Raw genomic sequence first — 140,947 nt, 5'->3', positions numbered from 1 at the left:
TCCTCCTCCAAGCTCCCAGTCTCCAGTACTCCCCAGCTCTTCCCCTCCTCTGAGGTGTGTCTATTTGTTCACCACCAGGATCCCAGATCTAAATCCTCTTCCTCTGCATTTTCCCTGGGGGGCTCTTGGTCAGGTGGTTTCCACCACTCCTCCTCATCCAGTCAGTCCCTGACATCCACTAGGGTGAAGATGGAAACCTTGAGGCACCCTGGGTGTTGTCAGGATATATATCACTGGCCATGCTGTCTAGAGTTGATTGAAACTGGGATTCACCAACCCAAGGTGTGCCACAGGCCTCCCCTTAAGGGTGGTTAGATAGTCTTGATCCCTGGAATAGAATCTAGAAAACAGAGCAGCCCCTGAGTGCATCAACATGGACCATTCCCAGAGACAAGCAGTGACAATTGGTGTTTCTGAACCTTTTTGTGAAATACATTCTCATTTTACATGGTTGAACCTCCTAACAACTTGGGATATTGCTTTCCTTACTGCATTGAGGCCATCAAGCTGCTCTCCACCCATCAAGACGAAGATGCGGATGACATGCCATTTTAGGCTTGGGGTCATCATTAGCTTAAGTGAATCCATGTTCTTTTCGTCTTTCTCAATTATGTCCTCCAGCTGGAGCTCTTCTATCTCATCTTCCACGTCGCTAGTGTCTCGCAGCTTCTTCAGTACTGGGTGTGAACAGAGGCAAAGAGGATTAGACTTTGAAAGGGGTGACTTCTAAAATAAATAAATAAGCAGATTGATTGAAAGGAAGTTGGAAAGGGGAAGTCTGGAGGGTTTAATCTCTCTAGAACGCTTGGGAGTAATTCAGAACCATAAAGAAGCAATCTTGGGAATCTCTTAATAAAAATTTGTGGTATTTGAGGAAATTGTATTGGGATACTTTCTGTATTTGTAATTGTTGCAACTATTACACAACATCATGTGTGTAGTATTTTTTGTTAATTTCATTGTTCCTAGAATTCCTCTTGTTTTTCATACTTCCATACATGCCACAAAGGATATTAGCTGCTTCCTTTTTACATTACTGGAGACAATCAACACGATGACGATGCCCCCACTCCCCCACCCCAGAACACATCCCCATGCAATTTTGAAAACTTGATTTAAAAAACAAGCAGACTATTTTTCTATTTCAGAGCCTAAACATAATGCACTGAATCACTCCAGCTGGATCATCATGTTTATAGCATCCATGACCGATGGCCATCCAGCCTCTCCTTAAAAACCTCCAAGGCAGGAGAGCCCACAACCTCTTGTGGGAGTCTGTTCCACTGCCGAACAGCTCTTGCTGTCAGAAAGTTTTTTTCAAACGTTTAATTCGGAAATTCATTTCTTGTAGCTTGAAGCTACATTCTTCCACTCATGATACCCAGCAACTTTAATTCAGAGGTATACTGACTCTGACACTACTGCCATCACTGCAAGTAGCCATTGAATGACCATTGACTCAGTCCAGTATACCTGAAGAAGTATCTCCACCCCTATCGTTCTGCCTGGACACTGAGGTCCAGCTCTGAGGGCCTTCTGGCGGTTCCCTCACTGCGAGAAGCCAAGTTACAGGGAACCCGGCAGAGGGCCTTCTCGGTAGTGGCACCTGCCCTGTGGAACGCCCTCCCGTCAGATGTCAAGGCAATAAACAACTAGTTTACTTTTAAAAGGCAACTGAAGGCGGCCCTGTTTAGGGAAGCTTTTAATGTTTGACAGACAGATGGTTGGGGTATACATAATAAATTATTATTATTATTATTATTATTATTCCCTAAATAGTTGTGTGAAAGGAAAGTGCATTTATATATCAGTTGTATGTGCATTGTTATGAAAGGCTGTTGATGACCCTCTATTAATGAGAGGATTATCAACATAAATGATCTGATAATCCTAGATTGAATTATGCAACAGGCCAAAGGTGCCTGAGGTCTCTTCAGCCTGAAGGGATATCACAGCTCTTTATGGTGCCCATACCTAGAGGTCCCAGTACCTTTTATTGCATTGTTTTCATCCTCCTTCTGAATGAAGAGATACCTAGGACTTTCAGGAAGTAAGGGCAGTAGAAAGACCTGAAGCAATGGCATGACCACAGAAATGCTTGTCAGAATTGGTAAACCTGTGAAAGAAAATAAGAGTGACTGATAACGTGAAAACACTGAGGTGGAACTTCTGAAAAGCTGTAAGTCAAAGGATGAATTTCTCTGAATTACCTTTTCGGGTCCCAATAATTTCTGGGAGAGAAAGTATCTGAGCCAACAGAACACCAAAAGAAGAAAACAGACTGTGCATCATCATTATGCGTCCCCTCAGGTGTATAGGGGAGATTTCCCCAAGATATATGGAGACAACACAGAAGGTTATTCCTGGTTAGGTGATAAATCAAAATATAATTTACAATGAGCTTGTGACATGGTGTACAGAAACATATATAGAGAACTCTGCGTGGTACAGAAGGCCACATTGAGTCATGCAGTTAACTCCCTATGAATTTAAGAGGTCCCCCACAGACTTCTGCAAAATGTCATGCTGTCCTTGACAATTTGCATGAGAGGTTACTGGATCAAGTTACATGGAGAGATGATATTTGACATCATAGTTACAGAGCTGTTGCCCAGTTGTAGCTCCCCACCATTTCAGGCCCCACAAAGTTACAGAAAGAGGTGTTCTCAGTGACTACTTCTTAACTTTGGAGATTTCTCCCCCTGGCTGGTTGCCAAAAGCCAGAGCGCTTGATGCCATAGACACCAAGATGTTGCCCAGTTGTAACTTAAACCAAACTGAGCCCCACAAAGGCTTGCAGAGAGGTCTTCTCAGCCGCTGCCTCTTAACTTAATAGATTTCTTCCCTAGCTGCTTGCCAAAGCCAGAGATTGTTCATCTTCCAGAACTGGAATTAAATATGTTCATTTAAACTAATTGCGATGGCTAGAGAAAAGTTAGAAGAAAAGTAGCCAACCTGACACTCCACAAATGATATTTTGACTGCCATTCTCAACATCGTTTACTATTGAATATGTTGGCATGGGCGGGTGGAAAATATAAATCAACAATATTTGCCTCCCACTGGAGTAGATTAGTATAATTACCACATCCCAGATCTTTGGGATCTAATCTCTAATCTAATCCACCCCACACATCGTTCTTCATGTCCTTGGAGACTAAGGGAGAGGGGAGTTTGTCACAGTAGGACAGGAAGACTCCCAGGATTCTTCTGCAGCCTCTTGCCCGCTCTCTGCTTCAGCATCTGAGTCTGAATTGCTCCTTGTCACAGGCTCTCCCTGCTCACTAAATCCTGTTGCCCCTACAGCATCCAACAACTCCTCCCACTCTTCTCCCTCTGACCTCTCCTCGGTGTCCCACCACCAATCCCCAGGTTCTGAGACTTCTTCCTCTGAGGTTTCCCTTGGGGGTTCCCTGGCTGGTGCCCCCCCCCCCCATCATGCAGTCGGTCCCTGAAATCAGCTCAGATGAATCTTGTGCATTTCAGGATGATTTCTTTTTGCAAAAAGGCAAGCCAATAAATTCAGGACTCCAACTTACCTGAACATAATCCAAAGCAGAAATTGATAAAGAGGCTGTATCCATAGGTTCTTATCAAGTGTGAGAGACCCAATAGTACAGAACAAATAATGTACAAAATGTCAGCTATCATCAAAGCACCTTTCCTGAAAAAAACAGGCGGGGTTGAGGAAGGAGATGCCAATGACTTCAACTGTTTGGACTGAAATTGGGATGTCACATCACTCATTCCATTTCTCAAATCGGGAGAACTCTACTGATATTTTGAGAGTAAATGACTGGGACGCACGAAACATCTCAAGCATGGCTAAACAGGGTTTTCCTTATTTTTGTATTGGACCTGGAACCATTAGAGGAGGTTCTTAGAAACTACCCAAATATTAAAAGCATCATAATAAAAAGTAAGGAACATCTGGCTAACTTAAATGCTGATTACAACATGGTCCTGATGCTAGCAGATACTTTAGATACACCACCTTATTTACACCAGGAACTGAATGGACATAGCAGGGCTAAAATAAATTAATCAAAATCAACTTTAAGGGTTTTCAACATCCCACCCAAGATTCAGACTCTAATTCCAATGAAGAGTCCCACATAGATATAAAAGCTTCCTATATTTGGAAGTTTGGGGAACCATGAGCCTGAAGAAACTATTTCTAGCAGGGCTCCTATAATCTCTGGACAGCTTTGTCCCACTGGTTAAAAATAATAATAATGAAAAGTGATTTTGAAAGGTTGACTTCCTTTGATCTTGCCATACTGAGAAAAACGTTTCTGTAAAAAAAACTTGTCTGCCTAAGTTGTTACATTGCCTAAGTTGTAGCTTTTCCAAGTTCTTCCCGTGGCTATATCACCCTAAATTTTGGCTGCTTGGCAAAAACTTTCTGAAACATTTATATTTGAATCTAAAGAGGCTTGGGTGAAGAAAATTTACCTATACAGAACAGTTTTAAAAGTGCTTGGATAAATTAAACTATATTGTGAAGCTAACCAGTCAAAAGCAGGCTATACCCCTAATATCGAGTAACACAGCAAAAGCCTAGAAACAAACTGAACAAATGCACAATACGGGAAATTCAATGGATGTTGTTCTTTTAGTGGGGATCTGGTTAAAGAATTTAGATTGGGTAACTACCCTAAAGGTGACTCTTAAGATATGCAAATCCAGGATGAAATGTTTACCCCTTCCGAAATCTCAGTTATCCAAATTGTGTGCAATCTACTTCCTTTTAATAATAAGAATACTTAAATATTGTTCTGTCTGTAGTGTTAGTGTAGTGAAAGATAAACCTACCAATGTGGTTTCAACTAATTTTGTGTCTATAGGATTATAATGCGTTTGGAGAGCATGTTCCCACCACCCTAAAACGAAGTTCAATTAGCTAGCTAAAAGTGATCGGATAAGATTCCAGGACTCTGTTCCTCCCTGCTATACAACACTCCCTGAAACGTTTAGTGAAATATGAAAATTATCTGACATCATCCCCTTTGCCTTTCTTTGAAATCCCATTCCATTTGGTTGAATGCCTTGGGCAGGTGGAATGAAACTAACAAAGTTGATGGCATTTTATCTTTTATTAGATGCTACTGGGGAATGTAGGTCAGCAGCAACCACCCATTCCCACATCCCCTCAGCATGCTAGGAAATGCAGTTCACCACTTAAAGGGTTATATCTATACCTGCCAAATCTATCCATCAGCCAAGCAACAGGAAAGGACCCACAGATAGCTCCAAATGGAAATAAAGCCACAGGGATAGTGGCCAGGACCAGCTTAGAATCTACTCTATTTCCAAGCTCTTCCAACATAGTTGTGTTATACAAGTCATGCAGGAACTAGGAGAGAAGCACATAACATTCAACATTAGGACCTTTTTGCAGAGTGTATGGCAGCAAAAGCTGAGAGGCTGAGACCTGGCTGAAACCCTGGAGAGTCATGACTAGCTAGTGTGAACACTGTTGAGCTAGATGTACCAATGGCCTGACTCACTATGAGGAAGCTTCCATCATCATTACCATCATCATTAATATGCTGCCCATCTGACTGGGTTACCCCAGCCACTCTGGGCAGCATCCAACAAACTAAAGTACAGTAAGACATCAAACACTAAAAACTTCCTGATACAGGGCTGCCTTCAGATGTCTTCTAAAAGTTGTATAGTCCTTTATCTCCTTGTCATCTGATGGGAGGGCATTCCACAGGGCATTTTATCTTTTATTAGATGCTACTGGGGAATGTAGGGGAATGCTACTGGTTCCCTGTAGCTTCACTTCTTGCAGTGAGGGAACTGCCAGAAGGCCCTCAAAGCTGAGTGATGGGGGTGGAGACGCTCCTTCAGGTATACACAGCCAAGGCCCCTGAAGGCTTTAAAGGTCAGCACCAACACTTTGAATTGTGCTCGGAAACGTACTGGGAGCCAGTGTAGATCCTTTAAGACTTTTGTCCTATGTTTAAAAAACAAACAAAACAGCAAATTTTTGGCAGGGAGCTGCAGCCAATGCTGGATGGACAGTGGGAGTGTCGGGATGAGGAATGACTCTGCCTCATTCCCAGTGAAAAAGTTAGTTTCTTGCACAAGGTGAGCATATGCGATGTCCCAGAAATCACAAAAGGTGTCCTCACCTTTATGTCATTCTGTCATTTATCAAACTTCTCAATAATTCAGGCATGTTTGGGGTACCTGCTTGTGAAGCAGCTTGAATTAATAACATAACAACCCCCTTTTGCAAAACTTAAGAATTTTTTTAAAAAATGCTAAGACTCAAAATGGGTGTAGTTTATGAATTATGGATCAGCTGCAACAGAAACAAATTCAGTGGTGTTTACAACCCAGCAAGATGGGTGGGGTATAAATGATAAAGTTGTTGTTGTTGTTGTTGTTGTTGTTGTTACATTATGGTGGAGGAGTTAGAAAGGAAATGGGGTGAAGTGGAAGAGATGCTGTGCGTTCTCACTGTGCATCCATGTGTGTGCATATTCACATGCCACATGCGTGCCCAGGAAGGTCACGACTGATATGGAAATTTTGACATTAGATTCTTGCCTTAGATGTTCCATGTATTTTTCCAATACTAATTGCAGAAGTCTATATAGGATTATATATCAATGTGCCAATGAATAATTTGATTCTTGTGTTTCTGCATTTTGCAACTCTTATGCTACACTGTGTAAACACCGAATCATTGTATTCCATGCTAATCTGACCCTAAAAAGGCACAGATGCCCAGCCTGGAAATTCATGAAGATTTTTAAACAGAAAATAAGCATCTTGCTACAGAAATGTGGGGGACCAAATTTAAGACTGGGGTGTGTGAGAAACCGAGAGAACCAAAACAGGCAGATCCTTCCATCCCTATTTCCAGTATGTGCCCCCCCCTCAAATTACCCTAGGTAGAATGTGGGCCTCAACAGTACAAAAGCCCTATAATAACTGCTGCTTTAATAACCCAGCTACACTGCAGCACCATCTTACCACAGTTGGAGAGTAGAGTAGCCACATGTTGTAACCATCACACTGTGATAGGAGGCAGGAAGCAACTGAGACCCAAATAAGCAACTTTGACGACTCCTGCAGGAAGGATAAGCAGGTACTGTGATGAAACTGCACAAGGTCAGATACATGAGAACAGCTGCTCATATGTAGATGTTCCACGAGATCATGAGTGAACTATCTGTGCAGTTCAGTTTCCTGACAGTGTATGTGCTTCTTTTCTGATGTCCACGCTCAGTGCATGGAAAGCAGGGTGACAGGGTGTCAAGGAGCTGTCAGGGAGCCAGGTCAATCACAAGGCAGGCACACACACAGAAGGCACACAGCAGAGTCCTCTGGTTTGCCTTAATCCAGCAAAGACATAGCTGAAACTGACCACTAGCTCTGCCCATCCCCCTCTAGCCTATCAGTCTGGATCCCTTCCAAGCAGACAGAGGCTATGTAGAGAGGCTGAGCTCCTCCTCTGGGCCTGTCTGGCCTGCTGCTCAGCAATGTGCAGGACTTTCCTTGAGAGGGGTGTCAGAGTGGGAGGAGAGCCAGCAGGATTGGGACTGTCCTGCTGCTGTGTAGCAGGGTCAACCTCTGACTCCTCTCTGTCCGAGTCTGCTCACACACTGTGACTCTCAGCCTCTCCCCCTGTCCTGGAAGGGCCTCCTTCTCCTGTCCTGACCCCCCTTTGATCACTCAAACCTCCTGCTTCTAGCACCTCCTAGCTCATCCCTTCTGCAGACTGCTCTTCAGTGTCACACCACCAGGATCCGGGATCTAAGTTGTCTTCTTCTGTGCCCTCCCTGGAGGGTATCTTGGGTGGTTGGCTCCCACCACTTCCTCATCCAGCTAGTGGGCAGAGCACACTAGCACTCCCTGCTGCAGCTGTGATGGATGTACTTCTAACTACTCCTGCCACATATTCCTTCTCCATCTTAATACAGAGCACATTGTTTCTGGTGCCTTGTTGGAAGTAAACCAAGTCATGATCAGCATATTAACAATTAATTTCTAGTACCCATTTCATTCCACAACCAATCCAAGAGTCGGGAAACTGGAATCTTATAGTCCAGTCAGGAGATGAAGACCCGTCACAGGCCCCAGCTGCAAGATATCACTGATTAGAAATGGATGGGTGTCATTAATAACTTCAGTATCAGCATTGAAATGAGGGTTGTAAATTCCCAGGGGCCCTGGAACTTCCCCCCAAACCCAGCTGCCATCTTACCAGTTTTGGCCCATCACACTGAAACTACTCAAGGGGTGGGGGGAGGTTCAGTTTTGAACTTAATCCTCCCAAGAAATAAATTTATCCATCACAGGATTTTACTAAATCTGGACAACCACATTCCTGGAAATATTCATAAATACAATGCGAATAAGGACAAGATTCAGATCTAAACTGGGCAACATTTAGGGAATAATCTTATGAAGCATGCAGCTGCCTAAATCTGGCAGACGGAGAATGTGCCTTTAAAACAGTATTTTGTGCTAGGGAACCAGGTCATGTAACTAAGTTTAACGGGCTTCAAACCCAGCTGGTATGCTAAATTATTTTATCAATTGTTTTTATTATACCAAACTAACATATTAATCACATAGATTTAGAACAACCCATAATATCTTTCCTTTCTACATTGGGACTACCCTAAGAATGCCTAATTCAAACCAAATGTATTATGAGTTGTTCTACCTATAAGAATCTGGAAAACATTTACACATCAGTTTGGATTGATAGGACTCACCTGTGTCTTGGGTGTTTCCTCCGAACTCACCCAGGTGTTGGTTGTTCCCTCTGAACTCCCCCGAGTATTGGTTGTTCCCTCCAAACTCATCCAGGTGTTGGTTGTTCCCTCCGATCTCACCCGGGTGTTGGTTGTTTCCTCTGAACACACCCGGATGTTGGTTGTTTCCTCTGAACTCACTCGGGTGTTGGTTGTTTCCTCTGAACTCACCCGGGTGTTGGTTGTTCCCTCCGATCTCACCCGGGTGTTGGTTGTTTCCTCTGAACTCACCCGGGTGTTGGTTGTTTCCTCTGAACTCACCCGGGTGTTGGTTGTTTCCTCTGAACTCACCCGGGTGTTGGTTGTTTCCTCTGAACTCACCCGGATGTTGGTTGTTTTCTCCGAACTCATCTGGGTGTTGATTGTTTCATTGTCTACCTCCTCTATTTCATCCATGGTTTCTTGTGTAGGAGCCCAGAAAGAAGGCTCACCTGTCAAGAAGTAAGAGAGTTCTTTTCATTTGGACCTACCATCTGTTTCACAGATACAGATCCATAAGTTTTGAGGCTCTTCCATTTAGTTAGTATGTCTAACAGTCATGCCTGGGATTTTATCCTACAGAGATCACCTGGATTGTAGGGGGGGGGCAGAGGCACAGGGCATTGGAATTCAAGGATTTGTTTTCAGAGCAGGAGTGATTATGTCATCTGTTGGCGTGAGGCGGTAGCTAATTTTTGTGCTAGATTAGGTTAGCTAAAGTCCAAATATGGAAAATGATCAAGCAGAAACTGGATACTTCCTTCCTTTTCTTTGATGGCATTCCATCTTCACCTTGGACTCCTATATTGTGACACCATTTAAATAACCACTGAACTGGATAGATATGGAATCTAACTGTAGGCAGCCTCCTCATCTTATGCAGGACATGAATGGAGAGGATGAACAGGCAAAGAACACATGGACTTACTGTAGCTTTCTCTTACTGGCGAGGAGTGGAGTATTGAGTCAAGCCTTCTTTTATTCTGAAGTAAAGCTCTCAGAACTCTGTGTTGTGAGAGCCAATCAGAGGAAGGAGACCAGAAGGTTCCAGGAAGCTGTTGACAATTGGGTTCTGAGATCATCCCTGCTTACAAGTCTGGTTTAGAATCACATTGTCACAGCAATTTAATATGGGTTGGTTGCTGGCATGATGGAACTAGAATAACATTGTGGCGAGCTGACTGAATAGAGAAGTCCCCTGCACAGAATATCCATAGTGTGACCACATTCTTTCACAGCCTTACTTCTTCCTTCTGCAACGCGAGGATAACAACATTGACCTTTCTTGCAGGGTCGTCATTTGGACTCCAATATAATTCCCAGGAAACATTTGAAAATGTTTTAGGCAAATGCTGTGTTTCATTTAGCTTCCAGCATTTCACATTTCAAAATAGCTGTTTTTAGAATGCTTCAGTTGTTATGCCAGACAATGTTCCATATTCCATGCTCCATGTTCCACATTCCAGCCCCCAATTGTTGAAGGCTCTTTGAACCACTCGCATATATTACAATGGTTTACTCTACAATAGTTTCTCCTTCACTGATTTAAAAGCCAATATGGTTTGTGTGTTTGTGTGCATTTAAAAAGAATAATTAATATTTCAAATTTTGAATACATGAATATATCCTTAAAAACAAAACAATATCAAGAGTTTCCGGCCAGATTTTTAAAAAAAGTTATGTGCTTTAAATGTCCTGTAATTAGTAAAAGGCACTCCTGGCTACTGAGGGCATCTTCACCTCCAGTGACAGAGCTGGACCCAAGAACACCCAAAAGTTAAGTATCTGCTCCTCTAGGAAAACCTCAACCCCATGCAGGGCAGGCAACTTACTGTCTTTCTAGATCCTGGAACAACTCACCCACACAGCTTCTGTCTTGCCAGACCCTATTTATCCGTTCATCCAGACCACCACTGCACCCAGAATACAGACGGGGGTCTTCCCGGTTATTCCCAATTCAGATGTTACTGAGAAACTTGGGTATCATCAGTATGCTGAAGACACCTTACTCCAAAACTCACAATGGCTTCATACAGATATTTGATAGCATCTGAGACAAAATAGTTCCCCATAGCACCCCATAGTTCAAGACCCAGCAAGCCAAGAAGTCATGCAACACTACCTTCTAGAATCACTGCAGAACATTGCTCCCTGATACCCACCCACCCCCTACATAGTCCAGGAATATATAATGGTCAATGGTGTAAACAACTGGTGAGAGATCAAGAAATAGAACAAGGGACACGCTCCCCTTGTCCCACTCTCTGCAAAGGTCATTCACCAGGGCAAACAAGACAGACTTAATCCCATTCCCAGCTCTGAGCCCAGATCGCAATCGGTTTAAATAATATTATGTAGGCCCATTTCCATTTAGGTTCAGACATGGGTTCAGGACTGAATAGTCCTTGGTTGCCCTGATAAATGGCCTCTATCAGGAGATAGATGGGTGAGTGAAACATGTTGCTCTTTCTAGATCTTTCGTTGGCTTTGGATACCATTCACCTCAGGTGAATGAGAATTGGAGACACTGTTCCAATCCTACATTTGGGACCAAGTCCAGACAGTAGGATTGAGAAGTTGCCTTTCAGTCCTTTGGTGGCAAGGTTATTACCAATGCTATTTAATTTATATATGAAGCCGCTGGGAGCAGTCATTAGGAGTTTGCAGGCAAGGTGCTGTCTGCATGCAAATGACACACAGCTCTGTTTCTCCATGACGGAATGAGGAGAGGCCATGCAATACTTCAGGCAGTGCCTGGGTGCAGCAATGGGATGGATGAAGAAAAACAAACTGAACTGGAATCCTGGCAAGGCAGAGGCATTGTGGGTGAGTAGGTCTCAGGTCTGAGAAACTGATCAGTTGCTTACCCTGGATGAGGTTGGACTCCCCCTGAAGGAGCAGTTTGACAGTCTGGGTGTGCTTCTGGATCCAGCTGTGTCCCTGGAAGCTCAGGTAGCATTTGAGGCGAGAAGGGCCTTTTATCAAGTGCAGTTGGTAGGCCAGCTGCAGGGGTTCCAACTTGAATAAAATATTGGGGAAACCCAGGTAAGCCCCACCCCACATAATCAATCACAAGATGTGGTGTGCACACATCATTTGAATGCCCATAAAAAAAAAAAAATGGGGGGGGGCTGGCCTCCTCAAGTATTTTATTGGGGGAGCCAAAGGGACCTCAGCCACTAGGAGTTGGCACCTATGGCCAGCTATGACCATTCCTGAAGCAGGGAAGGTAGGCCACAGTAGTTCATATGATGGTTACTTCCAGACTGGATTACTGCAATGTGGATTTATTTGGAACTTTGTAGCTTCCACATCAAACATTTGCTGATGGGAGTTAGACCTAGTGTGCCGTGCTCTTCCTTGTGCTCAGAGATCTGCATTGGTTGCTGATTTGCTACTGGGTGCTACTATTAGCATATAAAGCCCGTAACAACTTGGGACCTGTTTATTTGTGAGACCACCTTACCCCTTATATGCCCACTCAATCTGTGAACAAATATAAAATGTGAAATGCCAATGGGTGTTTTAATCTCTTCTTAGTTTATTGCTGATTTTTTTTAAAAAAACCAAATTTATAGTTTAACTCTTTTTACTGATGCCATTTTGCTTTATTCTATTTGTAAACTGATTTGAGGCTTTATTTACAGTCAAGCAGTATATAAATGTCATGAAATAAATATGAAATAAATGTATGAAAATATCAACCAGTTTTCTCCAGGAGTATCTGCAGCTATGTCACCATGACCTCATAAGTTTCATTGACATCCATCTGTCTCACGAGACAATGGAAGAGTGCGCCTTTTGGAGTGAAATCCAACCATTGGAGAGTTACAGCGTCTGCTGTGGATGTACAGACTGCTACAGGAGAGACACGTTTTATTGCACCTGGGGCAGATGAAGGTGTACGGTTGTGCTGATGCGGGCGTACTATGGTGTTTTTTCTTTCTGCACTCCTCCCAGTGGTCACTTCTCCTCTGGTACTCTCACAAGTACTTGCCCATAAAATGGGATGCTTGAGACAGGGCTGTAGTCATTAAGTGCCATCAGGTACAAGGTGGGCTTTTGGAGGAGTGGCTGCGTTATCTCCTTTTTCAAGGTGTCTGGTGCCATCCCGTATGCAGAGACCTGTTCACCACACCATGAACCCACCCATTTTATGCCCCTCCTCCTGCTAGCATTACTCAGCAATGATGGACAAGGATCCCAAAAGCACATTAGTAAAGGTAAAGGGACCCCTGACCATTAGGTCCAGTCATGGCCGACTCTGGGGTTGCGGCGCTCATCTCGCTTTATTGGCCGAGGGAGCTGGCGTACAGCTTCCGGGTCATGTCGCCAGCATGACTAAGCCACTTCTGGTGAACCAGAGTAGCGCACGGAAACGCCGTTTACCTTCCTGCCAGAGCGGTACCTATTTATCAACTTGCACTTTGATGTGCTTTCGAACTGCTAGGTTGGCAGGAGCAGGGACCGAGCAAAGGGAGCTCACCCCGTCATGGGGATTCGAACCGCCAACCTTCTGATCAGCAAATCCTAGGCTCTGTGGTTTAACCCACAGCGCCACCCGCATCCCTAGTAAAAGCCCATGTCATTACCGAGGAGGCAGGTTTAGTCGTTATTTGAGGACTATCCCTGCCTCCAGGTCTGGTCCTGATCGGAAGGATACTGGAATCAGCAAGGGAAACCCACATGACCTGAAAGTGTTGCTGTGCAATGCCAGGTCAATTATGAATAAAACCACTGCCATCCACGACCTGATTGTGGATGGAGGATTTGACCTGGCATGTGTGACAGAGACCTGGTTGGATGAAGCAGATGGGCCTGTCCTTGCCGCTGCTTGCCCACTGGGTTTCTCTTACACACAGCAACCCAGGTCATGTGGGCGGGGAGGGGGGGTTGCAGTGATTTTTAGGAATTCATTAGTCTGGACCAGACATCCTATTGGGAAGACCCAGTTCTCTGAGTGCATGTTCTGGAAGTTAGGCAATAGGGGCAGTACAGGATTCCTATTGGTGTACCGACCTCCCCGCTGCACCAAGGATTCCCTCCCCGAGCTGCTTCAGGTCATGGCGGATATGCTCCTGGAGACACCTAGCTTGGTTGTCCTGGGGGATTTTAACATCCATGCCAACACGACCTTACAAGGGGCCGCTTGGGACTTCGTGGAAAGCATGGCCTCCATGGGGTTTCCCTGAATAAGTTTGGCCCAACTCATAGCCGTGGACATGCCTTAGACTTGGTGTTTACCTCTATGGATGTTGGTGATCTGACATTAACTAAAAGCGAAACAAAAGAAGTGCCATGGTCAGATCACTTCCTGGTGCAACTGAACTTCTCCGCAACCCTTCCCCTCTGCAGGGAGGTGGGACCAATTCAGATGATCCGCCGCCGCCACTTAATGGATCCAATTGGCTTCCAGAGAGTGGTAGGGGATGTTTTATCCCAAGTTGATGGCCTTTCAGCTGATTCTCTGGTGACCCACTGGAATGTGGAGTTAACCAGGGCTATTGACTGTCTGGCTCCGAAGTGCCCTCTCCGATTGCATGGAGCCCGGACAGCCCCGTGGTTTTCCCCGGAGCTGAGGGCGATGAAACAATCGTTGAGATGGCTAGAGCACCGGTGGCGGAAAACTCATTCTGAATCAGACCGGACACGGGCTAGAGCTCAACGTCGAGCCTACCAAGTGGCAATGGCGATGGCAAAGAGGGCCTTCTTCGCCGCCTCCATTGCATCTGCAGAAAACAGCAGCAGGAGACTTTTTCAGGTGGTTCGCAATCTATCGGAACCACCTGCACCACCAGGGCCTGGTAGGGACCCCAAGATCTCTTGCAATGCTTTTGCAAAGTTTTTTTGCAGATAAAGTCGCTCAGATTCAGAAGGAGGTAGACTCTACCATGGGAGCAGGGCCAGGGCGGGAGAGTGCTAGAGTTCTGTCTAGTCCTGTTACATGGGATCAGTTCCAATCTGTTACCTCCGAGGATGTGGACAGGCTGCTTGGACAAGTGAAACCGACCACCTGTCTCCTTGATCCTTGCCCATCCTGGCTGATAAAAGCGAGCCGGGAAGGGCTGGGTGATGGGCTCTGCGGGGTGGTGAATGCTTCCCTCTGTGAGGGAGCCTTCCCAGACCCGCTGAAAGAGGCGGTCATTAAACCGCTTCTTAAAAAAACATCTTTAGACCCAGCCAATTTGGCCAACTATCGCCCAGTCTCAAATTTACCATTCTTGGGCAAGGTGATTGAGCGGGTGGTTGCCAAACAACTCCAAGCACGCCTGGAGGATGCAGACCATTTGGATCCCTTCCAATCGGGATTCAGGCCTCACCATGGGACTGAAACTGCCTTGGTCGCGCTGGTTGATGATCTCCGGTGGGCTAGGGACAAAGGTGAGAGCTGTTTCCTAGTTCTGCTGGATCTCTCAGCGGCCTTTGACACCATCACTATAACATCCTTCTGGACCGTCTTGAGGGGCTGGGAGCTGGGGGCACTGTTATACGGTGGTTCCGCTCCTTTCTCCTGGGCCATGTCCAGAAAGTGGTGGTGGGGGATGAGTGTTCAGACCCCTGGGCTCTCACTTGTGGGGTGCCTCGGGGTTCCGTCCTCTCCCCCATGCTTTTTAATATCTATATGAAGCCGCTGGGAGAGATCATCAGGAGGTTAGGGCTGGGTGTTCATCAGTATGCCTGGAGGCGGTTGGAGGATGGATGGCGGCTAACAGATTGAGGTTGAATCCTGACAAGACAGAAGTACTGTTTTGGGGGGACAGGGGGCAGGTGGGTGGGTGGGACTCCCTGGTCCTGAATGAGGTAACTGTGCCCCTGAAGGACCAGGTGTGCAGCCTGGGAGTCATTTTGGACTCACAGCTGTCCATGGAGGCACAGGTTAATTCTGTTTCCAGGGCAGCTGTCTACCAGCTCCACCTGGTATGCAGGCTAAGACCCTACCTGCCCGCAGACTGTCTTGCCAGAGTGGTGCATGCTCTAGTTATCTCCCGCTTGGACTACTGCAACGCACCCTATGTGGGGCTACCTTTGAAGGTGACCCGGAAACTGCAATTAATCCAGAATGCGGCAGCTAGACTGGTGACTGGGGGTGGCTGCCGGGACCACATAACACCGGTTCTGAGAGATCTGCATTGGCTCCCAGTATGTTTCCGAGCACAATTCAAAGTGTTGGTGCTGACCTTTAAAGCCCTAAACGGCCTCGGTCCTGTATACCTGAAGGAGCGTCCCCACCCCCATCGTTCAGCCCGGACACTGAGATCCAGCGCCGAGGGCCTTCTGGCGGTAAGAAGAAAGGTTACAGGGAACCAGACAGAGAGCCTTCTCGGTAGTGGCGCCTGCCCTGTGGAACGCCCTCCCAGCAGATGTCAAGGCAATGAACAACTATTTTACTTTTAAAAGACAACTGAAGGCAGCCCTCTTTAGGGAAGTTTTTAATGTCTGATGGTGTACTGTTTTTAATATTCAGTTGGAAGCCGCCCAGAGTGGCTGGGGAAGCCCAGCCAGATGGGCGGGGTATAAATAAATTATTATTATTATTATTATTATTATTATTATTATTAGCACATTATTGAGCACTTATTCACAAGCGCCTTCTCAAAGTTTGAAGGGCTTTCACTCAGAAGATGGATTAAGCTTGTTTTCAGCTGTTTCAGACGGTAGAACCTTATCCAACGGATTCAAGTAACAAGAAAGAAGATTCCAACTAAACATTTAGGAAGAACTTTCTGACAGTAAGAAATATTTGACAGTGGAATGGACTAATTTGGAAGGTGGTGGGTTCTCCTTCATTGGAGGTTTTCAAGTAGATTTCAGATGCCCATCTGTCAGATAACTGTGATTCCTGCATTGCAGGGGACTAAGGCATGATGACCCTTCGGGTTGCTTCCAGTTCTAGGATCCCATGAAAGCCATAAGACTGCAAAACCTTAAACTGATCCCACAAAGCATGGCTTGATGGAGCATTGGAAGTCTCACTCTTGATGCATCTATTGTGACATCTCTGTCATTACAGAAACAAATGGATTTGTCCTTAAGGTACCTAGGAGGTCTCTAAGGTATCCCAGGTTCCATCTGTCAAGATAGATGTTAACAGCCAATGGACTGCCTTCACGAGCTGATTTCATGGAGACATGATAGAAGTAGCAATGTAGGCCCCCTCTTCACTGCTTTCACCGCCATGCAATGGGCACCATTATGGGCTCTAAACTTGTGTTGTTTCATCTTTGCAGCAATTGTTATGCCTCCTGCACCCCAGCTGTTGTCTGGACTATTCCATGTAGGGTATACCAGTATACCAGGGACTCAAATGTGCTCCATCATCCTTAAGGATTACACTCAGAAGCTATCATATCTATGGCCTTATGGTCACCATCCTATAGTGAGATGAGGGGCTAAGTTCTACCCACTGGAAAGATCAACCAGAGCATTAGATCTTCAGGGGTAGACTATCCTTATGGATATGGGAAGGTCTGAGGGCTCCTTAACTGTTGCTGTTTCTCCTCCTCCTCCTCCTCCTCCTCCTCCTCCTCCTCCTCCAAACTTTGTCCACTGCCATAATACCACAGAACCAACCCTCAATCCCTGATCACTGTCATGTAGGCTTGCCAAATACCCTCAGTAGGAATCCAAGTACTGATCCGGTTTACTAGACATTTTCAATCAATATGTCCCTTTCATAGACACCTCTGCGATGATGATGGCATTCATTTTTTTTTTTTTTTTGCAGGTAAATTTTTATTCAGAATTTGTACAAGAAAAAAGAAAAAAGAACTAACAAATACAAAAATAAACATTTTAACATAAATTATTCATCCTATTTTCATACTATACAAAAAGAAAGCATACAATCATACAAAAAATAATAATATAACCATTAGGCTCTCCTTAGCCTTTGACTTCCCTTCACCCTTTTGGTAAGTATCAAATAAATCCCGGGTTGCGTAATTAGTTTATTAAAGTTTATAATTATTAGCTGATAAAGTTTTTCTAATACCGCCAGTTCCTCCTATATATCCGTTCCAATATATTTCCAAAATATACTCCAATTTTTTTGAAATTTCTGGTCGTCTTGGTCTCGTATTCTGCCTGTTAATCTATCTAGCTCGGCATAGTTGATCATTTTGACCTGCCAGTCACTTATGTTAGGTATAGTTTCTGTTTTCCAGTTTTGTGCCAGCATAATTCTTGCGGCTGTGGTGGCATAGAGAAATATTTTTTTATCTTCATTTTTTATTTCCTTACCCATAATTCCCAGCAAAAAGGCCTCAGATCTTTTGGGGAAAGTATATTTGAAGACTTTTTTAAGTTCATTATAAATTGCTTCCCAAAAAACCTTCACCTTGTTGCATTGCCACCACATATGGTAGAGGTCTCCCTCCACTTCACCACATTTCCAGCATGTCTTATTTTCTGATCTATAGATTTTAGCCAATTTTGCCGGCGTAAGATACCATCTATAGAGCATTTTCCAAACATTTTCTCTCAAACTCGTACAGGCCGTAAATTTAATGTCTCTATTCCACAATTTCAACCACTTTTCAAACTCGATGTTATAGCCGAAGTCAGTTGCCCATTTAATCATTGCCTCTTTGACTTCCTCGTCTTTTGTATGCCATTCCAGTAATATGTCATATAATTTAGACAATGTTTTGTTTTTGCCTTCTATTATTTCTATATTGAATTTTGATTTCTTGTCCTCAAAGCCCATTTTTCTTTTATCTTGCTTTAACATATCATTCACCTGATGATATTGTAGCCAACCGGTGAATTGATCCTTTATTTCCTCATACGGTTTAAGTTTAAGCCCTTGTTCTGATTTTCTTACCAAATCTTCGTAAGTGGCTGTCTTCCCTTCCATGTTGGTTTTTTTTTATTGTTAAGACCTCTACTGGTGAAATCCACCATGGTGTTTTTCTTTCGAGAAGGTTCTTATTTCTTTCCCAGACCTGATATATTGGTCCCGCGATGATGATGGCATTCAAATTAAATTGAAAAGGAGGAAAAAGGAGTTGTCCCTTACTGGTTTTCAAATGTAATTGAAGGTTCCTATCAGCAACTAGCTAGAAGTGGGTCTCCCTGCCACAGCATGCGTGGAAATCAATGAAATAAATCCCTCTGGGAATGACAGGTCTTAAAGACAGCATTAGCTTTCCAAGGGAATAATATGGGCATCGGGTCGTTTATGTACCGCTTCTGGAACTGGAGCTATTTCATTTGGCATACTGTGGGTGATCACCCCTTGGAGAAATCTGGGAATGGGGGCATCCTACCCTAGAGGAGACTTCAGTGCTGTTAAAAGTAGCAGCTAGGTGCTGGGATGATAAACAGGCAATTTTTCACCCCAAGGTGGTGCTGTGGTGATGAACGAAGTGGTGATCATAGCCTATGTGATGGGCTGTCATTCAGGATGAATTACGGGCCTCTACAGTAAATTCAGGGTGGCGCTGTGGGTTAAACCACAGAGCCTAGGACTTGCCAATCAGAAGGTAGGCGGTTCGAATCCCCACGACGTGGTGAGCTCCCATTGCTCGGTCCCTGCTCCTGCCAACCTAGCAGTTCGAAAGCACATCAAAGTGCAAGTAGATAAATAGGTACCGCTCCGGCGGGAAGGTAAACGGCGTTTTCATGCGCTGCTCTGGTTCGCCAGAAGTGGCTTAGTCATGCTGGCCACATGACCTGGAAGCTGTACGCCAGCTCCCTCGGCCAATAAAGCGAGAGCGCAGCAACCCCAGAGTCAGCCACGACTGGACCTAATGGTCAGGGGTCCCTTTACCTTTACCTTTACCTTACAGTAACTACATGTCTGTAGTAAATAAGTAAAGGCAACAAAGATGTAGCCTGTTCTGGAGTGGAATCTAATTTGGCCCAGCCAAAATACTGTTCACAAGACATTCACAAAATAATAATAATAATACTAAGACCTGGAAGGGGGGCAGCTGTTGAGGTATTTGTCTGTTGCCTTCCTGAAATTTGGACACTTTCATGGCATGGAAAAGCCTGACAATGGTGTGGAGTGTTCAGACAAAAAGGAAAACTGCAACATAATCATTGTCATTATTCAGTTTAAGAGTAACCACAAGAAATCTCTTGGAATATGTTTTTTTTATTTCTTTTTAAAAAAACCCTATTTAATAAATGAACAAACTGCATATGCTGCTTAACAAGTTTCTACTTGGGCGATGGCATCTTGAAATGTACCCTCCTGGGATTCCGCGTGTTCACTTTCCCCCTGATTTCCACAAAGGTTCTGTTTCTGGTTTCTGGCATGAACTTGAATATATAAACAAAGATGGCGAAACCAAATGGACAGAAAAAGATTAAGCTATAGGGCCCAATATGTATCTAGAGATGGGGAAAATGGGGGCAGGGAAGGAGAGAAAGAGGCAGACATGAGTATAATGTAGAGTTCTATCTATCATCTATCTATCCATCCATCCATCCATCCATAACACCCATATATCCTTCTTGGCTCCACCCAGCTCCCCTCATTTTTGGGGGGAATAATGCTCCTTTGTAAGGAGCAAAGTCTGCACTCCTCATCAAAATTACCTTCAAAATCACTCACCTCTATGTAAAGGAAAATCAGTCCTACGACAAAGCTTAGGAGCCAATGCAAAAACTGTGCAATCACAATGGCTGAAGATCGTGATGACTGAAGGAAGAGCTCCACCACTAGCACAGATGGAAGTGGACCTTTGGTGGATAGAAAGGATTCCAGGAATTTAATACTCCCCCACCCTTGAAAATTGATCTTTCCTAGTTATTGTTTTACTTGATTCAGTTTATTACTGCTTCCAGTGAGACATCTCAGATCAATTTCACAGTAAAAACAGCCACAATAAAAACAACTAAAGACAATCCCGTAATTTCAAAACTAATACAGGTGCAGATTAGGATGAAGATCTCCACTTAAAAGGCTTGGTGAAAAAGGAAGGTCTTCAAAAGGTGCCAAAAACACAACCAAGATATGGTGCCTTGCTGATGAGTGATGGGAGAGGATGCCAAAGGCAAGGTGGCACCACACTCAAGGTCAGATTAGGACATCATATGGAACAGACCTCCTGATGAGATGGTATTTGCAATAGGTCCCTGTGGCGTTTGCCCTCCTATGTGTGTGACAACATACTGGGTTCATAGGGAAAGAGTTAACTAATTGTAAAATGACTAACCGATGGGAACCCAGGGGGCAGAGTTAGCTGTGTATAAGGTTTAAGCACAGAGGGTTTTTTTAGAGAGTGAGTTAGAATTAGAGTTGTTGAAAAGACAGTCTGGAGTTAGGAGAAACAGAGAAGATAAGTCTGTGGGTTGGGTTGGGCTAGTCTGGTGTGAGAGAGGGAGAGAATTTGTTAAGAGGAGTCAGTCAAACAGTTGAGATAATCAGTCAGAAGGTATTAGGAAGGTATAGGCCAGTGAAGAAACTAAAGTTAAGGTACTGACAGGTATATTATCTGAGAAACCATAAACTTGTTAATGTTTGTAAAATAAACTTGGGGTTTTTTTGTTCACTTTTAACAACTGACTGGACTCAGTGTTTTACCAGAGAGTAACTGGTTGGTGGCAGCAGTAAAGAGAGCACAGTGGTGGCACAGGAATCAATAGACCATTAAACGTCCGGCGACCCTGTGTGATCGCCATAGTCCCTACCTTCAGAGCACAGTCGTTAATGGGTATATAAGGAGTGAGATGACCAGTTGGGGCATTACTTATTGTGCTAGTTGTAGGTTCCAGCCCAACCTCATCGGTACGCTGGGAAAGAAGGCATTGCAGTAATCCATCCTAGAGGTTTTTAGAAAATGGATGGCATGGCCCACAATATTTGGAGGGTTCAAACTCAGTTTGTTGATCCTTATCCAGACCTCTACTAAGTCAAGGTGCCAGTGCAGGGTTTTGCAGACTTCTCCTGATACAGATGTTACAGAGAAATGGAAATTGGGTATCATTACTGCACTGATGACAGCTCTTCCCAAGTCTGCTAATGACTATTCCCACAATGGCTTCATAGGGAAACAGCATGGAGGAAAATATGGTACCCTGCAGGATGTCAGAGCACAATTGGCAGGGGACCAAGAGATAATCACCCAGGGCTCTGAAATAGGAGGAGTAGAACCACTGTAAAAGAATGTCTCCAATGCCCATCTCACCAAGTCACACCACCGTCAATGGTATCAAATGCTACCAAAATATCAAGTGAAAATAACCACATGCTCTTACTTTCCTCTGTGTCACTGCCTTGTCTTTACTTCTCTGGTATACCAAAGTATAGAATGGCATCTTCTGCACTGGAGAGGGCAGGGTGGAGGGTACTTTCTCCTCGGCCTGATGCCAGGTGCTGGCTCTCATGGCTAGCTCCAAGATGGATGGGTGTCCTATGAATCACAGCAACTCCTCCCTCTCCATCACCCCCCAACACCTGCAGCCTGTGCTCATGCTACATCGTGTATGTTGACAGGCACATCTGGATGTGATCAGGTTCTCCTAGCTCACCCACCCAGGTCTCAGCAGCACATCTCACATGAACAACCTTCTCCACGTTCAAGTTAGATCTAACTCAGGTTGGCACATCACACACAGCAGACAGGCAGCCATGAATCTCTCTATGTGAGGAGTGCAACATTAATAGTAACTCCCTAGCCTTCTATGGTGAATTACCAACTCCCCATAGCTGTGTGTCTTTCTACTATGATCACTTACATTGATCACTTATTCATCTCTCTCCCATCATCTAAAGAGCTCAACGCATCATCTAAGCACTTACCTGGCCCAATGCCATGTGCAAAAAGGAATATGATGATTAAGATTACGCTGAAATACCCCATATCTGAGATGACACTCTGTTGGAGAAAGTAGACTGTATTTCAGTTATGTACTTGTGATCTTGTCAGGTGCCCTTTATTTCATAAAAGTTATATACTGCTTGATTGTTTTTTGATATACCTCAAAGTGCATAAAAAGGTAAAGGACCCCTGGACAGTTAAGTCCAGTCAAAGGCGACTATGGGGTGCAGTGCTCACCTCGCTTCAGGCCGAGGGAGCTGGTATTTATCCAGACAGCTTTCCAGGTCATGTGGCTAGCATGACATAGAATTATGCTGCGAGACTATAATTCACATAATCCCTAACCATTGATCATATTGGTTGGAGCTGCCGGGAGTTGGGCCCAAGAGCAAAACTCATCTTTCCATTTGCTATCCCTTATTCCTTAAAATTCTGGCCCACAGAATGCAGTAGGAGTGCAATACAGCAAGAACCAAGCCCCTGTGAAATCTGTCATCTTGGAATGCAACGTCCATGTACAGCGGTACCTCTGGTTACTAACAGAATCCATTCCGGAGTTCCGTTCGTAATCGGAAACCACCCGTAACATGAGGCGCACTTTCACTAATGGCGCCTCCCGCCACATGTGTCCCTCCGGCGCGCAATTTCCGCTTGCATCCTGGGGCAAAGTTTGCAACCTGGAGCGGCTACTTCTGGGTTAGTGGAGCTCATAACCCGGAGTGTGCGCAACCAGAGGTACCACTGTGATGTTCACAGGGTGGAGACTATACTCATTCTTATCCATTCATATAAACATACGAGGCTGACTTATACCGGCCAACATTTGAACTTGAGCCCGCAAGACTGGAAGTTGTTAAGCAGAGTTGAGATGGCTATTTGTCATGGATGCTTTAGATCAGATTCGTGCATTGCAGAGAGTTGGGCTAGCTGGCCCTTGGGGTCCCTTCCAACTCTATAGTTCTATGATTCCATGATTTTACCTCCTTACTCACTGCTAAACAACAGAGGTGTTGGAAGCACCAACTAACAGTACAGCCATTTCAAATCACCTCAGCTTGTATACATAATTTTGGGGAAAGGAAATGTTCTGATGCGTCTACTGCCAGCTTCCCCACTAGCTTTGGAGCTGTTACATAGTGCGTGTTATAGGGGAAGTGGGCTAGAGGACAGCCCATTTAGCGATTCTCAGCTCTAAATGCCACCAGTTACAAACCTGCAGTTCCATGGCCACGGTTAACAGGACACAGATGAAACCACTCACCGCAAAGCCAATGAGAAGTGAAAACCTGCGCCCCTTATAATCAGTAATAAAAATCTAAAGAATATAACGACAAAGATAAAATTACTAAGCATAAAGAGGAATAAGACATGCTGAAGAGGCATCATTTTGGCTTCTCCAAAGGTAGGTTCTACTATACTAGCATTTTAGAGTTTCTTCTTATTTTTTTAGTGAATGTCTTCCAGTAGCACCTTAGAGACCAACTAAGTTTGTTATTGGTATGAGCTTTCGTGTGCATGCACACTTCTTCAGATACACTGAAACAGAAGTCACCAGACCCTTATATATAGTGAGAGGGTGGGGAAGGGTATTACTTAGAAGGGTGGTGGGAATGGGTGATTGGCTGATAGGTGTGGTAAACCTGTTGACGACTGCAATTGGTCTTACAGGAAAAAGCAAGGGGTGAGATGGCTAATAATAATAATAATAATAATAATAATAATAATAATAATATAAGAATCCAATGTCTCTATTCAGACCAGGTCTCTCCATGGTTTGAAGTTTGGTAATAAGTTACAATTCAGCAACTTCCCTTTCCAGTCTATTTCTGAAATTCTTTTGTAATACGACAGCTACTTTGAGATCTTGTATAGAATCTCCTGGGAGACTGAAATGTTCTCCTACTGGTTTCTCTGTCTTGTGATTCCTGATTCAACTACAGCAGACCAACAGGGCTACCTACCTGTGATTAGTGAATGTTTGTGCAAGAAAGTTATGAATTGCAAGGGCCAGTCTGGATGATACCTTGTGCTCATTCCAAACCCATGATTCTATGATGGGGGAAGGGGAGCGGAATCAGAATTACAGATCAAAGTGTAGAGAGCGTGTGGCAACACAGAAACATATTGGGATTAAAAAATAAATAAATCAGGGCAACTCTTTAGGTTCACATACAAGCTTACATTAAGCAAGAATCCATGTAAAAACAACAGCGCAGTGAGTGTTTGCCACAACTGTGTGTGTATATGAGTGTCAAGGATCTTAAATAAGAAGGAGTTGAATGAAAGCCTGCAAATACCTACTCAAAGAAATCAGGACTTAACAGTAAAGTAAGTGTGCAGAGATGGTTTAGCTTCCAGATGTTGTTGGACTACAACTCTTATCAGCCTTAGTCAGAATGTTCAGTTATTGGGAATGATGGGAGTTATAATCTAACAAATTCAGGAGAGCACCATGTTAACTATCCTGGGTGTATAGATTGCAGTCTTTTGGACATAGCTATACAACAGTCCTAAACTGGTGTAGCACTAATTTCCTTTTTCATACTTGGAAAGTATAAATTCTGTGGTAGTAGGACAGAGATAAGGCACATTCTCCTTAGAAAACAAAAGGCACAAAGGTAAGAGTCCTTGCTCTCACCAACTCAAATTTTATTTAAACAAAAAAATCAAATTCTAAACTAATTTGCAAATTGATTTTTTAAATACCCCTTCGGACAGCTTCCAAGAAGCCAGGTAGTATATGCTAACATGTAGGACTGCTCTTCAAAATAATACTCAGACAACTCATGTAAAACTATAATTCTTGTGGTTTTTATGAAGGGGGGGCACCTAAATTGGCACAAAATAGTTATAAAATGTTGCATGCATTTCCAAGATCTAGAAGGTTAGTGAGAAAGAGGTAGAAGATGCTTACCCCAAATACCATTGAGATACATAAAAAAGTGGTGGCTGCTATTGTCGCAAATCGGGATGAATATATCCCCATATTTATATTTCTGAAGTTTCTCTCTGCATAAGAGTATGCCTGAAAAGAAGATGCATACCATTACAAGTCTTATCTGAATGGAAGAAAAAGAATGTTGACAAAGATACATAACCGACCCGATTCTGCAGGACTTGGATATCAGCTACCCCTAATCTAGCATGATCTCTATAATTGTCTCAACTCTTTAAGTAACATATCCTATGCTTCAGAGCTGCAATTTTCTTGGCATCCTCCTCCATTTCCAAATTTTCCTCAGTCTGCTGGACATGTAATCTTGGCATAGAAATTCACATCTCCCTACAGCTTTTCTACACATTAGAGCAGAGCTTTCCAAACTTTCCATGTTGGTGGCACACTTTTTAGCCATGCGCCTTTTTGTGACACACCAATTTCAGTTTCACTAGCAAACTGGTGGGTTGCCGGTTCCCTTTCCAGCCCCAGGAGGAGTGTGGGGCACATTGGCGCAACGCACCTACACACTGCAGCCGACACACTAATGCGTCGTGACACACAGTTTGGAAAGCTCTGCATTAGAGGATCCAAGTTGGAAATGAAGAGAGCTATTCCCTAGAAAAAGGCCCTTCTAAGATAAGGGAGAGTTGACTTGGATCTCTTCCTTGCAAAATCAGGTCCTACTGAGATTTGCCACCAGGTATACGTCTGATCAAAATTGCTGCAGAAGTTCTAATGTATGTACTTTTTTTTTTTTAATAATATTTATTAAAGTTTCAAAAGCAGAAAAATCACATTAATAAAAAGATTAACAATAAAAAGAAAAAATACAAAGTAGAAAAAAGAAAAAACAGTTAAAAACAATTCCATCTTTTCATCACTTCTTTTACATTTACTTGTTTCCCGGACCTCCTCTTACTTCCCTCTTTTGTATTCCAATTCAATTTGTTAATCCAACAATTCCTTTCCCTCCTTTTTAATCCTAATCCTTAATCTTGATATATTATAACATTAAATTTTTACATATTAGAAACCAATTTTTCCATATTCTTTTGTACCTGTACAGCTAGAAACCACTTAACTTCAATCCAACATCATTCTAACATTCATTAATTTTGCAATATTTCTGTAAATAGTCTTTAAATTTCTTCCAATCTTCTTCCACCGACTCTTCTCCCTGGTCACGGATTCTGCCAGTCATTTCCGCCAATTCCATATAGTCCATCAATTTCATCTGCCATTCCTCCAGTGTGGGTAAGTCTTGTGTCTTCCAATGCTTTGCAATAAGTATTCTTGCTGCTGTTGTAGCATACATAAAGAAAGTTCTATCCTTTTTTAACACCGATTGGCCGACTATGCCCAGGAGAAAGGCCTCTGGTTTCTTCAAGAAGGTATATTTAAATACCTTTTTTAGTTCATTATAAATCATCTCCCAGAAAGCCTTAATCCTTGGGCACGTCCACCAAAGGTGAATGTATTACTTTGGCATGTGATTGATCAAACAATTTCATGTAGCTGGATTATTTTGTGGAATGCAGTCTAGCTTTTCTCTGATAATTGAGAAAGTTTTTTGGGGGGGAATCATCTCCTTCAATGGAATAGCATAAATATCCCTTTCTTAGAACATCTGCCCCAATTCCATTTGAGAGCATGCATGCAACCTTTTGCATGTGTCCAAGGCTTGCTGATTCAGGTAATTATTATTTAATAAGGGTATTTCAGCTCTGCATCAGTATTATAGGTTGGTAACGTTAGCTTGTAGTATGTAATGTTCTTATGCTATATATAACATTTTTAACCTTCTCTTATTTGTATCTGCAAGCTGCCTTGAGTTTCATAAGGGAAAAAGGCAGGGTATAAATGGACACCCCCACCAAAAATTTGTTGCACCATGCAACAGATTAGCTCCACCACTTGGCTTGGATTTTTGAATTATTGAAAAGTTAACGAGAATACAATTCACATTTAAGAAACAATGTCAGTCAATAACCCTGCATGACTCGCCATTCAGGATTACCCCAATGACTTCAGCGCTCTGTACTTCTGGAACCTTTAAAGGTAAAGGTAAAGGGACCCCTGACCATTAGGTCCAGTCGTGGCTGACTCTGGGGTTGCGGCACTCATCTTGCTATATTGGCCGAGGGAGCCAGTGTACGGTGTGGCCAGCATGACTAAGCCACTTCTGGCGAACCAGAGCAGTGCACAGAAATGCCATTTACCTTCCTGCCAGAGTGGTACCTATTTATCTACTTGCACTTTGATGTGCTTTTGAACTGCTAGGTTGGCAGGAGCAGGGACCGAGCAACAGGAGCTCACCCCATCGTGGGGATTCGAACCGCCGACCTTCTGATCGGCAAGTCCTAGGCTCTGTGGTTTAACCCACAGCACCACCCACATCCCTCTGGGACCTTTACCCCTCAGCAATGCCATCTTTCCTGTAGAGCAAGACCATTTACTTGGGCAGCAGTGGGAAATCTGCAACCCACCATGTGTTTTTGGACAAGAACTTCGCCAGTGAGAGCTGGAGTCCCAACAATACCCACAAGCCTACAGTTTCCCTCTCCTTGTGTTATAGAGTTTGATATTTCTAACACTTGGAGAAGCATCTGAAAAACAGAACAGGGGCAAAGAATGCAGCCATCCATAGAGACAAAGAGTGGTAGCTCGTATGACAGCCTCTAAATTGTATGTACAACAGGGGCCTTCATTTTGCCTAGCTCAACCTTCCTTACCACACTGACGCCATCGAACTGTTGTCCAACCATCAAGACAATTATGGCAATGACTTGCCTTCGCAGTTTTTTGGCATATAGCAGTTTAAGAGGTTTCATGTTCTTTTCTGACTTTTCAACAACGTCCTCCTGATGGAGCTCTTCAATCTCATCCTCCACATCATTTCTGTTCCTTAGTTTCTTCAGTGCTATGTTAAGAATAGAGGCAGAGAGGATCAGACTTCAATAGAGGTACTTTCTAGAAGAAGAAGAAAAAAGGAAGAGGCTGGTAACAAAGGAAAAGTTGGATGAAGGAAGTCAAGAGGGTGAAATCTTTCCAGAATGCTTGGGAGCCATTGAATGCCATAAATACAGAAGTCAGAATGCTCACTGCAGAGCAGTAAATATACCACCAAGGTCAAGTGGATGCCTCTGTCGTGAATGAATACAATAAAGGAAGCATTTCAAGGTAAAAGAAAAAGAAAAAAAAGTTTGTTTTGGAAAATAGAAGTCATGTCCAAATAAGAAAAACAAAAGCAGAGCAGAAGCTTTAGCAAAAGAAAGGCAGGGAGGCATAAACAGAATATGAGGAGCATATTACTAAAAAAAAGTAAGAATGATAGAAAATTATGGGGGAAAGAGGTCATCACTCCAAGGGACAGGAAATATATCCCTTAGAAGTGGTCCATTCCTTCATGAACTGATATGTTTTTTGCTGAATAAACACATTCATAATCCAAATACAATTAAATTGTTAGGCTACAAAGATAGCTAATGATTTGCCCACCCAGTGCAAAGGCTGCAGAAGACAGCATCTGGAATGCCTGGTAGACAGTGCTGAGGAGGGGCATTGGTCATAGTGCAGGTTATCATCAAATATATTATTTCCTTTACTTGGAAACATGGGATTTGTGGATCAACATGAGGGAGGCTTGACTGCTCTGGAGTCCTTGCCCTCTTGCTAGGTCAACAAAAATGATGAAATCTCTAGTTACCTTGAGGATTTGTCATTGTGGCCAAAAAGTTTTGTCAGCTGAGGATTCCTTCATGTCTGAGTAGTGGAAATCCTCATACAAAACTTAAAACCCAGGCTAATACTGCCTTGATGACTATGTGGGTATAAAGTGCCTTTATAAAGTCCTACAAATTCCAAAGCATTCGGGCCATCACTCTAATGGCCCCATTTCTTGCAGAAATTTTATCTTGCTCTCCATGTTGTTGGAATGTGAAAAGGAGCCAGATTTGAAAAGTGTTACATTCATTTATATTAACATAACAACATAAGTAGATCCATGATTGATCAGTCCAAATGCTTATCATTATGGTTATCTTAACACCTGTTCATAGAAGACTGGAAAGAAACATTAAATATAAAATTATCAAGCACGTAGAAGAACAAGTTTTGCTGAAGCAGAAGCAACACGGTTTCTGCAAGGGGTAAGTCCTGTCTCACCTTTTAGAGTTGTTTTACAATGTCAGCAAACTTACAGAGGTGATCAGTTGGCACTGTGAACTTTTGAAAAGCTTTTGGCAAAGCACTGCACCTAAGAATCCTGAATAAGCATCACAGCTGTGAGATAAAGAGAATAGGTCCTCTTCTGGACCAGAAACTGGTTAAGAAACAGTAGCAGAAAGTAGGGATCAATGGACTCCCAATGGAGAGATGTAGAAAGTGAAGTTCCCCCACTGGCTTGGCACCCAGTGCAGCAGAACCCGTTGTACTGCCCTAAATATATGATGGCCACACATATCACTGTGAGAAGGAAGAAAAGTGCAACGATTTATTGATTGATAATTCTTCATTGTGGTCTAAACGGTTTAATTATTATTTGTTGATGTTTAATTTTACTGATTACTATTAGATTCTGATGGATTGTTGAACGCTGCTTTGTTTGATATAAGTTGTTTATTTTAAAGTTATTATGACTTTTAATATTGGATCAGATTGTTACTATTAATGTTTGATGTTTTATTGTGTTTTTATTTGTGATGGAAGTTGCCCAGAGTAGCTTGGGCAACCCAGCCAAATGGGTGGGGTATAAATACTACTACTACTACTACTACTACTACTACTACTACTAAAACAACAACAACAACAACAACAACAACAACAACAACAACAACAACAACATGGCTGGCTCCAGAGAGACTGTCTTTTTTTCCACCACCCTGGCCCAATTCTACATTTTATACCATTTATTTGCTTCGGTGTTTAAACACTGGAAACTGCCTTGGGTGCCCTGACAGAAAGGTACTAAGTATATAAATGCAATAAATAAATTTATGTATACAACAAATGAACATTTACATAACATGTTTTTCATACTTCTCATATGTAGTTCTTCTGAAATGGATGTTAGTGGGCTCTTATGACTGACCGTGTAGGAATAACAAGGATGCTAGAATGGCGAGACCTTATGTGACAAGCCAATAGTGGGTGACATTGCACAGCTATGTAGGGTGCTCACACTTAGAGGTCCCAGTGCAATTCAACATATCGTACCTTTCCTTGAGCTCTCTTCATCCCTCTTCTGAATGAGTAGGTACCGAGGGCTTTCAGGTAAGAAGGGCAATAGAGGCAACTGAAGAAATGGCATAACACCAAAAAGTTTTATCAAAGTTGGGAAGCCTGTGGAAGAAGATAGTACGAAGATAAGGTGAAGAAACAGCAGTGCTCCATCTGATGCTATCTACCATATGTTTGAGAAAGGGTCTTGTTGGTTGGTTGGTCATTCTGTTCTCTCTGGGTTTGGACGCCTTTTAAGACATAATCAGCAAACTCAGCATGAGGGTTTCAACGTTGGGGAACCTTAGTCAACATGTGGATGCCAGATGTCATTTTGAACTAAGATGGCAGGCCAAAAAGTCTTTACTAATTTTGGGGAAATTAATGTTGCAGTACCGGCAGCTTTTCCTACCACATGTTAAAAGCGTGGCACTTATTCTAACAACATCCTGGAGCTTGAAGAGAGCAGTAATGATTTTTGTAACGCTGCAAAGACAGAAATAAAGGAATGTAAATACGTTTCTGTCTATCTCTTTCCCCTGCCTGGGGGGGCAGGAAAGAGGGGGTGTGTTCTTCTCACTCTGAGAAGGATCGCCTATCGCAACCTCTGCCTGGATCCTGCTGGGGAATGCAGACAGGGAGGTCAACAGGAGATCAAGCTGGGTGCCTGGAGAGTGGCCAGTTTCTCCTGATAAAGGCTTGATTCCCGACACTTACTTACTCACTTACTTATTTTAAAAGCAAGCACATCCAAAAACCATTGTGGTTTTTAAATGGATAGTGTTATCTACAAAACTGGTTTCCACAAAATCCTGGGCAGCACTCCCCTCCGCTATACTATAAGGCAAAGAATTAATATCACTGAATTACCTTTTCCCGTCCCCAAGACTTCTTGAAGACAAAGTATCTGAGCCACGAGGAAACCAAACAAATAAAACAGTTGGTACATCATGATAATGCCTCCCCTCAGGCTTCTAGGGGAGATCTCGCCAAGATAGACAGGGCCAACACAGAAGCATATTCCTGGTAAGATAGAAATTCAAATGGTAATACACAACATGCATGTGACATGATTTATTTATTAAGGCTTGTATTCAAGGAATGGGAGGCCAGCTGGCAAGCCGCAGCTCGGATGTCTCCTTCCATCGGCCCATGCTCCGACGTAAATCAGCAACTCGGGCTTCAAAGCCAGGGCATGCTATCAGCAGAGAGAACTGTGCAAACAGAACAGGCGTGAGGCTTGTGGAAGCATACTACAACTACAGATTTATTAATCATAAATCAGGACAAAGAAACATGTCATCTCTCTCTCTCATGTCATCTCAGAGAGAACGGGAAAAGCAAAAGCTATACACAACGGAAGTTCCCAGCATACTGTGCTGGAATGTAAACAGACATGTGGCACGCAACAGTTCCACATGTCTGCTCCTTCAGGTGGAATAGAAATGTCAACAGATGCCCCGGCAAATATTTTCCTATAGTTTTTTTCAATCCTCCAGAATAGATTTGGGAATGCTGTGTGTTGCACATAGTGGGAGGAAATTGGGGAAGATCCCTTTGCACCCATGGGAGTGACTCTTGGAAGGAATTAAAGGGCAAAAAGGGATACTTGGAATAATGGTAATCATCTCTTCATTGAGAAGGCATCAACTTCTTATCTTTGGTTTCAGCTAGGATTTGCTGCAGGGCAACATCTCCGAAAGGTTTAGTGCCTACAAAGGTCGTAGAGGTTAAACCTGTACACAAGGAAGCATTCACCTCCCTGTCAGTTAGCCAGAGGTGTCTCCTTGTGACCATTCCAGCAGCCATTGCATGAGAGGAGGACTGGGCAAAGTCCACAGGTGAGTCAGAGATTAATGCAAGGACATGGGAAGGTTTTAGAAGTGGTTTCTGGATTCTGTCAGGGTCCTGAGTTGGATAGCCTAGAACATCTTCAATTGAAAATAGTATTGCCTTGGAAAAAACAGAGGTGGAGACTGAGGCTCTAATAGCTAATGTAGAAGCTTCATGTAGACGGGACGCGGGTGGCGCTGTGGGTAAAACCTCAGCGCCTAGGAGTTGCCGATCACACGGTTGGCGGTTCGAATCCCTGCGGCGGGGTGCGCTCCCGCCATTCGGTCCCAGTGCCTGCCAACCTAGCAGTTCGAAAGCACCTCCGGGTGCAAGTAGATAAATAGGGACCGCTTACCAGCGGGAAGGTAAACGGCGTTCTGTGCGCTGCGCTGGCTCGCCAGATGCAGCTTGTCACGCTGGCCACGTGACCCGGAAGTGTCTGCGGACAGCGCTGGCTCCCGGCCTATAGAGTGAGATGAGCGCACAACCCTAGAGTCTGGCAAGACTGGCCCGAACTGGCAGGGGTACCTTTACCTTTACTTTTAGAAGCTTCATGTACACATTTGAGAGCAGAGTCAGACTGACACTGATTGGCATCTTTCATTGTATATTCCCATATCTGGAAAGTGGGGCAATCAATCGAAGAGGGCAGATACGGGTTGCTCAGTGATTGAAGGCATAGGCACCTGAGTACCCTTGTCAAACTCTGTGGCAAAATCTGGTGAAGTTGCCTCCTTAACCTGCTGTAGCCAAGTTGAGAGCATATTGCTGTAAAAGGACTTGTTGAGAAAGAGAAAAATTATCATAGTGGGCTAAATGAATGGGATGTAAAAGGAATTGTTGCTGAGGAGAAACCAACTGGGGCACTGAAGCAGCAAACCAGGAGGGGGGCACAATGGCCAGAAATAAACTGTGCATGTGAAAGTAGGGGGCTGTCTAATGGATCCTGCAGCAGTGATGCAGGCAGTCATAGATCCCGGGAAAACTGCTTCATGAAAAGATCTTTCTCACCCAAAACAGCACAGAGGGTGCAAGGACCTATTCTCCTGCTCTTTTCCAGGTGCCAAATTTCAGTGTTCCTGATCTAATCAGCTTAATGGCACAAATTGCAAGCTGACTTCTGACCAGGTGTCCTTAACTTTTTTAAAATATAAGGCACTAAATCCAGGACCCTGACTCACCTGTGCTTATTCCAGAGCAGAGACGTGAAAAGATGATGTATCCGTGATTATGTATTGAAAGTGAGAATGTCATCACAACAGCAAATATAATTGCTGAAAGGTTAGTTATGATCAGTGCAACTTTCCTGAAAAGATAGTGAAATGGAGCAGTGAGGTAGGGAATATATTGTACCATCTAAAGAGCAAAGGAGGGGAGGTACTATGGAACTGCAAGGGAGTCCTCAGGGTTGTTGTTGTTGTTTTGGTTTTGGGGTTTTTTGGGACAATTGCTTTTGATTGTCATAGTTTGCAGAAGGGAGAAAGAACTACACGAGGCACCAAAACTCCTACTACCAAATCAGATATCTCAAAGATTGCAGGACACACTGAATTTCCACAAGGGCTAGAAAACTAATATTTGTCACTATGCTAGGCAAGTTTTGTTAGTTGGGGAAACTGGAGAGAGAGTCTGGGATCTTTTTAATGGAGGCATGTGCTCTACTACTGACCTGGAAAAATCTTTAGGTGCCTGCCCTAGGTACATAATTGAACGAAACCACATTGAAAGGATGATCTTGAATTCAGAAGGCATGTACCCACCTCCTAAAAACAAAGCTTCATTAGCTACCATTAGGTCTCCAGGGCCCTAACTAGATCCTATTGTGTTTCTGACTGCTACATATCCCTCCATGAAATGTCTAACAATTGTTAAATGTCATCTGACAAATACGTGTGCATTTTTCTATCTCTGAAACCCCACCCTATTGCTTGAATGAACAAGAGGAATGATAATGTTATTGTAGCTTTATAAGATGTTAACCGGGGTTAGAGGGGCTGTAGTCAGCAACATTCTCCCATCACCACACCCTGCCATACTAGGACATGTAGATCACAAGTCTCAAGTTTATCTCTATACCTGCCAAATCTATCTAACAACCAACCAGCAGGAATGGTTGCAAAGGAGGCTCCGAGTGGAAACATAGTCACGGTGATAGACAGAAGGGTAATCTGAAAATCTGCTTCTTCAGGTCTTGTTATGTTATAGAAGCGAGGCAGGAGCTAGGACATAAGCACATAATGATTAGAACCTCACCACAGATCACATGGCAAAAAACCTGGAGAGCTTGGGACTTAGCTAAAATCCAGGAGGGCCATGGCCAGTCAGTGCATACAATGAGTTACATGGCCTATCTCCAACAATAATAACAATAATGGTTTTATTATTTATACCCTGCCTATCTGGTTTCCCCAGCAACTCTGAGCAGCATCCAGCACATATAAAAACATAATAAAAGTTAAACATTAAAAACTTCCTGATACAGGGTGCCTTTAGATGTATTCTAAAAGTTGTGTAGTTCTTTATTTCCTTGACATCTGACTGGAGGGTATTCCACAGGGAAGGTGCCACTGCCAAGAAGGCCCTTTGCCTGGTTCCCTGCAGCTTCACTTCTTGCAATGAGGGAACCACCAGAAGGACCTTGGAACTGGACCTCAGTGTCTGGGCTGAACAATGGGGATGGAGATGCTCCTTCTAGTATATTGGACTGAGACCCTTGCTTTTTGAAGGGCCAAAAGCCTTTGCTTTTTGAAGCCATCTTTGCTGTTGCGCCATCTTACCCCAACAGTGTTGTAGAGTACCCACAGATTGTAGCCATGCTGCACAGGTATGAGACAGGAAGCAACCGTTACCAGAATCAGCACCATGGACAGCTCCTACAGGAAGGAGCAGCAAATACTGGGATGAGACTGCACATTAATTAAGTACACTTACCACTAATAAGATCCTAAATGGAAAGACAGAAAAAATATATAGGTCTGACACCTGGACATTGCTTCATAAATGCATTTTTTTTGTACCAAGTGTTAGCTGAGTTCTCTGGGTGGTTTCCAACCTCATTAAAATTCAAACTGCTACAAAATTAGAAACAAAGAAAAATATTAAATCTAAACAACAGAAACAGCCATAATGTAGACACTGCCTGGAGACTTTCTCTAGGGAGAACATTTCATGAAGGGGGCTCCACCTTTTAAAAAGCCCTTTCTCTCATCACTTGCCTCTAAAGGGCCAGTTAGCATAGCAAGGAGCAGGTGGGTACCTATGGGAGTGGGAGAAGGCAATATTATATACCAAACCTTTTCCTTTCCTTTCCTTTTAATGGACTAGTTCTATTTCACCACAATGCTAAACTGAGTCCTGCTTATTTTCAATTATCAGTAGTCCTTTATTGCTAAGCACCACACCCTTAATAGATATGTTATCTATGCAATACAGATATCAGATGGTATCTTTTATTGTGATTAATTCAAGCTACACCCCTATCTTGAAGATCTATGACTTTCTATGACAGAGGAGTCGACCTAATGCCCAGAGGTGCCTACTCTTTGGAATAGATATATGGAGTCCATGTGGCTGAAGCTACCATTCTACATTAAAAATGCTCAACTGGTAATCAAAGCCACCTACATAGAAGGATAGAATTGGAAGGGATCTTGAAGATAATCTTGTCCAACCCCCTGTCAGTGTTCAACTGTCATAGGCATATGACTGTGTGTTGAACTGTAGCTGGCTGAACTGATGCTGGAGTAAGTCCTCAAAAATGGTATTCTGGGAGTGTGGGGGAGGTGGAATCAGAATGGATTTCAGTTTGATCTTAAGCATGTTAAGCTTGGTCATGTGACCTGGGAACACAGCATAGAACACTATTTTAAAGTTTTTTTTTACCTCTGCCAGGCTTAAGCAGAGCAGCACTAGCCCCACTGATTAATGGAGTTTGGTTCTGGTGTAAATTTATGCTGGCTTAACTTAAATCAACTTGCTCGTTGTGCATAGGATTGCTCCTTTAGTGACTGATGGATCAGTTGTATCCTCCTTTTTATTCATGGTTTTTTAATAATAATAATAATAATAATAATAATAATAATAATAATAATAATTTTTATTTATACCCCGCCCTCCCAAGCAAAGGCTGGGCTCAGGGCAGCTAACAAGCAATAATAAAAATAAGTTGAATGAATACAACATAAAAACAAAATTAAAATACAACATTAAAATATTGAAACATTAAAATATTAAAATGTAGCCTCATCGCAGGAGGAGAAAGGAAAAGAAAAAAGAAAGAGGGGGAGGGAAACAAATTGGCTCCAAGCCAAAGGCCAGGCGGAACAACTCTGTCTTATAGACCCTGCAGAAAGAAATCAGATCCTGCAGGGCCCTGGTCTCATGAGGCAGAGCGTTCCACCAGGCTGGAGCCAGTGTTGAAAAGGCCCTCACTCTGGTTGAAGCTAATCTAACTTCCTTAGGGTCTGGGACCACTAGGGTGTTGCTATTTATGGACCTTGAGGCTCTCCGTGGGGCATACCGGGAGAGGCGGTCCCATAGGTACGAGGGTCCTAGGCCATGAAGGGATATTATATACCTATTTTAGGGAGTGGATTGGATGAAGCACTCCACTCTCACTCACCCGTTTCTTGGTTGCTGTGTTGCCTACATTCTTCTTGCTATTCCTGGCTTCTTCAAAAGTGGATTGGACAAAACCCTCTGAGTTCACCTCTCTCTCCATTTCTGCACCGTCTTTCTCATCTTCTTGGTTCATGCTTTCTTATGTAAGAGTCAGAAAACACACTCACCTGTTGGGGAATAAGAAAGTTACCCTATTGGACTTGCTCTATTTCCCAGCACCTAGCTCCAGATTGATAACTTGAAGTTCTTCCTTTGAGCCCAAATCATTAAAAGCAACAAAACAACAACAACCTAACCTAAGGGTCATCACCTGCGGTGTAATGGAGGAGGAGGACAGGGGATTGCAGCTCTGGGACTTCTTCAGAGCATATGTGTTTGTGTCATCTGACAAATGAACCAGGATAACTGATGAAACCTTCTTGCTTTGTCAAGTGAATGAGGTGAAGTTTGTGATGGATATCTTAGAGAAAATTGGTATATAGGAAATAATCAAGTGGATGCAGAGTACTTTGATAAGGTTTCGTCTTCAGGTAGCACTCTACATTTTAACACTTCTTTGCAAGCTTGTTTGCATTTATAATGAAAAGCTAAAATTTGCACTTTTTTGTGGTCGAATGTATTTTGAATGAGCTCAGTGAGTTGTAGAAGCTGAATATCCATCGGAGTGCTATCACACAGCTCTTAATAAATGGAGTACCGCTACCTACATTTTTGGAGTCTCCTTGGGGACATGAGTATGGATCTGCCATGATGAGCATCTGCGCTTCAAAATTTACCACTATACTGGTCATCACCAAATCACTAGTATTGACCATGGGAGAGAACTTCTTTAGTCCTTAAACATTTGGCTCCTTCAACATATACAGTTGTACCTTGGAAGTTGAACAGAAGTCCGTTCAACTTCCAAAACATTCCTTTGAAAACCAAGGTACGACTGTATTGACATGATCTCAGACAGAAGCTGGAGAAAGTACAAGAGCTGCCCATGTCATTGATTGTATAAACAACAAGGTACAGATGGAATCTCTCTATGGGCAGTCTCCCCACCCAATGCAGAGTATTCACCATGGAAGGATTCAAGGACAAACAAGCAAGAATCCACAAATGTGTATGCACAAGCATCACCAACCCACACTGCCTGCTATGTGCAGAAGGCAAGACAACTACTTCCTTGGGTCAAATAAGGCCAAAGCTTTATTGATTATTGACGTAAGAGGTTTGGCATGGGAATTGGATATAACCATTTTCATCCAGCCTACCTGCTGGATGTGTTGATTATTGGAGTCAACCCTAAAGTGGTGATGTCCTATGACTTATATCAAGTAGGAACATCCCCGTTGGATCACCATGTTGAGGATTGCCTTGCCTGGGTGTCTGTATAGAAGCAGTTCTTCCTGGTTCCATTTATCAGGATACCCCTTACCCTTTGCAGGGACAGGCAGAAGATACAGCCTCCCATCAACCATGACTAAGGCTTACCCAATGCTTAAACCATGTTGAGGATTGCCTTGCCTGGGTGTCTGTATAGAAGCAGTTCTTCCTGGTTCCATTTATCAGGATACAACTTACCCTTTGCAGGGACAGGCAGAAGATACAGCCTCCCATCAACCATGACTAAGGCTTACCCAATGCTTAAACCACTAAAGTTTTGATGATTGCTATGAGGTAGGTAAAACCCACTAGGCAAGGCTAATTGGTCCAAGGGGAGATTCCTGCCCAGCCCTAAATATGGCAGTCAACAATGTCCACAACAAGGTCAAATGCACCACAATAACGACAACAACATAAAGTGTGTGTGAGAGTGAGTGAGAGATCCGACAAGGAAACTGTGTGCAGGAGCAAGGGTAGGCCATTTTAAATACTGGACAAGAGAACCCAAGTGAAACCTGCTGGCCTCAGTTGGTCCCAGGAAGAGTCCACCCCCCAGGCCTGCCTGCAATAGGCCAATTCAGCAGGCACACCTAGAATCTGACCTCCTAGCTAGCATGGAGGACCAGCTCCTCAATGGCCATGAGATGCCCGCATGTAACACTTCATGCTGGATCACACCAGGCAGGGTTCTGCAGGCCCGCAAGGCCACCATACCAATGGTTGGGTAAGTAGAATTAGGTGCACAAATGGTTGCCACCCCCTGCTGCCCAATATGTAGAGAAGAAACAGACAAAACAAATACTTCTTACCACAGTGGTCCCAGACTGGTGAGGAGGGAGGAACAGAGTCAATTCCTATTTTAATTTTTTTTTTTTAAGCACTCAGAACTCTATTGGTGTTGCGAGAGCCAGTCAGGGGGATGGATGTCAGAAGGTTCCAATAAGCTGTTGACAGTTGGGAGCTGAGATGACCCAAGCTTTCTCCTGACAAAGGAGACTGCTCTATGGTTGTATTCTAACAATAATTTAACTTGGAACAGTTGCTGGGGCGATAGAACTAGAATTCTGTTTCCTGCTGAATCAGAAAAAAAGTCAATTGTTGTTTTGTTGGCACTAGTAGGATGGCTCTATTCAGATCTTCTGGCTTCCAATGTTATGATTCCAAGGGTTGTAGATAAAATGAAGGGGGGGGGGAGATGAGTTTCCCAGCTCTTTCCTCTCCTCCTTTGGTATTACTGGTTTATTTTGGGCTGTTCTGTATTAACGTAGCTCTTCCCCAGGCCTATAGGACCTCCCCATTGCTGTTGTGATTCAAATTACATGTCCCTGCCTTCTCTAAATGGTAGGCTGTGTGAGTCCATCATTATCTGGACTGGGGGGAAGAACATTCATAGTCAGGCACACCCCCCCAAAAAAAGCATCATGGGAGCTGTAGTTTACCCCACAGGTCTAATTTCCAGCACCCTTAAGAAACCACAGTTCCCCAGATTCTTTGGGCTTTTTTGGGGGGTGTCTTTAAAGTGATGGATCATTTTCTCTCCTCACACTAAGAAGAAGAAGAGTTTGGATTTGATATCCCGCTTTATCACTACCCGAAGGAGTCTCAAAGCGGCTAACATTCTCCTTTCCCTTCCTCCCCCACAACAAACACTCTGTGAGGTGAGTGGGGCTGAGAAACTTCAGAGAAGTGTGACTAGCCCAAGGTCACCCAGCAGCTGCATGTGGAGGAGTGGAGACGCGAACCCGGTTCCCCAGATTACGAGTCTATCACACTACACCACACTGGCTCTCACTAGGGATTTATGCATATGCTTCAGTCCGAACCACTATTCTTTCACACTTTCACCTGACATTTCCTGTTATTCTGCTACTGGTTTACTTTACACAATTCTGTGTTCTGCTTTATCATCTACTGATGCAGAAACATTCATTTATCTTTCACGTAGCACAAAATAGGCACACGTATCCACCATCAGATAGTGTCAACAGGAAGAGAACACTTGGGTGAAATTCTCGTAGAGATGTTCCTACAGTTTCCTTACCTTTGAAATGGCTAAATACATTTGCAAGTGCTCTTTCATTCTACAAAATATCTCACCAGTGGTTTGCACCATGTAGCCTTCCCAGTTCACCCATGCTTGAATTAACTCCCAGGGGAAGACATCATGAGGTAACTGCCACGTTGTCTTCTCACATCAGAAAGCTTGGGTTGAACAGCAACAATAAAGTATGCTAAAAAAGAAAGAAAAGAAAACCAAACACCCACAGAAATTCTGGATAAATGCTTAAGTGCCATGAGAATGGAAGAAAAAATAATACTTTGGAGAAATTGGAGGACATCTTTCAAAACCTCATCAGGAGGGCTTTAAACTGACTAATGTGGGTGAGGGAGACAGTGCTCCTGAAGGTAGGAGTCTATCAATTGATGAAGGTGATCATCCAAATGTCATAGACCAAATGGAGCAAACAGCACGCAGACCTAGTGGTGGGAGGAAAAAATCCTTAAATAAGAGTCACGGGGGAATGATTAATGGACTTCAATGTGTCTACACTAATGCGCAAAGCATGGGAAATAAACAAGATGAGCTTGAGCTCTTGGTACAGCAAACTAAATATGACATAATAGGCATCACTGAAACCTGGTGGGATAAGTCCCACGATTGGAATGTAATAATGGAGGGATACAATCTATTTCAGAGAAACAGACCAGACAAGAAAGGAGGAGGAGTGGCGTTATATGTCAGGGATGTGTATACCTGTGAAGAGATCCAAGATTTAGAACCTCAAAGCCAAAGTGAGAGCATTTGGGTCAAAATTAAGGGAGAGAAGAATAACAGTGACCTCATTGTGGGAGTTTACTATAGATCCCCAAGCCAAATGGAGATGATGCCTTCCTGGAACAGATGGCCAAGCATGCAAAAGGAAGGGAGATAGTAGTAATGGGGGACTTCAATTACCCGGATATTTGTTGGATGTCAAACTCAGCCAAGAGCATAAGGTCAAACAGATCCCTCACTAGCCTTGCAGACAACTTCATTGTCCAGAAGGTGGAAGAAGCAACAAGAGGAACAGCCATTTTAGATCTGGTCCTAACCAATGTTGATGACCTGGTTAGTGGGGTAGAAGTGGAAGGATCATTAGGCGTGAGTGATCATGCTCTTCTGAAGTTTACTATACAGCGGAAAGGAGCAGCCAAGCATACTAGGACTCAATTTCTTGACTTTAAGAAAGCCGACTTCATAAAACACAGGGAAGTGCTGGGTGAGATCCCATGGACAGTAATACGAAAAGGAAAGGGAGTTCATGATGGCTGGGAGTTTGTTAAGAGGGAGATAGTAAAAGCACAACTTCAGGCAATACCAATGAGACGGAAACATGGAAGGTGCCTAAAGAAGCCAAGGTGGCTATCTAAAGAACTTTTAACTGAGTTAAGATTAAAAAAGGATGTGTACAAAAAAATGGAAAAGGGGGGAAACCACTAAAGAGGAATTCAAACAAATAGCCAGCACGTGTAGACACAAAGTCAGAAAAGCTAAAGCACAGAATGAACTCAGGCTTGCTAGAGAGGTTAAAAGCAACAAAAAAGGCTTTTATGGGTATGTTCGTAGCAAAAGGAAGAACAGTGGGGTCACTCAGAGGAGAAGATGGTGAAATGCAAACAGGGGACACAGAAAGGGCTGAACTCCTCAATGCCTTCTTTGCCTCGGTCTTCTCCGATAAAGAAAACAATGCCCGACCTGAAGAATTTGGAGCAAATGATTCAGCAGAGGAAACACAGCCCAGAATAATTAAGGAGATAGTACAAGAATACTTGGCTAGTCTAGATGTATTCAAGTCTCCAGGGCCAGATGAACTGTATCCAAGAGTATTAAAAGAACTGGCAGATGTGATCTCAGAACCACTGGCAGTCATCTTTGAGAATTCCTGGAGAACAGGCGAAGTCCCGGCAGACTGGAGGAGGGCAAATGTTGTCCCTATTTTCAAAAAGGGGAAAAGAGAGGACCCAAATAATTACCGCCCAGTCAGTCTGACATCAATAACAGGGAAGATTCTGGAGCAGATCTTCTGGGAGATGATCTATAACGAAATGAAAAAGGTTTTTAAATATACCTTTCTGAAGAAACCAGAGGCCTTTCTCCTGGGCATAGTCGGCCAATTGGTGTTAAAGAAGGATAGAACTTTCTTTATGTATGCCACAACAGCAGCAAGAATACTTATTGCAAAGTATTAGAAGACACAAGACCTACCCACTCTGGAAGAATGGCAGATGAAGGTGATGGACTATATGGAATTGGCGGAAATGACTGGCAAAATCCAGTTTTTGTTTTATTGGGTTTTTTTTCTCCTTTTCTTTATTTATGTAATTCCTCTTTTTGAAATTTTAATAAATATCATTTTAAAAAAAAAAAGATTCTGGAGCAGATCATTAAGCAAACAGTCTGTGAGCACCTAGAAAGGAATGCTGTGATCACCAATAGTCAGCATGAATTTCTGAAAAATAAGTCATGTCAGACTAACCTGATCTCGTTTTTTTACAGAATTACAGGCCTGGTAGATGAAGGGAATGCAGTGGGTGTAGCCTACCTTGATTTCAGCAAGGCATTTGACAAGGTGCCCCATGATATTCTTGTAAAGAAGCTGGTAAAATGTGGTCTTGACTATGCTACCACTCAGTGGATTTGTCACTGGCTGACTGACCGAACCCAAAGGGTGCTCATCAATGGTTCCTCTTCATCCTGGAGAAGAGTGACTAGTGGGGTGCCACAGGGTTCTGTCTTGGGCCCAGTCTTATTCAACATCTTTATCAACGACTTGGATGATGGACTCAAGGGCATCCTGATCAAATTTGCAGATGACACCAAACTGGGAGGGGTGGCTAACACCCCAGAGGACAGGATCACACTTCAAAACGACCTTGACAGATTAGAGAACTGGGCCAAAACAAACAAGATGAATTTTAACAGGGAGAAATGTAAAGTATTGCACTTGGGCAAAAAAAATGAGAGGCACAAATACAAGATGGGTGACACCTGGCTTGAGAGCAGTACATGTGAAAAGGATCTAGGAGTCTTGGTTGACCACAAACTTGACATGAGCCAACAGTGTGACGCGGCAGCTAAAAAAGCCAATGCAATTCTGGGCTGCATCAATAGGAGTATAGCATCTAGATCAAGGGAAGTAATAGTGCCACTGTATTGTGCTCTGGTCAGACCTCACCTGGAGTACTGTGTCCAGTTCTGGGCACCACAGTTCAAGAAGGACACTGACAAACTGGAACGTGTCCAGAGGAGGGCAACCAAAATGGTCAAAGGCCTGGAAACGATGCCTTATGAGGAACGGCTAAGGGAGCTGGGCATGTTTAGCCTGGAGAAGAGGAGGTTAAGGGGTGATATGATAGCCATGTTCAAATATATAAAAGGATGTCACATAGAGGAGGGAGAAAGGTTGTTTTCTGCTGCTCCAGAGAAGCGGACACGGAGCAATGGATCCAAACTACAAGAAAGAAGATTCCACCTAAACATTAGGAAGAACTTCCTGACAGTAAGAGCTGTTTGACAGTGGAATTTGCTGCCAAGGAGTGTGGTGGAGTCTCCTTCTTTGGAGGTCTTTAAGCAGAGGCTTGACAACCATATGTCAGGAGTGCTCTGATGGTGTTTCCTGCTTGGCAGGGGGTTGGACTCGATGGCCCTTGTGGTCTCTTCCAACTCTATGATTCTATGACTTAGAAAAGTCAGGTGTATTTGTGCCAATATGGCTTCCATTTATTGAATAAGCAAATACTGATACTTCTCTGCCCAGATCCCCTTCTTCTCAATCAAAATGCAGGAATAATGCCTTGGAAGAGGCAATCCTATCAATACAGATTTTCAATTAGTATTTCAAAGAATTCCATCCTAGCATAAGAACTGAAGTATTCTCAAAGGAGCTCCATAGTTTTAAATGTGAAATGTTCAATGGTCCATAAGATATAGTATTTGAATACAGCACTTTCAGGCGTGTTCCTGAGATTATACTGCAATTCTAATGACGACACTGGAAGATCAGTCATTATTATCCCCATGAAGGTGTTAAGGCAGGGGTCAGGGTGGGGAGGCTGAGTGAACCACCTAGTGTTATTCAGGTATAGCTCGATGAGATCTGAATGGGTGCCTTCATTATCCATCACTCAGTCTTTTTGCTACTATGCTATTCTAGCCTTCTCACACCAGTAATTAATCCACATTAAATGATTGTGAGAGTACGATTCTAAACCAGTCTCCTTTGTACACAATGATTATACATCATCTTGGTTCTCAACTGTCAACAGTTTCTTCTAGAATCTTCCAACATCTTCCCCCAATTGGCTCCCGCAGCACTGCTAAGAGTTCTATTTGCCTTATTTCAAAAGAATTTAGGGTGTGGCTCAATTATTCTTCAACTCGCTGGTAATAGAAAACGACAGTAAGTTTGAGTGTTTTTTGCCTGCTCACTCTCAAATATTTCTATCAAAACTCCCCTGCAGAGGTTGTTGTGACTACCACCAGACAGATTTCAACTCTACCCATTTCTGTGGGTCTTTATATTTTGAAGCCTGTCCCAAGAGGTCTGGATGTAGGATATGACCAGACTGTGGTATGTCAGGGACTGGGCAGAGGAGGAATGGTGGAGACTGCCTCCTCGTCCTGACCCTTTCAGGGAGGAGGAACAGGAAGACAGTATAGATTTACAACAGGGGTTTGAGGGAGGTCGCAGCTCAGAGGCAGATGAGGGAGAAAGCTGTGAAATCATAGGAGAGCTGGAACAACACCCAACTGGCATGTTGTCATTAGAAGCATTCCATACCCTCCATCTCCCAGAACCTGGCGAGCCTTAAAAGTAGGAGAGCAAAGAGCTCAAAGACAGAGATCATGTAGCAGCACCTGTAGAAGTGACGAATGAGGAAGTGGGAGAGATGGGGTCAATGCCATTATCCAAGATGCTGGGTTTTACAGCTTTTCTCTGTAAAGATTGAAATAAAAAAGGATGGTAAGAAACTTTTCCTTGTCTTTATGCTTTCCTGGGCCACCAGGACAGTATAGCTTCATTATACATGGGGGAGAGGCTTTGGGTGGAATCTATTTAAACCTACCCTGCCCACTTTCTGAACACTTTGCATTCTGGAGCATTTATTGGTGTTTCCTGTTTTTGTCCCCCCCCCCCCCCAGAAGACAGAGGAGTGTGTCTGCCATGGATTGGGCATGGTTTCTATGTCCCCCCATTTTCATTTCTGCTTGGTATTTTGGACTTGCCATTTGTTAATTTGGGATTTTCTACGATATTTAAGGTTTCTAGGATGGCATACCCTCCAACTTCTTGGGTCCCAAAATAGATTCCAGCTGTTAAGGAGGGTGCCATCCCATTTGGTGAGATGTTCAACTCTTTGAGAATGCATATCCAAGATAAGAAGAAAATGATGTAGAGGGGAGAATGCATAAAGGCCTTTCTTCACCCAGGCCTTTGGCTAATTAAACAATCTACGGACGTAATCAAGAACACCGCCAATAGCAGAACATGAACTCTCTACAGCTTCGGGCTTTGTTGAAATGTTCAAATAATCAGTGTTCAAGGACCAAAGCAATTTCTTCCCACGATATTTAAACTAACAAAAGATGTGGTGATAGCCACTGGGGTAGTGGCAAATTAGTGTGGGAGACCCCCATAACCACCCTCCTAGGCATGTCCAAAAATGTAGGCTTCTCCACTTCCCTTCCACTATACCATTGAGAGAGGGGGGTCTGGGGATTAGGAAGCTCATGGAGGAGACCAGGTCTATCAGTGACTGCTAGCCTTAATGCATAAATGGAAAAAACTTTTGCAAGACACAAACAAAAACAGAGCCGGTCTTACACTTCCATGCCTTGATTGTAACCTTTGTGCAGATATCTCGCAGGCTGCTGCTGGAATTGCAATGCTGCACTTCTTAAGTAAGTTGAAATAGTTACTTATGTTCTGTCAACAGCACTCTCTTATTCTCTGACAGGTCAGCCATTTCCCCCGACTCTAAAAAAGAAACCATGAAGAAAAAGCAGGAGGCATCCAAAGCGTCAAGAAAGCCCAAAACACCCAGAGCACACAAAGCACACAAAACACCCAAAGCACCCAATGAACCCAGTGAACCCAATGAATCCAAAGAACCCAGTGAACTCAGTGAACTCAGTGCACCCATTGCACCCCTTGCACCAACCAGTCGTGAGGTGAGCTTGAAGAATATGTGGAATCCACTGAGTTTATAAAAACTGAAAACCCATGTTGTTATGTAATTGTTTCCCAAGGTTCAGACAGGGATGTAAACCAATTGTACGATATAGCATACAGTACTTTGGGTGGCATTCAGACTTCTGGAGCAATCCAAAACCAAGCAGAACAGCAGTAGGGCAAGATGAAGCTGCCTAGTTCCTCCATCAATGCTGGCTGGATCAGAAGGCTGGGGGAAGGAAAAAGCCTGCTCTGCGTTACCCCACCCTCAGGGCCGGATTTAGATTCAGTGAGACCCTAAGCTACTGAAGGTAATGGGGCCCTTTATATGTCCAGCTGTCCTTTGTCAACAACAAACTGCTGCTGTTTTTTGTGTTGAAGATATGCTATATGGTAATTTATGGACCTAATATGTATCTAAAGACATTTGCACATAACAGAATATGTATTTTATCCAAGTAATTGTTGAACTGAAATACAATTAAGCAGAAATATAATTATAATATTTATATATAGTATTATAGTAGTAAGTGAGGGTAATAGGGAACTGTACTAGTAAATAATAATATAGGCCTACTAAATAATAAAGATGAATATTTTTCCTAAAGTAATTTTATAATGGGATCAAAATAAATAAATTATGTATTACATGGAATCAATCAGTAGGCATAAGACTCATACCCTTAGTCTATGCTGCCTGATCATCAGTCTACAAGCACTCTTTAATATTAGATAACAGGTACAACAGCTTGATCTACATTCAACTGTGCTGCACTGCAGTCTGCAGCTGCATACTACCTGTTGCCATGCGACCAGACCCTGCAGAATGTAGGCACCCTATATATAGACATGAGCAAACTGGTGATATTTTAGGGAGCAGGCTAGCAGGCGGGGCTCATTACTTACATCATAGGAGCTTACACAACACAAAACACTGTTGCTGTATATAGGTTTTGTTTTATTTGTTTTCCCCCGCCCCCTTATATTTTGGAAATGTACATCCAGTTGTTTTTCCCTTTGCATTTTTTTGGGGGGCCCCAAGAGAGTGGGGCCCTAAGCTATAGCTTGTTTAGCTTATACATAAATCTGGCACTGCCCACCCTGGAGATAACTTGGCATGTGGGCATAGATGCCATCAAGCGACAGCAGTAGGGCCAGCATGGATTTCAGTGGATGCTGAACCATCTCATCCCCCTTCTCACCTACACTCAGCAAGGATCCCACCAATTTTGCTTCCACCTGGCCACAGTGAATGGAACGGAAAGCTGTGCAGCAGCAGGGCAAGGCTTGCAGAGAGTCATTCTGGAGTATGGGGTGGAGGGAGATATCAGCTCCATCTGTTTCTCCACCATGGAGGACCTTGCAAGGTTGGGTTGTAGCCTTCCTCATGCTTAGAGTAATCCGATGGATAGACTGCAAGTATAACCAAACTTGGATTCAGTTTACTATATTTAAAAGATCCTTGAGAGATAAAGGTGGTCTATAAATGTAATAAACACAAATAAATAAAATAAAATAAAATAAAATAGTAGATAATAACCATCATGACTAGCAGGAGATGGTGTGGCAATGATGATCATGTTCAGCTGGAGTAGCCAAAGTATACAAATGTTGCCATTATAAAATAATGTCTTAATGTTTCACTCTATCTTTCAGTCTACAAATGTTTTCGTGATAACTGTAGTTAATCAACGGTTACTTAATATAAGTATTCTGCCCTGTACATTCTCATCACGTATCTTCTTCTTCTTCTTCTTCTTCTTTCTGCAGGATGTCCCAATGAGGCTTATTTGGATTTCAATGGCTGCCTGCTTAATTAGTGTACAATATGGATACAATATGTGGTTACTCTACACCCCTTTTGTGGTAAGATAGCCCTGTGTTTCACGTGGCTTCTTAAAGTAGGGGTTATTGTTGGCCTGGGAGACCTTTTCTCTGTTGAGCATCACATTTCTTCTGGGATACATTGACAGGGAACATAGGCTGGCACAGGTGTAGACAGATCCCAAAGTAGGTAGGACACTGCTGTAAATCAATCTCTCTCTCTCTCTCTCTCTCTCTCTCACACACACACACACACACAGAAAGAGAGAGAGAGAGAGAGAGAGAGAGAGAGAGAGAGACTCATACACGCTTCCTTCTTAGGTTTTCCAAAAAGAAAAGAGAGGGGATAGTCATAGTCAATTTCCCAATGCATCCTGTTTTAAAAGCCAGTATATGACAAGCTACTGCTCAGTAAATAAAAGTAGAATATAGAAGGCAAAAAGGAGAGTGCTCCTTGCTCTTTGAGTCTAGATATTTTAAAAAGGGACATATTTTCCTATTTTCACTTGTGAAAGTGTGGACAAAACTTTTGTGATATCTCCTAGCAGGGGTGTCAACTTGAATACAATATGGTGTGGCAGGTAAGTCCCACCCCACATAATTGATCACAAGATGCAGTGCACACACACTGTTTGAATGGCAATGCCTATTAACTTGGGGAGGGGGTTCTGACCCCCTTAAATAGTCTATGGGAGGAGGGAAAGGGACCTCAGCCCCGAGGAGTTGGCCCTATGCCTCCTAGTTCTCAATGTGAGTGGGAGAGACATGCACACACTTTCTCTGGGCATCCCAGAATTGCCTGCAGATCCTTGGCCATCATTCAGTTGGTCCCAGGCTCTCACGTTCTGTTGCCACATGATCTCATGCCACATGAGCAGTCCTAATCTCAAGCATTTATTGTGCTTCTCCCTCAGCTCCTACATGACTTGTTCAACATAACAACCTTTGAAGAGATGGAAGATCCAGGTTCTCAGATGTATATTGTGGCTATCACCATTGCTTTATTTCCACTTGGAGCCATTTTTGGGACCATTCCTATTGGTTTTCTGGCCAATAGATTTGGCAGGTATTGAGATGAATTTGTGACTGCTGAACGACAAGGAGAGGGAGTGGCAGGGAGAGACACAGTGAGATCCATTTAGGTCCATGGAATCATACCTGAAAACCTTTTGTCAGCTGATAATGCTTTGTTTGAAGGTAGTCAGAACATGCCTACCAATTGCAAGATAATCCCACCAATGTGGTTTTGATCAATTTGGTTCTTAAGACATCATCTAACATACACCAGCAGATTTTCTAATATAGAGCTGGGAAAGAACCCAGAAGTTAGTGGTAGAACACATGTTTACATTCAGAAGATCCCATTTTCTCTCATCATCATCCCTCAATTAAGAGATTTTATCTAGCACAGCAGAAGGTTTCTAGCTCTGGTGGAAATGTATGAGCAATGCCTCCTGATATTTACTAAGATAAAGAAAGTGTGTGAGTAATTTTACAGTGCTTGGGTATAGAAGTTTCAGGGCCATCCATGGGTCCTTGTTTCCTCCTATTACTAGCAAACCCAGAACAAATTATCTATAAAAGGATTAGGAGATTCCCCTAATCCTATAGCTCCTCTCCCCCCTTTGCTGCTTTGATGGTATCATATATTGGCATCTTCCCACCTCACCACCCCCTTCCACTGTCTTCTCAGGAGAGGAGCTATGAAGATAACGACCTTTTTGAGTCTGATCCCTCCTGTCCTATTGGCTGTTGGTGATACCGTAGATATCCATGAATTCACAATTGCTGTACGTTTCTACACTGGGATATGCACAGGTGAGTCAAGGTCCCAGGTTTAGTAGTTTGGCGTAGAATTCATGCTGTTAGTTTGAGCCGAGCAGAGACACTGAGCAATAGTTCGTTTCCACAACAGAGGGAGGGTGGGCTGCCAAAGAATCAAGTAAAGCAGTATCAGTGTGTCTCATTTTCACAAACATCTCCCTAACTGACTTTGGAAACCAGTGTTGTGGCTCAGATAGGCCACCAAGGATGGAGAAACTGGTAGAGGTGGCATTGAAACTCTATAGGACTGTGAGTTGGAAAATGGATTTTTGTAAAATACCAAAAGAGGAATCGCTGTGCAGAATTATTATTATTTAAATATAAGTATGTGATGTCCCAAGGCCTTGGGTTAATTGGTATACTAATTATTGTACCAACAAACATACCACCATGGAGGTTCTTTGACCGTAGTTTCCATCCATCGCAGCCAATAGATATTCCATGGCAACTAGACAGTGAATTGTACATGAACTGTAGTCCACTACTATCAGTTTGGATTGTCCTGCTACCTTAATAGTGGCCAACACTATTAGTTTGAATTAAACGATTTAATGCCATTTCTCAGAGATATACAGGCTCTGGGCAAGTTCCAACAAAAGAATATTCCCAAGTTGAGAGGCAGCTACTGAGAACACCAGTCCGTACGCCCTTGTGGGGGCCGGTTTGGTTCAGAGCTACATGTGGATGGCGTTGCCATATCTATGGTGTGAGATGTGAAATGTCGGTGACATTTTGCAGAATTCTACGAAACAACAGCTTGGCAACATGAGATATGACTTGCACGGCCTACTGGAGCCTCAGGGTTATTCATACATTTTGCACATATCACATCTTCATTGTGATTTGTCTGTTTATTTATCAACTAACCAGGACTAATCTCCATTGTTGTTCCTCTGTATCTTGGAGAGATCGCCCCTGGAAGCGTGAGGGGAGCTATCGTCATGATGCCCCAGCTATTTTATGCTTTGGGCATCCTTGCGGGTCAGCTAATTGTTTTTGAAGAATTATTTAAGATGCGAGAAGGTAATTAAGATAAATTAATCCTTTGGCTTATATGAGATCAGACACATGGCCACAGTTTCTTCACATTGTTGTCACTCTATCTTCTTGCACAGGTTACGTGATTGTGATGGGCATTTCTGGGGTCATGCCAATTTTTCAGATCATACTACTACCCTTCTTTCCTGAAAGTCCGAGATATCTGTTCATTCAGAGGAAGAATGCAGAGAGTGCAAGGGAAGGTACAATACCCTGAATTGTATTGAGATTTCTGGGTGTGAGCATCATACATAGCCATGAGAACCCATCAGGCTGAAGAGTTGTTTTTTTCCAAGTTGATGGAGTTGCAAACAGATTTTTTTCTGGAAGCAGTTGACATGGAAATGTATGCTAACCTTCTGCTAGATATCCAGAAGAGACCTTTAAGTTGTGGGAAGGGTCACATAAATTGTGGAAATTATCAGTTAAATAAATGCCTGGAAGTGGAATAAAGTACTGTCTGAATGCAGCCGGATGTGCAAAATGATTGCTGACTCCTCCCCACTACTGCCTACTGGGTTCCCCCACTCTCCAAGTTTTAGTTTCATTTGTATGTGACTTCCATTTTCTGAAAAAGGTCGGTTTTTGTGTGTGTGTTTTTGCTTTGAATAGCTTCCTTAACTCCGTTCATTGACCACAGTGGCATCCCCTTGGCCCTGTTAGATATTATTACCAATCAGAGTTGTATATTCTAGCTGATCATTTATGCTGACCGTTTTAAATAACTTCCAGATATTCTAAAGAGATTTGACCCTCTGGACTTCCCCTTTCCCGCTTCCTTCTTAACAATATCCTCATTCTTCTGAGACTCTTATTCTACTGAATTCAAATCCTTTCTGCCTCTGTTCCCACACAGTACTGAAGATGCTGAGAGGCAAGGATGATGTGGAGAATGAAATAGACGAACTCCATCAGGAGGACCTCTTTGAGAAAGCAGAAAAGAACATGACTGCTGTTAAACTGCTATCATCCCCAAACCTGAGATTTCAGGTCATCGCCACAGTTCTCTTGACGAGTGGTGCACAGCTTGATGGCATTGGTGCAGTAAGTAAGGCAATGCCCCCCCCCAAAAAAAAAATGTTTGGAGGTGGAGCCAGATAAATGAGGGCTCATAATGTTTAATGGCTGTGGCACTAATTATCACTGCTTGTCTCTAGGCACAGCAGATTATTTCTACTCAGTGAACTACTCTGTGGGTTTTGTTGGGACTTCAATGTCCATCAGTCATAGCTAGGAGCTGCTGTCCAATAGCACCTGGAGAACCACAAGTTCTCCACCCATGCACAAGTTATAGTCAGGCTCTAGGAGAAATATGGTATTGCCTGGGAGTAAAGGTTTGACTGCTACAGAGCACTAAGATCAGTTTGGTTTAAACTTGAATCATGCAGTGGAAAAGATTATCACTGGGCTTTCTGAAATTTTGAGTGTACTACATTATTTGTGTGCCAAGACTCAATGACCTTGCAGTTCCTTAAGGGTTATTAATCAGACAAGACAACAGCATATGGTTTTATGGGATCAAATAGGCCACAACTTTTACTGGTTACAGATGTGGTTTGACATAGGCATTGGGTGAAACCAAACTATATCATATTATATCATGCCAGCCCAACTGCTGGGAGTGCATCTAAGGAGAAACCACCATTAGGGGAAGACCTATGACCTACATCAAACAGGGGTATCCCCCCCGAGTTTGGTATCCCCCCCCCCAAGTGTGGAGGAGTAGGAGTGGTATGGCCCTAGACCTCATCTGGGCTTCAGACAGAAGCCACTCCACCTTGGCTTACCCAGAGTTCTCCTTAGCATTTACAGTTGGGGCTGAGACAAGCTTCAACCCTTACAAGCATCAACCATTCACTGTAAGCAGTAACTGAGCTCTAAGTAGACGAAGAGCTTTATATGCCAACTTTCTATGATTGGGATGTTGGAAAACTTGCCCCCTCGGGAGAGGCTGGCCCCTCTCCCAGGCTCCCGGGGTTTGTTTGCCGGTGATCTACCCTGACTGACATCCCCGCAGTCCAGGGAGATCTTGATAGGCAACATCTCCCTTCGTAGAAGATGCACACCCCCTTCTTCCTTGCATACCAGCAGGAGAAAGAAGATAGTCAGAAAGTCTATTACATCTCGTTTATTTCTGACTGTACAAAAGAACAAAAAAACATGTCCGTTCTCTCAGACTCCACCAAGCAACAGACTGAGACTTCCTTTACACAAGCAACAGGAAGGTCTCATATTACACTGAGAACAAATCCCTGTGAATCCTGTGAACTGCCGTGTACATCCTGTCCCACGGTCAGGCACATCATGTGATGTAAACATCGAGCTGCTTGTTTGCAGTTGCGTAGTACTCATATTCCAACATGGGAATCATGCAAATTCAGTTCAGTCTGTTTGATTGAAGGAAACTCAACATGATGATGTCATGTAACATATTTCTCTTAATTAACATTCCTTGGTGAGGGTAGTTCAGGGGGAACATTCCAAGAACATCCCATTAAGCCCTTTTTGCAAAGGAAGAAAACCAAGAGGCTCTACTGCTAGCAGGTGCTGTTTAATTTCCCAACTATTACAATTTCTATTTTTGTAGGGGGTTTTTTAAATTATTTTTTCACTCCTCTAACATGTAAACAAACTGGCAGTAGACACAAATTCATCCCATGACTTGTGAATTGTCCTTCAAACTCTGAGAAAGATTCTGGAAGTAGAGGTGGAAGGCAAGCTGATGTGTGCTCCATATCTTACATATCCCTTCCTTGTGACTCAATAATATTAAATCTGGTGTAGGCAAAGAAAATGGTGGCTGTGAGTCACAGGAGTTGTTAAAGAATCCTGGCAATCTGGGAGACAATGCTAAAGTAAACACATTCACTGTGTGTGTTCCACATTCACTGAGGAAGTGAACATCTAGAATAAGGGCAGCTGAAACACAAGGTTAAATGCAGGTCATAAGAGCCCAAGAAGCAGACCAGTGGAATAATAGAATAATAAGATCAAATAATTGTAGAGTTGGGGATGAACCCGAAGGCATCCGGTCCAGTCCCCTGCAATGCAGGAATCTCAACTAAAGCATCCATGGCTGATGGCCATCCAACCTCTGCTTAAAAACAACCAAGGAAGGAAAGCCCACAAGCTCCCAAAGGGAGACCATTCCATTGTTGAACAGCTGGCGTAGTCACATAAGGTTTTGAGGTTGAACGGGCAAAGATTGCACAAATGTACTGTAGCTTTCTCTGGCTGGTGAGGAAGTGGGAACTGAGACAAGTCCTATTTGGAACCCTAATAACATTGTGAAAGCCAATCAGGAGATCTATGAATGCGGCAGCCAGACTGGTGACTGGGAGTGGCCCCCGAGACCATATTACACCCGTCCTTAAAGACCTACATTGGCTCCCAGTACATTTCCAAGCACAATTCAAAGTGTTGGTGCTGACTTTTAAAGCCCTAAACAGCCTTGACCCAGTATACCTGAAGGAGTGTCTCCACCCCCATCGTTCAGCCTGAACACTGAGGTGCAGAGCCAAGCGACTTCTGGCGGTTCCCTCCCTACAAGAAGTGAGGTTACAGGGAACCAGGAAGAAGGCCTTCTCAGTAGTGGTGCCCACCCTGTGGAATGCCCTCCCATCAGATGTCAAGGAAATAAACAACTATACAACTTTTAGAAGACATCTGGATGCAGTCCCCTTTAGGGAAGTTTTTAATGTTTGATATTTTATTCTGTTTTTAATCTGTTAGGAGCAGCCCAGAGTGACTGGGGAAACCCAGCCAGATGGGTGGGGTATAAATAATAAGTTGTAGTAGTTGTTGTAGTAGTAGTAGTATTTGTTGTTGTTGTCAGAAAGTTCTTCCTGATATTTAGTTGGAATCTTCTTTCTTCTAACTTGAAGCCATTGGTTTGAGTCCTATCCCCCAGAGCAGGAGAAAAGAAGCTTGTTCCCCCTTCCATGTGACAGCCTTTGAGATAATTGAAGATGGCTTCATATCTTCTCTCAGTCTCATCTTATCCTGCCTAAACATATCCAACTCCTTCAACCAGTCATCATAAGGCTTGCTTTACAGACCCTTGATCATCTTAGTCGCCCTCCTCTCCACACGTTCCAGCTTGTAATATCCTTATTAAGTTGTGATTCCCAGACAAATTACTCCAGAGACTCAGGTAGATTGGTAAAGAGAAAGCTTTTTGTATGCGTTGTATATGCATTATAAGCAATGACAAACCTAGACAGCATCTTAAAAAGCAGAGACATCACCTTGCCAACAAAGGTCCGTATAGTTAAAGCTATGGTTTTCCCAGTAGTGGTGTAAGGAAGTGAGAGCTGGACCATAAAGAAGGCTGGTCGCCGAAGAATGGATGCTTTTGAATTATGGTGCTGGAGGAGACTCTTGAGAGTCCCATGGACTGCAAGAAGATCAAACCTATCCATTCTGAAGGAAATCAGTCCTGAGTGCTCACTGGAAGCTGAGGCTCCAATACTTTGGCCACCTCATGAGAAGAGAAGACTCCCTGGAAAAGACCCTGATATTGGGAAAGATGGAGGGCACAAGGAGAAGGGGACGACAGAGGACAAGATGGTTGGACAGTGTTCTCAAAGCTACCAGCATGAGTTTGACCAAACTGTGGGAGTCAGTGGAAGACAGGAGTGCCTGGCGTGCTCTGGTCCATGAGGTCACGAAGAGTCAGACATGACTAAATGACTAAACAACAAAGTCCAGCATCTTGTTCCCCACATTGGCCAACCAGATGTCTAAGGAAACCCTAAACAGGATTCTTCGGTTCCTCAATATCTTGAGTCACCACCAGTTACTCCTTCGTTTCATATTAGACTATTATTTAGATATAATCTGGATGTCTGACAGTTGACAGTTAAGTCCAGTCGCGAACGACTATAGGGTTGTGGTGCTCATCTCGCTTTACTGGCCAAGGGAGCCGGCGTTTGTCCGCATACAGCTGTCAGGTCATGTGAGCAGCATGACTAAGCCACTTACGGTGAAACCAGAGCAGCGCTTAGAAACATTGTTTACCTGCCCACCGGAGCGGTACCTATTTATCTACTTGCACTTTGACATGCTTTCGAACTGCTAGGTTGGCAGGAGCTGGGACTGAACAATGGGAGCTCACCCCGTTGTGGGGATTCGAGCCACCAACCTTCTGATTGGCAAGCCCTAGGCTCTGTGGTTTAGACCACAGCGCCACCCGCGTCCCTTACCATATATATACCACTGGTATATTTCTTTGGTTTTAACTTGGTTGTATTATGGATTTTAATATGGTGGTAAGCCGTTCAAAGGCCCAAGTTAATGGTTGGTATGCTGATAATTTAATAATATGCTGGATCAGGCTGGTGGCCTACCAGAGAGCCAGTGTGGTGTAGTGGTTAAGAGCGATAGACTCGTAATCTGGGGAACCGGGTTCGCGTCTCTGCTCCTCCACATGCAGCTGCTGGGTGACCTTGGCCTAGTCACACTTCTTGAAGTCTCTCAGCCCCACTCACCTCACAGAGTGTTTGTTGTGGGGGAGGAAGGGAAAGGAAAGGAAAGGAGTAGGGAAAGGTTGACCAAGACTATTTTTTTTTTAATGATATTTATTAAGAATTTTAGAATTACAGAAAGAAGAACAAAAGAGAAGAAGAGAGAGAAAAAAACAAAAGAAAAACAAACCACAATCGAACAATACAAATTAATAAAAATCAAAATCAAAAAAATAACACGACACAATCAAAAGACAAAAATATACCACAAACATTTAAAAACAAATCCAATATTCTCAAATCCTTAACTGTCATTGCCTTCTTTCTTTGACCTCCTCACTCCTCCCTTTTTTTGTATCCTAGTTGTTAATTGTCACAGCAAATCCTTTCCATATTTCATAATATTCTGTCATTACATTACCTTAATCTATTTTAATCTTATCTTACTATAAAAGACCTTAAAACTTAAAACTTAGATCTTATTTATACCAATTTCTCCTAACCATAATATTCTTACATAATTCTTTAAACATTTTTGCTAAAGCCAAATAATTTCATTCCAACATTTTTCTAACGTTCATCAATTTTATAAAACAATCCTAATAAAAAAATTTTTTTTTCTTCCAATCTTCATCCAGTGTCTCTTCCTCCTGGTCCCGGGTTTTGTCAGTCCTTTCTATCCCATCAATCTAGCGCATTAACCTGGTAATCTTATGTCCGAGGCCCTTAAGTCCCTTCCATGTCCCATCCACTGTTCTTCTTCATATTTATACCTGTACTTTACTTTGTCTCCTGCTCCTTTCACTTGTGGGAACTCCAACTTAACAGTGTTTTTGACCCTTCTCGACAAATCAGCCCCTTTTCCATAGTCCACACTAAACTCCATGTGGTATTTAAAAACATGTTTCAAAGTCTCTCCAGAATTAAGAGCCCCCACAACCCCAAACATCTCACGGCCCATTGCCAGACTTGAAAAGTCCAAACATCCCTGCATAGGGGGGTCTATCCAACCTCCCATTTCCAAACCAAACCAAACTTTATCTTTCCAAATCTGGCTTTTTCCAAGTTCATTTGTCAAATCCAAGAACTCATGTTCCTGCTGGGCCACAGCTCCCTCCATCTCTGGCGCCCAAGGTTCAGCAGCATCCTCTTCCCTCATCCGTTTTGTCAGAGCACACTCCTGATTTGATTCCTGGGTGGGCTCTATATAGTTTCCCACTACCTGTCCAAAATTTCTGATCGCAACAGTCATCAAGTCCGTCTTCTCATGTAGCTGTTCCAGTAGGGCACTTGTTTTACAGAAAGCACGCAGCAGAGCTTCTGAGTACATTGTTCTGCAAGGTCAGACGTCTATTCCCACGATCGTAATCTATTGCAGCTGCAAGCTCCCTGGTTCAGAATTGGTAACTGTTTCACAGGCTCCCTCTAGGGGAAGAGCTTCTATTTGTTCTTTTCTTTTAAAGGCAGATCTAACAACAAAGTTTCCTTTTTCAGATATTTTGTCAATATTTGTTCCTTTAAAATGCGAAGGGGAACAATGGAATCACTATGTTTCTCTTCTTTTAACTATCTGTCTCTGGTCAATGAGCTTCCCAAAGAACATCAGTCCTGACACCCCGCTCCAGGATCAAGACGGTGGAAAGTTACTTTGCATTACACTCTCTTCTGCAGGTTTAAACAGTCCGGAAAAAATCCCCCCTCTTCTCCTGCTTCTGAAGGGGGTTCAACAATTTTAAATGATGAAAGTTAATCCTTTACAAGCGATTTTCTGAACTCTAGTTTGCCATGTCTTTGCTTTAATCTATCTACAAGAAACGGAAGGCTGACTTCCTGTTTAGACCTTCCCGTTTCAGTGCCAAATTGAGGTAAATTTCTTAGTCCAATTTTCCTTTCTGCTCGGAAATCATTATTTGAAGTCCAATTGTCTGAAATTTAAGTACTCACGGGTAGTTGTTTTAAAAGCCAAATTGTCCCAGGAAAAAGGCAGCGCTCTCCGGCAACGGCTGTGCGGCTTTGCTCCACGGAAGAAGCAGTTGACTCTCAGCACCGCGCCACTTCCCCCTCTTCACTCCGGAGCCCGTTAGTGGGTTCCTTTGCGGGTTGGGGGGCGTTAAAGGTGCCTGCCGAGTCCCATGGTCACAGGCTTCATCCGCCTGTGATTTTTGAATGGGTCCCCGCTTCGCCGTAGCGGGAAAGACCCGTTTCCCGTGGAGCTGGTCCCTCCAGATCAGAGGGAGTCCGCCATTGCCGATGGCGCCACCCCGGAAGTCTAAGGTTGACCAAGACTAGACTATTGATTTTTTTTTTTCCTGATTTCAGGTGCACTATTATTTAGATATAATCTGGATGTCTGCAGGGGGGCAAGAAAAAATGCTCCAGTACCTTCGTATAGTATTAATGGCTGCTGGCTTAATCGCAATCTTGATCACGGTAAGCCTTTTCCACTTAAAACTCACTGTTCTTCAAAGGAAATAAATTTAAGTTTCACAGTCTCCCCCCCCCCCCGTCCACAACAGCCCCATGAAAAATAAACATTTTTTTAATTATAGTATTATGAGCGTTCTCTGAGCATTCTTTGTCAGAGAACCATAGTTATTTATACACAGTACCTGTATTCTAGTATGCATTGGAAGTCATCCAAAGGGGTGAAAAATCAGCTTGAACATTTTTTGTTTGCTTGTTTGTCTGTTTTTGCATCAAAAATAATTTTGCTTATTTGTTTCTTTCATTTTGGAGGATACATTCCTATTCACTAAGTGAAACACTTGTTTTCATTCCATTAGTGAATATATGTGGAGGGGTAATAAGATAAAAAGTATCCAGACAATTGAATTTCAAATCTAGACTAACTGTAAGGAGAAGCCCCTACCTCAGAAGAACCAAAGTTCTCAAAATTCCCTTAAGAAGTCCAGCTAAATTTAAATTATCTATGGTAAAGAAATACCCTATAAGCTGCAATTCTATACAACAGGGGAAACCAATCTGTTGTTCTTCAGATACTGCGACTTTTTGAACAACTGAACCTTATTACTTAATTTATTTATTACTGACTTACTGAGCTTTCTCTACACCTTTTCCTCATCCTGCTGGCTGGAGCTGATGGGAGTCCTTAAGATTTAGAGAGTACCATGTTGGCTAAATGTGCAAACTCAAAGGCACACCATGCTTCAATAGCTGTTGTTTATATGTGGATTCCTCCATAATGAAGGGTATCTTCATTCAGATATGACCGAGAACTATCATTCCTTAGGGACACGTATTTTTAGTAGTTGCTGGTCTCATCAGTCTACCTCACAAATGGCAGGAACACAGTTTGAAATCATTTACTACCACTACAAACTACAAATGATAAACAACATTATACAGCATTACTTCAGCATGAAAACACAACTATCCTGTGTTAGATGCCCACAGAAAACTTTTTATTATTGTTTCAGAAAGTCTGCTTTATTTGAAAATTTTGCTGATTTTATCTGTGCTCTGTTGATCATTATTTTATATTTTTAATGTACAGCATTTAGATATTTAAATTTTGATTAAGAATAATAATGTAAATTAAATTAAATTAAATACTACAATAATTTCACTTGTGCACTTGATGAGAATTGCTCATAAAAAATGTTCTCCAAGGCAGGATTGTCCTGAGAAGTGTAGGAATAAAATACAACTGGTCCTTTTAAGTATTTGGAGTTTTCCTCTGTTCCTTTTGTCTACTATAGTTTTGCCCCTCGGTCCTGGTTTTGTGATCAGTTTCTACCAGAGTCCAACCCACGCAGCATAACACCACTGGCTTTTAAAATTTTATTAGCATTTTTATCCCACCCTTCTTCCAAGGAGCATGGGGCATTCTCATTTTATACTCCAAAGAATCAAGTCTAACACTACATACTACACACCTCATCTGCTCTCATAATAGGAACATTGAAAGATTCTTGTTGGAGACTCTAGATGAGAAAAAGGCCCATCTAGTCCAGAATCCTGTTCTCAGAGGGTGTGAGGTTATGTTGAAAAATATCCCCCAAATGCATAATTAGGTTACACAGTGGTACGTCCGGTTACAGACGCTTCAGGTAACAGACGTGTCAGGTTACAGACTCCGCTAACCCAGAAATAGTACCTCGGGTTAAGAACTTTGCTTCAGGATGAGAACAGAAATTGCACGGCGGCAGTGGGAGGCCCCATTAGCTAAAGCGGTACCTCAGGTTAAGAACGGACCTCCAGAACGAATTAAGTTCTTAACCAGAGGTACCACTGTACAGCATTAGCTTGCTTACACTGACACTATCAATGAACTCTTAAAAGGTTAGTTAGTCAGGACTTGCCTTTTGAGAAGCCACACTGATATATTCATCCATATGCTTCCTAATATTAGCTTTAATAATGCTTTCTACCAGTTTTACAGGAACCAATATAAGCTAACTTATGTTGCATTGTACTTTCCTGTATCTCCTTTCCTCCTCTTTATATTCTCTAGATGTGTATTGCTGATTCTAAGGGATATAGGTATCTGCTTCTGATTGGCTTTGCGATGTGCAGCATCGTCTGTGTTCTGTTAACCATGGCCATGGAAATGCAGGTTTGTAATTGAGAGTTGAGAATCACCAAATGGGCTGTCATTTAGCCCCGTTCTCGCTCCCCCTATAATCCATGCTATGTAATAGCAATAAAGTTAATGTGGAAGTTGGCTGTATATGCTGATGGGTACATCTGTAGAAGGAGAACTGAGCGAAAAGTTACTTCGGTTTATACAATTCATTTGGATTTTGTGCAAAGGCTTGAAGGGAATGGCTGAGAATGGACATAGTCTCCCATCTGCGAAAGTCATATGGATGTTGCAAGAGAACTCAGAGAGATGGAGATCTTGGTGTGCTGCCTCACCTGCTGTTTTCAATTGGCCAGCAATTCTATCCAAAGTGGTTGCTGTCCTATTGATGTTAGAGTCCAACTCCCATCAGGCCTAACTAACATGGAAAGTGGTGAGGGATGATGTGAACTGTAGTCTAGCAACATTGACTACCCCGGCACTAGATAAGGGGCACCTGTTAATATCACATGTACATAACTGAAATGCAACTTACTTTCTCTAACAGGACACCATTGATGAGATGGCGTATGTCAGCCTATTTTTAGTCCACGTATTTGTCATAGCACACTCCATTGGGCCAGGTAATTGCTCACATTGTGTACTGATCTCCTTAAGTGATATGCAAGATATTAATTGGATAGAGGAATATTTGAGTTCTATGGTGAAACGCTGATCCATGTCATGAACCCTTTCTTTCCACCAAGGTCCACTTCCAAATGTAATTGTGGTGGCACTGTTCCTTCAGTCGTCACGGGCCTCAGCCTTTGTGATTACGGGATTTGTGCAGTGGTTCACACACTTACTTATGATGATGGTGTTCCTTCAGATTGTGGTGAGTGATATTGATAGTCAGCTTGATGCAGGGAGCAAGGTTTGCGTCAGTGAGCTACATCCATCTCTGTTCCTCACCCTTATCCACCCACCCAGCCCTCGGGTAAAACCCAAGATATGAAGCCATAACCTCAAATGGATGGATTTGTCAGCATTCTTGTCTTGTGCTTTGTTCAATGTGAATGTTAAGGCATCTTGAAGATGTGCATATTTCCTAATAAGGTTCAAACAATCTGAACAATATTCAAATGCCCAGTTGGCCATGAAAACCACTGCTTAGCCTTGAGCAAATTGCTCTTGCTTTTAGGAAAGGAGCCATAGTTTTGTGTGCAGAAAGTCCCAGACCTGATCTCTGGTATCTCCTGGAAAAGACTTCTGTCTAAGGACCTGCTGCCAGGCAGTGTACTGAACTGGTTGGACAAGTTGTCTGACTCCGTACAAAGCAGTTTCATGTGTTCATCTTTGTCTGCTACCAGGTGGTCTGGGCCTTAACCAGGAACTGCTTTAGCCAAAGGGTCAGAGCTTCTGTAGACTGTATGTGCTCAAGCCCACTACAGATATGGAAGGGAATAAGGAGTATGTAACTTCAGCTTCTGTCAGTGGCATAGCGTGGGTTGCTGGTGCCCAGGACGGGGCAAGTGTTGCAACTCCCTGAACTGGGCATTGGTCAGTCTCTTTGCTGGCCAGTATCTAATCAAGGGATCTAATCAATCTCTCCTTGCAAAGTAGTCCCAACTTGGGAGTAGAGATAAGGCAGAGAAATGCAAAGCCAAGAGCACCACTGTGTTCCCTTGCCCTCCTGTCCTTGGAAAAAGGTGTTCTGGGCAACAAACATGGCTCCATAATTGCTTTCCCCCCTTCCTCTTCCTCCCTCCCTCCTTGGTGGGCTCACTAAAACCGCCCTTCCCCTCTCCTTCTCAGTCAGCCCAGGGGTGGGGCATGTGGGGGTATCTCTTCACCAGCCGTGAGGAGAAGACGACGCTGCTGTCACCGTGCCCCATAACCCCAGCCTGGGTGTGGCTTGCCTCCCCGCAGCTCCAGCCTCGAGGTGGGAGCCTTTTGTGGCAGCACCTGGTTGCTCTCCTTCAGAAATTTGTGCCCAGGACCATGCCTCCCTGCCCCCCACACTATGCCACTGGCTGCTGGGATTGGTAGAATGTGTGAAGCCTCTGAGTTTACTGCTCTACATAAGAAATCTTCCAGCCTACTACATACATCTCAATCCTCTGCTTCCAGTGGTTGAGTGGGTTGCAGGATATCATCAATCCTTGTGCTTGTGTACCCTAAGCTCAAAAGAACAGCTGCTGTTGGAGGAAGTAGCAATATACAGTCATCACTTGGTTTCCCCACTCTCTAGCAGTAGTGAGACAAGCAAGCTGACCGCTGCTGCTACGACCCATCTTACCTGTAGAAGGGCTCTTTTTGTAGACCATGAAGAAGTAGCCAGCAGTTCACCACTGAAAACTCCTCTGGTCAAAGCTAAAGGATTTGGGGATGGCTGTTTGTTGAATGTAGTGGAGGAGAACATCCCCGAGGAGGTGCTCAATCTCAGGTATAGCTGAGATGATCACATTTAACAGTGGTCCTGATAGCTCCTCCAAGCAAGACAGGAGCAGCATTTTGGATGGTGGCATGGGCAGGGGCTCGTGGTTCGCCCCTGCAATATCCTCCAGCTTATCCTATGCCAGAAACTCAGACTGAGGATAGAGAATCAGAAGGAGTCTCAATGCAGTGTCAGCAGAGCACCGTGTAGAACATGTGGTTCCCAACCTTTTTTGGGCCATGCCCCACCTAAGCATCTCTAAAATCCTGATGCTCCCCCCCTGACACATTACTCTTATTATTCTAAAAGTGAACGCATATTCACGTGTTAAAATAGTTAATAACTATTCACTGTTAATAATTCATTCTAAAATTGCCCCCCCTAAAATTCAAATTGCCTCCATGTCGGGTGTGTGCCCCACGATGGGAACTACGAGTCTAGAAGCACTTTGAGCTCCTGGGTGGGGGGAGGATCCCAGAATGATATGTGTGTGAAATATGGATGAATACAATTCTCTATTATGCTCAAGTCTGTCCTTTTCATTTCCAGGTAAAAATTGGGACCTACAGCTTCCTTATGTTCTTCCCTTTCTGTGGAGGCCTGTTTTTTTATCTCTTCAAGAATTTCCCAGAAACCAAGAATAGGACCTTTGTGGATATTAGAAGAATCGTAGCAGTCCAGAAGCTTAGGAAGTCCAACCTTATGAAACTGACAGAAAAGTAGAAACTTGGGAAGCAACCCATGCAGTTTATTTATTAAATTGTGTTTAATAATGATTCAAGAGAGCCCTTCTTGTTATCCTTTACTTGTCTTAGCCCAGTTGACATACTTATAATAGCAGTTTCCCTCCTGGTTTGAAGGCACAGCCTTTATTTTAATGTTAACCCCCCCCCCCCCGCATATTCAGGCTATTCTGTGAACGTAGGTAGATTTCAACAAAGCAGCAGATCTAACTCTCACTAACTACCACCCTTCCAGGTCTTAGAAGCTGTTTGTGAACATTGTGTAAACAATATTATGGCTGGTCTGAAGCAGATACAGCTCTGGGACAGACTGCAGCTCAATGGCTGCAATTGCAGCTTGGGAATTTGAAAGAGGCTTTGCAAGTCTGATTGGAAACCTGTGAGGAGAGAGGGAGATGCTTAACTCATACTGAAGAAGCCTTAAATCAGAGATGAGGAAACACGTGACCTTCTAGATATTATTAGACTGAAGGTCCATCATCCCGAGGCAGCAAGGCCAGTGGTCATGTATGATGGGACTTGGGGTCCAAGAGGCTCCCCAATCTTGGCTTAACTCAGGCTGCCCATATATAACAGGGGTGTACATCTACTTTGAATGAAGTCTCAATCTGGAGCTAAAGCAGCCTGCTTTGGGCATATTCAGACTGCTTCTAAAGTGAAGCCACTCTCTTCCTAAGCATTCTGAAGCTTTCATCCTGCTTCAAAGCTTTCATCCTGCTTCAGAGCTCTGAAGAGCAGATACAAGCAATTGTTTCACCTCTGGCAGCAAAATATTTTGAGATGGTCCTGCCTGCTGTCATTGCTGAAAAGCCTGCCCTGTACTCTTGCATTGAAACAGAAACAGTCATTTTGCCACTATGCTATTGCGTAGCACGTGTAGACACAAAGTCAGAAAAGCTAAAGCACAGAATGAACTCAGGCTTGCTAGAGAGGTTAAAAGCAACAAAAAAGGCTTTTATGGGTATGTTCGTAGCAAAAGGAAGAACAAAGAAACAGTGGGGTCACTCAGAGGAGAAGATGGTGAAATGCAAACAGGGGACACAGAAAGGGCTGAACTCCTCAATGCCTTCTTTGCCTCAGTCTTCTCCGATAAAGAAAACAATGCCCGACCTGAAGAATTTGAAGCAAATGATTCAGCAAAGGAAACACACCCCAGAATAACTAAGGAGATAGTACAAGAATACTTGGCTAGTTTGGATGTATTCAAGTCTCCAGGGCCAGATGAACTTTATCCAAGAGTATTAAAATAACTGGCAGATGTGATCTCAGAACCACTGGCAGTCATCTTTGAGAATTCCTGGAGAACAGGCGAAGTCCCGGCAGACTGGAGGAGGGCAAATGTTGTCCCTATTTTCAAAAAGGGGAAAAGAGAGGACCCAAATAATTACCGCCCAGTCAGTCTGACATCAATACCAGGGAAGATTCTGGAGCAGATCATTAAGCAAACAGTCTGTGAGCACCTAGAAAGGAATGCTGTGATCATCAATAGTCAGCATGGATTTCTGAAAAATAAGTCATGTCAGACTAACCTGATCTCGTTTTTTGACAGAATTACAAGCCTGGTAGATGAAGGGAATGTAGTGGATGTAGCCTACCTTGATTTCAGCAAGGCATTTGACAAGGTGCCCCATGATATTCTTGTAAAGAAGCTGGTAAAATGCGGTCTTGACTATTCTACCACTCGGTGGATTTGTAACTGGCTGACTGACCGAACCCAAAGGGCTCATCAATGGTTCCTCTTCATCCTGGAGAAGAGTGACTAGTGGGGTACCATAGGGTTCTGTCTTGGGCCCGGTCTGATTCAACATCTTTATCAACGACTTGGATGATGGACTCAAGGGCATCCTGATCAAATTTGCAGATGACACCAAACTGGGAGGGGTGGCTAACACCCCAGAGGACAGGATCACACTTCAAAACGACCTTGACAGATTAGAGAACTGGGCCAAAACAAACAAGATGAATTTTAACAGGGAGAAATGTAAAGTATTGCACTTGAGCAAAAAAAAAAGAGAGGCACAAATACAAGATGGGGGACACCTGGCTTGAGAGCAGTACATGTGAAAAGGATCTAGGAGTCTTGGTTGACCACAAACTTGACATGAGCCAACAGTGTGACGCGGCAGCTAAAAAAGCCAATGCAATTCTGGGCTGCATCAATAGGAGTATAGCATCTAGATCAAGGGAAGTAATAGTGCCACTGTATTCTGCTCTGGTCAGACCTCACCTGGAGTACTGTGTCCAGTTCTGGGCACCACAGTTCAAGAAGGACACTGACAAACTGGAACGTGTCCAGAGGAGGGCAACCAAAATGGTCAAAGGCCTGGAAACGATGCCTTATGAGGAACGGCTAAGGGAGCTGGGCATGTTTAGCCTGGAGAAGAGGAGGTTAAGGGGTGATATGATAGCCATGATCAAATATATAAAAGGATGTCACATAGAGGAGGGAGAAAGGTTGTTTTCTGCTGCTCCAGAGAAGCGGACACGGAGCAATGGATCCAAACTACAAGAAAGAAGATTCCACCTAAACATTAGGAAGAACTTCCTGACAGTAAGAGCTGTTTGACAGTGGAATTTGCTGCCAAGGAGTGTGGTGGAGTCTCCTTCTTTGGAGGTCTTTAAGCAGAGGCTTGACAACCATATGTCAGGAGTGCTCTGATGGTGTTTCCTGCTTGGCAGGGGGTTGGACTCGATGGCCCTTGTGGTGTCTTCCAACTCTATGATTCTATGATTCTATTCTTGCTTTCTCACACCAGTAATTAATCCACAACCTTGACAGCAGAAAGTGCGGAGGAATTAAAGAACCTTTTATTGAGGGTGAAAGAGGAGAGCGCAAAATATGGTCTGAAGCTCAACATAAAAAAAAACGAAGATCATGGCCACTGGTCCCATCACCTCCTGGCAAATAGAAGGGGAAGAAATGGAGGCAGTGAGAGATTTTACTTTCTTGGGCTCCATGATCACTGCAGACAGCAGCCACAAAATTAAAAGATACCTGCTTCTTGGGAGAAAAGCAATGACAAACCTAGACAGCATCTTAAAAAGTAGAGATATCACCTTGCCAACAAAGGTCCATATAGTAAAAGCTATGGTTTTCCCAGTAGTGATATATGGAAGTGAAAGCTGGACCATAAAGAAGGCTGATCGCCGAAGAATTGATGCTTTTGAATTATGGTGTTGGAGGAGACTCTTGAGAGTCCCATGGACTGCAAGAAGATCAAATTATCCATTCTGAAGGAAATCAGCCCTGAGTGCTCTCTGGAAGGACAGATCGTGAAGCTGAGGCTCCAATACTTTGGCCACCTCATGAGAAGAGAAGACTTCCTGGAAAAGACCCTGATGCTGGGAAAGATGGAGGGCACAAGGAGAAGGGGACGACAGAGAACGAGATGGTTGGACAGTGTTCTCGAAGCTACCAGCATGAGTTTGACCAAACTGCGGGAGGCAGTGGAAGAAAGAAGTGCCTGGCGTGCTCTGGTCCATGGGGTTACGAAGAGTCGGACACGACTAAACGACTAAACAACAACAAATGATTGTGAGAGTATGATTCTAAACCAGTCTCCTTTGTACACAATGATTATGCATCATCTTGGTTCTCAACTGTCAACTGTTTCTTCTAGAACCTTCCAACATCCTCCCCCAATTGGCTCCTGCAACACTGCTAAGAGTTCCATTTGGCTTATTCAAAAGAATTTAGGGTGTGGCTCAATTATCCTTCAAGTTGCCGGTAGTAGAAAACGACAGTAAGTTTGAGTGCCTTTTTGCCTGCTCACCCTCAAATATTTCTATCAAATCTCCCCTGCAGAGGTTGGGGTGGCCACCTCCTCATCCTGACCTTTCCAGGGAGGAAGAAGAGGAAGACAGTATAGATTTACAACAGGGGTTTGAGGGAGGTCGCAGCTCAGAGGCAGATGAGGGGGAAAGCTGAGAAATCATAGGAGAGCTGGAGCACCACTCAGTTGACATGTCTTTAGAAAGCATCCCAGACCCTCCATCTCCCAGAACCTGGCGAGCCTTAAAAGTAGGAGAGCAAAAAGCTCAAAGACAGAGGGCACGTAGCAGCACCTTTAGAGGAAATGATGGGAATGACAAATGAGGAAGTGGTAGGGGGGTGGAGATTCATTCGGGACAGCGCCATTATCCAAGAGGCTGGGTTCTATAGCCTCTCTCTGTGAAGATTGAAATAAAAAAGGACGGTAAGGAATGTTTCCTTGTCTTTATGCTTTCCTGGGCCACCAGCTGGGAGCTGCGGACAGCATCCTGACAGTATAGCTTTATTATCTCTTGGGGAGAGGCTTTGGGTGGAAGCTATTTAAACCTACCCTGCCCACTTTCTGAACACTTTGCATTCTAGAGCATTTATTGGTGTTTCCTGTTTTTGTCCCGCCCCCCCCCCGCCCCCAGCAGACAGAGGAGTGTGTCTGCCATGGATTCAGCATGGTTTCTATGTTTTCGCCCCTTTCATTTCCCCTTGGTATTTTGGACTTGCCATTTGTTAATTTGGGGTTTTCTATGATATTTAAAATTTCTAGGATGGCATACCCTCCAACATGCTGGGTCCCAAAACTTGGGTGTGCATTTTCCCGGCCATGCTCCTACATGAGTCACGTGACTAGTTTGAGATCTTGGAGCCCCAAAGACATGCTTTTTTCAGGGTCGTACTCTTGCATCACAACATGGCACCCAGAAACTCATGCTTTGGGGCACTGCACGAGATCACGACCCCATTTTTATTGGGGTGAGATCCCAGAGCCAAAAATGGCTGCCATGCTCTTGCACAAAAAAATGGGATGTGCTGGTGGGACAAGTGTGGAAAGACTAGTGTTGTCCCAGAAGTCATGGAGAAAACATGAAAAGCAGCTGACACACACAGAGAGATGAAGAAGGACCACAGAATGTTTGGAGCCTTTGCATAGTCTCAATAATGAAAAAGACAGCATGGACTATATGGAATTGGCGGAAATGACTGGCAGAATCCGAGACCAGGGAGAAGAGTTGATGGAGGAAGACTGGAAGAAATTCAAAGACTATCTTCAGAACACTGCAAAATTAAGGAATGTTAGAGTGATGATGGACTGAAAACAAGTGGTTTCCAGCTGCACAGGTTAAAGTTAAGGATAGATTAAGATTAAAGATTAAGATTAAAGAAGTTTAAAGAAATGGAAATTTGATTTTAAAAGGGGAAACTTTAAAGTTATATGATATTAAGATTAAAGGATTAGGTTTAAAAAAGTTGAAGTTATATATTTTAACATTTTATTAAATTAAAGATTGGGATTAAAAAAGTGGAAAAGAAACTGCTGGACAAATAATGTGGATTGGAATACAACAACAACAACAAATTTATTAAATTTGTGAGGTCCATGCCTTTACACAAAATACCATAAAACATTATTAAAAGATAAACAAAAAGATTATAAAAGTAAGCTAAAATTCATGCCATGCTGTCCCAGCAAGGAAACTACCCAATAAACCCCACCATTCAGGGAAGAAGATACAACAACAGGTTAGGAGAGCAATGGGAGGGACCTCACCGTTTCATCCAGGAACCATACCCTAGTTTTCATAGCCTTCACCACAAAGACCGCTACCACGTGAGAAATATGGAATACAAAAGAGGGAGGTATGAGGAAGTCCAGAAAATAAGTAACTTAAAATTGGAAATGGAAAAGAGAGTTTGTTTTTAATTGTTTTGTGTTTATATTGTTAAGTTTTGTATTGTTTTGTATGTGTGTTGTTTTTCTTTTTTGTTGTTGTTTAAAACTTTAATAAAAAAATTATTAAAAAATAAATAAATGAAAAAGACAGCTAGTGGAAAAAACTCAAACTAAGAGGTCTAGGATTAAGAGTGCAAAGCACCAGCTACAAGTTGAATCTTGACTTGATGTTTCAGTTCATTCAGCTGCAGCTGAGGCCTCAACCAATAAGGTTGCTCTAGATGCACCTGTTTCTGATGTGATACTGGTGGATACGGCACTGGAGACCCAACAGGACCTCACTGTGGCTGTGAACCCTAGTCCAGGTGAGTACACAACCTAAGCAACTATACAGTAGTTACCTGGTTGACTGCCGTCACCCTGCCCAGAAGTGGGGAGCAGTCAGTATAGGTCTTATGCAATTCCACAAGGATTCTCCAGGTGATGAGTGGGATATAAGAAACAATAGTGCTCCCTTTAGAGGCTACTTGTAAGTAGGTTTGGAGGAATGCCACAGGTCTGGCTGCCACGTGAACTGAGGTAGAAGACAATTCATCTGACCTTGATCCTTCAGCAGCTATTAAGGAGGGTGTCATCCCATTTGGTGAGATGTTCACTTTTTTGAGAATACATATCCAAGCTAAGAAGAAAATGATGTAGAGAGGAGAATGCATAAAGGTCTTTCTTCACCCAGGCCTTTGGCTAATTAAACAATCTACTGATGTAATCAAGAACACTGGCAATAGCAGCACATGAACTCTCTACAGCTTCGGGCTTTGTTTAAATGTTCAAATAATCAGTGTTCAAGGACCAAAGCAATTCCTTCCCATAATATTTCAACTAACAAAAGATGTGGTGATGGCCACTGGGGTAGTGGCAAATCAGTGTAGGAGACCCCGATAACCACCCTCCTAGGCATGTCCAAAAATGCAGGCTTCTTCATTGTCCTAAATTTCCCTTCCACTGTACCACTGGTGGTGACCCTTAGATTAGAGGACCTTTTGAGAGAGGATGCAGGGATTAAGGAGCTCATGGAGGAGGCCAGGTCTTTCAGTGACTGCTAGCCCTAATGCATAAATGGAACAACTTCAGAGGCTGTAGAACAGGGACATGTTGCAAGACACAAAATAAAACAAAAACACAAGCAGTCACACTTCCATGCCTTGATTGTAACCTGCTGGTCTGATCCTCTTCTGTACTTATGTTCTGTCAACAGCACTCTCTTATTCTCTAACAGGTCAGCCATTTCCCCCGACTCTCAGAAAGAAACCATGAAGAAAACGCAGGTGGCATCCAAAGCACCCAGAACACCCAAAGCATCTGCTGCACCCGCTGCACCCGGTTCACCCAGGAAACCCAGTGCACCCAGTAAACCAAGTAAACCAAGTGCACCCAATGAACCCAGTGAACCCAGTGAACCCAGTGAACCCAGTGAACTCAGTACACCCATTGCACCCATTGCAGCAACCAGTCATGAGGTGAGCTTGAAGAATCTGTAGAATCCACTGAGTTTATAAAAACTGAAAACCCATGTTGTAATGTAATTGTTTCCCAAGGTTCAGACAGGGATGTAAACCAGTTGTACGATATAGCATGCAGTACTTTAGGTGGCATTCAGACTTCCGGAGCAATCCAAACCCAAGCAGAGTAGCAGTAGGGCAAGATGAAGCTGCCTAGTTCCTCCATCATTGCTGGCTGGATCAGAAGGCTGGGGGAAGGAAAAAGCCTGCTCTGTATTACCCCACCCTGGAAATAACCTGGCATTTGGGCATAGATCAGGCCAGATGCCATCAAGCAACAACAGTAGGGCCAGCATGGGATTCAGTGGATGCTGAACTATCTCATCCCCTTCTCACCTACACTCAGCAAGGATCCCACCAATTTTGCTTCCACCTGACCACAGTGAATGGAACAGAAAGCTGTGCAGCAGCAGGGCGAGGCTTGCAGAGAGCCATTCTGGGGTGTGGGGGTGGAGGGAGATGTGAGCTCCATCTGTTTCTCCACCATGGAGGACCTTGCAAGGTTGGGTTGTAGCCTTCCTCATGCTTAGAGTAATCCGATGGGTAGACTGCAAGTATAACCAAACCTGGATTCAATTTACTATATTTAAAAGTTAATGACCATCTGCAAATATCTAGGATGGACAGCAGATCATATGCCTCAATGAAACATAATTGGTGCTATATCATTAACACCCCGAATTAGCCAGCTCTTTCCTATAAAGGTCCGGTGGAGTACCATATACACAAAATGTCTTTTTTTGATTGTTTTGTTTAATAAGGACCTTGTCAGGGAAATGGCCTTCCCAGAGAGAGTCCCCTTTTAGGCAGCAAGTGAATATCTCTGTATTCTTCCGGGCTCTTAAATTTATAATAAAACAAGCCTCTCTATTTGAACTACAGTCAATTCCCTATACTGGTTTTAAGGTGCAGTTAAGTTGACTTTATGTTGTTGGGTTTGCTCTGACTTTTGGATGCTTTTACCTTGCATTTGTGCTGTTTACCACTGGTATTAGGTAAGCACTTTTTACCTTAAAAGTAAAGGTAAAGGTACCCCTGACCATTAAGTCCAGTCACAGACGACTCTGGGGTTGTGGTACTCATCTCGCTTTACTGGCCGAGGGAGCCGGCATTTGTCCACAGACAGTTTTTCCGGGTCATGTGACCAGCATGACTAAGCCGCTTCTGGGGAAACCAGAGCAGCGCAAGGAAACGCTGTTTACCTTCCTGCCAGAGCGGTGCCTATTTATCTACTTGCACTTGGATGTGCTTTCGAACTGCTAGGTTGGCAGGAGCTGGGACCAAACAACGGGAGTTCACCCAATCACAGGGATTCGAACCGCCAATCTTCTAATCGGCAAGCCCTAGGCTCTGAGGTTTAGACCACAGCACCACGCATGTCCCTTACCATATATATACCACTGGTATATTCCTTTGTTTTTAACTTGGTTGTATTATGGATTTTAATATGGTGGTAAGCTGTTCAAAGGCCCGAGTTAATGGCTGGTATGCTGATAATAAGAACCTGCTGGATCAGGCCAGTGGCCTACCTGGGCCAGCATCCCGTTCTCACTGAACCAACCAGATTCCAATGAGAAGCCCCCAAGCAAGACCTAAGCGCAACACTCTCCCCTCCTATGGTTTCCAGAAACTGGTATTCTCTGACTCCAAAAGTGTAGAGCCATTGTGGCGTGATGTTGGGGAAGCACCCTAGGAGAGAAGGGTTCAAATCCACATTCTGCCTTGACCTAGGGCCAGCCACCATCTCTTAGGCCAACCTACCTCACAGGGTTGTCGTGAGGATTTAATGAAGAGGAGAACTATGCAGCACCACTTTAAGATCCTTGGGAGATAAAGGTGGTCTATAAATGTACTAAACACAAATAAATAAATAAAATAAAATAGTAGATAATAACCATCATGACTAGCAGGAGATGGTGTGGCAATGATGATTATGTTCAGCTGGAGTAGCCAAAGTATACAAATGTTGCCATTATAAAATAATGTCTTAATGTTTCACTCTATCTTTCAGTCTACAAACGTTTTAGTGATAACTGTAGTTAATCAAGAGTTATTTAATATAAGTATTCTGCCCTGTACATTCTCATTATGTTTCTTCTTCTTCTTCTTCTTCTTCTTCTTCTTCTTCTTCTTCTTCTTCTTCTTCTTCTTCTTCTTCTTCTTCTTCTTCTTCTTCCTGCAGGATGTCCCAATGAGGCTTATTTGGATTTCAATGGCTGCCTGCTTAATTACTGTACAATATGGATACAACATGTGGTTACTCTACACCCCTTTTGTGGTAAGATAGCCCTGTGTTTCACGTGGCTTCTTAAAGCAGGGGTTATTGTTGGCCTGGGAAACCTTTTCTCTGTTGAGCACCACATTCCTTCTGGGATAAATTGATGGGGATGATAGGCTGGCACTGGTGTAGCCAGATCCCAAACTAGGTAGGACACTGCTGCAAAAATCTCTCTCTCTCTCTCTCTCTCTCTCTCTCTCTCACACACACACACACACACACACAGAGAGAGAGAGAGAGAGACTCATAGCAATTTCCTTCTTAAGTTTATCAAAAAGAAAGGAGAGAGGATAGTTATAGTCAATTTCCTAATGCATCCTGCTTTAGAAGCCAGTATATGACAAGTTACTGCTGAGTAAACAAATGTAGAGTGCTCCTTGCTCTTTTGAGTCTAGATATTTAAAAAGTGTGGACAAAACTTTTGTGACATACAATATGGTGTGGCAGGTAAGTCCCACCCCACATAATTAATCACAAGATGCAGTGCACACACACTGTTTGAATGGCAATGCCTATTAACTTGGGGAGGGGGTTCTGACCCCCTTAAATAGTCTATGGGAGGAGGGAAAGGGACCTCAGCCCCGAGGAGTTGGCCCCTATGCCTCCTAGCTCTCAATGTGAGTGGGAGAGACACGCACACACTTTCTCTGGGCATCCCAGAATTGCCTGCAGATCCTTGGCCATCATTCAGATGGTCCCAGGCTCTCACGTTCTGTTGCCACATGATCTCATGCCACATGAGCAGTCCTAATCTCAAGCATTTATTGTGCTTCTCCCTTAGCTCCTGCATGACTTGTTCAACATAACAACCTATGAAGAGATGGAAGATCCAGGTTCTCAGATGTACATTGTGGCTATCACCGTTGCTTTATTTCCACTTGGAGCCATTTTTGGGTCCATTCCTGTTGGTTATCTGGCCAATAGATTTGGCAGGTATTGGGATAAATTTGTAACTGGTGAATGACATGCCCTAGGATGGTGGGGAAGGGGAACAGAGAGGTGCTACTGATCTGCATGCCCCCAGTAACAGCTAATCAAATATGCAATATCATCACTTTAGCTGGATGGGATGTTAGGAAAGGACAAAGACACATCAAGAAGGGGTGTGTGGCAGGGAGAGACACAGTGAGATCCATTTAGGTCCATGAAATCATACCTGAAAACCTTTGTCAGCTGATAAAGCTTTGTTTGAAAGTAGTCAGAACATGCCTACCAATTGCAAGATAATCCCACCAATGCGGTTTTGATCAATTTGGTTCTTAAGACATCATCTAACATACACCAGCAGATTTTCTAATATACAGCTGTGGAAGAAGCCAGAAGTTAGTGGTAGAACACATGTTTACATCCAGAAGATCCTATCTTCTGTCATCAGCACCCCTCGATTAAGAGATCTTATATAGTATGGCAGCAGGTTGCTAGCTCTGGTGGAAATGTGTGAGCAATGCCTCCTGAAATTTATTAAGGGAAAGAAAGCGTGTGAGTAATTTCACAGTGCTTGGGAGTAGAGGTTTCAAGGCCTTCTGTAGGTCTTTGTTTCCGCACATTACTAGCAAACCCAAGCTCCAACTACTGCACAATCACACAATTGCGCTCATTTCACATGCTAGCAAGGTTATGCTTAAAATTCTACAAGGCAGGCTTAAGCAGTATGTGGACCGAGAACTCCCAGAAGTGCAAGCTGGATTTCACAGGGGTAGAGGAACCAGAGACCAAACTGCAAACATGCGCTGGATTATGGAGAAAGATAGAGATTTCCAGAAAGACATCTACTTCTACTTCATTGACTATGCAAAAGCCTTTGACTGTGTCGACCACAGCAAACTATGGCAAGTTCTTAAAGAAATGGGAGTGCCTGATCACCTCATCTGTCTCCTGAGAAATCTCTGTGTGGGACAAGAAGCTACAGTTAGAACTGGATATGAAAAAACTGATTGGCTTAAAATTGGGAAAGGAGTAAGACAAGGCTGTATATTGTCTCCCTGTTTATTTAACTTATATGCAGAATTCATCATGTGGAAGGCTGGGCTGGATGAATCCCAATTAAGATTGTTGGAAGAAATATCAACAACCTCAGATATGCAGATGACACAACTTCGATGGCAGAAAGTGAGGAGGAATTAAAGAACCTCCTAATGAGGTTGAAAGAGTAGAGCACAAAATATGGTCTGAAGCTCAACATTAAAAAAACTAAGATAATTTGGTCCCATCAACTTCTGGCAAATAGAAGGGGAAGAAATGGAGACAGTGAGAAATTTTACTTTCTTGGGCTCTGATCACTGCAGATGGTGACAGCAGTCACAAAATTAAAAGACACCTGCTTTTGGGGAGAAAAGCAATGATAAACCTAGACAGCATCTTAAAAAGCAGAGACATCACCTTGCCAACAAAGGTCCGTATAGTTAAAGCCATGGTTTTCCCAGTAGTGATGTATGGAAGTGAGAGCTGGACCATAAAGAAGGCTGATCGCCGAAGAATTGATGCTTTTAAATTATGGTGTTGGGGGAGACTCTTGAGAGTCCCATGGACTGCAAGAAGATCAAACCTATCCATTCTGAAGGAAATCAGCCCTGAGGGCTCACTGGAAGGACAGATCCTGAAGCTGAGGCTCCAATACTTTGGCCACCTCATGAGAAGAGAAGACTCCTTGGAAAAGACCCTGATGTTGGGAAAGATGGAGGGCACAAGGAGAAGGGGACAACAGAGGACGAGATGGCTGGACAGTGTTCTCGAAGCGGGAGGCAGTGGAAGACAGAAGTGCCTGGCGTGCTTTGGTCCATGGGGTCACAAAGAGTGGGACATGACTAAACAACACTAGCAAACCCAGAACAAATTATCTATAAAAGGATTAGGAGATTCCTATATTTCTATACCTCCTCTCCCCCCTTTGCTGCTTTGATGGTATCATATATTGACATCTTCCCACCTCACTGACCCCTTTCACTGTCTTTTCAGGAAAGGTGCTGTGAAGATAACGACCTTTTTGAGTCTGATCCCTCCTGTCCTATTGGCTGTTGGTAATAAAGTAAATGTCTATGAATTCACAATTGCTGTACGTTTTTATACTGGGATATGCACAGGTGAGTCAAGGCCCCAGGTTTAGTAGTTTGGCATAGAATTCATCTTGTTACTCTGTGCTGAGCAGAGACACTAAGCAATAGTTTGTTTTCACAACAGAGGGAGGGGGGGCTGCCAAAGAACCAAGTAAAGCAGTATCAGTGTGCCTCATTTCCACACACATCTCCCTAATTGACTTTGGAAACCAGTGTTGTGGCTCAGAGAGGTCACCAAGATGGAGTAACTGGAAGAGGTGGCATTGAAACTCTATAGGACTGTGAGTTGGTAAATGGATTTTTGTGAAATATGAAAAGAGGAATCGCTGCGCAGAATTATTATTATTTAAATATAAAGTATGTTTTATCCCAAGGCCGTGGGTTAATTAGCATACTAATTATTGTACCAAAGAACATACCACCATGGGTGTTGTTTGACCATAGTTCCAATCTGTCCCAGCCAATAGCTATTCCATGACTAATAGTTAGAGATTACATGAATTGTAGTCCACTACCATCAGATCCTGAAGCTGAGACTCCAATACTTTGGCCTCCTCATGAGCAGAGAAGACTCCCTGGAAAAGACCCTGATGTTGGGAAAGATGGAGGGCACAAGGAGAAGGGGACGACAGAGGACGAGATGGCTGGATAGTGTTCTTGAAGCTACCAGCATGAGTTTGACCAAACTGCGGGAGGCAGTGGAAGACAGGAGTGCCTGGCGTGCTCTGGTCCATGGGGTCACGAAGAGTCGGACACAACTAAACGACTAAACAACAACAAACCATCAGTTTGGCTAGTATTACCAACAGTATTACCGTAGGTTGAATTAAATGATTTAATGTCATTTCTCATAGATATACGGGCTCTGGGGAGGTTCCAACAAAAGAACATTCCCAAGTTGAGAGGCAGCTACTGAGAACACCTGTCCGTACTCCCTTATGGGGGCTGGTTTGGTTCAGAGCTACAACTGGGTGGTGTTACCATATCTATGGTGTTGATGTCATGCCTCCATATAGTTCCACTCAGCGGTTGGTGACATTTTGCAGAATTCTACAAAAGAACACATTGGAGACATGAGATATTACTTGCACATCCTACTGGAGCCTCAGGAATGTTCATACATTTTTGTACATGTCGCATGCTCAATGTGATTTATCTGTTTATTTATCAACTAAATAGGACTAATCTCCGTTGTTGTTCCTCTGTATCTTGGAGAGATCGCCCCTGGAAGCGTGAGGGGAGCTATCATCATGATGTCCCAGCTATTTTATTCTTTGGGCCTCTTTATAGGTCAGCTAATTGTTGCTAAAGACAACTTTAAAATGCGAGGAGGTAATTAAGATAAATTAATCCTTTTGCTTATACGAGATCAGACGCATGGCCACAGTTTCTCCACATTGTCATCACTCTATCTTCTTGCACAGGTTACGTGATTGTGATGGGCATTTCTGGGGTCATGCCAATTTTTCAGATCATACTACTACCCTTCTTTCCTGAAAGTCCGAGGTATCTGCTCATTCAGAGGAAGAATGCAGAGAGTGCAAGGGAAGGTACGATACTCTGAACTGTATTGAGATTATGCACAATGATTGCTGACTCCTCCCCACTACTGCCTATTGGGTTGCCCCACTCTCCAAGTTTTAGTTTCATTTTTATGTGACTTCCATTTTCTGGAAAAAAAAGTCCTTTTTTGCTTTGAATAGCTTCCTTAACTCCATTCATTCACCACAGTGGCATCCTCTTGGCCCTGTTAGATATTATTACCAATCAGAGTTGCATATTCTAGCTGAACATTTATGCTGACCATTTTAAATAACTTCCAGACATTCTATAGAGATTTGACCCTCTGGACTTCCCCTTTCCCGCTTCCTTCTTAACAATACCCTCATTCTTCTGAGACTCTTATTCTACTGAATTCAAATCCTTTCTGCCTCTTTTCCCATGCAGAACTGAAGGTGCTGAGAGGCAAGGATGATGTGGAGAATGAAATGAATGAGCTCCGTCAGGAGGACCTCTTTGAGAAAGCAGAAAAGAACATGACTGCTGCTAAACTGCTATCATCCCCAAACCTGAGAACGCAGGTCATCACCATAGTTGTCTTGACAGGTGGTGCACAGCTTGACGGCATTGGTGCGGTAAGCAAAGCATTGCCCCCCTTAAAAAAAAAGCTTGGAGGTGGAGCCAGATAATTGAGGGCTCATTGGGTTTAAAGGCTGCGGCATCTTATCACTGCTTGTCTTTAGACACAGCCAAAGTATATCTATTCAGGGAGCTACTCTGTGGGTTTTGTTGGGAGTTCAGTGCCCATCAGTCATAGCTAGGAGCTGCTGTCCAATAGTACCTGGAGAACCACAAGTTCTCCATCCATGCACAAGTTATAATCAGACACTATGGGAAATATGGCATTGTCTGGGAGTAAATGTTTGACAGCTACAGAACACTAAGATCAGTTGGGCTTAATTTGAATCATGCAGTGGAAAAGATTGATACTGAGCTTGGACTTGCCAATCAGAAGGTTGGCGGTTCGAATCCACACAACGGGGTGAGCTCCCATTGCTCGGTCCCAGCTCCTGTAAACCAAGCAGTTCCAGAGCATGCCCCAAAGTGCAAGTAGATTAATAGGTACCACTCCGGCGGGAAGGGAAACAGCATTTCCGTGCTCTGCTCTGGTGCTGGTGTTTCCATTGCGCCAGTAGCAGCTTAATGATGCTGACCACATGACCCAGAAAAACTGTCTGCGGACAAACATCGGCTCCCTCAGCCTGTAAAGCGAGATGAGCGCCGGAACCCTAGAGTCGTCTGCGCCTGGACTTAACTGTCAGAAGTCCTTTACCTTTTTCTGAAATGTTGAATGCACTACATTATTTGTGTGCCAAGACCCCATGACCTTGCAGTTCCTTAAGGGTGGTTAATCAGACAAGAAAACAGCTTATGGTTTTATGGGATCAAATAGGCCACAACTTTTATCGGTTACAGATGTGAGTGGTTTGGCATAGGCATTGGGTGAAGCCAAACTGTATCAGATTATATCACGCCAGCCTGCCTGCTGGGAGTGCACTTAAGGAGAAACCACCTATGACCTACATCAAATAGGGGTACCCCCCAGGGTTCCCCATTTGAGGAGTGGTATGACCCTATTCCCTGTCTGGGCTTCAAACAGTAGCCACTCCCCCTGGATCCCTTTAACAGGATGCCTTTAACCAAAGAAGGGCAGGCAGAGGTTACAACTTCCACTCCAGCCAAGACCTAGGTTTACCCAAAGGTCTCCTTAGCATTTACAGTTGGGGCTGAGAAACGGTTAAACCCTTAAAGGTATCTACCATTCAGTGTAAGCAGTTGCTGTTGTTGTTTAGTCGTTTAGTCGTGTCCGACTCTTCGTGATACCATGGACCAGAGAACGCCAGGCACTCCTGTCTTTCACTGCCTCCCAAACTCATGTTGGTAGCTTTGAGAACACTGTCCAACCATCTCATCCTCTGTTGTCCCCTTCTCCCTGTGTCCTCAATCTTGCCCAACATTGGGTCTTTTCCAGGGAGTCTTCTTTTCTCATGAGGTGGCCAAAGTATTGGAGCCTCAGCTTCAGGATCTGTCCTTCCAGTGAGCACTCAGGGCTGATTTCCTTCAGAATGGATAGGTTTGATCTTCTTGCAGTCCATGGGACTCTCAAGAGTCTCCTCCAGCACCATAATTCAAAAGCATTGATTCTTCGGCGATCAGCCTTCTTTATGGTCCAGCTCTGTGCTAAATAGACCAAGAGATGTATATGACAATTTTCTATGATTGGGAATCATGCAAATTTTATTTATTTATTTATTAAATTTCTTTACAGCTTTATATTTTTAATAAAAACTTCAAAGCGGTGTACAGCATATTAAATCAATAAAACAATAGCCGGATGATGTTCTTCAGACCTCATGAGGAGCCTCTTTTATAGGGCTGGGTGAGTGTGGGCCTTGTCACCTAGGCCAAGTGGAAAGGGCCTTGCAGTGAATGGCCTCCACACCTCACAGCCGGGCGATGTTCCTCCAGCCTCATGAGGAGCCTCTTCAGTGGAGCTGGTGAGTGTGGGCCTCGCCCCTAGGCCAGGTGGAAAGGGCCTTGCAGGGAGTGGCCTCCACACCTCACATTCAGGCGATGTTCCTCCGGCCTCATAAGGAGCCTCTTTTATAGGGCTGGCCATCAAACCTCTGCTTAAAAACCTCCAAGGATTCATTCCATTGTCAAACAGCTCTTACTCAGTTACTGGTGCCCACCCTGTGGAACGCTTTCCCATTAGATGTCAAGGAAATAAACAACTATCTGACTTGTAGAAGACATCTGATGGCACTCCTGTTTAGGAGGATGTTTGATGTTTTATTCTGTTTTTAATCTGTTGGGAGCCGCCCAGAGTGGCTGGGGAAACCCAGCCGGATGAGCAGGATATAAATAATAAATTGTTGTTGTTGTTGTTGTTGTTGTTGTTGTTGTTGTTGTTGTCGTCAGAAAGTTCTTCCTGATATTTACAGTAGTTGGAATCTCCTTTCTTCTAACTAGAAGCCACTGATTCGAGTCCTACCCCCCAGAGAAGGAGAAAAGAAGCTTGTTCCATGTGACAGCCCTGGAGATATTTGAAGATAGCTATCATATCTTCTCTCAGTCTAATCTTATTCTGGCTAAACATATCCAACCCCTTCAACCATTCACAATAAGGCTTGGTTTCCACACCCTTGATCATCTTGGTCGCCGTCCTCTGCACACGTTCCAGCTTGTAATATCCTTATTAAATTGTGATTCCCAAAACTTGACACATTACTCCAGAGACTCAGCTAGATTGGTAAAGAAATATCATTTTGTATGTATTGTATATGCATTATAACACAGTGAGCCTAGATGGCACTGTGGAGTTCCGTTTTTGCCAACATGATTTCTCATATAATGTTCACCACGTGTTTTCCTGAAACACTTCTTTGATGTGTCTGGATCCAGCCGAAGTGTGGTCTGACCAAGATTAGACTACTGATTATTCTTTTCTGATTTCAGGTGCACTATTATGTAGATATAATCTGCATGGCTGCAGGGGCAGATGAGAAGATGTTGCAGTGGCTTCGTATGGTCACAATTATTATTGGCTTAATTTCACTCATGATCGCGGTAAGCCTTTTGCACTTCTATGTCTCTTTCCTTCTGAATCTTGAAACTCGCTGTTCTTCAAAAGAAAGAAATTTAAGTGTCGCAGTCTCCCCACCCCCACAACACAGCCCCATGAAAAATAAACATTTTTTTAATGATAGCATTATGAGTGTTCTCTGACCATTCTTTGTAAGAGCACCATAGTTATTTACACACAGTACCTGTATTCTAGTTTGTATTGGAAGTCATCTAAAGGGGTAGAAAAATCAGCTTGAACATTTGTTTGATTGTTTGTTTGTTTTTGCATCAAAAATAATTATAAGATAAAAAGTATCCAGACAATTGAATTTCAAATCTAGACTAACTGTCAGGAGAAGCCCCTACCTCAGAAGAACCAAAGTTCTCAAAATTCCCTTAAGAAGTCCAGCTAAATTTAAATTATCTATGGTAAAGAAATACCCTATAAGCTGCAATTCTATACAACAGGGGAAACCAATCTGTTGTTCTTCAGATACTGCAACTTTTGAACAACTGAACCTTATTACTTTACTTATTTATTACTGACTTACTGAACTTTCTCTACACCTTTTCCTCATCCAGCTGGCTGGAGCTGATGGGAGTCCTTAAGATTTAGGGAGTACCATGTTGGCTAAATGTGCAAACTCAAAGGCACACCATGCTTCAATAGCTGTTGTTTATATGTGGATTCCTCCATAATGAAGGGTATCTTCATTCAGATATGACCGAGAACTATCATTCCTTTAGGGACACATATTTTTAGCAGAATGCTGGTATCATCAGTCAACATCACACATGGCAGTAGCACAGTTTGAAATCATTTACTACCACTACAAACTATAAACAACATTATACAGCATTACTTTAGCAGGAAAACACAGCTATCCTGTGTTAGATGGCTACAGAAAACTTTTTATTATTATTTCAGAAGGTCTACTTGCTTTGAAAATTTTGCTGACTTTATCTGTGCTCTATTGATCATTATTTTATACAGTCATACCTTGGGTTACAGACGCTTCAGGTTGAATTTTTTCGGGTTGTGGACTGCCAAAATCCAGAAGTACCTTAACGGGTTTTGGCGGACGCGCATGTGCAGAAGTGCCGAATTGCAACCCGCTCGTGCACAGATGCGCCGCTGTGGGTTACGGACACTGCATGTTGTGAACGTGCAATCCAAGCATCCACTGTATTTTTAATGTACACCATTTATATATTTTATTTTTGATTAAGAAGCTTATATGTTATACAAAATAATGTAAATTAAATTAAATTAAATTAAATTAAATTAAATTAAATATTAAATTAAATATTAAATTAAATATTAAATTAAATATTAAATTAAATATTAAATTAAATACTTCAGTGATTTCACTTGTGCACTTTATGAGAATTGCTCATAAAAACATTTCCCAAGGCAGGATTGTCCTGAGAAGTGTAGGCATAAAATACAACTGGTCCTTTTATGTACTTGGGGTTTTCCTCTGTTTCTTTTGTCTACCATAGTTTCACCCCTCACTCCTAGTTTTGTGGTCGCCACACCGCATAACACCACTGTCTTTTAAAATTTTATTAGCATTTTTATCCCACCCTTCTTCCAAGGAGCATGGGGCATTCTCATTTTATACTCCAAAGAATTGAGTCTAACACTACTTACTACACACCTCATTTGCTCTCATAATGGTCTCTCTCACATTTCATATGAACATTGAAAGAGTCTTGTCGGAGACTCTAGATGAGCCAAAGGCCCATCTAGTCCAGAATCCTGTTCTCACAGGGTGTGATGTTGAAAAATATCCCCGAAATGCATAATTTGGTTATAGTGCATTAGCTTGCTTACACTGACACTATCAATGAACTCTTAAAAGGTTAGTTAGTCAGGACTTGCCTTTGGAGAAGCCACACTGATATGTTCATCCATATGCTTCCTAATATTAGCTTTAATAATGCTTTCTACCAGTTTTACAGGAACCAATATAACCTAACTTGCGTTGCATTGTACTTTCCTGTATCTCCTTTCCTCCTCTTTATATTCTCTAGATGTATCTCGCTGATTCTAAGGGACATAGGTATCTGCTTCTGACTGGCTTTTTGATGTGCAGCATCGTCTGTGTTCTGTTAACCATGGCCCTGGAAATGCAGGTTTGTAATTGAGAGTTGAGAATCACCAAATGGGCTGTCATTTAGCCCCGTTCTCGCTCCCCCTATAATCCATGCTATGTAATAGCAACAAAGTTAATATGGAAGTTGGATGTATATGCTGATGGGTACATCTGTGGAAGGAGACTTGAGCAAAAAGCTCTTTCGGTTTATACAATTCATTTGGATTTTGTGCAAAGGCTCGAAGGGAATGGCTGAGAATGGACATAGTCTCCCATCTGCGAAAGTCATATGGATGTTGCAAGAGAACTCAGAGAGACGGAGATCTTGGTGTGCTGCCTCACCTGCTGTTTTCAATTGGCCAGCAATTCTATCCAAAGTGGTTGCTGTCCCATTGATGTTAGAGTCCAACTCCCATCAGGCCTAACTAACATGGAAAGTGGTGAGGGATGATGTGAACTGTAGTCTAGCAACATTGACAAACCCGGCACTAGATAAGGGGCACCTGTCAATATCACATGTACATAACTGAAATGCAACCTACTTTCACTAACAGGTCACCATCGACGAGATGGCGTATGTCAACATACTTTTAGTCCAAGTATTTGTCATAGCACACTCCGTTGGGCCAGGTAATTGCTCACATTATGTTCTGATCTCCTTAAATGATCTGCAAGACATTAATTGGATAGAGGAATATTTGAGTTCTATGGTGAAACGGTGATCCATGTCATGAACCCTTTCTTTCCACCAAGGTCCACTTCCAAATGTAATTGTGGTGGCAATGTTCCTTCAGTCGTCACGGGCCTCAGCCTTTGTGATTGCGGGATTTGTGCAGTGGTTCACACACTTTCTTATGATGATGGTGTTCCTTCAGATTGTGGTGAGTGATATTGATAGTCAGCTTGATGCAGGGTGCAAAGTTTGCATCAGTGAGCTACATCCATCTCTGTTCCTCACCCTTATCCACCCACCCAGCCCTCAGGTAAAACCCAAGATATGAAGCCATAACCTCAGATGGATGGATTTGTCAGCATTCTTGTCTTGTGCTTTGTTCAATGTGAATGTTAAGGCATCTTGAAGATGTGCATATTTCCTAATAAGTTTCAAACAATCTGAACAATATTCAAATGCCCAGTTGGCCATGAAAACCATTGCTTAGCCTTGAGCAAATTGCTCTTGCTTCCAGGGAAGGAGCCATAGTTTTGTGTGCAGAATCCCAGACCTGATCTCTGGAATCTCCTGGAAAAAACCTCTGTCTAAGGACCTGCTGCCAGGCAGTGTACTGAACTGGTTGGACAAATTGTCTGACTCTGACTGCAGTTTCATGTGTTCATCCTTCCCTCCTTGGTGGGTGCACCAAAACCGCACTTCCCTCCTCCTTCTTGGTCAGCCTAGGGGTGGGGCATGTGGAGACATCCCTTCACCAGCCATGAGGAGAAGGAGGCGCTGCTGCTGTCCCCCAGAAACCCCAGCCTGAGTGCGGCTTGCCTCCCCACAGCTGCAACCTCAATGAGGGAGCCTGTTGTGGCAGCGCCTGGTTGCTCTCCCTCATAAATTTATGCCCAGGCCCATAAACCCGTGCCCCCCACACTATGCCACCAGCTGCTGTGATTGGTAGAATGTGTGAAGCCTTTGAGTTTATTACTCTGCATAAGAAAGCTTCCAGGTTACTGCACACATCTCGATCTTCTACTTCCAGTGGTTGAATGGGTTTAAGGATATTCACTTCTTATATCATCAAACCTTGTGCTCATGTACCCTAAGCTCAAAATAATAACAATAGTAATAATAATAATAATAATAATAATAATAATAATAATAATAATAAATGTATACCCCACCCATCTGGCTGGGTTTCCACAGCCACTCTGGGTGGCTTCCAACAAAATATTTAATATCCTTCAGATATTAAATGCTTCCCTAAACAGGGCTGCCTTTAGATGTCTCCTAAAAGTCTGGTAGTTGTTTTTTCCTTTGACATCTGGTGGGAGGGTGTTCCACAGGGCGGGTGCCACTACCAAGAAGGCTCTCTGCCTGGTTCCCTGTAACTTCACCCATCACAGTGAGGGACCCGCCAGATGGACCTCGGTACCAGACCTCAGTGTCCAGGCAGAACGATGGAGGTGGAGACGTTCCTTCAGGAATACTGGACTGAGGCCATTTAGGGCTTTAAAGGTCAGCACCAACACTTTGAATTGTGCTCAGAAACGTACTGGGAGTCAATGTAGGTCTTTCAAGACTGGTGTTATGTGGTCTTGGTGGCTGCTCCCAGTCACTGGTATAGCTGCCGTATTCTGGATTAGTGGTAGTTTCTTGGTCACCTTCAAAGGTAGCCCTACGTAAGCGCATTGCAGTAATCTAAGCGGAAGATAACCAGAGCATGCACCACTCTGGCGAGACAGTCTGCGGGCAGATAGAGGCTCAGCCTGGGTACCAGATGGAGCTGGTAAACAGCTGCCCTGGACACAGAATTGATCTGCACCTCCACGGACAACTGCAAGTCCAAAATGACTCCCAAGCTGCTCATCTGGTCCTTCAGGGGCACAGTTACCCCATTCAGGACCAGGGAGTTCTCCGCACCTGCCCTCCTCTTGTCCCCCCAAAACAGTACTTCTGTCTTGTCAGGATTCAACCTCAATCTGTTAGAACAGCTGCCGTTGGAGGAAGTAGCAATATACAGACATCACTTGGTTTCCCACTCTGTGAGTAGTCCAGCTCTAGCAGTAGTGAGACAAGCAAGCTGACTGCTGCTGCTACGACCCATCTTACCTGTAGAAGGGCTCTTTTTGTAGAGGATGAAGAAGTAGCCAGCAGTTCACCACTGAAAACTCCTCTGGTCAAAGCTAAATGGTTTGGGGATGGCTGTTTGTTAAATGTAGTGGAGAAGAACATCCCCGAGGAGGTGCTCAATCTCAGGTGTAGCTGAGATGATCACATTTAACAGTGACCCTGATAGCTCTTCCAAGCAAAACAGGAGCAGCATTTTGGATGGTGGCATGGGCAGGGGCTCGTGGTTCTCACTGCAATATCCTCCAGCTTATCCTATGCCAGAAACTCAGATTGAGGATAGAGAATCAGAAGGAACATGGTCTAGAACATGTGGTTCCCAACTTTTTTATTTTTACCATGCCCCACCCAAGTATCTCTAAAATCCTGATGCTCCCCTGCCCCTGTGATATATAATTCTTATTATTCAAAAAGTGAATTCCTATTCATGTGTTAAAATAGTTAATAACTATTCACTGTTAATAACTCATTCTTGAATTGCCCCCCTTAAAAATAAAATTGCCACCCTGTGGGGCATTGTGCCCCATGTTTGGAACCACGAGTCTGGAAGCACTGTGAGCTCCGGGGGGTGGGGGTAGGGAGAATCCCAGAATGATATGTGTGCGAAATATGGATGAATACAATTCTGTATTATGCTATTATGCTCAAGTCTGTCCTTTTCATCTCTAGACAAAAATCGGGACCTACAGCTTCCTTATGTTCTTGCCTTTCTGTGGAGGCCTGTTTATTTATATCTTCAAGAATTTCCCAGAAACCAAGAATAGGACCTTTGTGGATATTAGAAAAATCATAGCACTCCAGAAGCTTAGGAAGACCAAACTTAAGAAACCGACAGAAAAGTAGAAACTTGGGAAGCAACCAATGCAGTTTATTTATTAAATTCTTTTTTAAATAATAACAATAATAATTCAAGAGAGCCCTTCTTGTTATCCTTCACTTGTCTTAGCCCAGTTGACGTACTTATAATAGCAGTTTCCCTCCTGGTTTGATGACACAGCCTTTATTTTATATTTTTATTCCCCCCCCCTCCCCATATTCAGGCTATTCTGTGAACATAGGTAGATTTCATCAAAGCAGCAGATCTAACTCTCACTAACTACCACCCTTCAAGGTCTTAGAAGCTGTTTGTGAACATTGTGTAAACAATTTTATGGCTGGTCTGAAGCACATACAGCTCTGGGACAGACTGCAGCTCAATGGCTGCAATTGCAGCTTGGGAATTTGAAAGAAGCTTTGCAAGTCTGATTGGAAACCTGTGAGGAGAGAGGGGGTGATGCTTAACTCATACTGAAGAAGCCTTAAATCAGAGATCAGGAAACAAGTGACCTTCTAGATATTATTAGACTGAAGGTCCATCATCCTGAGCCAGCAAGGTCAATGGTCGTGTTTCATGGGAGTTGGGGTCCAACAAGGCTCCCCAGTCTTGGCTTAACTTCCCACATATACTAGGTGTGTACATCCACTTTGAATGAAGTCTCAATCTGGAGCTAAAGCAGCCTGCTTTGGGCATATTCAGACTGCTTCTAAAGCAAAGCCGCTCTCTTCCTAAGCATTCTGAAGCAAATCAGCCTGATTTCAAAGCTTTCATCCTGCTTCAGAGCTCTGAAGAGGAGTTAGAAGCAATTGTTTCACCTCTGGCAGCAAAATATTTTGAGACAGTCCTGCCTGCTGTCATTGCTGAAAAGCCTGCCCTTTACTCTTGCATTGAAACAGAAACCGCTGTTTCTTCTTCAGAGATGGAGGGTTTCCATTCCATTCCGGAGAAGAAATTAAGCACTAGAAAATGTAACATTTCAGAAGAACCCTTGATCAGGCAGAAAACCTCTCCCCATATTTGCAAGAACTGTGCCTCTTTCCAAGAATTTTTGCCAGGAGGAACGCACTAATGAGTGTCAGGTGCTGATCTGAATGCTGGGAATGATTTGTTGGAAATCACATTAAATACCAACATCCGTCTGCAGATGAGATCTGCGATGTTCTCGTTCCAATCCCGAGCAGATGGAGAAATGTAAACACTTGCCGCTTTCCCATAGATTTGCACATTTGCGTCCAAAATGTCTACCTGTATCTCCTACCTTGTCCTTGCATTCAGGCGACGTTGTAGTGAGAAGCGCGAGAGGCTATCTGGCAAAGAATATCAAGCTGATTCAGAATGCAGAAATATCTCAAAAAGCTGATATTTATCTTCCTCCAGGTTGCAACCTGTTTCAAAATCACACATAGCATCTTTCTCTCTTTGATTCTGGTTTTCAAAAATCTATTTCACCCATTCCCCCACTCCCCCAAATGGAGAACTTAAAACCTATTAATGTTCAATTGATTCCGAAAGGGCTGTTTTGATGACACTTGCGGTACAAACAGCAGTGTTACATATTCAGGTCTGACTTCTCCACATTATTTTGGGCTCCTGTAATACCTAGGTATATATGTATTTTCTTTTTCTAGCTTGATCAGAATTATTTATTATTTCATAACAGGTAGATAGTTAAGAGCTTAGGCAGCTTCAACGGCGGGCACCTGGCACCCCCCAGATTTGGGCACCCGGGTGCCCCACACACCTTTCACCCCGGGTAAAGACAGCTTTGTTTATAGTCAGCATGACCTTAACTGGAAGAGATAAGAGAACTCCTTCAAACTCGCTTCCCAGAAGGTATAACCCAAACAATCATGACCCTTCTGCCTGCTTCTCTCACACAGAGAAGCTGCTAGTATTAATCAGAATCAGAAAGATCTCCACACACCAGATCAATACTTTCTGCACTATGAAATGAAAACTGACAATTTTAGGGTAAAAACATTACACTGTACTAGCACTTGGGTGTCCCAGGTTCTGTTGACTCTGTAACTTGGAAATCCTGGGCAGGATACCAGAAGAGCCAGTGAAATTCCAAGCACAGCATGTTGGATGGAAACTGGGAGACTGAGGTTTAAATGCTGTTTCACTCAGTGGCTTCTGACCATAGCTGGAAGTAAAAGCAGATGGAGTTGGAGGACACATAGGATCTCTGCTTCCAGATCCAACATTTCTGGGGGTATAAATGTGGGAGAACCTCCAAACCATTCTTATTTTCAGTTATGGAGAGTTTGCCCCCCTACAGATTCATTCTGGATTTAACTCTGTGGTAGTCTGAATTGAATCTGAATGGGAACTCTCCTTGGTTCCTTGATTACGTGGGGAAAACACCATTCACTGCCTCTGTTGTTTGTGAGGTGGACCTTCGCTCAGTGGGAGAGTATGTGCCTTACATGCAGAAGTCCTGGATTTGATCCCAGGCATCTCCGGTTATAAAAGGACCAAGTGGGTGGTGATGAGAAAGTCCTTTGACGGAGACCCTGAAGAGCTGTTGCTGCTGCCAGGGAACGTGGGCAAGATGGACAAAATAGTCAGACCTAATACAAGGCAATTTGCTACATGTACACAAGTACTGGGGGTTAAGGCTGGAAATTATAAGGACCAGGATTCTGCTTCTGAAATGTATGGTGTGTTGTGTACACATTTGACTGGACTCTTGTCTTATGATGCTCTTTTGGTCAAATGTCACCTCGGAACCCTGTCATCCTCTATCATAGGACCCTCACTCTCCCTTTCAAAAAAAAGAAGGCCCATTTGTGGGTATAGTTCAGAGTGCTTGAAACTGTTCCCTAGAGACAAACCACCACTTCAGAAGAGCTAACAGAGGAAAGATCAGGCCTCAAGGAAGTGTTGAAATCAGTTACTGTTAACACCCTTCAGATTAGAATCCTTATGCAACACAGGGGGGTTGTGTGGGGGCTTTTTCTTTGCAAAATGTCTCTGGGTTGTTTCTTCTAACGTCTGTCATTGTGGGTGGCTTCCTTTGGGACAGTTTGTTCTTTGTCGTTCTCTCCCCGCCCCCCTTCTCCCAAGCAAGTACTCTGCCAGCCAAACAGGGAGAGTTTGAATGACTTCATTGTGGCAGCGCTCCAGGGACAGAAGAAGCTACACATGTTTGCGCTGCATACTTAATGAACCCATCCAATTTTTGTTTTACAATTTTTATTTGAGGGCTGGGATGGGATGAGACAAATTTGCCTCATTTTCAATACCTTTGTAACCTCAGAGGGGAACAGGTTATGAGCTGTGTGTTGTATTGCACACTAATAGACACACATTGCCATGACTTATTTTCCTTAATTTTATTGGGTCTATTTTAGTGGGACTAGCATAGAATGCAACCCTACTCTGGTGTCTCTTTTCATCTTTTATGGTTGCCTTGAAGATGCAGGTAGAGCTCCCTTACCTCGGTGCCATGTTGACCTCCAGCAGGTTAAGCCTTGGACATTACTCATCTTCTTTTCACCTAATTAAGGCAGCAACCTAGTCCAAAGGAGGTGCCCAGAGGAGTCCCAGAAGAGGTCTGGGAATGGCCCAGACAACTGCTATGCGGGAGCTCAAAGTGATGCCTTGAGAGATGTGGGCTCTCCTCTCCATCCTCTGCCCTCTGAAGCTTTGTGAGGGCTGCAGCCCACTCCCGGTTCTCCTTGTTGACAGAGTGGAGACCACTGATCCCACTTCCCTTGGAAGGGGAAGACAGATCCTTCCATTGTTCCTCCTGTAACTACAGCTTCCCAGTAGCTTCTCCTCACCTTCTTCTTTGCCTCATTTCCATTTCCTTTCCTCCACCATCACCCCTGTCAATAGCGCTTTCCAGGATGCTAAGGGGTCCATGACCACCCCGGCACTCTTCTGCTTCTGCCCCACTGTTCCTGCTTCCTGTTTACATCAGCTGTTCTCAACCATGAGTCCCCAGATGTTGTTGAACTACAACTCCCATCATCCCTGACCACTGATTCTCCTAACTAGGGATGGTGGGATGTAGTCCAACTGTGGGATGTGATACATAAGTAGTAGTCAAGTACAACATTCCTTGTTTTCCTAGAGTGGATATGTGGGGGAATGTTTGGTCCAGCCAGTCGCAAACTTCCTGTTTCCTCCCGACTGGGACATACTTCCTTTGCATGTGACTAGAGATGGGTGTGACCTTACCTGTCCAGGTAACACAAAAGGACAAGGCACGCTGCACACTCTCTCTCTTTGACTTCCTTTGTCGTTGGAGCAGCTCTTTAGCAAGAGATGCTCTGTTGGCTTCTAGCCAACAGAAGACACTGGGATTATGCCTATATGGGATAGATCCACATGTATATACTTTGTAACCAAGTCTGCCATCATGGATCCAACTGTGAACTGAATGTGTGAGTAAAGGTCTTTTATATACTTTACACAAGATTGTCATGTGTTTATTCTTTTAAGAGGGATAAAAGGGAACTTACCAGGAATATACAATTCAGTACTGAATTATATATAATAGGGAGAGGCTTACACAAGCCTGCAACCAGCTATCTGCTGTGCATGTAAAAGGGGAATGTAAACTCTGCTAAGTAAAGGAACTTGCTAACACAAGTTAGGAAGGATATTAATAAACAATATATCCTCTCCTGCCTCCCTGAACATTCCCACACCAACAACATCTGGGGACCAATGGTTGAGAAAGTCTGGTTTCAATAGTAGGATTGGACTGAATGTTCATTTGTTCTGTGGCAAGGCGGGGTTGGGTGTGGGTGAGTGTGAATTGTGTTGTCAGAGTTGACATTGCTTTGTGTGTGTGGGGGGGGAATCTTGCATGAATAATGTGTACCTTTCCCACCACATGTCTGCCGCTGTGTCCCCCGGGTTTGCTGCTGCTCCCCTCCATTCCCCCCCTTCAATTACAGCTTCTTCCTCCTTCACTATGTGATCCTAGTCAAACCAGAATCATTCAATGAATGTGATGATGTCAGAAGACTTTGTGGTTGATTAGACTTGGTTATGTGCTGAGGTGGAGCCAGACAATTGTTCTTTGAAAGATCACATTAATGCCATTCATAGAAGTTATGTAAAGTGGTGTGTGTGTTGCAATGTCTCTCTTTACTCATGTTGCATTATGCTTTGTAGTTGAGTGTGTTTCTTGCTAAGAGTTAGGGACGTCCCTTCCCAAAGCGACAGCGAAGACTCCGGAGAGGAAGGAGGGCAGGCTGAGGGGGGTAGAGGTTTGATTCCTTCCCACATTGAGAGTGATGTAAGCTCCTCCCATTCTGGAAAGCAGGCTATAAATTCCCAAGAGGCAGGCAGAGGCTGCTGCAGTGGAAATGCCACTGTTAGATTCGGCTCAAGAGGAAGAGAGGCAGGCTGCCCCTGAGTCTCCTCGGAGTAGGCAGAAGAGTAGAGTACAGGCGCAATGCCAGCCCAGCAGGAGGTGGGGCAACCTGTGGATAATAATAATAATAATAATAATAATAATAATAATAAATTATTTATATCCCGCCCTCCTCAGCCAAAGCCGGGCTCAGAGCGGCTAACAACAGTAAAATAATATAGCATTCTAAAATCAATTCATTATAAAATCAGTTCAAATCGAATTGATGGCAACCATTGGGCTAGAGTTCTGTGAAGAATTACCAAAGGAGGGGGTCAGGCTGTGCCTTGGCCAAAGGCCTGGTGGAACCGCTCTGTCTTGCAGGCCCTGCAGAAAGATGTCAAGTCCCGCAGGGCCCTAGTCTCTTGTGACAGAGTGTTCCACCAGATTGGAGCCACAGCCAACAAAGCCCTGGCTCTGGTTGAGGCCAGCCTAACCTCTCTGTGGCCTGGGACCTCCAAGGTGTTTTTGTTTGAAGACCGTAAGGTCCTCCGTGGGACATACCAGGAGAGGCGGTCCCGTATGTACGAGGGTCCTAGGCCGTATAGGGCTTTAAAGGTTAAAACCAGCACCTTCAACCTGATCCTGTACTCCACCAGGAGCCAGTGCATGATATCCTGCTGGCGTTGACAGCATCATCCAGTGGGTCCAACAGTGTCATCCGGAGAGGATTGAGCTGGGAGGGCTTGGACTGAAACTATTGTGCAATTACTAAATAAATCTAAGAGTGATAAACCTGCCAGCTTGCCGTGTCTTAGTGTGAGAGAGACATTGTAAATCCTGACACTAAGTATATTTTTGGTTGCCCCTTATTATCGCTTTTTACACAAGATTTGAAGTATGCTCGTGAATGCCAGTTTCTAGGAATCACAAGTGGGGAGAGTGTTGTTGTTGTGCTCAGGTCCTGCTTTCAGGCTTCCCATAGGAATCTGGTTGGCCACTGTGAGGATAGGATACTGCACTCGATGGGCCATTCTCCTGATCCAGCAGGCTTTTCTTATACTCCTACAAAGATATTTAAATATAACGCAAAATCAAGCAATGCACAATAGTGATGAAGAAAGATGCTGTAAACATCCCTCAGCGCATTTGTGTGCCTTTCCACATTTACTTCGACTGTGGGACAGTGGAGTTGATTCATAAACAGCCAGCTGGGCCAAATACAGTGGTACCTCGGGTTACAGACGCTTCACGTTACAGACTCCGCTAACCCAGAAATAGTACCTCGGGTTAAGAACTTTGCTTCAGGATGAGAACAGAAATCGTACTCTGGCAGTGCAGTGGCAGTGGGAGGCCCCATTAGCTAAAGTGGTACCTGAGGTTAAGAACAGTTTCAGGTTAAGAACGGACCTCCAGAACAAATTAAGTTCTTAACCAGAGGTACCACTGTATTGAAGCTGAGGCTCCAAGACTTTGGCCACCTCATGAGAAGAGAAGACTTCCTGGAAAAGACCCTGATGTTGGGAAAGATGGAGGGCACAAGGAGAAGGGGACGACAGAGGATGAGATGGTTGGACAGTGTTCTCAAAGCTACCAGCATGAGTTTGACCAAACTGCGGGAGGCAGTGAAGACAGGAGTGCCTGGCGTGCTCTGGTCCATGGGGTCACGAAGAGTCAGACACGACTAAATGACTAAAGAACAACGACCACTGTATTGGGCCAAATCATAGCAGAGACATACGTTGCCTTATAGCTTGGAAAAAATCCATTGTGATTGGGGGAAGAGCAGAGCTGGCCTCCCATGAAGGAGGGTGAAGCAACGGGCTCAGGTGGCACAAGTAATAAAGGCAGCACTCCCCCTGCACCCCACTGCTTCTGCCACCAAGAGGAAGCGCGTGGTGTTACCGTTCATCTTCCTTGCCCCAGATGGAGAAGCGAAGTGAGCGACAACGCATAGAGGAGTGCCCCAGCTCCCACCGAGTTTGGTGAGAACTGGGATATGGTGGCAATGGGACACGGCAAGTAGGGCCAGGAGATGGCAATTCCCATTTTGCCTCAGGTGGCAAAACTGGGTAGGCCACCCCTGGGGAACAGAAACTAACAATGGCCTTTTAAAATTTTATTTGTACTGGAATTGTGGAGTAGACAAGGAGGAATAATGCAGCAGGAGCTCAGTCTTGGGCCCTTTCCTTCCTAGTCAAAGCCACACCATGCCAAACAAAATAGCATTCCCATCTCATTTTGAGAGACGCCAACATGGAGGAAGACCTTTAGCAGGTTCTGCTTCTGTTTTGGGAGACGAGGTGAGTTATGTAATAGCACCACGTTCCCACCCACCCTCTTTTACACTCTCCTGTTATGCAAACATGTAGCTTGACACACATACATAATGTGTTACCTAACACATCATCAACCATGAGCTATTTTGTCCATTTTATTTTAAAGTACCAGCAACAAAGTTTCAGGAATTGAGAGGGGAGGGAAAACAAATTGAAGGCTGTCATGGGTTTCAAAATTACTATTTTTTAAAAAATAAAAATGTTTTGCCAAGAGCTGAAAGGTATTCCTCAAAGATCTTTTTCGCAGACTTGTCAAAGTTGTTTGACAAATTTGTGGCTAAGCAGGACTTTGAGGAGAGGAAGAATTCACTAGAAGAGTGGACTTGCTGCTATTATTACTGGAGCAGCACGATGTCTATTCTCACAATTTCCTGAGAGAGCAAGCACTGTCCCTTCTGGCAATCCCCACTTTCCCTTCTCTGAGACCTCCACAAATCGGTCAGCTAAGTTCTAATGCAAGGGGATTTCTCCAGTCACGGATGATAGTGGTTCTACATTGTTTGGGGAGAATTCACAAGTTTCTTTGTTTAATAGCATTTATATTCCATTTGATTGCTATAAAAAAAAAACCCCAAACCCTCCAGCTACAAAGTTGAGGCTTCAGAACTTCACCCTCCAACTCATGGATGGGCTGAAGAAGGGAGAATAGGTTGAGCCAGAGGGGACACGTTCTGGCATTGCACCCCTACTCTTCTTGGTGTGATTGTCATCACAGGTAAACACAGAATGCCCCCAAAGGATTTAAGTGTACCTCAGCGCCTAGGACTTGCCGATCGCATGGTCGGCGGTTCGAATCCCCGTGGCGGGGTGCGCTCCCATCATTCAGTCCCAGTGCCTGCCAACCTAGCAGTTCGAAAGCACCCTTGGGTGCAAGTAGATAAATAGGGACTGTTTACCAGCAGGAAGGTAAATGGCGTTCTGTGTGCTGCGCTGGCTCGCCAGATACAGCTTGTCACGCTGGCCACGTGACCCGGAAGTGTCTGCGGACAGCGCTGGCTCCCGGCCTATAGAGTGAGATGAGCGCCCAACCCTAGAGTCTGGCAAGACTGGCCCGTACGGGCAGGGGTACCTTTACCTTTAACATAGGATGGCAGTATATGGGAAGGCAGAAATGTTGACATTCAAAAAGGCTTCTTTAGCAGACAGGTTTTCTAGAGTTCTCATCTTTTCCCCTTAAGAAAGCAGAGCTGGATTTTTGCTTCTTTGCAATTTCATTGCATTGCACTACCTTCCTCGCCAGGTATTCGTGCTTCCCTGGCTTCCAGGCATTCAGCCCCGCTTGCTTAGGACCACGTCCCCATTAAGTCTGGCATTTCCCTGCCGCTTCAATCAGATTGAATAAAGCATCTCTTAGCCACTGCTTGAACTTCTGATATTTGCATCCCACTGTGTTCAAAGCAAGCTCGGCGTTGCGCAGTTTTCAGCAGCGTCCTGTTTAGAGGTAGCCCTGTGGGAAAGTACAAAGGATGGAATCAAGTGTTCTATTTATAGAGCACGCCTGGCTTTTAATGGGCAGCCTTGCTTCCTTTAGTGGGCAGGCTCGCAATCACACAGCATTCCAAAAGGCACACACAACTAAAGCTTAGATTCTTATTGCAGAGAGCAAATGATGAACGTGTACGGGGAGTTGTGCCCACCTTTATTGTTCGGGTCAGCAGATAAACAACAATCCTTCAAATTATCGAATTTGGCCGTTTTATTTTCAGCAGCATGAAAGATGTCGGCGCAGCCCAGCGGTCACTCTCCAGGCCAAGATGCCATGATTTCAGCAGCATAAATCAACACTGGCCCTACAAAGCAGGGTGCAAGTCAGTTGCAGGGGATGGCTCTGTCCAAGGACAAGTACAGATAGTCCAGACTCAAAGAGAACAACATAGAATCAGAATTGTAGAGTTGGAATAGTAGTAGTAGTAATAATAATTTATTTATACCCCACCCATCTGGGCGGCTTCCAACAGAATATTAAAATACAATAACCTATTAAAAATTAAAAACTTCCCTAAACAAGGCTGCCTTCAGATGTCTTCTAAAAGTCTGGTACTTGTTTTTCTCTTTGACATCTGGTGGGAGGGCGTTCCACAGGGTGGATGCCACTACCAAGAAGGCCCTCTGCTTGGTTCCCTGTAACTTGGCTTCTCACAGCAAGGGAACCGCCAGAAGGCCCTCGGCACTGGACCTCAGTGTCTGGGCAAAACGATGGAGGTGGAGACGCTCCTTCAGGCATACTGGGCCGAGGCCGTTTAGGGCTTTAAAGGTCAGCACCAACACTTTGAATTGTGCTTGGAAACGTACTGGGACCAGTGTAGGTCATTCAAGACCGGTGTTATGTGGTCTTGGCGGCCGCTCCCAGTCACCAGTCTAGCTGCCACATTCTGGATTAGTTGGAAGGGACCCTATTCTATTCCAATTCACTGCAGTGCAGGAATATGCAGCTATCCCATATGGGAATCAAACCTGAAACACTGACGTTATCAGCACCATGCTCTAACCAACTGAGCCATCCAGGTTGACACAACACTGTGGTATTAAAGAATGCACCTCTAGCTCTGAGCCATCTTCTGTAATGAGTTTTCTTCCACTATCTCGGTGGCCCTGATGCTTAGAATTCTCTCCCTGCACACCTATGTAGTCCCCACCCCGATATCCTTCCTTCCTTCAAGTCCTTCCTCAGAACGTTGACTTTTCAGGAAGCCTTTGGCTTGATATCTTAGTTCTCAGTCTCAGTTGTAAGGCATAGCTGTCAAATTACAGATTTGAAAATAAGGGACCAGCAGCCTCGAAAATAAGGGATCAGCAGCCAAAATAAGGGATTTTCCAAGCACAGGTATGCTCAACTTCTGAGCCCCTCCAAGCCAAAGGCAGAAAGCACAGCCAGCAGCTAAATGAAGCCTCAAGCGGTGCAACCCAGCAAAGGGGATGCAGCAAGGAAAAACCACTGTCACCTCTCCTCTGGGAAGCGCTGAGCAAAGGTGAGTCCCCAGGCAACACAGCCGATTTGATCGGCACAAGGCATGCAAGCTCCACCCCCCCAGTCATTCTTAGATTCCTTATTGGGTGAGCAACGCAGCCAAGCAACACAGTTGGAGCCTCCCTCCTCCCTGGCTGGCAGGGAGGGAGGGAGAGGAGCTGCTTCCTTTGAAACCCAGGAAATTTAAGGGACATCATCAATAAGGGAGAGCAGCAGGACACAGCGCTGGGATAAGGGACTTTCCCACCGAATAAGGGACGGTTGACAGCTATGCTGTAAGGCAGCCTAAACATGCATTTACTTTATAACAAGAGATTGCTGGATCAGGCCAACAGTCCATTTAATTCAGCATCCTTTTCTCACAGTGGCCATCCAAATGCCTATAGGAAGCCCATAAGCACTATCCAAGCTCAACAGCAGTCTCCCCACTGAGTTTTCTCAAGTGGTATTCAGAAGCATTTCTTCCTCCATAGAGGCAGAGCATAACCATCATGGCAAACAGCCACTGATAGATTTTACACAATGAATTTTTCTAATCCTCTTTTAAGGCCACTCTTGTTGGTTGCCATCACTGCTTCCTGTGGGAATGAATTTCATAGTTTAACTTTCATTACATGAGCATGAGTGCTCCAACATTGGATGTTCCCAAGTTCTAGTGTTGTGACAGAGAAAAAATTATCTATCCATTTTCTCCATCCCATACACAATTGTATACATTTCTGCCATGTTGTCTCTTACTTGGCTTTTTTCTAAACTAAAAAGTCCCAAATGAACACATTCCAACCTTTCTTGAATGAATGAATGAATGAATGAATGAATGAATCTTTATTACTAAAAGCTATAAGCTGTCACAACTGGTCACAATGAGTAGGATACAAATAATTGATTTTAAACTGAACAACAACAACAACAACAACAACAACCATACAAAAATGCAACAACAACAAAAATCACTCTTGCATAAGTTAAGCACTCCACGTCTCACACTCCTCCTTATGATACTTGTCTTGGTGCCTAGCTCTCAACTTACTTGCAGCCAAGGCAAATTTTGCAACCCGTTCAGTAATAAATACATTATTGCCAGCCAGCAAAATAGAGATTTGCTCAAGGGGAGTTTGGTTGGAAAGAGAGCAAAGGATGTAATCGAGGAATTTTTGTCTAGAGGATGTATATAAAAAGGGCATCGTAACAAATAGTGTTGAATGTCCTCCAAGTCTCTTGACTCACAGTTGCAGTCTTTGGTACAAAGGGGGTGTCCAACCTTTCTCCATACAGAATTTTCTCCGTTGCCTTGATAATTTTTGATTGTTTTTATATAAACCTTTTGCAACTGCAAAATATCCTTTTGGAAGTGAAGTGAGCGAACCTCATTTGATCATTTTCACCCCTTCATGGTGCCAGGTGTGGGGCAGGTGTGGGACATAGCTGGTACCAGTTGCACTAAGGTGTTCCCCATTGGGAATTCCCTAGTTCAGATGATGGGACTCTGTCTCGCTCAGTGCTAAAGCCACTTCCGTCCTGCAAAGGAGGTGGTGTTGCGGGCTTCACGCCCCCACCATGCGCAGAGCAGCTGGAACCCAGCCCCCATGCGATTGGGGGAATCCCTGGCCATGTCACCCTGGCCAGCCAATCGGCTGACTCTGGGGGCGTGGCCTGCCCTATTTAACGCAGACACGGCTGGGGATCTCCCTCTTTTGCCACCTCCAGCTGCTCCTGTTTCCCACCCTCACGCCCTTTAAGGGTTCCGTTCCTTGACCTTGCTATGGACCTTGGTTGGTCGCCATTGAGGGGCCTGGTAGGAATTTTCCCACTTGGCAAATTGGCACCAGCCACTTGGTTTCCGCCTACCTCGTAGCAAATCATCACAACTTTCTTGGTATTGGAGGTTAGGTATTGGTATTGGTATTGTTATCTAGATGGAAGAGGGGAGGAAGCACCATCACCTGCCCCGCATATTGAAGGATAGTCCGATAAAGGATTCTGGGGGGCATGGCCCTGTCCAAAGCCTATGGAGGTGAGGGCCTAAGGCACACCCCCAAGCAGTGACGCTGGGGGAGTTCCTAGTAGATGTGCATCAGCAGGAGTTCCCCTACTAGTGGTTAACCCTTCCCGGACTTCAAGCGGATGGGCTGAAGCCAGATATAGTCGGTTAGGACCAATGACTAAGGCAATACCACTCATCACCTGTAACCAATAAAGTTTTGGCCTTATTTAGCCCATTAACCTCAATAATTATGTCATGTGTCTTTATTTCCACTATGCAATTAGCTGATGGGCACTGAGAGTGAGCCCACCTGAAGATGCACATTCATTGCTTGTCAGCTGATGGGTGCTGGAAGCCATCAAAAGACCTCATTCAAAGTGATGGTCACCCGATTGATGCCAGGTGCAAGCCCTGTTGCATCCATCTCCTGACATCAGGTGACTGGCAGGTTGGGAGCCCTGCCCACTTCTCAGACTTGACCTGTGGTGTGTGTGTGTGTGTGTGTGTGTGTGTGTGTAAGGATCTGGCCCACTGGCCAGATTCATTTCCCAAAAAGTTCTCCTACATAAACTCCCTGTTTGTGGCATGTGTCATGAACAGGGAGTTTATGAAATCTGAATCGAAAAGGATCATATGGAATTAATGCAAATTGCTCCTTGCCACAATCACAGTTTCAAGGACAAAATACTTGTTCCTTGACACTCGGAGCAGAGGTGGCTCTTAGCACATTATAACAGAGCTATTTTTGAGTGTGCAGAATATCTCCTTTCCACATTGCTCTGATCAATGCTCTGGGTAAGCACGGTGGCACCAGGCATGTGAAGGCTCCTTTGATTTCAGCCTTACTGGCATTAATTTAATTACTGGTCTAATCTCCTTAAGCCCTCGGAGCATGAGAACATTTGGCACTCTAAGCTAAAGAGAATGCTTGAGAGACTGCTTTTTGTCACTTTCAGAAAGGGAGAAAGAGCTATGGCTCCCATTTCGGCTAATTAGTTTAAGGGAAAGGTTGTCTTCGAAAACGCTTTATGTTAGAAGACTTTTAATTTAAGAAAGGTATCGTATCCATTTTTGAGGGAGATGCTGTCCTGGCTCCATAGGCCCTGTAGTTAACAAAGACTCAACCAATGACACAACTACACATATATGCCAAACCTTGCAGTGGGTATGCACTCTTAGTTTATAATCTTTTAAATAGATACTCCAGAGACCCGGAATTCACCCGTATTTTCTGGCTGAGGAAGCAGCCCTGCCCCACTCTCCGCCTCAAACTCAGAAGACCTATTCCCACAACCATTTCCAGTGTACACTGACACCATCCACTGCCTTGCTACATCCATGAGCAACAGAAGGCATCAGTCTTCACTGTGCTTCTAACTCTAAGGCTATCTAAAACATGACCTAACTCAGGCTTCCTCAACCTCGGCCCTCCAGATGTTTTGAGATTACAATTCCCACCATCCCTGACCACTGGTCATGCTAGCTAGGGATCATGGGAGTTGTAGGCCAAAAACATCTGGAGGGCTGAGGTTGAGGATGCCTGACCAGCTCCTTGATAAAGGTAAAGGGACCCCTGACCGTTAGGTCCAGCCGTGGACGACTCTGGGGTTGTGGCGCTTGTCTCGCTTTACTGGCCAAGGGAGCTGGCGTACAGTTTCCGGGTCATGTGGCCAGCATGATTAAACCACTTCTGGTGAACCAGAGCAGCACATGAAAACGCTGTTTACCTTCCCGCCAGAGCGGTACCTATTTATCTACTTGCACTTTGACGTGCTTTCAAACTGCTAGGTTGGCAGGATACCATGCTGTAAATTACAGCAGGATTGTAAGGTTGGCAGGATACCATGCTGTAGTTTCAAAACACACCATTTCCCAGGTGTTATTTATCACCCCAAACAGCAGATTTCCACTCCCTTACCTTACGCCCATGTAGGCAAACCTGAACAAATGAAGATCAAGCTCAATGCATCTAATAAAATGGGCTGTAGCCCACCAAACATATATGCCCTTAAGCTGTCACATGATGAACACAGCTACTTTCTGAAAATTCTCCAAAGCAGCAGAAGTTTCTTTTCTATGCATCCTGAGAAATGCAATGGTCTTTTTCTTGTTGTTGTTGTTTATGTAAGGTAAGTTGTCTGTAGACGGCAATGAAATACAAAGGAGAAGAAAAAGAACCAGAGGCAGGAATGAATATTTTTAAACAGAAGAATATGCTTGTGTTCAGTGAAACCATTTATTAAACCATGGCCTCTAGCATTTGGTCTGTTTGCGTCTGCTCTTTCTTTAGTCTTTCTTTTATGTATTCATTCATTCATAGGCTTCCATACTTTGCATTAAATAATATGTTTGTAATGAGTACACACACACACACACACACACACACACACACACCAGGACCCATGTGTTGTTAGTATTTTGTCTTCTGTCTTAAAATTCCCATTGCCTGTTTAAAATTTCCTATAAGTCATTCTGGGAATAAAACCTTTCTTTCTTTCTTTCTTTCTTTCTTTCTTTCTTTCTTTCTTTCTTTCTTTCTTTCTTTCTTTCTTTCTTTTTCTTTCCATTTTGCCCTCCCTCCCCTACTTTAAGCAGACCCTCCAAAGTGTCCCTATTTTCCAGGGATATCCCTGATTTAGATAAGCCATCCTGGTTTCTGGTTGGAAATGTCCCATTTTTCCTTAGGATGTCTCTATTTTCATTGGAGAAATGTTGGAAGGTTATCTGACCCCCAAGCCGTCTGAAGGCAATCCTGTATAGGGAAGTTGTTTTTTTAAAAAAGGTTTAATGTTTTATTATGTTTTTACATATGTTGGAAGCTGCCCAAGTACTTGGGGCAGCCCAGTAAGATATGTGGGATATGAATAGTAAAATTATCATTATGGAATGGGGCGTCCCTATTTTCATCAGAGAAATGTTGGAGGATATTTTGGCCACCTCATGAGAAGACTCCCTGGAAAAGACCCTGATGTTGGGAAAAATTGAGGGCACAAGGAGAAGGGGACGACAGAGGATGAGATGGTTTGACAGTGTTCTTGAAGCTACCAACATGAGTCTGACCAAACTGTGGGAGGCAGTGGGAAGACAGGAGTGCCTGGCATGCTCTGATCCATGGGGTCAAGAAGAGTCAGACACGACTGAATGACTAAACAACAATGAAATGCTTTAAAGCCTAAATATGCATCCATTAGATTAGATCATTAAAGGACAACTCAAACATTGCATTCCCTAAATGGAAGCCAAAAAACCCCACACTCGTGGAGGCAGCTCCATTTGGGGGGATGGGGTACTGCACCTCCAGCATCAGTTTCCCCTCAGCCAGCCAGCCCAACTGCCTACAACCAGTTGAAGGAATGGCCATGGCTGCCACCTCCATAGTTTCAGTGTCACCCTTGTAGAACTCACCAGGGAGGAGGGTGGATAGCAAAGCAGAATTCATTGACTCTACCAATCATTGTCTCTTAGCCCCACCTAAACCTAGCCTGCCATTGGCCAGCCACTCTTCCACCCAACCAATCACAATGGGCACCAGCCACCACTGTCACACACCCAGATTGTGGCACAGCACTTGGGGATGGGTTCAGGAGTGTACAGTGTGCAAGCTTCAAATGGCTTTCATTAGCCCTAGGGATCCATCTCCCTGTTCAAACATTTGTGTGACTACGCACACACACACTTTTAAATGCATATTTTACCCTAAAATGTGCACACATAAATAAATCAAAACTCAACCCCACTAAATAAAAGTAAAAACAAAACAAAACACTGTGTTTTGGAATGTTATTTGGACTTTGAAAAATGTGTCACACAAATATGGAGAAGTCCAAAACCTGAAGGATAAGTATGTGTTGGTCTGTATATTAGTGTACACATCCATTAGATGTGGATTAGGTCAGGTAAGTGCAGTCCAAATGAGATTCAGCCCAATTTCATGGGAATCACAGCACTATCATCTCAAGTTCTGGGCTGATACTGGTGTAGAGTCCTTAAGCTGTGCCAAAACCTGTCCTCCAATCTTTTATGTTCTCTTCCCCTGAGAAAGAGTCTTCTATTTCTTCTGCCTCATTCTCAAGGCATTTTAGAGATTACTTAGAATTCTAGTGAGTGTGGGGGTTTGGACTTACCTTGTCATTGTGAGTTGGCCGGGGCTGGTGTGTGTATTTTTCATTCTAGTAAATATTCCTCCAGGACTTTGCAGCCTCTCTGGCTGCACAAACTTCCTGATCCATGAAAACTCCATTGGAGGAGTTGCCCCATGATGTCTTTCTTTGGGACTTTGGGAGACACCCAGGAAGGCTGCAGAGTGCAGAACACCAGTGAGTTGGCTTATAGATAGAAATAAAGGGCACTCACAAACTCCCTTGTCAAAAACAAAGTATGTATGTATGACAAAGCCCCTCCATCTTACCCATGAGAATTCCCTTTCCCTTTGATAATCCTTAAATGCAATTTATGAATGGTAAGAAAGGAAAAACAAAAACAAAGGAGAAATTTTTGACATAGCTCTGGTAGAAACTCTCCACTTCTTGGGGATGAAACAGAAGATCCCAATGAGAAAATGGAAATGGTATACCCATGCTTGTGGGATTTATTTATTTTGTGGTTGCCTCCACTGAAATGTAATTTATGCAAGTGCTATTTATTAAATAACTGGTGCCTGAGTGCCAAGTTGCCCTAATTCAGCAACTAAACACACTGACACATGTGTTCATCTGTGCTGTTCTTCATCCTCCTTTATCCCCGAGAGCTTGTGCATATGAGACATTTCTGGGTAAATAGAGCTCAGGGAGAGTTCACTTGACTTTTTATGGTTTAATTTATTAGAACGTGATCCCAGCATAATTTGGACAAGAAAGGTCATTTCTCCACCTTGTATCCATTAACGAAGTACTACAGAACTCGAGAGGCGCATAATTATGCAGTTCTGTGAGAGGTTTATGAAATTTCATTAGGGAGGTATTTTACCAACCTTGACGGCTTTGGCTGTTAAAAATATATATATTTATTTTTAAATGTGCAGTTCACCTCCTTAAGATACCAAAGGAGGTGTTGAGTGTGGCGGGAGAAAGTACCCCTCAGTCTGGACACCACCTTAATGACAAATTGAAAATGACGAGAACATTTTGGAAATAACTTATCAGGTAGGCTGGGTGAGATGAAATATGCAAATATTTTAAGACCTGCAAAATGTATAATGCATAAAAGAATCAGGCTCACCAAAGAGCTTGGGCAAGCTGAGCATGCAAATGATTTATTACATCTTCTAAGCTGCTTCTTCTATTTTATTTTATTTCCTTTTTTTGCTGTGGCCATTGGAAATATGTTGAATGATCAGTTTTGACAACCTGCTGAACTGCACACCTCACTTTTTAGAGATGGCCCTTGTGGAGGGCAGGTTTATTCCAGGATATATGACATTATTTTCTATCAGCTGGAAACTGGGGCCAAGTCATACTTCCTTTTTCCTTTCTGAACATCATCAAGATACAAAACCTCCTGTGCTGAGGTAATTTATATGTTTTCACATAGCGGAAGAGAGTCTAAATCTCTGTTTAAACATGGCAGGTGGTCAGAAACAGGAAATGCAAAGCATCTAACTTCCTGAGCCACCTCCATCTTGGTTGGAGACCCAGTCCTTGACATCATGACTGAACCTAATCAAAGCTGGGTGGTTTGGATGTATATTTGCCCTAATGTGGTAACCATAATGGATTTATCAGATTGATCATCACATAATATGGTTTTAGGAGCAGGTGGCGCTGTGGTCTAAACCACTGAGTCCCTTGGGCTTGGCGATTGGAAGGTCGGTGGTTTGAATCTACCCAGGGGGGTGAGCTCCCATTGCTCTGTCCCTTCTGTCAACCTAGCAGTTTGAAAGCATACCAGTGTGAGTAGATAAATAGGTACCGCTGCGGTGGGAAGGTAAACAGTATTTCCATGTGCTCTGGCGCTCATCACAGTGTCCCATTGTACCAGAAGAGGTTTAGTCATGCTGGCCACATGATCTAGAAAGCCCCTCGGCCCAGAAGCGAGATGAGCACCACACCCCATAGTCACATTTGACTGGACTTAACTGTCCAGGGGTCCTTTACCTTTACCTTACCTTTTTTTTTTTACTTTTTAATATGGCTTTAGTACAGTGATTGCCAGTAGGATGAGCCTCTTGACCAATATGAGGCATAGCTAAAAGGGGCAGTTGCTCTTCTAATCTACTTCCTGCCAATGTATTTCAGGCACCTAATGCTGAAAGGCTGACTTTGTTGAGGGAAAGGAAGGCATTAGGAAACATATGGATAGTGCAGACTTTGTGTAATGAGGATAACTGAGTGCAATTTACTTATTCTCTAGAAGGCCTTGTCACCCAATCAGTGTTGGCTCATTTATTTATTTATTTTACTGCCCTATACAGTGGTACCTCGGCATAAGGTAGGAGGTCCGTTCTTAACCTGAAACTATTCTTAACCTGAGGTACCAATTTAGTTAACTTAATTCGTTCTGGAGGTCCGTTCTTAACCTGGAACTGTTCTTAACCTGAGGTACCAATTTAGTTAATGGGGCCTCCTGCTGCTGCCGTGTGATTTCTGTTCTCATCCTGAAGCAAAGTTCTTAACCCGAGGTACTATTTCTGGGTTAGCGGAGTCTGTAACCTGAAGCATCTGTAACCCAAGGTACCGCTGTACCCCGGGGTGTCAGGGCGGTTCACAGAATAAAATCAAGATATAACCACAAAATGCATAATAAAAATTAAAAAACCCCCACAAAAAACCAAAGGCCTGGTTAAAAAGGAACATTTTTGCCTGGCGCCTAAAGGTGTATAATGAAGTGCCAGGTGAACTACCTTGGGGAGAGCATTCCACAGACAGGAAGCCACTGCAGAGAAGGCCTGTTCTTGTGCTGCCACCCTCCGAACCTCTTGAGGAGGAGGCACATGAAGTAGGGCCTCAGAAGATGATCTCGGTGTCCAGGTAGGTTCATATAGAAAGAGGCGGTCCTTGAGGTATTGCAGTCCTGAGCCTTTTAAGGCTTTATAGGTCAAAACCAGCACTTTGATTGGGTCCGGAAACTAATTGGTACCCAGTGCAGTCAGACCAGGATCGATGTAATATGCTCAAAAGAGCAAGGGGAAGGGTTGGTGGGGATGCTCTCTTTATGGCTGAACAGGATCTTGCACCCTTTGCCAGATTTATTTGGGAGGTCTTGGACAGACATTTCCTACACCTTTGGACCTATGAAGTCTAGAAGGCCACTTAAGGCAACTAAAACAGGACAGGGCTATACCAACCATAAACTGGATTAGACAACTGCCTCAGGTGGCAAATCCTGAGAGAGGGCAGTGGAATCAGTCTCCAGCTTCCTACTGAATCTCTTCCTCCAGCTCTTCTGTGGCCTGTTCTGGGTCCCCTAATATGTCCTGCTGCTGACGTACTATAGAAGATGAAAGTTAAGCCACAGGAGACCTAATGAGACCACGAGTGATCAGCTTTGGCCTACAGGCTGTTGGTTGCCGAACATGCCTTGAAACATCACCCATAAATATTATCTGCAGGAGATAAAATCAGTGGTCCATGACAGGCATGTTGAAAATACACAACACAAGGAAAAGTAATTCACAAGCTATAATAGTCAGTAAAAGCAACTATATGTAAAGCAATATCAGGGTAGCAGTAACATTGCAAGGATTCAATTTAAACAGTGTCAAGTGTTATGAAAAGTGAATTTGTTTACCACGGAATAGGCTGGCTGTCCATCCAACACACCCATGTCATATCCCCAACCAATGCACGTTTAAACCAGGAGAAAATAATAAGAAAGCTACTTACAAATCCATATATACATGTCAACATTTATTCTGTAGACATCCAAAAGATGTTTGATCCAAATAAAGTTATCTCTCCTCCCCCATATTTAATGGAGCTTTTCTGATGAATTCTGACATGCTTATTTCCTGCTTCTCTCACTCAACTTAAAGATGTCCCTATAAATGTATGATTCAGACACCTCCTTTGCTACAATGATGCTAAAAATTATTCATTCACTGCTTTTTTTGTGGTGTTTCGTGTTGTTGTTTTTTTAAAAAAATGCTTTTTAATGTGCATTTCATTCTGCATTTTATGAGAGCTAGTAAATGATTTTTAAAAAAACCTCCAATGGGGGGGGGGGGAGTTGCAATGAAGCCCAACCTCTTAGAATATTTATAGCTATTTATGAGGCACTACTAAGTAAACACGGCAAAGGCCACAGAGATGAGCTGGAGAATTAGTGCATGACTTATTATTAACTTCCTTCCAGGGATTAGTTGACCTCCTCCACCTCATTCTCCTACCTGCGTGTAATATGGAAGATCTAGCTAACCACGTGAGCAACAGGACAGGTGTCCGTCCATCGACCCATCACTCAGCTGCATTAACCGCTCATTTACTAAGCAAGATAGTTTTATGGATCAAAATCGACATTGCTTTTCAAAGCAAGCGACAGAGCAGAGGTGCAACATGATATCATAAGAAACTAATTCTTCCACCTAGTAATGAGCTGTTCTTTCATTTATCAGCTGGATGAGAAGTAGGGTGATGAAACACAGTTCAGCATCCTGCCTCATTGCAATTTTTAATTAAAAGGGAAGGGGGAAGAAAACCCTCCTCTTGCCATCTGAGGAAAAGCGAAAGTGTGCAATGTCAACCACTGCACAGATCTACAATTCCATGCAAATTCTGACTAAGCCTCTTAAAGAACAGGAACAAAACCTAACGTGGCCTTGTTTCATCTTTTCTAGAGGGGAAGAGAATAAACAAGCTTGTCTGGCTCCATCTGCTAATGGATGTCGGATTGCCTGTACACAAAGGAAAGCATTTTATCCTCTCGCATACACTCTGCCATATTTTCTGGCACTACAAAACAGACAAGTATATAGTCATTTCTTCTATGTCCCTAGAAGGAGGTTTCACATGGGAATTTAGTTCTGCGCTGAACTTCCTTGACTTTGCTTTGACCTCTCATGCTCCCTCCAACTCCAGGAGATCACACACACACACACACACACACACACACACACACACACAGAATGGATGCTTGCAATTAAATATTGACCACAGCTCATGGCAGAGCACTTCATTTGCATGCAGAGGAAGAGAAGAAGAGTTTGGATTTGATATCCCACTTTATCACTACCTGAAGGAGTCTCAAAGCAGCTAACATTCTCCTTTCCCTGAGTGAGGCTGAGAGGCTTCAGAGAAGGGTGACTAGCCCCAGGTCACCCAGCAGCTGCATGTGGAGGAGCGGAGACGTCAACCCAGTTCACCAGATTACGAGTCTACCACTCTTAACCACTACACCACACTGGCTCTGCAGAAGGTCTCAGGTTCAGTCTCAAGGATCCAGTGGTAGTTAGTGCCCTTCAGAACTGGTGGGTCGGAAGGTAGAGAGCCCAACATTAAGCCAACTAATTCTGGCTTTGATCCCCACCCTATTCCCTTCTGGGTTCTACAAGGGGTGACATGGATACTTAGGTGGAAGAAGCCAACAGGCCGTGCCACCCCTTGGACTGGTTGTAAGCAAAAAGGCAGGCAGGTGGTATCTAACTGAGGACGGTGGGACAGTGCTTCATTAGCCTGAATGGACCACCCTCCATTGCAATTATGTCTAGGTAGGACTGGGGAAGTCCCCTTGTCTGAAACCCTTACGAGCTGCTGCCAGTCAGTGTAGGGTATGCAGTGGGGAACCCGTGGCCCATCATCTCTGACTATTGGCCTTGCTGGCTGGTGCTGATGAGAGCTGGTGTTCAATGACATCTCTAGGATCACATTTCCCCCACCCCTCAGCTCAGCTAAGACTGAACTAAACAGCGCTAGATCTCACCTCCCTGCAGTATACAGAGATGTTTAAGGGATATTGGGCTGCACCCAACTAAACTGTACTCAGAGTAGACCCATGGAAATTAATGGATGTAAACTAATCATGCCCATTAATTTCAGTGGTATAAATATGACTGGGCTGGGTTGGCCACACCCACCGTTGATCACACTTGCTGCTGGCATACGGCTCCCAGAAGGCTTTCCAATGGTGAATGCGGCCCTTGCTTTCATTTGGGGCTGGAAAGCACCATGAGGCAAAGTTTCCAGGGGGGTGAGAAAGACAACAAAAGGTGTCTTTTCTACCCCCAATTCCACCCCCTTTCGGAAACCTCCCCACCACACTGGCACACCTCATAGATAAATCAGAAGAATTTTATTTACATCAGCCACTGACCATAGCAATAAAATAAAATTAAATGTACCAAAGATAGAGGTAGAAACTTAACTATACAAAATACATTTTGGAGGTTTACATCAATAATCAAATAACAGATTTATTCTAACTGCCCCCACTAAAAACCTTGCAGTTTTTGCAGTATTATTATATAACCTCATAGATATACAATGGTGACCTTAAAGAGCAAGACACTACCCTGGTTTCATGCAAGCTGTAGCCCTAGACAGGACCATGCATGTAAGGGGTCGGAGATAACCTGCAAAATTCCTTTGTGCATGCATCACTTGACAGAACATGTGATGCTTTCTCTGGGGAGTACAGAATTTCTTTAACTTGTTTTGAAAGAAAGGAACTGTTTAGCCTAAGCACAATCCAACCACCACTTAGTTGAATTCACAAGGTAAATTCAACCACAGCAGGATGAGTCCGGCTGACACCTCTGCCCTGGTTTATGAGTTTGTCTCTGAGTCTCCCTAACATTCAGAGTTTAAATAAATGTAATTTGATGGGGATGAAGGACACCCTGGAGGCTTCTGGCTGGGTACAACTCGGGAAGATGCTATTTTGAAAGGGAAATGAAGGAACACAGGACGAGAATTGCCTAAGAGAAAACAGAGAATAAATTCAGGAATCCTGAGCATGGTACCTACTAAATCTAGAGAGGCAGTTTAAAGGAATCTAAATAATTAAATGTGGGGCCTAGTCAGCAGAATTTTGGGGGCATCAGAGGGCAGCTCAGGAGGCAGGCAAAAACACACTTTTGTTTTTGTTTCTTTAGGTCTAACATCTACCAAGACTTCTCCTGGCCTATCTCATGCATCCTTGCACCTGTCCATTTAAACTCATTTGGTATACGTAGACCTAGTTACAGCACAGAAATACTTATGGCAGCTCCAATTAGAAGGAATGTTTGGAGACATGGGGAACTGCTGGCTTAGAAATGATTCCGTTTTGAGCTCAGGCTTGCAAGAGAGGTAAACAATTTTAGAAAGGTTTCTTCAGCTATCTCCAAAGCAAGAGAAAGAACAGGCAAGTGGTAGGTCCTCGGCATGGAGAAGATGGAGAAATGATATAGAGTGACAAAGAGAAGATAGATCAACTCAACACCTACATTGCCTCTGACTTCACCCAAAAGGAAAGCGATGCGTGGCCTGGTGATAACAGAATAAATGGTGTAAGGAGGGAGCTGCAGCCCAAGATAGGAAAGCAGGCAGTAAAGGAACACCTAGCTACTTTAAATGAATTCAAATCTCCAGGGCCTGATGAACAGCATACAAGGGTACTAAAGAAGCTTGTGGATGGAATTGCCTGTAATGATTCTTGTATTTGGGGAAGCTGGGATTCCACACATGAGAAATAGATTAGGGGAGTTTCCCAGAGTGCTTTTTCCTGTCTTTGACTACTAAGGAAGACTGCCCCCTCCCTGCTCCCAAGTTTATTTGACCTTGCTGAACTAGCCCATGTTTCTGTAACTTTCAGGCTTGATTACTGCAGAGTGCTCTATCTGGGGCTGCTCCTGGGTGACTGAGAAGGTTTAACTGGCGCAGAGTGCTACTGAAGATGGCACCATAGAGGAAGGGCTGTGGCATCCCCAGGTAGGGCTAGGAGAGACCCCAGGAGAGCCACTGCCAGACAATGTTGACATAGAGGGGCCATCGTCTGACTCAGTGTCAGGCAGTCTGGGACCCCTCATACTTTAAGGACTGTCTCTCCTGATATGATCCCATTCAGCAATACTTTCTCTGTTTTCTTTTATTTTAATTTTTATTTCAAAACCAAAAAAAATTACAAACATCAAATTCAAAATCCATATTCATTTTCTAACATAAGCCTATTACATAGATTACCTAAATTAAAATATATCTAATTGCTCTAGGCTTCCCTTTGCTATATGTAAATACAACACAATTAACAAATGATATTATAGGTTCTCATATACCCCCCCACTCCCCTTCACCCATGTGTGATCTCAATATTTTACTTCTCCCATCTTGTTGTGTTGTTTTCTCTGTCCCCCCCCTCTGTTTTCTTTGTACATTACAGTAAAGCAACAGAAGGTGTATGCTCCCCTTAATTCCCATCCCTACCAAACAGAATTCCATGCTATGGATTACAATTACCTCCCACCAATTAATAAACGAGAGTATGAGATGATTAACTGTTAAAGGTAAAAGATAAAAGACCCCTGGATGGTTAAGCCCAGTCAAAGGCAACTATGGGGTTGCAGCACTCATCTCGCTTTCAGGCCGAGGGAGCCAGCATTTGTCCACAGACAGCTTTCCAGGTCATGTGGGCAGCATGACTAAACGGCTTCTGGTGCAACGAGACACCATGATGGAAGCCAGAGTGCACGGAATCACCGTATACCTTCTCACCACAACGGTTCCTATTTATCTACTTGCACTGATGTGCTTTCGAACTGCTAGGTTGACAGAAGTTTGGACAGAGCAATGGGAACTCACCCCATTGCGGGGATTCGAACTGCCGACCTTCTGATCAGCAAGCCCAAGAGGCTCAGTGGTTTAGACCACAGTGCCACCTGCATCCCTATATTACAGTAAAGCAACAGAATGTGTATGTTCCCTTTAATTCTCAGCCCTACCAAACAAAATTCCATGCTACCGATGATTAACTGCTAAGGCTTAACTTGGGATTAACATTTTCCATCCAATTTCACATTTCCTTTAGTATAATTTAATATTTCCCCTCTCCTTTACTTTCTTTTGCTGTCAAGTATTCTGTTTTCTTAGTTTCCTGTTAATTTCGCAACAGACTCCACATGGAAATCTAATCATGGAAGATCTAATCAAATGGGAGAGAATCGGGGGGAGGGGAGGGAGGGAAGGAGGAAGGAAGAGCTTGAGAAAAAGATATTGAATAGATTACATTCATTTTATCAACTCCACAGCAGCTAGAGGTGTTTCAATGAAGATAAATGAAGACCTCCATCATCTCTCTTTGTAGACTTATTTAACCAACAGACTGTCTGCTGTACGATTTGTGATGGGTTTACACAGTGGAAACTAAGTGAGATATATCTTGGCTGCCAAATCCTGGTATTCCTTTGGGTTTCAGATTTAGTACAATAGAACCACTTTCATTATCTTTGTGTTAGAGATAATGGATAATAAACCATCCTACAGTACCCTAAGGAGATCCTCAGAGATCCCAGAAGCACTTCTACCATACCGGATATGGCTCAAACCTTTCAAACCTCCCCCTCTTTTCCCCACCCCCTGAAAGTGCTTTTGAATGAAAATGGAAGTGTGTTAAAGTGTCTGAAAGCAATAATTAAGCCTTGCTTCTATTTCTCTGTTATACATCTTCAGGATGAAGGGGGTGTTGAAAAAACACCGCTGCTTCCAATTGAGATCCTACAGCAAAGGCTTGGGAATCTGGGGGTGTCCAGAAGTAGCTGGACTCCACCCTCCATCTGTTTCAGTGGCCACTTAGTGTCCTGGTGCTACTACCTCATCTTCCCCCAGTTGTGCTGGACATCTGTCCCCCTTTGTCCTCAGGAATGAGCACCTCTGGGTGTGGTGAGGCATCCAATAAACCCTTGTGAGGCCAGCTGCTACCCCTGCCTCTGTCCTTGGTGGTTTCGTCAAAGAGCTGAGTTTAGTGTTTCCCAAAGATTATTTATATATACGACCATGGCTTCATGGATGTTATTGGCCCAGAGATGGAAAGAAGGTAAAGTCCCGACCAGAGAAGAATGGTGGATCAAGTTGATGGACTTTGCCAAAATGGCCAAAATGAATCAGAAATCAGGAAGACCAAAATTGTAATGAGGAATGGGGGAAATTTATAATTTATCCTAAAAATCATTGTAAACAGTTAAAATCTTTAGTAGGATTGGAACAACATTTGTAGTTTAATGGTGAACTTTGGATATAATAGAGATGCAAAAGATTTTGATTTTTATAAAAGATGCAGGAGGGAAATGACTAACAATAAGACCCACAAAAGGGAGGAGGAAAAGTCCAGGAGATTCTTTGGAGTCTTGTTTTTATGATGTACGTTGGATATGTGATTGTAAAACTTTAATTTGAAAAACCATATATATATTGTTCCTGTGCCCTCAGGGGGTGGTATCGCTCCCCCCTCTCTTACACACACACCCGTGTGTGTGTGTGAAACAAAGTGGGTGATACCACTCCCTGGGGGCACGGGAACAATTGGGGGGTAGCCACAGGTGCAATTGGGGGGCACTGAATAAAAATAAGGAGTGTCACAGAAGCATCAAGAAAGAAGAGAAGAGAGGGGGAAATTGAAAAAAAAAAAAATCATTTGTACATGTTTCATCTGTTGTGTAATGATGCTTACCACTAGGTCAGGCACCATTGCGGGACAATGACAATGCCTTCCCTGGATCCAGTGGTCATGTTGGAGGCAATGGGTTTTCCCGGGCTTGAGTGGACCCTTTCCAGCTTCACTTAGGTCCAGGAACTGGATCGCACCTTGTTTGCCTATTTGGTCAATGGCAAAAAGTGTGATGGCCTGGGACTCGGACTCGGAACCAGAGGAGACTCAGTCTGCACTGGATCCTTTGCCTCAGGCATCACCTGAACCAAGTCTGGGGCCTGATCCTGAAGAGTCCCAGTTTGCACAAGTTCCCCTGCAGCAAACACCAGCTGGGCTGAGTCAGGGGCCTGAGCCTGCCTTGGCTCCAGATGCAGGAATTACCTCGTTGCCTTCAACTGGGCCATCACTTATAGCTGCTCCACTACTGGTTTGGTCAGGGGAGGCTGAGGCCACCCCTGGGTCTAGTAACCCACCAACATTTCCCGAGCTGCAGAGACTAAGGTCTGAGAGAATGAGAGACCTGAGTACTCACGGGAGGAATGCTCGCCTTTGGGCGAAACAGGGAGGTGAGTCTCTGGGGGATCAGGACCGGCCTCTAACCCAACAAAGATAAAAGGCTGTTGAGCCCTGCCCCAGGTTGCAGGAGCAACATTGCTGTTTGCTAGATCCTGCCTGAGATCCTATACCTGTCCTTGCCTGGTTTCCTGCCTCATGTCCTGCCTTGGCCCTGTCGGACTGACTCCTAGTGGAACCTTTGGATTCTGGACTGGTCCTGAACCGCATTGCACGGGTTACCCCCAGGCCCAGCACAGAAGGGCTGCATGACTGGCCCTGCTGGGGCAGATTGGACTGAACCAGCAGGTAGATTTCCAGGGGGAGTTGAGTAATTTCTCTCTCTCTGAAAAGCGGGCAGAAGGCCAAATAAGTTTCGGAACCTCTAGTTTAGATGATGATGCTCAAGATGGCAAGGAGGGAGTGCCATTCAGCTGTCTAGCACAGGGGTCTGCAACCTTTAAGACAAAAAGAGCCACTTGGACCCGTTTCCGAAGAAAAAAAAACTGGGAGCTGCAAAACTTGTCATTATAAAAATAACTTTTTTTTAAAAAAATAATTTTTTATTAACCGACCAATCAAACCAAATCAAATCACATCACATAAATTCCGAATTACAAAGCCGAATTTTAAATTTTGTTGAGGGGACCCATATTTCCAGATCCGAAGGGGGATTCTGATCATCTTCTTGCTACTGTGTTAATGTCCAAATCAGTCCAAACAAAGTTCATAATTCTATCCAGTCTTATCTTGCTGTTTCCACATCTCATCTTGTTCATATATTTTCTCTTTTTTCTTTATGATCTCTTCTGATAATCTCCTTAAGCCGATAAACACCAATAATAATAAAAATAACTTTTTTGTCACTTTTTTTTATTATTTCTTTGTTTGACCCCTCAGAATTACTCCTCCTCATAGAAATAAATGTTAAATTAACAAGTTACCTTTTTGTGTGTGTGCGTTCTTCACTCCCCTTCAAAACAGTGACCAGCGTACATGTCCCCTTTCAATGCAGTGACCAGCGTACATGCCCCTTACAACGTAGCGGGCGGGCGGGAAGGTGACGTCGGGACGGTGCGTGACTAACGCACGCACCGCCCCCATGCGCCGTCACGGCCAGTACAGTGCCCGCCACAGTGGGGAGTGTCAGGGCGCACAATGCGCCTCCTCCCCTCACTAGTATCCACCCCGGAGCTGCGGCAAAGGTGCGGGTTGCAGACCCCTGGTCTAGCAGAAGGATAATTTATTTGAGCTCCATCCAATGGTTCAGCTCTGCTCATGCAAGGGAGTTTCCTTTCCTGTCCCCTTCCACCCCAATGCAGCTCTAGATTGGGGGGGGGGGAGCTTTGGGCAGGTTGGGGATGTGTAGGATGAGGAGATGAAATGGAAATGCAACAGCGTGAGCAGGATTCTGCTCACGCAGAATTGGATACAATTTTTTTATTATTAAAATATTACATACTGCTCTCCAGCTCATGAAGCCCTCTGAAGCTGTTTGCAAAATGTAAAATAACATGCAAGCAATTACAGTCATACCTCAGGTTGTGAACCCTGCAGGTTGCACGTTTTCGGGTTGCCGACCACGCTAAACCCGGAAGTACCGGAATGGGTTACTTCTGGGTTTCAGTGCTCACACATGCACAGAAGTGACGAATCATGTCACGCGTGTGCACAGATGCAACGCTGCGGGTTGTGAATGTGCCTTCCGTGTGGATCATGTTCGCAACCTGAGGTATGGCTGTAAATTGGCATGCAATCAATTACTTTAAGAAAAGCAAGGCAGCAAATAAGAACCAGTAGTCAGCAAGCCTGGAGAATGTCACTCTTTCAGATACCCTGGCCCCAGTCCATTTAGCCCCTGAAAGGCAATTGCCATGATTTGAGCTGGAAGCTATGTGCTCTGAGCCAAAACCTTAAATCCTCTGTCTTGCACTACCTTGATAGGCTGCTTCCAGGGCACTCTCCTGGTGCCCGCCAGATGTATTGAACTACAAATTCTACATCCCTGACCACTGCTTGACTGATGGGAGTTGGAATCCCATTATGTCCAGAGGGCGCCAAGTTGGGGAAGGCTGTTAGATTCTCAACAGCAATGCCATACCATTTCCCTAAAATATGCATTGCATTTTATTTACAGGAAAAAGGGTGTCTCGTTTTCAGCATATTGACAAAATGCATAATGGGAGAAAATCGTTTACAGATCAGTGCAGCCATTGTTAACGCACACATAAAGGAAGGCAGGTAAAGTGCCACGAGACGAAAAGTGTTTGCTTTCTGTTCCTGATTGTGGCTGATGGAAATAGCAAGGCTCCAGATGTTTGACAGAAAATCCTTTGTACGCCACCTCTAAGAGTTTCGGCAATAAATACATGCCTTCAATAGAGGAGCTCACCAGCTCATCATCAAAAGCCCAGAGGAGGGGATGGGAAATTAATCCAAAAGGATACATTAATTAAGAAGGCCTACAAGTCTGTGTACTTCCCTCTACGCAGGGAAACATTAAATACATTAAGTCAGTTTAGGTCCATAAATACCTGCCACGAAGGAACAATGTTCCTATTTGATGGCTGGCATAGCTCAATTTGGGTGATGGCCCTGAACACAAGACCTGTGCCAACCTTAACAGGCCAAGCCCCAGACAAGTGTAAGGAACAGACTTGGAGCTGATTCAAATGTTCACATGGGCATATGGTACGGTAGATTGGTGGGACTGTACCACCATATGGAGGGGGAGTTGGTTTGTAAACTCTGTATAATATTCCACTGTTCAAAATGAATTGCATACATGAACTCAGTAACCTGTAAATCAACCCTGTAGGGTTGGTGAATCTTCTGATCCTCATAGACAAAGGAAGCTGCAGAATGTGACTAGAGACTTGCCTAAGGCCACCTAGAGAGTTTGTAGCAAAGACAAGATTTGAACGAGTGGCTCACTGCATCACACAGCAATCTCTTAGCTATTGCACAAGCTTACAGGTGAGACTTTAGGGACATTTCGATTTCCTACATATTTAAAAACAAGATAACCCCAACCCCAATAAATACTGGGAAATGACTACACCATCAGTCCCCATGAATTATTACAGTGGTACCTCGCAAGACGAATGCCTCGCAAGACGAAAAACTCGCAAGACGAAAGAGTTTTTTGTTTTTTGAGTTGCTTCGCAAGACGAATTTCCCTATGGGCTTGCTTCGCAAGACAAAAACATCTTGCAAGTTTGTTTCCTTTTTCTTAAAACCGTTAATACCCGTTAAAACCGTGCTTCGCAAGACAAAAAATTCGCAAGACAAAAAAACTCGCAGAACGAATTAATTTCGTCTTGCGAGGCACCACTGTACCAACCAGCCTTTGCCAGATTGCTACATTTTCTATTTTAAACTTGTAGGGTTTGAATGTTGTACTTAAGTAGCTTTGGAGATAATTGCTGGAAGATGTGGCGCAAGACTTCTGAATTAGGAGGGAAATTTGGCCTGCCCAATCTTGATTCCATGGACGTCCTCTTTTTATGGCCTAGTTCATATGTGAGTCTTTTGCTCCACAAACAACAGACCACATAGTCCTGGACCGTACAGTTTCAGACTGCATGGAATGTGTGCAAATATCACATCCAAATAGGCAGAGCTATTCGAACAGGTGTTTTCTCTAGAGCAGGGATGATCCAAATGGCATCCTTAGAGATGGAGGAAAAATTCAGTTTTGTTCACATTTAAAGGTGACCCTACTAAATACAGTGGTACCTCGGGTTAAGTACTTAATTCGTTCCAAAGGTCCGTTCTTAACCTGAAAATGTTCTTAACCTGAAGCACCACTTTAGCTAATGGGGCCTCCTGCTGCTGCCGTGCTGCCGGAGCACAATTTCTGTTCTCATCCTGATGCAAAGTTCTTAACCTGAGGTACTATTTCTGGTTTAGCGGAGTCTGTAACCTGAAGCATATGTAACCTGAAGCATATGTAACCCGAGGTACCACTGTGGGCATTCCCCCAAAACAATACATGAACTGAAACAGTCTCTCTTCTCAACTCACGCTTTTCCAGATTTTGCAATGCATATTTCCCAACAAATCATATGTAATTTAAAAATGCATATGCTGGGGTAAAAATCAGGGCCAATCTGTCCATGAAGCAAAGTGAGGCAACCATCTCAGATGGCAGAGTCATAGAATCAGAGAATTGTAGAGTTCAAAGGGACTACAAGAGTCACTGAGTCCAACCACATGCAATGCATGAATCTCAACAAACGGTCTGCCATCCAATTTGAAACCATACTGGCCCTATCCAGGGTAGCAAATCCCAATGTTGATCTCCCCTCCACCCTTGTTTGTGATGTAGATCTTCCCTAACCGTCTTCTTCCCTGGTGCAGAGGATGGCATTTTGAGATCCAACTCAGGTGCAAAAATGTCTTGAGCTGGCCCCAATAAAAATTCATATATAGTGGTACCTCGGTTTACATACGCTTCAGGTTACATACGCTTCAGGTTACAGACTCCGCTGACCCAGAAATAATACCTCGGGTTAAGAACTTTGCTTCAGGATGAGAACAGAAATCGTGCTCCAGCAGCGCAGTGGCAGCGGGAGGCCCCATTAGCTAAAATGGTGCTTCAGGTTAAGAACAGTTTCAGGTTAAGAACGGACCTCCAGAACGAATTAAGTACTTAACCCGAGGTACCACTGTATAACATACAAAAATGCAATATATTTGGGGAAATTGTTGGTGAAAATTACATTTAAAAGTACGTGCATTAAAGGAATTTCACTGATGAAGTATTTTCATGAAGCAAAAAAGAGTCTGCAAATTGATGTGGAAATGGGGGAAAACTTAAGACTGGAAAAATGAGAACCTGCGAGATGTAGAAACTGACCCATTCCTAACATGTGACTACAACTCCGTACACTCGTGACCATTGACCATGCTGGATGGAGTGATGGGAGTTGTAATTCAATAGCATGTGGCTGGCACAACGTTGGCTACCCCCCCCCCCCAAAAAAAAAACCCTAGAGAATTGAAAATGTATCTTACTTTGCTGCCAGAGGATTCAATTTGAAATTAGTCTTTCTCTATATATGTGTATGAATTGACATCTCTTCCTTTTCAGCTACTGATTTGTATTTAAGAGCTCTGTTATGGTAGCAAAAGGCAGGGAGGCATTCATTCTGGTTTGCAAATGACAAAATATCATCGACTTTTATTTCCTATTAACTTCCCCTTAGTTTTGTGCTGCCATGACAGGCAGATCACTTTTCATTCCCCAACTCTGATATAATGACAATCAGTCGACTTTTAAGCAATGCTTCCAGATAAATGATCTGATGATAGGCAGCGGGTAAATATTTCCAAATAAACATAAACAGGGATGAAGCGTTCATGAAATCAATGGGGATGTGTCTTCTATAAAATAATATTTGAAGAGCTCCAGTGATCTTTAATACCAGGATCATTTTGACACCAATTTTAAATGATTGTAGCTATAATCTGCTCTTATTTTATCAAGGAAAGGAGAGGGTATTCAGCATTATGAAGGTTGCAAAGCAAGCATCAATTCTTTGAACTCAATACAAACACAGAAAAGGACTAATTTCTTTTTCTCCCAAAATAGTGGCTATCAGTTCCCACTAAAATAATACTTCCTACTCCCCCCCCCAAAAAAAATGGCCCAAATGAGCATCCTCACTGCTAATTTCCAGACATTTCTTGAATACAATTTTATGCCAACAGGCTTATTCAGTTGTTTAAACATTTCCAAGAGGAGCTAGTCATTTGTTTGCCTGTTTTGTATCCTAACTATTTATTTTATGGTATTTTTGTTTTATTGTTCTTTTATATCCTGCTGTACATTATCAATGCAGGGTTTTATGTCTAATAAATAGTTTACAGTATAAATAAATAAGTTTGCAACCAAGCTTTTTTAAAAATAAAATACAGTGGTACCTCGAGTTAAGAACTTAATTCATTCCAGAGGACCGTTCTTAATCTGAAACTGTTCTTAACCTGAAGCACCACTTTAGCTAATGGGGCCTCCCGCTGCCGCCACACCGCCGCCGCATGATTTCTGTTCTCATCCTGAAGCAAAGTTCTTAACCCGAGGTACTATTTCTGGGTTAGCAGAGTCTGTAATCTGAAGCGTCTGTAACTCGAGGTACCACTGTAAAATACAATGATAAGATCACAGAAACATATCAAAAACAGATTTAACCATGCAATATCGTATCACTGGTGCTGCCCACATACTTGAGAAAAGAATACAGTGGTATCTCGGGGTAAGTACTTAATTCGTTCCGGAGGTCCATTCTTAACCTGAAACTGTTCTTAACCTGAAGCACCACTTTAGCTAATGGGCCCTCCTGCTGCTGCCGCGCCACCGGAGCACGATTTCTGTTCTCATCCTGAAGCAAAGTTCTTAACCCAAGGTACTATTTCTGGGTTAGCGGAGTTTGTAACCTGAAGTGTATGTAACCCGAGGTACCACTGTAATGTCTTTGCCTGGTGCTGAAAGGATGGTGTCAGGCGGCAGGGAAACCAACCCCCACGGCAGGCTGCCAGGAATGGATAAGACAAGGAAAAGTTCTTACCAACTGCTTTTTATTCAATATTCACAGAGAGAAGCTTGGAAATGCAGCATCCTGGAATAACGGTGTTGCCCCAAGTGAGTCTCCACCCCTTCCCTCTCTCCCTTCATGCATCATCACTACTGGTGCAGAGAAGTGCCCTCTGCCTCTGAGCTCTTTGCTCTCCTACTTTCAAGGCTCACCAAGTTCAGGGAGTCGGGGTCTGGAATTCTTTCTAAAGACACTGTGTCCATCAGCTGCTGCCTCTCTGGTGCTTCTTCTTCTTCCTCTCCCATTATTTCCCAGCTTTCCCCCTCATCTGCCTCTGAGCTGTGACCTCCCTCAAACCCCTGTTGTAATTCTGAACTGTCTTCTTCTTCTTCTTCTTCTTCTTCTTCTTCTTCTTCTTCTTCTTCTTCTTCTTCTTTGGAATGGTCAGGCTGGGGAGGTGGTCTCCACCATTCCTCCTCTGCCCAGTCCCTGAGAGATGGCAAGGTTGCTGCCAGGTGGTGGGTCTCCCTGGGGACAACATCCCATAAACAGGAGGTTGCTACAGAGAAGATCACCTTAGCCTGTTTAGGTTTTTTGTTCAAGTTCTTTACACTACTGGTTGCCAGCTATGTATTTATGGGAAGGCCCAGCAGTGTGTTGTGCTTGCATATTAAACAGACACAAATTATAAACAACAGGAGCAGCTTCATGTTGTGTTTAGGACTGCAGCCTTAGACATTGTACCCTGTCCTTGGGATCTCATGCCAATTCTTCTATATTCTATGGAGACCAGAGGCCTAACTAATTTTTTTCACACATCTTCTGGGACTTGCAATTCCTGTCACCAGTGCACTGGCTCCAGCTGGTCCTGAGATCTCAGCATTCCTAATTATGATTGTGGCTGTCACTTTCCCCTTTTGATAGTCCCTCCTGTTGCAATGCCTGTTGGCTCTCCCTGTTTGTACATTTGAAGTGCCAGCAGGAACGAAAGAACTCTGGGGCTTGTGGTTCTTGAGAGTGTAAGTCACGTAAGGAAGAACACTTTTCTGGCTCTCAGAATTTCAATTGCACAGTCTGCAGGTGGGAGAACCGACTCTCTTTTTGTCTACAGAAAGAGGGTCTGAGCCATCCACTTGATGTGTTACAATGCAGCTTCTCACTCACTCCAACAAATCTGACAAGTACTTACAAGATCAAGATGCCTCATATAGAAATAATGAATTGATGTGCACAGATATCCTCAAGCAAGAGCTACAATTTAGCCTCAATTTGCCTGTCATAGTAATGAGTTTACAGCTTGTCCTGTAGACACGGTAGAACCAGGCAAAGGGCCTTCTCAGCAGTGGCGCCTGCCCTGTGGAACGCCCTTCCATCAGAGGTCAAGGAAATAAACAGCTATCTGACTTTTAAAAGACATCTGAAGGCAGCCCTGTTGTCAGCGAAGCTCAAATGCTGACAGCAGAAGAAGAAGCAGGCATAAAGGGAGAACAGTTAACAGCGGAAAGCAGAGAGGAGGGGGAGAGCAGCTGTAATCTGAGCTCTGAACAAAGGGGAGACAAAATATAGGGCCAGAGTGACAGGCAGTTGTGTGAGAGCTCCAATAGTGAGTCATACCTTGGAATGAAGGAAGCATTCTCTCCCAAATCTCATAGGATCTCAAAAGTGGCCGAGAGGCACAAAAGATACCAGAAAAGAAGGTGGGGGCTTCCGTGCTGGGGAAGGGGGAGGAGCTCAGTCCGGGCAACTCCATCTTCTGGGGAGGACAATGAGTAGAGGAGCTCCATCCTAGTTTGTTGTTTTAGCAATAAATCTGAAATACAGTGGTACCTCAGGTTACATACGCTTCAGGTTACATACGCTTCAGGTTACAGACTCCACTAACCCAGAAATAGTGCTTCAGGTTAAGAACTTTGCTTCAGGATGAGAACAGAAATCGTGCTCCAGCAGCGTGGCAGCAGCAGGAGGCCCCATTAGCTAAAGTGGTGCTTCAGGTGAAGAACAATTTCAGGTTAAGTACGGACCTCCAGAACGAATTAAGTACTTAACCTGAGGTACCACTGTAATTAACAGCCAGAGTCGTCTCACGTTTGTGGGAGAGACCAAGCCATAACACCTGTTTAGGGAAGTTTTTAATGTTTGATGTTTTATCGTGTTTTTAATATTCTGTTGGGAGCTGCCCAGAATGGCTGGGGAAACCCAGCCAGATAGGCAGGGTATAAATAATAAATTGTTATTATTGTTATTACCAGCGAGGCAACAACTGCAAGAGAATCTTTTGGAGAAGACTCATTTGTTTGTGTGTTCGTGTGTCTGCATGCATCACTGTCCTTTTCCCAGAGTTTGTTTGGTTTTTTGTGATGGTACACATCAGTATATAAGTATTGATTTCATTTATCTCCCACTTTTTTTCTCCAAGGAACTGGAGGGGGTATACATGGTTCTCCTGTTCCTCATTTAATCCCCACAACAATTCTGTGAGTTACATTAGACTGAGATGCAGTGACTAGCCCAGGGTCACCCAGAGAGCTTCATGGGCGAGTGAGGATTTGAACCCTGGCCTCTCTGAGGGCCTTCTCGGTAGTGGCACCTGCCCTGTGGAACGCCCTCCCACCAGATGTCAAAGAGAACAACAACTACCAGACTTTTAGAAGACATCTGAAGGCAGCCCTGTCTAGGGAAGCTTTTATTGTTTGATGAATTACTGTATTTTAATATTTTGTTGGAAGCCGCCCAGAGTGGCTGGGGAAGCCCAGCCAGATGGGCAGGGTATAAATAAATTATTATTATTATTATTATTATTATTATTATTATTATTATTATCCAACACCCTAACCCCACTGGCTCCCTTAGTACCATCACCATTTTTCCCCCTCCGCTGTCCACAGCATTTCGTGCTAACGCTCATGGCACTTTTTTCAAGGTATGAGTACCAGAGACCCATTTTTTTTCCTTAAAGGGAAAATATGCAGCCGCTCGCATGGAAAGCCGCTAAGACTTCAAAGCCGACCGCTTGCCACAAACATGCCTGTCAGCAGCTTCTCAGTGACATAACTGGCTTGGGGGGGGGGGCGCTGACAGATGCTGCAGAGTGCAAAGTTGTCCCAAGGCGAAGGTGACAGAAGGAGGAACAGTGATCTAGGGATTGCTATACTTCCCATTCCACATGGGGTAACCGGTCCCATTCACACCACAGGAGGCAACCTCATCATACATTCCGCTGGTGATAATTAGACCCGACAAGCTCGTCACCTCTACACCGCTTGCCCTCCAGAAGGAAAACAAGGCTGACTTCAAAACAACCCCCTACCAAGAACAACCCCTGGAATCTAATATTCTTCTTAATTATAACCCCCCCCCCCCCAGTGTTGAATAGCACAATAATTCCAGAATGAGCAGGAACACTCAAGCATTCTCAGCAATGCTATGTTTAAAAAAAACAACAACCTGGAAACTAGTTCAAATAAAACAGGGCAATTAAGTCAGCCACAAAAAGTAATCTCTGTGCTTATCCCTCCCAGTCACCATCCAAGGACGCTGTACAACAGAGGAGAGGATTTCTCCATTCCAAACTTTGCGAAAGTCAGTTTGCTCAATGAAAGAAGCTGCCTCGTCCCAGGTCAGGCAATCAGTCGGTATTTTCTGCTAGGATGCAGGGGCATCTTCTGAAAGACGCACGGTTTGAAATTCCATTTACACAAAGGGAAGTATTTCTTCACACAGAATGTAGTTAATCAGTGGAACCTGCTGCCACAAGATGTAAAGATGTCCATCAATTTGGTGTTAATAGGGAATTTAAAAATTCACATTCTTTCCACAGACCTCTCCAGAGTGACCCTAGAGACCAATCCTCAGTAGCTGACTTGCCTCCTTTTTTAAAAATACATTTTTATTAATTTTTAAACATATCATTTCCAACAGTCATTTAACATTCATTCTTATCTTAGACAATATTTTAGACTTCTGTCAACTACCTCTGAAGATTTTCTGTTCTTTATCACTTAATCTGCATTTCTTAATTTCTCTATTACTTTTAATTGTCCTTAACTAATGGTTCTCTTCATAGTCTTCCTTGCAATATTTCACCTCATCCTCCTTACAAAACTTCTTGCAGTCCTACTAGCGTAATCTGTTTATTACAATTGCTTTTCAAATAGTTCAAATATTTACTCAAGTCTTCTTAGAATCTCTGGTCCCGCCGGTTTCGAATCCTTCCTGTCAGTTTGTCTAATTGTGCATAGACCAGGCTTGCCTCCTTTTTGACTGGAGCACAAAGGTTGAGAAGATATCTTCTCAGTGGCTGGTTTGGTAGTTTGGTGGGTCTAAGTCACTGGAAGTGGGAACCCTGCTGCAGAAATGATAATCGGTCTTCGAACCTCTGCAACCACAAACCACTACATCTCTCGTTAATGGCTGAGAAAAAGATTGATGGGCAAGAAAATGAGAAACGGGGAGAATTTGAAATTGACAGATTTGCTGACACAGGGGGTCACAGAGGTAGAAGAAGATGGGAAAAGACCCATTCTTTTCTATGCATTCTATTCCATTCATTGAGGTAATTTAGGATCCAACTTACGCCTTAAAATCAGCAGCCTCCCTCTCTGTTTGAAAACGTCCCCAATGATTAATCAGCTACAGCTTAATTGGTTCATCTACTGATTGAACTGATTAACACTTGTGGCTTTAAAAAAATAAGGGAAACTACTTCTATATTTACTTCAAATCTCATATTATTTTTATGAGGTGAGTGAGCAAGGGCTTCTGGTGCTTGTTTTAAATAGCCCTGACAATTAAATTAACCTGTCTGTAGAAGATTTGGGGGAGGGGAAAATTGCTCACTTTCAAGATAAGAATGAGCATCTCGAAGACTCAGAATAGCTATGACATTTGAAAAAGTCCTCTTGAGAAATGCCGAAGTGATAGCATTAAAATAATCACAGTGAATGTTCTATCATCAGGAATCTCTGAGAAGTGCTAAAATACATTTGCAAAATATTCATTGCCTCTGCCTAGGCCTGGTGGGGAATGCAATTTTCATGGCATAAATATTATTGCTGGGTAATGCCTGTTCATCAAACTCCTTGTAAAGGCCCAATCACAGTAAAGAATTAAAATTAGGACAGGGCAGTCTTAACTAGCGGAGCCCAATCTGAAAAACCTAGGAAAGATGGATCTCAAGGCATCTTTCTCTATGGGTTCCCAGGACATTTCTGAGCCTCCACTGAATTCTACCTCAGTTATCTGGCTGGTTCAGAGCAAAATAAGATCATTTCAAACTTAGTGTCTGAACATTCCCTTGGTGTTAAGAATGTGTGGCACAACTGATTAGTTTCTCCATTCCCACTGAAGCTTCCCTCCGAATTTCTATAGATGTTAAAAACAGAACATGATTGCTTCTGGGTCAGTCTAAAGGTCCATACAGTCCAGCATTCTGCTCTCATAGTAGCCAGGCAGATGCCCATCTGAAGCCACAAAACAGGACCTACGTCAGGTAGGAAACACACGCCCTATCCCATACCCTCCAGCATTTCTCTAATGAAAATAGGGATGTTCTATTCCATAATAATAATTTACATAATAAACATAATAAAGTGTTGTTTTAAAAAAACCTTCCCTGTACAGGGCTGCCTTTAGATGTCTTGGGGGTCGGATAGCTCCATGCCCTCCAACATTTCTCCCATGAAAATAGGGACGTCCTAAGGAAAAGTAGGACATTCCAGGATCAAATCAGAAACTGTAAATCCGGGAATGTCCCTGGAAATTAGGGACAGTTGGAGGGTCTGCTATTCCTTTTTCTAAAAATAGGCCTCCAGTTTCCACCTGGAGAATATCTGTCCATCATCCTGACTGCAGACAAAGAGGAAGGCTATGTGAATTTCAAAGGGATGGAGGAAAAAATACATTGTCCATATATTGTTAACTTATGCTTTTGGGGGAGATGTTTCTGGCCCATGGAGCCCTCAATGTGGGGTTCCTCAGGGTTCAATTTCATCCTCCATGCTGCTTAACATGTATATAACATCGCTGATTGGGTCATCTGGAGGTTTGGAGTATGCTGTCAGCAGCATGCAGATGATGTCCAGCTCTAGTTCTCCTTTACAACTGCAGGTGAGGCAGCGGATGTGCTGGACCGTTGTCTTCCATCGGCAATGGACCGGATGACAGCCAATAAACTGAAGCTCAGTCCAAATGAAACTGGCACGCTATTAGTGGGTGCTTCCCTTGAGGCTCAAGTGGCCTTGGTGGTGCCATGTGTCTTCCATCAGTTTCAGCTCATGGCCCATCTGCACCCCTATCAGGGACAGGGATAGCCTAACCTCTTCCATCTATGCTTTGAAAATTTCTGGGTTAGATTCCTGCAAAACATTATACATGGTGCTGTCTCTGAAGACTGTTCAGAAATTTCAGAAAGACTGGTGCAGAATTCAGCAGCCAGGTTGCTCACGGGAACAAGACCCTTCAAGAGTATAATGCCAATCCTGGCTTCAATCCTGGACTGCGCTGGCTGCCAGCTAGTTTCGAAGCCCAACTCAAAGTGCTGGTTTTGACCTATAAAGCCTTAAATAGCTCAGGACCACAATACCTCAAGGACTGCAATGCTCTCCCCATATGAACTGAGTTATCTGAGGTCCTTCTTCATGTGCCCCCTCGAGAGGCCCGGAGAATGGCAAAGTGAGAATGGGCCTTCTTTGTGGTGGCTCCCAGTTTGTGGAATGCTCTCCCCAGGGACACTCGCCTGGCAACTTCATTACATACCTTCAAGCACCAGGCAAAAACATTTCTCTTCTCGCAGGCCTATGGCAAATTAAATAATCTATGGTCTTTTAAACTGGGCAGGGGGGTATTTGTTTTGTTTGTTACAATGCTATGTTTGCTTGTGTTTTTATATTGTAAACTGCCCTGTGATCCTCAAATGAAGTGTGGTATAGATAATAATAATAATAATAATAATAATAATAATAATAAAATTTCTAATAAATCCCAGCTTGTGTCAAGGTAGTTGCATTTTTTCTATATAAAAAAAGAAAGAAACACATATTTACCTTTTCCTTCTCTTGCTCACAAATCATTGCATTACTTGCAGACGATGCTCTTCAGTGACTTTTGATACAGAACTGTTACAGATTTGAAGAACAGCACAACTATCCCCCCACTAGAATAGGCATCTCAACATTTGCCTTCAAATACAGCCACTCCCCATTCATCATCCTTTGGCATTCCATAGACTGGGTTTGTATTCAGTCGAGGCAACAATTTACTCTGCCCCTCTTTGTCGCTATTGGTTTCTCTTGATCATCTGTCGATCTGGCCTATTTAATACGGCGGTAAATCTTATTGCTGGCGTCTTGGGCAACAAAGATCACCGAGGGCACAACAATCATTACAGTGAACAATAACCAGGGATGCTCAGATCCTTTATTTATCGAGGCTCTTGCAGGGCCCGATGGACACCCTCAGCAGCATTTTATCAGTCTCTGGTATAATTCATTCTCTCTCTTTCCTTGCAAGGGGTTGGCTCCAGAGGAGATGTAAATAAATCTGTTCTGAACAGCACACAATTGTATCCAGAGACAGGAACTGCACGTGCCAAACAGCTAATAAATAGGTCATACATGTTGGCGTTTTGTAATCATTTATAATTACCCCCTATTATATATGATCCTTTTGAGCTACAATATCCATCTTCTCGACAGGGGGCTGTTGCTGAAGGCTCAGCTCCCTGTTAGCAGAATGACACGTATAGGAAATGCCAAGGTTTCTATTGTTTTGTTAGGGGAGGGAAAGGGAATCTGATGCTGTGCTGGTAATAAGCAGCAGGGGGCAGACCTTGCCTCTGCAAATGTCCGGCAGAGGAGATGTTTCTGGGTTGTCCTTTCAAACATGCAAAACACACAAGTCACAGATGGATAGAGACGACAGAAAGAGAGAGAGGGAGCTGGAGCTGGAGCTGGAAGAAACTGAATGCTCCACATGGGGCTGCCCTTGAAGGCAGTTCAGCATCTTTGCCTAAAACAGGAAGCCACAGCTCACTTCCTGGTGGGTTTATGCAAGCAAGATAGACAACTCCGACAGTGAAATTGCAATGAACAAGCACTCAGTTTAGCAAAGGATTGGAATGTACAGTGGAACTCTTTACATTACCTGTTGTCAGGGACTGGGCAAAGGAGGAATGATGGAGCCCACCTCCCCAGCCTGACCCTTCCAGAGAAGAAGACAGTTCAGAATTAGAATAGGGCTTTGAGGGAGATCACAGCTCAGAGGAAGGTGAGGGGAGAAGTTGGGAAATCGGGAGAGAAGGAGGAGGCAGAGCCGGAGCAGCTGGCTGACACGTCATCACTAGAAAGCATTCCAGACCCACCATCTCCCAGAACCCGGTGAGCCTTAAAAGTAGGAGAGCAAAGACCCCTGACAGTTAAGTCCAGTCGTGAACGACTCTGGAGTTGAGGCGCTCATCTCGCTTTATTGGCCGAGGGAGCCAATGTTTGTCCACAGACAGTTTTTCCGGTTCATGTGGCCAGCATGACTAAGCTGCTTCTGGCAAACCAGAGCAGTGCACAGATTAGATTAGCGCACTGAGTGGATTAGAGCACAATTATTTCCTGGCTTTTCTACTGCCTGAATGTTCAGGTGCAATTCTGGATGAAATTTCATGTGGATTTATTAACAATCACAGATTAATGCAGAAACAGAACACTATGGACTTAACAGTTGAGCATGAATGAATGTAGGCTTGGGTTCATTCATCCATAGACAGTGGTGGCAAAACGCACTGTACACACATTATCACATGTCTGCAATGTACCTGCTGGTGAACAAAATATATATGTGCAGGCTTGAGTGTATGGTCAGGAACTGTGTTTTTAAAGGGTTGCTGTCTGTGTGAACATGCCTAGGTTTGTGCAGACTTTCTATATGGGTAAGCACTTTGTGTACGTGCAAATCTACACAAATATGACATTGGGTGGTACTTGCCCCTATGATCCCAACTCCCCGCAAGGCGTGTTCATTGTACAACTGAAGGAATAGCACGATAGAATTGTTGGGTAAAACTATACATCTACTTTTCTTTATGCATGACTACTTTTATTTTTAAAAGCCACACATTTACATAGAGCACTGAAATTTCATATGATTCAGCATGTTCGGTGTGAATTGGAATACAGAGCAAAAAGCTGGACAAGGTTGGGATTTTTTGTTTTGTTTTGCTATCTCACCTGCTATTTCCTGTGAAGTTGGTCTCATTCAATGATAACTTTTCTGACTATATTAACAGAGAAGAAGTTCTAGGGACAAATACTTCAGATTTCAGTAGCCGATTCCAATCCCCATGTGTTTGAAACTCAGGGTATATAATGTATTATTTTGTCATTATCCCATCTTCGCAACACTTTCTCACATCACAGAACCAAATTTGCTTAGCCATCCAAGAATCACACAATGTAGACTTTTCACACATGCACATTTCTCTCACTTGACACATTGAATTGTGTAAAGCGTTCATGCACCAGTTAGTAGGGAAAGGCAATTGCACTAGATAAACACAGGAGCAAAGCGCAATGTTCAAGATTGCGAATGTAGAAAGTGATATTGGAAATGGCTTGTGGCAGACTAAACTGATATGCAAACCACATTTCATTGTGATATCTTGGTGTATGCATTTCCTGGCCCTCTTGGAAATAAATGATGGGGTTAATCTAGTTTTCAAAGAGGAAAGGTAGGTTGGGATCCTGGACATGGGTGCCATTGAACCATGGAATCATAGAGTTGGAAAATACCCTGGCAGTCATCTATTTCAACCCCTTGCAATGCAGACATCTTAACTTAAGCATCCATGACAAATGACCAAACCTCTGCTTACAAACCTTCAAGGATGGAGAGTCCATGACTTTCCAAAGAAGTCCAATCTATGGTCAAACAGTTCTTACCATCACAAAATGGTATTTAGTCAGAAACTCCTTTCTTGTCACTTGAATCCTTTGGTTTGGGTTCTAGCCTCCAGAGTGGGAGAAAACAAGCTTCTATCTTCCATGTGACACTGAAGCAGGGAGAAAGTTATAGCATAGTTTGTTATTTGTCCATCTAGAACAGCATTGTCTACTTTGACTGGTAGTGGCTCTCCAAGGTCTCAGCTGAAGACCTTTCTCATCACCTGAGCCTTTTAACAGAAGTTGTATGGCATTGAACCTGGTGCTCAATCACTGAACTACGGATCCAGATTGTTGCCATTTTCAGGATTCAACTGCATAATGAGCACTCACATCATATATTGTGGGCGCCCTTTGCAGGATCAAGTGCAGTGTTACATTTCCCAGGGAACTTGCTAGTAGAAGGGGGCTGGCCTGCTTCTCAGTGTATTATTCAGAGGTTCATTCCCAGCCTCAGTATTAAGTTTCATTGCTGGGAGGTGGGGCCAGCCCCATTAGAAATAGGGGGAGGAGCCGGTATTAGCCGGGCAGACGGCTCTGGAGACTCACCCTACCTACCCTCCCTTATTTAATGTTTTCTTGTTTGCACGTTAACTTTTGCTTCCTGTTTAGTAGACACTGCTACGGCCTATGACTGGTTGCTGTTGAAAGACCAGGAAGAAATTTTCCTGCATTGGCAGGTTTTGTCTTCCCTGTAGCAATTCGTCACAACTTTGGTGGTTATGGCCTTGGGTGGAATCCTTTAGTCTTTTCTTCCCTATAATTGGGTGGGGGGGGTTGAAGTGGTGATTCACGCCCCCTGTGGCGGCAATTCCAGGGTCCCTCTTAAAGGGGTTATATATATGGGTGTCATTGGCCATACACTGAAAGGTCATCAGTGAACTACCCTGCATGTGGGGATATGGGGTGGGCTGCCTGCTACACTTACGTCTCACAGAGCACCCCCATATCCCAATTACCCTGATGTGCCCCAGTTCCCCCGGCTGGGGGGCTGGGAGGGATACACACCCAAGGCCAAAGCCAAGGTCTTCCTACATTCAGTATTTTAATAAAGTTCTGGCCTAATTTTAATTCCATCACACGTTGTCAGAGTATTTATTTCCTTTCCCATGATCCCTGGGGGCTGGGGCTGCCGCGCCTGGTCACGCAATGGAAAATTTGGGGTGAGGAGGTAGAACCTAACCAACATGCCTAGTAACCACTGATAGCCTTCTCCTTCATGAATTTGTCTTGCATGACAACCTGCTTCCCCCAAAGATTGGACTTTTTACAATATGGAAAGTGATGGGGTAAATGCACTGGAAAGTGTGGGATAGCTCTGGATTGATGCAGCATCATCTAACCTCCCCACAAACAAAGTGAGGGGGGATGTTCATTAAATAACCAATGTTGTCCAGCTTCCCTGCCCACACATAAGAACGAATGCCCAAGAAATAGGTGATCTAGAAGAACCCTGGTGCTCTCCTTGACAGTCAAGCAAGTATTTGCAGTTTTACAAATAAAATTGAGTGCTAATTGGGTGAAATATGTGTGCTGGTGCCCCACAACTGCAGCTGGAATGAAAAGAAACATTTGCCAGCCTTAGTGCAGGTCACTAGTCCCTCTGTTGCTCTTCTGCAGTGGAGATTAAGCTGTTCACTTGAGAGGAAAAATGGGAGGAGAAGTTTGAACAGAGTAGCGGTGTTTTGATTTCATTGGGGATGGAGGAGGATGAGTTTATAACCTTTCATGAGTGCATGATTTCAGTTGTGGCTTACTGAGGCATGAGCTGTATCTCTCTTCCCAACTGTCTCACGCAACCAGACAGTAACCACAACGGAAAAGGGAGCAATTTCTGTCAATTCAAAAAGCAGACTCTTCGCCTAATCTCTGTGGGCTTGGTTCTCAAATCCATTAAGGTCCCTTTGCTCCCGTTTGACAATTTCGTCAGTGAGCTGTAATGGCCCTCATAACTTCACAGCCATCTAGGAGCTGATTTCTCCTTCCCCCTTGTCTTCAAGGAGCTCTGAATGGCCCTTTCTCCCCAGATAACTAGCCTGTCTGGGGAGTTATTTGCTCAAAGCTTGCAAGCGTATGAATATGTCAACCCCAAGAGCCTTACAGTCGAATCTGATCCATATTTACTCAGCGAAAAGTCCCACTGATTCTAAAGGATCTTACTCCCAATGGTATATAGGGTTGCAGACTTGGGCTGCAACCCTATGCCCAAGAACTTATTAGCACTAGCAACAAGTGGGATGGGATGGAGCTGGCCTCTCAATACCAGCGTTGTTTATGTTTACCTAAATAGGGAAGGGTGATGGTGATATCTGGGAAGTGCAAGTCTATGGTGCTATCTCTCAAAGCCAGCTGCTCACGGTATGACCAGTCACTGCCTCTCAGTCTAACCTACCTCCCAATCTAACCTGCAAATCTTCCAACATGTTGTGGCCCAAATCCAGTACACCATCTTGCAGGTCCTCCCTCCCACATGAGTCACATGACCCGCATGAGATCATGATGCCCCCCCAAAGTGCTTTTGGGGGGACAACAATCTTGAGCAACACCTCAAAACCCTTGCTTTTGGGCACCATGCCTGTAAAAAGTGCAGCTGGAAATTACATGAGGCCATGGCAGCCATTTTGGCTGCTATTCTCTTGCAAGGAAAAATGGGATGTCCCTTTTTTTTCAGGGCAGTTGATGGATATGGGGCTGTTGTGCAGATAAATTGGGGAGGGGGTTGCCTTGGGAAAAGGACAAAATAATAGAAAAACAGTCTTCAGTTTGACAGGTTGCCTTCAGACTAAGGCTGCTCTCCTCTACCTCAGGAGTGGGGGGAAATTACCCCCTCAGTTGTTGTTGGACTACAATTCCCATCAACCCTGACCAGAGGCCATACTAGCTGAGGGTGATGGTGGTTCAACAACCTTCAGAGAGCCACAGGTTCCCCCCCTTCTATACACATTGACTTGGGAGTACTCTGGGTTCTTTGATATTAAGTGAGTAAGATATATCTTAATCAGGAGAAACTACTTATATGCATGTATTAAGCTTTACTAATTTGTCATTTCTGATGAAGAGACCTAAACATGATAACATTCCTGCATTAGTAAGAACTCAGATCTTTTATCATGACAGCATCTGCACTTTGAAACTCCCCGTCTACTGATGCCAAGCAAGTGCTTTCACTGTGCCCTTTTTGCCACTTTCTAAAAGAACATTTTTGTTTAGACATGCCTACCCAGATGTTTAGAAAGTTAATGAGAGTTTTAACCTGTTTTTAGCCTGCTGCTGATGTAACTTTTCAAATGTATTAAATCACTGTTGTTAATTTTCCTTAGCAGTAATTTTATTGTTTTATCTTTTTGGAATACAACTTTGAGGTTTCTTTTCTCTTTTGCCATTAAGTGGTATATAAATTTTATGAAACAAACACTAGATTTGATTTGCAGAAACTGCTACCATAATTCAAGGTGTTCCTATTTTATTGGCACAATTTTCCATTTCAGTGCAGAACCAAATGTCCAATGAAAGTAATTAAGAAAACAAAGAACCCATATCAAGGAAGTCGGAAGTTGATGGAACATTTTTGTGAATTTGTGATGTATTGTTCTATTGCTTTTTTTGTTTGTAAGAAAGGTATTATGCTTCTTTTGTCTTGTTTTTGTTTTGTTTTCTATTTTTCTTTTTTCAAACTTTTGTTGTATGTGTAAGCGTTGATTTTAAACCAATAAATATTTTTTTAAAAAAACAAAAACAAAAGTCCACTGAATGCTGATTTTAAATCTATTGACGATTCTACAGAATGAAATATCAAGTTAGTAACCCACCCACCCCCAATTTCCAGAAAACAAAGGCCTTGTTTCCGTGGACCTCACTGAAAAGGCGGAAGAAAAAAGTGAGAGAAGGAGCAATAAAACAGGAGTTCATCTCCACCAACTATCCCTCCAGAACTCCCCTATCTTTAATTGGCTGCTCTCAGAGAAGAGATAAGGCAAGATGATGAAGGCAAGATTACCAACGTGAAGGCTGAAAATGCTAGGCCTGTTTAGCCAAGATAAAAGGAGGATGAAGGGAGATAATGATTCTGCTCAATAAATACCTGGGAATGGACAGAAGGAGAACAGAGTGAATATTGCAGAGAGCAATGGCTGGCAGAGAGAGAGAGAGAGAGAGAGAGAGAGAGAGAGAGAGAGAGCGCCACCCAATATGTGGCACAGTGTTATACCAATCTCCTCTCTCTTTTTTGTAATATATATATATATATATATATATATATATATATATATATATGTATGTATATGTATATATATTTTCCAAAAATAATAATCAATAAAATAAGGATACAGAAATCAAACCACCATCAAACATTTATACTTCTAATAAAAAATCCTACTATTTTACAAACCTTCTTTTGAGGTTCTTTAAAGATCAAGACTTCCTTCCACCCTCTTCTACTGGTTCCTTACATCTTACATCATTCTCTGCATTCTGTTATCATTTTTATCCATTTGTTACACCTTCACATTCTCTAATTCTGTACTACTTACAAGTACTTAATCTAAACCTGTCAATGTACCAACTTGTTTACAGTTTTTCTGCACATATACAATAAATTTTCCCCATTCTTTTTTAATCTTCTCATTGTCAGGGTTTCTGACTTTTGCCATCAGCTTTGCCATTTTTGCATAGTCCATAAGTTTTACTTGCCATTCTTCTATTGTTGGCAACTGTTCTTCTTTCCATTTTGGGGCTAACAGGATCTGGGCTGCTGTTGTGGCGTACATAAATAATTTCTTCTGTTCTTTGGGAGTTACTGTTCCTAATACACCTAGTAGAAAAGCTTCTGGTTTCTTTGCAAAGGTTAGTTTAAACATGTTCTTCAGTTCATTATATATCATTTCCCATTTAATAAGCATGCTCCTCTACTTCACTCAGTTAAACTATGAAATGCAACCCAACAAGACGAAGTTACAGCCATAACCTGGGTGGCTTTAAAAGAAGGCTAGGCAAATTCATGGACAATAGAGACTGCCAATGGCTACTAGCCCAGACCCTCTAAGTTTCCCTATTTCCCAGAGACTGTCCCGCATTTACAGAAGCTGTTCCAGTTTCTGATTTGAACCTGGAATGTTCTGCTTCTCCTTAAGATGTCCCTATTTTCATTAGAGAAATGTAGGAGGGTATGTGAGACTTTCTATTTCCATTTGAAATATACTTGGAGTGGAGATTGGATTTCATGCTCTTTATTCAGCTCATAGTGGTGAGGAGGAATGAAAGTTTCCCCAAAGTGTCTGCTTTATATACATTATTTACACAATGGGCTGCACGTGATTGGCTAATTCTGGGATTCTCCTGTAGGCCAATCAGGTTGTGGATTCACTTCCATCTGGAGCTGGATTGGGTGGCTTCTGCGGACCAATCATACTGCTGCATTGTTCTAGGACCAATCAGACTGCTGCATTTTGGATCCTATTGTTCTAGGACCAATCAGACTGCTGCATTTTGGATCCTATTCAACTCAGTACATAACACATTGGAGAAATGTTGGAGGGTGTGGAGTTAAGTCACTCCTGGGCCAAGGAGATAAATAAGGATACAACCTTTAGGGAAGGATAGGGAAGTTTAAAAAAAAATAAAAAAAAAAGTTTAAAATTTTCTTACGTTACTACAGTGGTATCTCTGGTTGCAAATGGGATCTGTTCAGGAGCCCCATTCGCAACATGAGCAGAACGCAACCCACATCTGCGTGTGCACGGGTCGTGATTTGCTGCTTCTGCACATGCACGTGACGTCATTTTGAGCATCTGCGCATGCGCGAGTGTCGAAACCCAGAAGTAACCCTTCCCGGTACTTCCGGGTCACCGCGGGACGCAACCTGAAAAGATTTAACCTGAAGCAAATGTAACAAGAGGTATGACTGCATATGTGTTGGATGCTGGGTGGAGCAACCCAGTCAGATGGGTGGGGTATATTAAATAAGTAAGCAAGGAAGTAAGTAAGTAAGTAAGGACATCCCTATTTTCATCAGAGAAATGTTGGAGGGTCTGCTAGCCACAATGGCTATGTTCTTTCTCACTGTGCCTCTAGATAGCAGCTGCTGGAAACCACAGCTTGGGAGAATGCTGTTGCCCCCAGGTCCTGCTTCTGAACATCCCATAGGCATCTGGTTGACCTCTGTGAGAACAGGATGCTGGTTGGCCCAGTCCAGCTGGGTTCTTTGCATGGGCCAGTGAGGGGTGTGTTCTGGGCCAGGTGGAGAAGTCTGGAGGGTCTGAAGTTCCCTACACCTAAGCATATTGTTTTTGGGGGCGCGATATCAGCCATTGAACCTAGGACTTTCTATATGTAAATCATGGGCTTTACCACTGAACTATGGTCCTCCTCGGGATGTGGGTGGTGCTGTGGGATAAGCCACAGAGCCTAGGACTTGCCGATCAGAAGGTCAGTGGTTCGAATCCCCGTGATGGGGTGAGCTCCCGTTGCTCAGTCCCTGCTCCTGCCAACCTAGCAGTTTGAAAGCATGTCAAAGTGCAAGTAGATAAATAGGTACCGCTCCGGTGGGAAGGTAAACGGCATTTCCATGTGCTGCTGTGGTTCACCAGAAGTGGCTTAGTCATGCTGGCCACATGACCCAGAAGCTGTAAACCGGCTCCCTCGGCCAATAAAGCGAGATGAGCACCGCAACCCCAGAGTCGGCCACGACTGGATGTAATGGTCAGGGGTCCCTTTACCTTTTATGGTCCTTCTCACAGCTTGGATCAATGGATCTTTACTGGACCAGCCACTGGCCCTGAGAAATGAAGCATCACCAACAGGAAGAGTGAAGTGGCTGCCTCAGGTCGCTGGTTTCGGATGTTGGGAGAGGGCAGCAAATTCTTAGTTGTATCATTTATCATTGCTGCTTGCTTTATACCTAGGGCAGGGGTCTGAAACCTTTAAGACAAAAAGAGCCACTTGGACCCGTTTCCGAAGGAAAAAAAACTGGGAGCCACAAAACTCGTCATTATAAAAATAACTTTTTTGTCACTTTTTTGTTATTTATTTGTTTGACCCCTCAGAATTACTCCTCCTCATAGAAATAAACGTTAAATTAACAAGTTACCTTTCTTTGTGTGTGTGTTCTTCACTCCCCTTCAAAACAGTGACCAGCGTACATGCCCCCTTTTAATGCAGTGACCAGCGTACATGCCCCTTACAATGTAGTGGGCGGGCGGGAAGGTGATGTCGGGACGGTGTGTGACTAACGCACGCACCGCCCCCATGCGACGTCACAGCCAGTACAGAGCCCGCCACAGTGGGGAGTGTCGGGGCGCACAATGCGCCTCCTCCCCTCGCTATGAAAATACCTTTTTTTTGCCTGGGTGGAGTAAGAAGAGTAGTGTGTGTCCAGCCACACTAATGTTTTTCACACCCACCATTAATGTGTGGACTCCAGAAAACTACCTGTGAGAGAATGGGGGCCATGGGGCCCTTCTCTCCCCTTTCATATTTTCAAAAGCAACCCCCCGCCCCCATCAGTGGAGGAGAATGGCCAGGTTAGGGGTGGGGAATTCAGGAGTAAAAACTTATTTGGGCTTCTTGTCAATAGATTTCTATTACTGAAAATTGCTCCTGCACCTTAGAGGTCTTTAATGACACGTAATGACGGACTATTGTGGCTTTGGCAGCAGAAAATGCATATGACTCACTTTTATTAATATTCAGCGAGACATTAAAAATACCTTATATACAACCCTGATAAGTTATAACTAACCATTTCTTAAGTATACTTCTGTGGCTTTCAAGAATTCAATTAAAAAGAGGCAGGCTTCCTTACTCATAGCTTGTGACTTTGTAGTTTTCAGGTTTCACAATGAATTAAAAGTGAAGGTGACCCAGAATCTTCAGACTCAGCTGACACCTACACTGCATACTTGTCACAGTTGATGATGTTGCAACCATCTTAGTTCCTACCCCTCCAGAAGCAAATATTTAAACTATAATGTTCAGAATGTACTATAACTTCTTTTTTAAGAACCCCCTACTCCCTCTATTAAAGTACATTTAAATAATAATAATCTAGAAATCAGAATCATGAAACAGATTCTGAACTAATTTAAATTGGTGGTGTAGACAAGAGCTTGCTTTCATGTGTTGAAGTCACTCTATAATAGAAGAGGCTGCGTTGCCTAGCAAGAGCAATCCTGAGCCCTGTTTATCACACCTGAATGATGAAATAGAGCTTCTTAATGCCTGCAAATTCTCCAAGTAGGTCTATGCGAATCTGCATCTTATCAACTTCCAGAACTGTTATAGTAGCTCACTGGTGTGTGGCAAGAGCATGGGGATACATAGGAAAGATCTCATACTGTAATATCCCCAGGGGCCCTTCTTGTGTAATCCAATATGCCACATTAATTCTAGGGGCAGCAGGGAGGGTGTATGGCAAATTATGTTTCCATTTTGGATTGGGCTGGACACTGGGGAGACTGGAGGTAGGGCAGATACCTAAAAGTGCTGTTACAATGCTCAGTAAAATCTCCAGATCCACAGGGGAGCACAGAAGGACAGTAAGAGGTCATGAATTGTGGTGCCCGTCATGAAACAGTGAAGCAGGACGCCTAATTTACAAACTAAGCTAATGCTTTCAGGTAGCACCACTTATCTTCTCTTTGCCCCTGAATTTTGCCCCAAGATGTCCCTGGGAACAACCAGCTTTTGCCCTCTCTATCATAATGACAAGGGACGCGGGTGGCACTGTGGGTTAAACCACAGAACCTAGGACTTGCCGATCAGAAGGTCGGTGGTTCGAATCCCCGTGATGGGGTGAGCTCCCATTGCTCGGTCCCTGCTCCTGCCAACC

The 140,947-nt window shown here is 43.6% G+C and overlaps 4 protein-coding genes across 10 annotated transcripts in view; 2 read left to right on the top strand and 2 right to left on the bottom strand.

Annotated features, from left to right (window-relative positions):
* Positions 1–10,140, bottom strand: part of LOC308480782 (solute carrier family 2, facilitated glucose transporter member 5-like) — a 20,884-nt gene extending 10,744 nt beyond the window's left edge. For 2 of the 3 annotated variants that reach the window (XM_081012625.1, XM_081012626.1), the window contains exons 1-8: positions 9,691–10,140; positions 8,745–9,214; positions 6,994–7,089; positions 5,202–5,356; positions 3,540–3,664; positions 2,211–2,363; positions 1,991–2,116; positions 490–677 (exon numbers count right to left, since the gene is read on the bottom strand). In XM_081012625.1, coding sequence (XP_080868751.1) covers positions 490–677; positions 1,991–2,116; positions 2,211–2,363; positions 3,540–3,664; positions 5,202–5,356; positions 6,994–7,089; positions 8,745–9,214; positions 9,691–9,844 — 1,467 coding nt within the window. In that variant the 5' untranslated portion in view covers positions 9,845–10,140. The remainder of the gene's footprint in view (positions 1–489; positions 678–1,990; positions 2,117–2,210; positions 2,364–3,539; positions 3,665–5,201; positions 5,357–6,993; positions 7,090–8,744; positions 9,215–9,690) is intronic. The other variant, XM_081012627.1, reaches the window with a different exon arrangement.
* A 9,705-nt stretch (positions 10,141–19,845) lies between these two features.
* On the bottom strand, positions 19,846–44,746 carry LOC308480814 (solute carrier family 2, facilitated glucose transporter member 5-like). Of its 4 annotated transcripts, XM_081012691.1 has the most exons (14): positions 44,620–44,746; positions 40,611–40,744; positions 37,144–37,309; positions 35,300–35,395; positions 34,599–34,741; positions 33,704–33,828; positions 31,560–31,712; positions 30,687–30,812; positions 28,205–28,392; positions 25,449–25,559; positions 23,748–23,849; positions 22,516–22,591; positions 20,326–20,453; positions 19,846–20,102 (listed from the first exon to the last, which is right to left on the bottom strand). In XM_081012691.1, exons 3-14 carry the CDS (start codon positions 37,273–37,275, stop codon positions 19,929–19,931), a joined length of 1,554 nt encoding a protein of 517 aa, XP_080868817.1. In that variant the 5' UTR covers positions 37,276–37,309; positions 40,611–40,744; positions 44,620–44,746; the 3' UTR covers positions 19,846–19,928. The 4 variants fall into 4 exon arrangements, with proteins under 4 accessions (XP_080868817.1, XP_080868818.1, XP_080868816.1 ...); XM_081012692.1 differs by lacking the exon at positions 44,620–44,746 and having other exon boundaries at positions 40,611–40,974; XM_081012690.1 differs by lacking the exons at positions 40,611–40,744; positions 44,620–44,746 and adding an exon at positions 39,323–39,458.
* Positions 39,502–64,612, top strand: LOC308480794 (solute carrier family 2, facilitated glucose transporter member 5-like). The gene is made up of 14 exons (XM_081012657.1): positions 39,502–39,519; positions 44,820–44,953; positions 46,512–46,725; positions 48,497–48,592; positions 49,465–49,616; positions 50,244–50,368; positions 51,245–51,397; positions 51,490–51,615; positions 52,269–52,456; positions 59,197–59,307; positions 61,352–61,453; positions 61,968–62,043; positions 62,167–62,294; positions 64,386–64,612. The coding sequence occupies exons 1-14, from the start codon at positions 39,517–39,519 to the stop codon at positions 64,557–64,559; spliced, it is 1,782 nt and encodes a 593-aa protein (XP_080868783.1). The 5' UTR covers positions 39,502–39,516; the 3' UTR covers positions 64,560–64,612.
* Positions 64,613–68,206: 3,594 nt separating this feature from the next.
* LOC308480807 (solute carrier family 2, facilitated glucose transporter member 5-like) lies at positions 68,207–88,052 on the top strand. 2 transcript variants are annotated; one of them, XM_081012680.1, is made up of 14 exons: positions 68,207–68,322; positions 70,473–70,601; positions 71,513–71,753; positions 73,978–74,073; positions 74,855–75,006; positions 77,029–77,153; positions 78,306–78,458; positions 78,551–78,676; positions 79,074–79,261; positions 82,146–82,256; positions 84,291–84,392; positions 84,907–84,982; positions 85,106–85,233; positions 87,810–88,052. In XM_081012680.1, exons 3-14 carry the CDS (start codon positions 71,547–71,549, stop codon positions 87,981–87,983), a joined length of 1,638 nt encoding a protein of 545 aa, XP_080868806.1. In that variant the 5' UTR covers positions 68,207–68,322; positions 70,473–70,601; positions 71,513–71,546; the 3' UTR covers positions 87,984–88,052. The 2 variants fall into 2 exon arrangements, with proteins under 2 accessions (XP_080868806.1, XP_080868807.1); XM_081012681.1 differs by lacking the exon at positions 70,473–70,601 and having other exon boundaries at positions 68,216–68,322.
* Positions 88,053–140,947: the final 52,895 nt, after the last annotated feature.

Source organism: Podarcis pityusensis (assembly GCF_964106645.2).
Source record: "Podarcis pityusensis genome assembly, chromosome: 7".
NCBI classification, from domain to species: Eukaryota; Metazoa; Chordata; class Lepidosauria; order Squamata; family Lacertidae; genus Podarcis; species Podarcis pityusensis.
This window is presented reverse-complemented; position numbering and strand designations above follow the sequence as displayed.

Bases quoted from the DNA above. Each gene is read 5' to 3' on its own strand.
- LOC308480814 (XM_081012691.1), bottom strand. From the start codon at position 37,275: ATGAACCAAGAAGATGAGAAAGACGGTGCAGAAATGGAGAGAGAGGTG. The intron at 30,813-31,559 runs GTAATTCAGTGA...CTTCTTCCACAG, and splicing joins AGTCTTGGGGACGGGAAAAG to GCTTCCCAACTTTGATAAAA. The intron at 28,393-30,686 runs GTACGATATGTT...TTCTTAACATAG, and splicing joins TGAAGAGAGCTCAAGGAAAG to CACTGAAGAAACTAAGGAAC.
- LOC308480794 (XM_081012657.1), top strand. The intron at 46,726-48,496 runs GTGAGCTTGAAG...TTCTTTCTGCAG, and splicing joins TTGCACCAACCAGTCGTGAG to GATGTCCCAATGAGGCTTAT. The intron at 59,308-61,351 runs GTAAGCCTTTTC...TATATTCTCTAG, and splicing joins TAATCGCAATCTTGATCACG to ATGTGTATTGCTGATTCTAA.
- LOC308480807 (XM_081012680.1), top strand. From the start codon at position 71,547: ATGAAGAAAACGCAGGTGGCATCCAAAGCACCCAGAACACCCAAAGCA. The intron at 71,754-73,977 runs GTGAGCTTGAAG...TTCTTCCTGCAG, and splicing joins TTGCAGCAACCAGTCATGAG to GATGTCCCAATGAGGCTTAT. The intron at 79,262-82,145 runs GTAAGCAAAGCA...TTCTGATTTCAG, and splicing joins AGCTTGACGGCATTGGTGCG to GTGCACTATTATGTAGATAT.